This window comes from Podarcis liolepis (assembly GCF_965112155.1).
Source record: "Podarcis liolepis genome assembly, chromosome: 15".
Classification (NCBI taxonomy): Eukaryota; Metazoa; Chordata; class Lepidosauria; order Squamata; family Lacertidae; genus Podarcis; species Podarcis liolepis.
Genome location: NC_139566.1, coordinates 10,824,649 through 10,946,981, shown reverse-complemented (window position 1 = coordinate 10,946,981; position 122,333 = coordinate 10,824,649). Strand labels below are relative to the sequence as shown.

The 122,333-nt window shown below is 48.9% G+C and overlaps 4 protein-coding genes and 1 long non-coding RNA gene across 6 annotated transcripts in view; 3 read left to right on the top strand and 2 right to left on the bottom strand.

Moving 5' to 3' along the window:
- Window positions 1-5,518: 5,518 nt before the first annotated feature.
- Window positions 5,519-17,841, bottom strand: MTX1 (metaxin 1). The gene is made up of 8 exons (XM_083477644.1): window positions 17,700-17,841; window positions 16,327-16,396; window positions 13,949-14,028; window positions 12,857-12,949; window positions 9,790-9,972; window positions 9,384-9,460; window positions 7,605-7,759; window positions 5,519-6,150 (listed from the first exon to the last, which is right to left on the bottom strand). The coding sequence occupies exons 1-8, from the start codon at window positions 17,778-17,780 to the stop codon at window positions 5,924-5,926; spliced, it is 966 nt and encodes a 321-aa protein (XP_083333770.1). The 5' UTR covers window positions 17,781-17,841; the 3' UTR covers window positions 5,519-5,923.
- A 258-nt stretch (window positions 17,842-18,099) lies between these two features.
- Window positions 18,100-69,914, top strand: THBS3 (thrombospondin 3). 2 transcript variants are annotated; one of them, XM_083477518.1, is made up of 23 exons: window positions 18,100-18,238; window positions 37,366-37,572; window positions 39,037-39,293; window positions 41,939-42,041; window positions 42,801-42,827; window positions 43,725-43,807; window positions 44,433-44,484; window positions 45,788-45,936; window positions 47,155-47,295; window positions 48,308-48,385; window positions 50,373-50,525; window positions 52,647-52,757; window positions 53,658-53,765; window positions 55,933-56,092; window positions 56,741-56,859; window positions 57,246-57,298; window positions 57,873-58,066; window positions 59,495-59,673; window positions 60,088-60,136; window positions 61,466-61,662; window positions 64,166-64,338; window positions 68,423-68,562; window positions 69,528-69,914. In XM_083477518.1, the coding sequence occupies exons 2-23, from the start codon at window positions 37,401-37,403 to the stop codon at window positions 69,581-69,583; spliced, it is 2,754 nt and encodes a 917-aa protein (XP_083333644.1). In that variant the 5' UTR covers window positions 18,100-18,238; window positions 37,366-37,400; the 3' UTR covers window positions 69,584-69,914. The 2 variants fall into 2 exon arrangements, with proteins under 2 accessions (XP_083333644.1, XP_083333643.1); XM_083477517.1 differs by lacking the exon at window positions 18,100-18,238 and adding an exon at window positions 28,859-29,406.
- Window positions 69,915-84,614: 14,700 nt separating this feature from the next.
- Window positions 84,615-114,737, bottom strand: LOC310694551. Its single transcript, XR_014519739.1, has 6 exons — window positions 114,603-114,737; window positions 112,419-112,502; window positions 107,230-108,413; window positions 104,498-104,633; window positions 101,293-101,375; window positions 84,615-88,699 (listed from the first exon to the last, which is right to left on the bottom strand). It is a non-coding gene; the product is annotated as an uncharacterized lncRNA (long non-coding RNA).
- Window positions 114,738-118,020: 3,283 nt separating this feature from the next.
- On the top strand, window positions 118,021-121,064 carry LOC310694456 (uncharacterized protein). Its single transcript, XM_083477491.1, has 3 exons — window positions 118,021-118,160; window positions 118,525-118,601; window positions 120,149-121,064. The coding sequence occupies exons 1-3, from the start codon at window positions 118,086-118,088 to the stop codon at window positions 120,411-120,413; spliced, it is 417 nt and encodes a 138-aa protein (XP_083333617.1). The 5' UTR covers window positions 118,021-118,085; the 3' UTR covers window positions 120,414-121,064.
- Window positions 121,065-121,502: 438 nt separating this feature from the next.
- LOC310694455 (uncharacterized protein) overlaps window positions 121,503-122,333 on the top strand; it is a 40,523-nt gene continuing 39,692 nt past the window's right edge. The window contains exons 1-2 of the mRNA XM_083477490.1: window positions 121,503-121,619; window positions 121,984-122,060. Coding sequence (XP_083333616.1) covers window positions 121,545-121,619; window positions 121,984-122,060 — 152 coding nt within the window. The 5' untranslated portion in view covers window positions 121,503-121,544. The remainder of the gene's footprint in view (window positions 121,620-121,983; window positions 122,061-122,333) is intronic.

Genomic DNA, 122,333 nt, shown 5'->3' with positions numbered 1-122,333 from the left:
AGGGAATGGTGAGGAGGAATGGACGTTCCCCCAGAATGTCTGCTTTATATACATTATTTACACAATGGGCTCCACGTGATTGGCTAATTCCGGGATTCTCCTGTAGCCCAATCAGGTCGTGGATTCACTTCCACCTGGAGCTGGATTGGGTGGCTCCTGTGGACCAATCAGACTGCTGCATTTTGGGTCCTATTCAACTCAGTACATAACAGGAAGCTATGGTATCTTTAGTATTTTACATGGATGGTGTCAGTGTAGCTCATGTTTGCTGGGGCTGATGGAAGTTGGAGCCCAACAACATCCAGAATTTAGCCGCACCTTGACCCCCTCACAGAGCTACAGTTCTCAGAGTGGTTTAACAATCAACCCATCTTCCCAGGGAACTCTGGGAATTGTAGCTCTGTGAGGGGATCAGAGGGTCTTCTAACAACTCTCAGCGCCCTTTAACAAACTACAGATCCCAGAACTCTTTTGGCAGTTTAAAGTGGTACCTTAATGGTTTCAGTGTATGCTGTTCATGTGCCCTCTGTAATTACCGTATATATTTCCCCACACAATTTTCTGTCATCAACATGCTTGCTTTTATGCCACCTTACTTTATCATGTTATTTCAAACCTAATTTCCTTTTTAAAAAAAATTAAATATATAAACATTCAGCGGGACAGCTCACTCTCTTTGCCGAATCCAAACAGAAGATTGTCCGCCTGGAAACAATGAAAAGAATTAAGTATTCGCTGTAATTAATTAATCAATTGATTGATTAATTTTAATGGTTAATTATTAGCTTTATTAGACTCTACCATTCGGCTTCTAAGCAGGTGGCAAGACTGACCCTGAGCGTCCAATTTAAAGGAATTTCATCAGAAACAACAATGTTTATTTACCCCATGGGAGATCTGTCTCAGAGAAATTAGGGCAGATTTGAGAAATCTGGCCTGCCAGGTGCTGCTGGACTACAACTCCCATCATCCCTGCCCTTTGGTTGTGCTGGCTGGGGGCTGATGGGTGGAGTCCAAGAACATGGCTAAACTACAACTCCCATCATCCCTGCCCATTAGCCATGCTGGCTAGGTCCGATGGGAGTTGGAGTCTGAAGTATCTGGAGAGGGTGAACTTCAAGTGGTCTCTGTGGCTTCCAGTGCCTTTTGCCAGCTGCAACTGCACTTGGAGGGGTTCGGAGATCCACATCCCACTAACCTAGACTGCTGCAATGTGCTGCACATGGGGCTGCCCATGGAAACGGCCTGGGAACTTCTGCTGGTGCAGAGTAAAGCTGCAAGGTTGCTAAATGGAACCGGATGCTAGGAACATATTAAAAAGGTAAAGGTACCCCTGACCATTAGGTCCAGTCGCAGACGACTCTGGGGTTGTGACGCTCATCTTGCTTTACTGGCCAAGGGAGCTGGCATACAGCTTCCAGGTCATGTGGCCAGCATGACTAAGCCACTTCTGGCAAACCAGAGCAGGGCACGGAAACGCCGTTTACCTTCCCGCCAGAGCGGTACCTATTTATCTACTTGCACTGGTGTGCTTCCGAATGGCTAGGTGGGCAGGAGCTGGGACCAAACAACAGGAGCTCACCCCGTCGCGGGGATTCAAACCGCCGACCTTCCGATCGGCAAATACCTCCCCTGGCTGCTAATCTGTTTCCAGGGAACTGGTGGTTTTGACCTTGGAGCCCGCACTCACACCTTGGGACCTTGCTAGCATCCCTTCCGGCACGTCCTGAGATCATATAGAGTCGAGCCTTTGCCAGGAGCACCCACAACGATGGGAGAGAAGGGAAGCAGGGCTCAATTTGACTGCTTTCTTGAAGGCTCCATCAGGCACTTCCTGCCCCTGAACTAGGCCAGATGGTCATTATAAGAGTAATTGCTTAAGAGGCCTCAGTTTGATCTTTTCCATCCTTTCTCCTTTTGTGTTATGTGATCCCACCCTACCCTGAGCCAAGGAGATAAGTAACAGCAACCTTCAGAAAACAGCCAAAGGCTGTCTATGGAGAAGTTTTTCATGTTTTAGTATGTTTTTCCTATATGTTGGAAGCCACCCAGAGCGGCTGGGCCAATGCAGTCAGATGGGTGGGGTATAAATAATAAAATTATTATTATTATTATGGAATAAAAGGATCGTCAGAGATGTTTGACAGTGGAACAGTCTCCCTTGGGAGGTGGCAGACTCTCCTACCTTGGAGGTTTTCAAGCAGAGGTTAGATGGCCATCTGTCATATGTGCTTTAGTTGAGATTCCTGCATAGCCGGGGGTCAGACTAGATGACTCTGGGGGGACCCTTCCAACTCTATGATCCTATTATTCTATTTTCATTGGAGAAATGTTGGAGGGCATGTCAGGATTATGGGGGCAGAGCTTCCAGTTTAGGGATTACATGGATCTGAGCACAAGAGAGAGAAAAGAAAGAAAGAAAGAAAGAAAGAAAGAAAGAAAGAAAGAAAGAAAGAAAGAAAGAAAGAAAGAAAAAGAAAAACTGGCTCAGCGTCACGGACTTCTTAACCAAAACGAATACCAATGTTCAGGACCACCCATCACGTCAGCGGCTGAATGTATGGCTCTGAAGAACCTTCAAAAAGCAGAACCAATTCCTCACCACAAGGACTTTGGTTTCCAGAAATTCATGTTTGAGGCAAGGAGGGGGGAAAGAGAAGGGGGTCCGGGAACAGCACTGCCAAGATAAATGGGTCAACCGCAACGCCGAAGGCCTACGGACAAGAGACGTCCGGCCAGCATGGGGCAAAGAGGCTTCAGGCCCGTTTCCAGACCTCGTTGCGGATACAGAAGCAGGCGGCTGTGGAACTTGGCAGGCGAGGGAGAGCCGACGTCACCCTGTCTGGATCAACAAGCCAGGCGGGAGCTTCTGTCTGGCAAAGGCTGCCAGGAAATCGATCCCGGTGCCTAGGCCTCAAAGCCTCACCAAACAGAGAGGATCCAGCTGTGTGAAGGGGGTTGTGGGATTACGCATGGAATTGGGGTTTATGTAAGGCGAAACAAGGGAGCCTGTCTATATAAGATCAGGGTGTGGCATGGAGAAGGTGCCGAGTTTTTCCTTCCTCTCCTTTCTATAGCTCAAGGAGAAACCCAGTAAAACTGAGGGGGACTACAGACTGAGGGGAGAAGGAAGTTCCTTGCTTTATTGTAGGGAACTCATTGCCACAAGGAATAGCCACATGTGTGAGCAATTTGAAGCAGGGCTATTCCAGTCATTTGGCTAAGTAAAAGGTAAAGGGACCCCTGACCATTAGGTCCAGTTGTGGCCGACTTTGGGGTTGTGGCGCTCATCTCGCTTTATTGGCCGAGGGAGCCGGCGTACAGCTTCCGGGTCATGTGGCCAGCATGACGAAGCCGCTTCTGGCAAAACCAGAGCAGCGCATGGAAACGCTGTTTACCTTCCCGCCGGAGCGGTACCTATTTATCTACTTGCACTTTGACGTGCTTTCGAACTGCTAGGTTGGCAGGAGCAGGGACCGAGCAATGGGAGCTCACCCCGTCGCGGGGATTCAAACCGCCGACCTTCTGATCGGCAAGTCCTAGGCTCTGTGGTTTAACCCACAGCGCCACCTGTGTCCCATGCACTCATCGCTGTTATTAATGTGCAAGATAATACTGCATAATATTTGAAGGTTTTATCATCTTAGAAGGGGGCGTGGCTGTGGCTATCATGAAGGGGCCATGCAGTTCTGAATTTGCCGCTATACTCCTGCCCATCAGCCCCCGCCAGCCTGGCTAATGGTCAGAAGCATATGGAGGGAGCCCAGCTTAGTGGGGAGGGGGAAAGGAAAAACTTGGTTGGAGACAGCAGTGCTTGGTTCCCGGCTGATTTCCCAAAGGCAGCTGGTTGACCAACATGCGAACAGGATGCTGGACTTAGAATCACAGAACTGGAAGGGGCACGAGAGTTAGCCTGTCCAACCCACTGAAATGCAGGAATCTTCTTGGCTCAAACTCGCCACCCTGAGATTAAGAGTCTCATAAGATTAAGAGTTTGAATCAACGGACAAGTTAAAGGAATTGGATAGCACGGGGGGAAGCCAACCCAAGCATCCAAATTAGAATAAATAATCCGTGCACATTGTTAAAGATTTGAAGAGAGAACATTTTTCGGGGTGGGGGGAGGGGGGGAAATTAGGATAAATGAGTAGGAACAAAAGTATATATTGTTATGCATAACTAATAGGAGGAGGATTTTGATGCATGTTATTGTTAGATTTTCAACTGAATGATTTATTTTGTAAATGATTGACATCCCTGGATGAAAGTGTGATTATAAAGAATGGAAAAAATTAAAAAATAAGATCAAGAGTCTCTATTCTGCCTTGGTCAGACCACACACCTGGAATACTGTGTCCAATTCTGGGCACCACAATTTAGGAAGGATGTTGACAAGCTGGAAGGTGTGAGGGCAACCAAGATGGCTGAGGGTCTTACGAGGAGCAGATGATGGAGTTGGGTATGTTCAGCCTGGGAAAGAGCTCAAGAGCTGCCACGTGGAAGAGGGAGCAAGCTTGTTTTCTCCAGCTTCAAGTTATAGCAAAGGAGATTTTGACCAAGCATCAGAAAAAACGTCCGAACAGTAAGAGCAGTGGAACAGTCTCCTTCTTTCCCTGGAGGTTTTAAAGCAGAGGTTGGATGGCCATCTGTCATGGATGCTTATTTGAGATTCCTGCATTGCAGGGGATTGAAACATGGGGTCCCTTCTAAGTCTGTGATTTTATGCTTTACCGACTTGGTGGGCCTCTGGCCTGATCCAGCAGAACTCTTATGTTTTTATGCTGGTGGAATCACCCAGTGAAAATCGATGGTGCCCCCAGATTCAAGGCCAACCTAAGAAAGTTACTGTCCTGCACTACGGATGCAGAATCCGTCTGTCCCATTGAACGTGGCCAACAGCTAGGGATAATGTCAGCCGCAACATCTAGAGCAGTGGTTCCCAAATTTCTCCTCCCCTCACTTAAGAATCACAGGTGGTCTCAGCAGTTGGGCTTCTCTTTTGCCTCCTGTAGATGTGCTAAAAGGGACGTGGGTGGTGCTGTGGGTTAAACCACAGAGCCTAGGGCTTGCCGATCAGAAGGTCGGCGGTTCGAATCCCCGCGACGGGGTGAGCTCTCATTGCTCGGTCCCTGCTCCTGCCAACCTAGCAGTTCGAAAGCACGTCAAAGTGCAAGTACCGTAAATAAATAGGTACCGCTCCGGCGGGAAGGTAAACGGCGTTTCCGTGCGCTGCTCTGGTTTGCCAGAAGTGGTTTAGTCATGTTGGCCACATGACCTGGAAGGTGTACACCGGCTCCCTCGGCCAATAAAGTGAGATGAGCGCCGCAACCCCAGAGTCGGTCACGACTGGACCAAATGGTCAGGGGTCCCTTTACCTTTAGATGTGCTAAACGTTGCATTTTAAAATTGTATTTTATTGCTTTTCTATTTCTTACACTGATATTCTATTGCATTACCATTCACATTCCACGGAATTCAAACTGCAATGCAATACAAAAATGCAATCTAAGAAAGAAAAGAAGCAACAATTCTTATTTTTATTGTTTTAAAAAACCCTCAATAAGGATATTTAATGCCACAGACTACCTCAGCAAAGCTTTAAAGGCTGCTGAGGGTCGATGGACCACAGAACTTCCTGGATCTCAAATTTCTTGGGGAGGGAAGGCTGGTCTGGACCCATTCGACAGCTGTCTCCACCCCAAACAGGTTTCGATCCAGTTTAGAGGTTGGCGATGCAGAGCGAAAGCAAGTTGTCTGGCAGAGGTTGGTTCACAGAGGTTTATTGCGCCTGGCTTGGCACCCAACCCCATGATTCTGGAATGAACAAGAGGGTAGAGTCTGAGGGGGCGACAGGGACGGTCTGGGTCCAGCGAGGTACAAAAACAACGGTCCGTTTGCAGAACACAGAGCAGGTCCCCAGAGCTCACTCCTCTTCCTCCTCTTCTTCCTCCTCGAGGGCGATGGCGCGATGGCCGCCGGGCCGGGGCTGCTGCTTCTGGACCGAGACGATACCGGTGAGGAGAGCGTAGCCGACCATCGCCACCAGGCCCACCAGCACCGACAGGACCTGGTTGCGGCGCTTGTACGGCTCCTCCTCAGAGTCGCTCCCGTCCCCGGCGGCTGCCTTGGGGACGCTGGGCGGCGGGTCGCCTGAGGGAGAGAACCAGCGCGGCCGTCAGGGGGAAGAATCGCAACGTGAGGTAGGCAAGATGGCGGAGGGGTGGCGGCTGAGGCGACTCATCGGTCAGAGCAGGGCTGAGGAAGCTGGCGCTGCCCAGACGCGGCTAGACTCCAGCTCCCATCATTCCTGGCGGCTGGGAGGCAGAGAACATTCTGGTACTACAACCGCCATCATCGCTGGCCAGGGCTGATGGGAGTTGGAGTCCAAAAGTGACTGGAGGTTCTCCCTAGCTATGGGAAGAAGGGGGTGAAATCCCATTTCCCATGGGCCTCCATTCCCAGCAAGTTACCAACATGCCATACTGGTTTCGGTGCCCGTTTAAAACATTTTTGCTTAGGCAAGTTATCCAGACATGCAGAAATCATTTTATTTCTTTTTAAGCTACCGTTGGTTTTAAAATCACCGTTTGGAATATTTTCAATACGTACTTTTAGTTTGTCTTTTCTTGATAATAATTTATTATTATTTTTATTATTATTTTTATTATTATTAATAATAATAATAATAATAATGTGACACCCATCTGACTGGGGTGCTGCAAACCACTTAGAGGGGGGTTGTTGTTGTTGCTTTTCAAAAAAAGAAATATTGGTATATAAATGTTGTTAAATAAAAATAAGCCCCCCTGCTGGCTGCCCTCAAGATCAGACCTGCTGAAGTAATGCGCATGACTAATTTAAGGGCTATTCATTTCAATGGGTCTTCTTCTGAGTGGAAACTAAGAAACATGCCTAAATTGCTAAAATAATACATTACATAAGAAATCAGTCAATGGATTTGAAATGCCTGATTTGTCAGCATCATGGTTAGAGTGTCAGACTAGGATTAGGGAGAGATCAAGATTCAAATCCCCACCCCGTCCGTGAAAAGTCACTGGGTGTCTCCCACCCTAACCTACCTCACCGGGTTGTTGTGGGGATTAAATAAATGGGGCAGAGAACCATGTACGCCACCTTGAGCTCACTGGAGAAGGTAAGATATAAATGCAATATATATCCCTCACTGCAAGAAATGAAGTTGAAAGGGAACCAGGCAGAGGGCCTTCTCAGTAGTGGCGCCCGCCCTGTGGAACGCCCTCCCTTCAGATGTCAAGGAAATAAACAACTATTTGACTTTTAGAAGACACTTGAAGGCAGCCCTGTATAGGGAAGTTTTTATCGTTTGATATTTTATTATGCTTTTATATTTGTTGGAAGCTGCCCAGAGTGGCTGGGGCAACCTAGCCAGATGGGCTGGGTACAAATAATAAAATTCTTAAAATTATCGTATTATTGGTTTTTATAAATAATGAATTTTCCAGTGCCATCTTGATCTTTTGCCAATTTTTCCCCGGCCGCTTGGGGTTTGCTGTGGTTCCTTCCTCCTATCCTACCCTGGGTCCCTTTCTCGCTCCCCCTCTCAGGCGACAGAACCAAGCACCCACCTTCATCCCAGGGGAAGTAGAGACTTAAGATGGACGTGCAATAATTGCAGAGGTTCGGGAGGGACTTGAGGTGCTGCTGGAATTTCCCGTTGGGCAGTTTGGCTTTCAGGAGTGGGGCCAAGTGGCTGAAGACAATGGCGTCCAGGGAGGCAGGCCTGAAAAGAGAGGGAGGGAGGGAGGGAGGAAAGAAGGAAAGAAAGAACAGAAGAGGTGAGGGAATCCCTAGGAGAGCAAGAGGCAAAGGCTAACCCTCTCCTGTCAGCAGTGTGGTGGACTTGTGAGTCCAGGGTTCGAATCCTGTGGCCGACACACTGGTATGTCTGCAGGTTTACAAACCACTTCACAACCCAAACTTACAAAAATGCTACACAATGAAAAGATTAAATGGAGATTAAATGAGGAGGGAAAGAGAACCATATACCGTATTTTTCGCTCCACAAGATGCACCTGACCATAAGACGCACCTAGTTTTTAGAGGAGGAAACAAGAAAAAAAATATATTCTGAACGTAACAGTTGATGTATGATTTTTGTGGTTCATGCTGTGGCCACAGACATGATATGTGATTTGACGGTGAGTTTGGGGGAGCCTAATGCAAAAATCCTGAGAATCCATGTGGATCCATGCTTTGTAACCACGTTTCTGAGCCATTGCGGCCTCACAAAACAGTGGATGCGTGGTTTTTTTGGTGCAGGCTGTAGCCATGGACATGCTATGTGATCTGCTGGTGAATTTGGGTGACCCAGTGCAACAATCCTGAGGATCCATATGCTTTTACCTCCCCACTCTCAGGCAGCCTCCTTTATCGCTAGCCTCCCTTATCTCTCTCCCGATCCCTTGCTGATCAGCGGCTTTGTTTCAACACCCCCTTCCCTCTTATTTGCCTTAGTGTCTTTTCCTTAGCTGGAGCAGTTTTTTGCTCCTCCTTTTCTTCTAATTTCTCTCCTCATTGCTTTAATCTTCCTGTCTCCTCTCTGTCTTTACCTCCCTCCTCCCAGGCAGCCTCCTTTATTGCTAGTGTCCCTTATCTCGCTTGCGATCAGCGGCTTTGTTTCAACACTCACTTCCCTCTTTTTTTTAAAAAACAAACAAACATGATCTGCTTTATGCCCCTGGGCAATTCGGCTCCAGGAACCATGCATTCGCTTCATAAGACACACAGACATTTCCCCTTACTTTTTAGGAGGAAAAAAGTGTGTCTTATAGAGCGAAAAATATGGTAAGTAATAAATTATTATTATTATTAGTCGTACCTTGGATCCCAAGCACCTTGTAAGTCGAACGTTTTGGCTCCTGAATGCCGCAAACCCAGAAGCGAGTGTTCCAGTTTGCGAACGTTCTTTGGAACCTGAATGTCCGACGGGGCTTCCGTGGTTTCCGATTGGCTGCAGGAATTTCCTGCAGCCAATCAGTGGCCGTGCTTTGGTTTCCGAACGCTTTGGAAGTCGAACGAACTTCCGGAACGGATTCCGTTCGACTTACAAGGTACGAACGTATTATTATTATTATTATTATTATTATTATTATTATTATTATTATTATTACCACATGTGCCACCTTGAGCTCCTTGGAAGAAAAGGTTGTCTATAAACACAGTAAATAAATGGCAAGCGTCGCCAGCGTCGCCAGTGAAAGACAGTGCCTCTGAGCATGGGCAGAGTGTGCTCCCACTCACGGCAGAGTAAGGAGACATTAAAGAACTGCAGGGATTCCAGTTCCTAAGGGACTTTGCACGCCTTCATGGGAGCCTATACTTCCGCTCACAAACGGCGAACTTACGAATCTCCAAAGAAGAACTTCTGCCTGCCAAGGCGTTGGGACAGCAGCGTCAGGCACTCACGGGCTTCCCGGTACAGCTGTGGGGCACAGGGAGAGAAAAACGCTGTTCTTGCTATTCTCAAGCGCTGCCCCTTGACCTCCCAGACACCTCACCCCCCTAAGAACCAGGGCCTGCTTCTGTGGGCTGCGGAAAAGACCCTCTGTCCAGGCAAGCAAGTGGCAAAGATCAGAGTTCAAGGGAGGCCGAATCAGGGCCAGCAGAGGGTGTGGCTCTGAGGAAAGGAGGCGGGGCCTCGGAAGAGTTCCGAGGGCCAGGGGGAGAGGGCAGGAGGGCCGCCTCTGAAGTTCTCCACCACCCTGCCGTCACTGCCCCTGCTTCTTGCGGCCTCATCCTGCTCCCACTGACCTCCTTCTCCAGCTCCTCTTCGTTGTCCAGGCAGTTTTCCCCGCAGACCATCTGAAGCCGCTCCAGCTGCCGCTTCTGCATGCGGCCCGGGAGGAAGAAGTTCAGCGGGAAAGGGATGGCCTCCCCGTACCACTTCCGGGTGTGCTCCACGTAGTTTTTGGCGTCCACCCAGAACGTGTGGATCTGTCGGAGAAAACGAAGCCTGGTGGGACAACAGCTCCCTTTTTTTATTGTTTTCTGCATTTACCGTATTTTTTTGCTCTATAGGACGCACCGGACCATAAGAGGGGGAGAACAGGGGAACAAACCCTCCCCCTCTCAGCGAAGCGGCAGGAGAAACGGAGCCCCTTCCATTTCTCCTCCCGCTTCACTGAAGGGGCGCTGCGAAGAGGGAAAACTGTGCAGCGCCTCTCCAGCGAAGCGAAGCCTGGAGAGCAAGAGGGATCGGTGTGCACTGACCCCTCTTGCTCTCCAGGCTTCAGGCGGCTATCCGCAAGCCTTCAGAGCACAGCGGGAACTCCTGCTGCGCTCCGAAGGCTTGCAGATAGCTGCCTGAAGCCCCCGGAGCGCAGCGGGAGTTCGCTTCAGGCGGCTTCAGCAAAAGCAACGCAAAGCCTCCGGAGCGTGGGGGGAGCTCTCCCTCTGCGCTTCGGAGGCTTCACGCTGCTATCGCTGAAGCCAAGGAGCCTGCATTCGCTCCATAAGACGCACACACATTTCCCCTTAATTTTTGAAGGGGGAAGTGTGCGTCTTATAGCGCAAAAAATACGGTATAACCTTCTTTTCTCTCCCCACTCCTCAGTTCTCCCCCCACAACAACCCTGTGAGGTAGGTTAGGCTGAGGGGCAGAGGCTGGCCCAAGGTCACCCAGTGAGTTTCATGTCTGGATTTGAACCCTAGTCTCTCCCAGGTCCTAGTCTAGCCCTCTAACCAGGGCCATCTTTACCCGGGGGTGCAAGGGGTGCGAGGCACCCAGGCGCCGGATTCTGGGGGGCCCCAGGCTCAGGGAGAGCTCTCTGGAAAGTCTCGCTCACCAAAGCCGGGCAGAAGGGGAGTGACAGGAAAGCATTTGATTGACGTTGGAGTGAGACTGAGTTGAGAAATAAGACTAAGGGCACATACTGATATAGGAATGTATTAGATAATATGTAAAGAAATATACATTAGTAAGAGTACATTCATATGTAAAAAAGAAATATACAACACTAGTGTTGGTATGTATATGATTTTTTTGGGGGGGATTGTTTTTTCCTCTTCTCTTTGTTCTTTTTTGTTTGCTTGTTTGTTTGTTTCATTTTCTTTCTAGGTACAGTGGTACCTCGGGTTACATATGCTTCAGGTTACAGACTCCACTAACCCAGAAATAGTACCTCGGGTTAAGAACTTTGCTTCAGGATGAGAACAGAAATCGTGCTCCGGCTGCGTGGCGGCAGCAGGAGGCCCCATTAGCTAAAGTGGTGCTTCAGGTTAAGAACAGTTTCAGGTTAAGTATGGACCTCCGGAACGAATTAAGTACTTAACCCAAGGTACCACTGTATATAAAATTTGTATATAATTTTTGTATACAGGTTGGAAATTATTGTTATAGTAAGTCCTGTAATGTAATATGACAACATTTACTGATGTAATATAAGAATGTTAACAAATAAATAAAATGCAAATTTAAAAAAAAAGGAAAGAGGGAAAGACAGACAGAAGGAGAACGCGGTTATCTAGTGACGGAGCGCGCACAGGCTCCGGAACCTTCCCAAAAGGAAGTCATATATGTGCGCTTGCAATGGCCCTTCCAGCTCCTCTAGAAATTGCTAGCCACAATGCTCCCACAATGAAAGGCTGCCCAAGATGGCTCTCCCACGCATGTGCACAATGCTCTCCTGTCTCATTTTTCAGACACCTCCCTACGACTGTAAGCGCATTTGTGGAGTCTTTACACCGACTCCCAATGTGTTCTTCTGGAATATGCAGAAATGGCGAAACTTACCGGAAGAATAAGAAATCAAGATAACAAACTTTTTTCATATAAAAGAATGGAAATGGTTTATTGAATATTTACAGATAAATTGCAAACAGATAAAAACATTAGCGGGATTATTGTAATAACCTGCAGCTTCATAAGAGTATATATTTAAAGCGGATAATTAAATGAGCCATTTAAATGAATTTGGATATGCAGAAGATATTAAAAAATAAATTTAAGGAACCGCAGAAAGAGGGGGAAGGAAGTCAAACTTCACTCTCCCATCTTGTGGCTTCCAGCAACTTGTATTCAGAACTATTACTGCCTCCAGCCATTCAGGCAAAGCATAGCCATTATGGCTAGCAGCCACTGACAGTCTTGTCCTCTGTGAATCTCTGCATTCCTCTTTTTGGCCATCACTGCTTCCTGTGGCAGTGAGTTCCATAGGTTAACTATGTGCTGCTGCGAGAAGAAGCAGGTTTTTCTTGTGTGTGTGGCTGCATAATCTATTGTTTTTATTCATTTTATTCATCAGTCACAAACACAGTGGGGCAGCTGTTTGGGCCCCGACCCTACTGTCGGATTCTTAAGCCTTATCAGAGGAAACTGGCCACTCTCCAGGCACTTGGCTTAAGATCCTTGTTGACCTCCCCGTCTGCGTCTCCCGGCAGGATCAGGCTAGGTCACTATCCGCGATCCTCCTCAAGCGTGAGAAGAACACACCACTCTTCCCTCCTCCCTCCCTCCCCCAGGGAGGGGAAAGAGACAGACAGAAATGTATTTACATGTCTTTATTTCTGTCCTTGCAGCAGTACAGAGAAACGCGTCTGTACTCATCAGACTCCAACAGTAGAGAGATTAACTCCACCCCTGTACTTCCAGTACAGGTCAGATGACACTCTGAGCTAACATCCGGTGCTCAGTACAGTGAATAGACTGCCCCTTTGTTCCCATGGTACAGTCCCAAACATCAACATCCTGTTTTGCATTCCAGCAACTTGCAGCTCGCTCTCGCATTGCTGCTTTTCCGTAACACCTACAAGTCTGGAGTGTAGGGTGGTTGGGCCCCCCTGATCGACACAGCAACTTCTCCCACCTGCCCCAACTCACCAGCACAGGGAGGAGCTTCTCCTGCAACAGGGACACGAAGGCAAGCGTGTCGGCCCCTTGCCTAGCCGAAAGGTCGTAGTCTGCGTTGAATTTCTGCAGGGGGGCGGGAAAGAGAGGATCAGGGCAGGAATGGCGGTCCCCCACAACTCCCTCTGGATCTGGCATGGGGAGAGGGTGCTGTTGGCACATTTGGGGCCATGTGGTGGGTTTATATTATTATTTATTTTTAATTACCATCAAATTGTTATCAGATTGTTGTTGTCGTTGGTATAGCACCCTTTATCAAAAGATCACAGGGCAGGGTTTGTTTAATTAAATTTGTATACAACCCTATATATAATAACAATAAATTTTATTTATACCCCGCCCTCCCCAGCCAAGACCGGGCTCAGGGCAGCTAACAACCGATATAAAAACAAATTGACTGAAATACAACTTAAAAACAAGATTAAAATACAGCATTCAAACATTAAAATTAAAATGCAGCCAGGGAAGTCCCCAAATAGGAGTTCCATCACAGGAGAAAAAAAGAGGGGGAGGGAATCAAATTGATTCCAAGCCAAAGGCCAGGCGGAACAACTCTGACTTACAGGCCCCGTGGAAAGAAATCAGATCCTGCAGGGCCCTGGTCTCATGAGACAGAGCGTTCCACCAGGCCGGAGCCAGTGTTGAAAAGGCCCTGCCTCTGGCTGAGGCTAATCTGACTTCCTTAGGGCCCGGGACCTCTAGGGTGTTGCTATTTATGGACCTCAAAGTCCTCCGTGGGGCATACCGGGAGAGGCGGTCCCGTAGGTACGAGGGTCTTAGGCCGTGAAGGGCTTTAAAGGTCAAAACAAGCACCTTAAATCCATACATATCCGCAGGTCTCAGTGCAGTTACAACAAAATTTCACAAAATGAAAACACACAATAAATAAAAACGAAAACAACCCAATAACCACCCCCAACGCATTTTAAAAGGGCCTTGGGTGTCCATCAGTGCTAGAGAGGTTGGGCAACTGTGATTTCATAATCAGGGGGAACTCCCTACCTTTGCCCCCACCTGACCAAGATTGCCCCGGGGGCGATCCCAAGGAGACTGTAAGGGAGGTACCTGTTTCCTGAGGTGGGTGATGATCTGCTGAGTGTCTGAGATGATGCCTTCATCTTTTGTCTTCAGTGCCGGGAGGGTCCCTGCAAACAGACGACGTCAGAGGCAGGTGACTGGCTTGTTTCCCAGGCACAGTTAGGAGAGCTGGGTTTCAGCCCTGAAGCCCCTCACAAGTGACCCACTGAATCAGGGAGCGTCCCAAAAAAGGAGAAGTTATGGGGAAATGATACCTTTGATCACAAGGCACACAAAGTTCCCATGGCTGGTTCTTTTTAATATGTATATGTTGCAAATCAGAAATAAAAGAACTCATAACACATCTGTTAACCGCTGCAAGAACAACCATTGCCAGGACATGGAAATCATTGCAATTATTCAATATGGACCAATGTCATAATGCAATTGGGCAAACAGCATTATTGGGAAAACCAACAGAGAAATTAAAAGGAGCAAGAGGCTAAAAGAAACACAACAATTTTTATGCAGTCTGGGGTGACTTCAACTGCACAAATAGTGAGGCATGTGGGAGAGCAGTACCCATCGTCTACCGCACAGTTTGGTGTGCAAAAAGCACATATTTAAATTATTATTTTCTGGTCCTTCCTCCTGCCTTCATATAAACTCCTGTAGATCATAATTGATGTTGAAACAAAATCTCTCTCTTTGTAGTCAACAATCCAAGCCAATATATGGTGTGATGCATCGTTTTGTGTCTGTTAAAACTGTGATGGTTTTGGTATATAATAATAATAATAATAATAATAATAATAATAATAATAATAATAAATTTTATTTATATCCCGCCCTCCCCAGCCGAAGCCGGGCTCAGGGCGGCTAACAGCAATCAAATAATCAAACAGTAAAATAGTTACACAATCTAAAAATATTTCATTATAAAAATTAATTAAATCAAATTGATGGCAACCAATTAAGCAAAATTCTGTGCAGGTTGCCAGAGGAGGGAGTCAGACTGTGCCTTGGCCAAAGGCCTGGTGGAACAGCTCTGTCTTGCATGCCCTGCGGAAAGATGTCAGGTCCCGCAGGGCCCTAGTCTCGTGACAGAGCATTCCACCAGATTGGAGCTGCAGCCGAAAAAGCCCTGGCTCTAGTTGAGGCCAGCCTAACCTCTCTGAGGCCTGGGACCTTGAGGATGTTATTATTTGCAGACCGTAGGTTTCTCTGTGGGGCATACCAGGAGAGGCGGTCCCGTAGGTACACTCTGACATAACTTTGTTAGTGCATTTGAAGACGTTTCTCCGAGTGTTTGCAATTGTTTTATTTTTGATTTACATTTTGTGTAACCGCTGCGTGTTGTATGCTCTAATAAAAAATAAAACGAAGAATAAGGTTTGGCCAATGACCCATCTAGTCCAGCGTCCTGTTCTCACAGCGGCCGACCAGGTGCCTCTTGGAAAACCCGCAAGCAGAACCCGAACTCAAGAGCCCTCTCCCCTCCTGTCATTTCCAAATACTGGTGTTCTGAAACACTGCTACCAGAGTATTGTTAGCCCAGAAATGGAAGCAAGAAGAAATTCTGACAGAAGAATGGCAGACAAAATTAATGGACTACGCAGAATTACCGTATTTTTTGCACCATAACACTCACTTTTTTCCTCCTAGAAAGTAAGGGGAAATATCTGTGCGTGTTATGGAGCGAATGCCTGCGGGTGGCGGGGGGGGGTGTCTGCTGCAGTCGTGAGCAGAGGATCCATGGTTCCCCTTCCTTCCCTCCTCCATGGTTACAAAGCATGGATCCACATGGATCCTCAGGATTTTTGCATTAGGCTACTCCAAACTCACTGTCAGATCACATGTCTGTAGCCACAGCATGAACCACAAAAATCATATATCTACTATTTTGTTTAGAATTTTTTTTTTCTTGTTTTCCTCCTCTAAAAACTACATGCGTGTTATGGTCCGGTGTGTGTTATAGAGCGAAAAATACGGTAGATAAAATGACAGGAAGGATTTGAAACTTGAGGGATCAGAGATTCACAGAAGACTGGAAGAAATATACGAACTATTTGAAGTGGAACTGTAATCAACAAATTACGCTAGTAGGACTACAAGAAGTTTTGTAAGGAGAAATGTATGAAACACTGCAAAGTAGAGAAAGAAGAGAGAGACTAGTTATGAGGTAAATGTAATAGTGAAGTAAGAAATGTATATTAAGTGAATAGGCTGGAAAATTTTCAGATGTGATTGATGGAAGTCAAAAAAATGGTGTAAGATAGGAAAGTGTTTAATTACTGTTGAAAATGATATGTTGGAAAATTAATTTAAAAATTATAAAAAAAGAAACAAACATTACTACCAACCACTTGTGCAGAGAGAAGGAGGCAGACGTCCCTCAATTTCCCTGCTTCCCACGAAAATCTTACCTGAGGGGCTTCGCCAAGGATTTGTGATTTTGTGAACCTTGAGGGGTGCACCTGTGAAACGGGCGTAAGTCTGGAAAGGAGGGGGGGAAACAAACTGAGCTTTGTGTAGTGTATTTATTTTTTACATTCCCTCAAGGAGATCAGAGTGGCTTATAAAATCCCCTCTCTCCCCTACAATAATCTTGTGAGGTAGGCAAGGCTATGAAGCAATAAGTGATCAAGCACGCTTGAGCTCCATGGCTGAACGCCAGTCTTCCCAACCCTAATTCACACAACACATTTAAAGTGCTATGATACCCCTTTACACAGTCATGGCTTCCCCCTGCACCAAAGAACTCTGGGAGCTGTAGTTTGTTAAGGGATTGTGAAGGGATGAAGAGAATTGTTTGGAGGAGACACCTATTCTGGAACTACAATTCCCAGAGTGGTTTAACCATCAATCCCTCTCTCTGGGGAACTCTGGGAATTATAGCTCCGTGAGGAGAACAGGGGTCTCCTAACCGCTCTGAGTACCCTTAACAAACTACAGCTCCCAGAATTCTTTGGGGGAATCCGTGACCAATCAGCCCAGTGGCCCATCTAGCTCTCACTAAGGGCAACCGGTTGCCCCAATGGGAAGCCCGTAAGCTAGACCCGGGTGCAACAGCAGCTGTCTCTCCACTTGTGATTTCTAATAACTGTTCTGTCTAATGTGGTAGGCCCAACTGGTTTGGCAGTAGCCCCTGATAAGTCATAGCCTCCGTCAATCTGTCAAATCGGCAGATTAAAAATAAACTTTTAAAAATATGATTGCAAGGGGGAGGCTGCAAACAAGCCTAAGAGCCACCCCAAAGTCAGTGACTAAATCACAGCTATAAACACAGCACTGGCCCATAATTAGCTAAAAGACCTTTTGCCATATGGTAGAAGGTCATGGAGGAAAGGGAGAAAGTTTAAGGGTTACATATTCCTTTAAAATATTAACAACCCCCTGGGAATTGCAGGTCTGCTTGTCAACCTTTTCTATTTTCTTAAACTGGCCCTGCTCCTTAGTTTTAAAAAGGGGGGGGGGAGGGGGAAACCGTCGTCCTGGGCGCTTTGCTTCTTATAATATCCTGCTTTGCTTAAGAGCTTCGGAAGCTCCAACGCTGCCAACTTTCTGCCTGCTAAAAAGCACCGGAGCAGCGCTGGGGTCTGAAGTTGGCCCAGGGAAAGGGCGAAGAGCAGCCAGGAGGTAAAGACGTGGCCCCTCGTCTTTCCCCAAGTCCTCCCCACCGTGCCAGGGGAGAGGCAGAGGCTGCGTCCCAAAGGGCAAAGCTTTTGGGGAGAGCCAGCGGCGCCCGCGTTTGGAGAGGGGGCCCCCCGCTCCACGCCACTCGCTCTCCAAGGCTCACCAAAACGGCCAGGCAGTCGGGATCCACCGACGGCAACCCCCAGCCGCCAGCCCAGCAGTACAGCTCCATGGGCGCCGCCATGATGCAGCCCTTCCGACCCGGAACAACACGCTCCGAGGGAAAGAGGGGGGTAGAAAAGAGAAGTCACTCCGATTCCGTCCAGTCCCCGCGCGTAAAAACGTGCGCTCTGCGCTTAGGGCGCAGCGGAAAAACGGCCCCGATCGCAGCGCGGGAATTCAACCCGGTTCTGCGTTCGATGGCCAAGAGGGAGCTTTCCCCTCGATTTTCTCTTGAACCCGAGCCCTAGGGGCGGGTTTGACTCGGGAGTATCCGCACGAAGGCTTCAAACAGCGCGCTCTTCCTAGCCACGGTCTACCCAGGTGTAAGCCCCACTGAGTTTGGAGAGGCTTGCTTTCTCGGGGAAGGGGAACTAGGATCGCAGACTTCTTCCACCAAAGTGGCGTGCTTGTAGCAACACGCATCATTAAAAGCTCATGGCTTCCCCCAAAGGTGTCAGTTCTCACCGTGAAATAGTTACAGTAAGTGCCACACTTTTAACATATGGGTTCTGCGTACCCCTGAGTACCCCCAGAAAAAGCACTTATTATTATTAGTGTTTAGATCTGGCCTTTTATCGCCAGGATTCAAGATGGCTTCCAACATTTGCAAACAACCTTATAAAATACAAAGTAGAAAAAGCAAACTAAGTTGATTGTCATCTGATGCCCTTTTAAAATGTGTCGCAGAAGGAGAGATTATTGGGTTGTCTCTGTTTTTGTTTTTATTACGTATCTTGTGTTTTTTATATTGTGATTTTATGTTGCGAACTGCCCTGAGGTCTACGGGTGTAGGGTGGTATACAAATTCAATTGAAAAATAGATAGAGATAAGCTATAATTACAACACATCAGAACGCATTTGGAGCCAGCAATTAAAAAGCAGTGTGATCTTGACAGCGGCCTTAATTTTCAAGGGCTGGTCTGTACAGGAAGGTTTTATCCTATCTACGCTGTGGGTTAAACCACAGAGCCTAGGACTTGCCGATCAGAAGGTCGGCGGTTCGCATCCCCGCAACAGGGTGAGCTCCCGTTGCTCGGTCCCTGCTCCTGCCAACCTAGCAGTTTGAAAGCACGTCAAAGTGCAAGTAGATAAATAGGTACCGCTCTGGCGGGAAGGTAAACAGCGTTTCCGTGTGCTGCTCTGGTTCGCCAGAGGCGGCTTAGTCATGCTAGCCACATGACCCGGAAGCTGTACGCCGGCTCCCTCGGCCAGTAAAGCGAGATGAGCGCCACAACCCCAGAGTCGGCCACGACTGGACCTAATGGTCAGGGGTCCCTTTACAGGAGGGATAACAAGGAGGGAGCCAGTCGGGCCTCTCTCAGGAGGGAATTCCACAACATGGGAGCAGCCACAGAGAAGCCTCTCAATGTGTCACCCCTAACCATTGACAGATAAGCACAGAAGGCTTTTGCCTTACTTCTGAGTAACTGCTACTCAGGCCCCACACAAATGGGGACCAGACTTCCAGTGCTGCTGTGTGCATGAGAAGATTTTCACTCTGGGTAACCATTAAAGGAAAAGCTTCTCCTAGCATGCCTTTCCTTTACCATAATACAGCGGTGGGGAACTTAACTCCCCCCCCCGGGGGGGGGGCCAAATGCAACTCTCCAGTCCTCTCTATGTGGCCCTTGAAACACACCCCAGGCCACACCCCTCCCCAGTCCTCTTTCGCAGAGGACTAAAATTTGCTTTCATTTTGCCTCTGGGCCAACCCCTAATCCTTTCAAAGAGCTACAAGTCGCCTGGGAACAGGGATGGGTCATTAAACCATTTTGGGAAGTGTAGCTCTGGGAGAGGAGCAGGGCGCCTCCTAACGGCTCTCAGCACCCTTAACGAACTATAGTTCCCAGGATTGGTGGGGAAGCCATGAGTGTTTGAAGTGCTATGGTGATGCTTTAAATGTGCAGAGCAGAGAGGGCCTTGGTGTGTCAGAGTCAACATTCTTAGCTGCTACCTGCTTTTTTGTGTATTACCAAAAGAGGGAGCATCTCTCTTTGTACAACTCCCCCCCCCCCTTGCACAACACAACACACACATGCAGAAGCCATTGGATAGCTCAGTTGGTTAGAACGTGATGCTGATAATACCAAGGCTGTAGGTTTGATCCCCATATGGGATTCACATTTTCCTCCATTGCCAGGGATTGGACTAGATCATGGGTAAGCAAACTAAGGCCCGGGGGCCGTATTCAGCCCAGTAGCCTTCTAAATCCAGCCCACGGACGGTCCGGGAATCAGCATGAGTAGAATGCGCTCTTTTATTTAAAACGCACCTCTAGGTTATTTGTGGGGCCTGCCTGGTGTTTTTACATGAGTAGAATGCGCCCTTTTATTTAAAATGCATCTCTGGGTTATTTGTGGGGCGTAGGAATTCGTTGTTGTTTTTTTCAAAATATAGTCCGGCCCCCCACAAGGTCTGAGGGACAGTGGACCGGCCCCCTGCTGAAAAAGTTTGCTGACTCCTGGACTAGATGATACTCAGGGTCCCTTCCAACTCTGCAATTCTATGATTCTGCATTATGGACAGGCCTTCTCTGACATTGGGTTGCATTTATCCTTTATTTTCATTCATTTATTGATTACATTTATAGCACATCTTTCCTCCAAGGACCTCAGGGCAGCACAGATGGTTCCTCTTCCTCCTCATTTCATCCTCACAACAACTCTGTGAGGTAGGCTAGGCTGAGAGTAAGTGACTTCTCCAAGATCACCCAGGGAACATCATGGGTAGGGTGGCCATATTCCCCAAAATGAAAATCCGGACAAAGTTGTTGAGGTTTTTGGGGTGCTTTTTTATTTTTAAAGCTTTTTTATTTTTAAAAAAGCCCAACTTTCCATATGTCTGGGTTTCCCAAGACATTTTGCCAATTCAGCGAAAACCCACCCGGATGCCGTTTTGAGAGCCCAATTCCTGGAATTGTCCAGAAAAACCCAAACATATGGCAGCCTTAATCATGCGTCTAGTAGGGAATTTGAACCCTGGACTCCCAGGTCTTAGTCCAACACTCTGACCACTTCACCACACTGTCTCTGACTGTCCAGCTACGGTCTACTCAAGATAGAACCCATTGCTGTTAATGGACCCAAGTTAGTCATGTTCCTTCGTTTCAGCGTGTCTCCCTCCAAGTAGGGCTAACATTGGACGCAACCCCTCCATTTTAACAATAACCATTCATTTTTGCCCCCTGTTCAGCCAAGCACAAGTCGAAAGACAGACGCTGACGTCAAGGAGGCTCTCTTGTGTTTGCAGAGGAGCGAAGGATCCAAACCAGAGGAAACAAGAAGAGATTGATTTGGTTGGGGGGAGAGGGAGAGACATGCATCCTGTCCCTTTTTGCCAAGGGAGGTGAGATCCAGCTCTGAGGCTGCAGCAGATGGGCCTCTGTTCCTGTTTGAGGCAGAGAACTCAATCTCGGGGGCACCCTTGGCTCAGAAAAGAGGCGGATTTGCCCAGGCAGCCAGCCAGCACATTCCTCTGTGGCTATTGCCTCATTATATTTCCCTTGCAAAAAATAGTGCCTCCGCAATGATCTCATTCGAAGGGGACACCAGAACACGATTCCATCACATTCTGGGCAGGAGTCTGTGTGTGTGCGCGCACACACACACACACACGGGAGGAAGGGAGGGAGGAAGCCTCTTTTACAACGCTGTTGCTCAGATCTGCCGCTGCAGAGGGAGCCAGGGTGGGTGGACTACAGCTCTCCAGAAGCTCTCAAACCCTCCGAAAGGATATTGTAGAGTTGGGAAAGGTGCATAAAAGGGCAACCCAAGTGATCCAGGGGACAGAACAGCTCCGCAATGAAGAAAGGTGGCTGCGTTTGGGGCTTTTTTTTGCAGCTGGATAGCTCAGTTGGTTCGAAAGCACGTCAAAGTGCAAGTAGATAAATAGGTACCACTCCGGCGGGAAGGTAAATGGCGTTTCTGTGTGCTGCTCTGGTTCGTCAGAAGCGGCTTAATCATGCTGGCCACATGACCCGGAAGCTGTACGCCGGCTCTCTTGGCCAATAAAGCGAGATGAGTGCCGCAACCCCAGAGTCGGTTACGACTGGACCTAATGGTCAGGGGTCCCTTTACCTTTACCTTTAGCTCAGTTGGTTAGAGTAGGATTGCCGTCTTTCAAACAGCGAAAAGTTTGAAATATGGCAACCCAGGCAGAAAAGTTGTTCAGCTTTTTTCTTTTTTAGTTCTGCCCAACGTTGTTGAGCTTTCTTGGCAAAATCGCAAAAAAATTAATGCTGTTTTCCAGCAATTTTTGTGGAAGATCGGCAAAAAACGGCACTGCCGACATTGGACATTTTTACCAATTTCCACTTGGACACTGCTGCCGACTGCGGTATTCCAGGCTGCAGAAATCCCAGACATATGGTAACCCTAGGTCAGAGCGTGGTGCTGATAACACCAAGGTTTCAGGTTCGAGCCCCATAAGAGACAGATGCATAGCAGTGGGGTGGACTAGATTATCCTCAGGCTCCCTTCCAGCTCCATGATTCTTTGATTCGGGGACTGAATCCGCAACAACCACTGCTGGCAAACGTCTTGCTGGAAGAGAAAAGGCGAGTAAGAAGTTTATAGAAGGATAGAAAAAGTGGAGGAAAGTTTGTCTCCCTCTCTTTCAATGAAGCTGAATGTTGGAAGATTCAGGACAGATAAAATCCTCCTTTGCACAGTGCATGCTCGTATCGTACCGTAAAACCTTTTATTGGCATCACATACAAAATCCAAAACAAATCAATACGGAATTGCCACTTCCCCAGTGGCACAAAACATTTGCTAAAAGAAAGAGACTCCAGCATTCAAGGATACAAGTCAATGACCGTGTGATCCATTTGTTCTCGACAGAGAAAGGTGATCTTTCCCCTGTTGTTGGAGTCACCCGGTTTGACAAATTTATCGACATTTAATAACTGAACTCTCCCACTTGCACTCGCATAGGTGACCTAAGAAGAGGGGGATTGGTGATTGGACTGACAAAGAAACCATAGCAATTAAAACCGAGGTTAGGAGAATCTATAGAGAGTTCAGAGAGACGGGCAGCCTGATATCTACTTCTCCAGATCCCGACAACTTAGGGAAACTATCCAGCTCAGTCAGACAAGATATAATCAGCGCATACTCGAACCGTAGCTGTCAACCTTCCCCTTTTTTGTGGGATATTCAATCATTCCAGCACCGCTTCCCACTGCTATCCCGGATTGTTAGATATCCCGTAGACTGTCCCCAGGACAGGTGAGGCTGCTGATCCCTTATTTTCGAGGCTGCTGATCCCTTATTTGCAAATCTGAAAGTTGACAGCTATGACTCGAACTATGGAACTCCCTGCCACAGGAGGCAGTGCTGGCCACCAACTTGGAAGGCTTTAAAAGAGGATTGGACGAATTTGTGGCTACTAGCCATGATGGCTAAGCTCTGCTTCCACAGCGGAGGCAGCGATGCTTCTGAAAGACAGGGCTTTTCATGCGAATGTGCAAAGACCCTCTGTCTTCTCAGCTGCCTTGCTCATCCCATCTCAACCTGCAGTCCTTGCCAGAAGCCGACTGGTTTTTTGTGGGAGGTAGCGTGAGGCTTGGATCCAAAACCCAGCCCGCGCCACACTCTCTCCAAAATGGGTTGCTATGGAAAGACAACAAGGCTTCTGGAGGCAGGGGAGGGAGGGAGAAGCCTCGCTCTGTAATTTAGAGGGAATCCAGAAAGGAATATTCCTCCAATTCCCGTTTCATGAGGAAATATTTGGATCGGGGCCCTGTCTGGCCACAAAAGCCTGGCTCGAGTTTGTCTCTGCGGCCTGATGAGGCTCCCCTAGGCAAGAGGAGAAGCGGAGGGAAGGCCCACCTGGACGCAACTAGGCCCCGTTGTTATGGCGGCAGGGGAAACAAAGCGTAAACACAGCTTGGCCTGTCGCGGCCCCGGCTGAGGGATTGGCCTCCGCTCAGGGGACAACCGTCTTGGCCAACTTTCTGGGGAGGGGAGGCTTCTTGCAGGTCCTGCCCCAGCCACCAACAGCTGCGTCTCCCTATTTCACAAAGGGCTGAAACACATTTGTGTGTGTGTGTGTGTGTGTGTGTGTGTGTGTCAAGGGCAAAATCAACGGGCACGATTAACTTCATTCATTTCCATGGGTCTGCTCTGAGTAGGCTGGCCATCGCACACGGAAAACACCGAAACCGGAGTTCACATTAAATTGAATTAATCAGTGGCAGAACCGAAAGTTTGAAAGGCAAAAGCTGCCCTGCGTAGCTGGGGCAGCCCAGCTGGATGGGCAGAGTACAAATAAAGATATGATTATGATTTGGACAGAATGCAAACAGAGAGGAAGATAGCCTAAGTTCTTGGGGCAGGGAGTTCCACAGGTGGCTTGTGCTTTTTGCCGACCCACAAACCACTGGGAAGTCTTCCCATCCAAGGGAGCTCTGCTCAGTAATAGAGCATCTCAAGACCCCTGAGTTGGTGCTGGAAAACCCTCTGTTCCTATTTCAACCAACCCTTTATTTGGGACCATCCTTGTGCCCTCCATCTTTCCCAACATCAGGGTCTTTTCCAGGGAGTCTTCTCTTCTCATGAGGTGGCCAAAGTCTTGGAGCCTCAGCTTCAGGATCTGTCCTTCCAGTGAGCACTCAGGGCTGATTTCCTTCAGAATGGAGAGGTTTGATCTTCTTGCAGTCCATGAGACTCTCAAGAGTCTCCTCCAGCACCATCATTCAAAAGCATCAATTCTTCGGCGATCAGCCTTCTTATAGTCCCCTACATCTCCAGGTAGGGCTCAGAGAAACCCACCGCCTGAAAGCCTGGACAGCTGCTGCCAGTCAGTGTTGCGAACACTGCGCTAGATGGACCAAATGGACTGACTTCCTGTGTTCCTAAGATAACTGTGTCCCATACTGATGGCTGTGTATGTGTGCAGGAATAACATCTGGGCTTCCCGCTTCCATTGGGTCCTGCAAGGAATGCGCTCATTTTCAGCCACAGAAAAATGCGCCTTGCAGGGAGACTTCTCAGAATATGTATTCCCTGCCCACCCCCCGCTACCTCTGAAAAATGGGAAGGGGATTCCCTTCATCCCTAGGACATGCCACGTGCCCGCAATCCTGCTTCTCGCTGGGTGGAGAGAGGGATCTGGGCCAAACCTCAACAGCAGTAAAAAACAAAAAAAGCGCCCCTCTCCAGCTCCTGGGAGCCGACCCAAGTCTTGGAAGAAAAACAATGAGGTCATCTTGGAAGCTCTGTGAAAGACAAGAGCCCAGATCTTCAAGGATCCATCGGAGGAGAGAGAGGGTGGTGGGGCAAAGGGGGAGCAGAGATGGGACAGTCCTTGTCTACACAAGCTAGGGAGGAGGAGGAAGATTTATTTCATTTAGGAGTGGTTTCCCACGAGGCATCCCATTACAAAGAATATGCTGGGAGCATCAGGCCGGAAACAATATGAGCAGCTGGAATGGTGTGTGCGTGTGTGTGTATGTTTGTGAAGTAGACACTGAATTGGTGTCAAAGTGTCCTTTCTACATAAGACTCATCTGCCATAAAACCCAAGAGCATTGTCGCTGGCAATTCGGGATATATTCTAGGCGAATCTGTCCATTCGGATTTCCCCCAGTTTCTCATTTTTCTGATTTATTCAGTTTTCCACATCAGTTTGCAGTTTATTTATTTATTTATAATGCATTTTAGCTGGATAGCTCAGTTGGTTACAGTGTATTGCTGACAACACCGAGGTTGCAGGTTCGATCCCAGACAGCTGCAAATTCCTTCATTGCAAGGACTTGGACTAGAATGATCCTCCGGGTCCCTTCCAGCTCTAGGTTTCTGAGATAACAGCACATTAGTGTGGATTTCTCCCAACGGACACATTCTTGTATGCAATTTCGCCTGATAGACACATTAATTTTCTTTGCAAAGCCATTTTCCCTAATATGATGCAATGCCTTATTGTGTGTTATTTTCACCCACATAGGGTTTCAACACACGCTTTACCAAAGCATGCATTTTTGTAACCATGACTTGGCTGGGGAACCACGTTGCAGAAATTCGGAGAAGTGAGAATTTGGAAAGATGGCTTTGTTTTGGTTTGTGCGTTCTTTGTGAAAGGGCTAATTAGGTAGGTTTGCTTTTAAATGCAAACTGGATCCAATTTTTCTTTCATCTCCAGTTGTGCATCCTCAGTTCATGCCGGCCTTCACGGATCTTGCCATTGCACTCGTGAGCCAAGCACAATCATGTACTCTCCTGCAAGCGATGCTTTGCTGGACTGTTTCCGAGGGAAGCTTGCCAGCTGGTAGTGATGTCCTCCCCAAGCTTTCAAGGGATCTCGCCCCATATTTCTTCCTGTTAATGGGAAGGAGAGCACATCCTGGGCACAGACAAATTTCTCGTTCGATCCCCGATATCCACTGGACATCCATTCAGAACAGATAAAAGAAAGGACTTATTTATTCAAATTATAATTAAACGATGGAATTCACTGCCACAGCGAGGCACAGCTTTGAAAGAGAGCTAGAGCATGGGTAGGCAAACTAAGGCCCAGGGGCCGGATGCGGCCCAATCACCTTCTCAATCCGGCCCGCGGACGGTCTGGGAATCAGCATGTTTTTACATGAGTAGAATGTGTCCTTTTATTTAAAATGCACCTCTGGGTTATTTGTGGGGCCTGCCTGGTGTTTTTACATGAGTAGAATGAGTGCTTTTATTTAAAATGAATTTCTGGGTTGTTTGTGGGGCATAGGAATTCGTTCATGTTTTCCCCAAAATATAGTCCGGCCCCCCACAAGGTCCGAGGGACGGTGGACCGGCCCCCTGCTGAAAAAGTTTGCTGACCCCTGGGCTAGAGGAATTCATGGAGAATATAACCTCAATGGCTGTGTTCCAGCTCTACTCTTGGTGGGGTACTAAGGTGCCTCTGAATATCGGTTGCTGGGAACAACAAGTACAGAAGGGATTACTGCACCCAGGTCTTCCCAGCTGTGGTGTTCCTATAGGCCACAAGTTGGCCACTGGGAGAACAGGATGCTGGGCGAGTTGGGCCTTTGATCTGGTCCAGGAGGACTCTTTTTACATTTATGGGTGGCGCTGTGGGTTAAACCACAGAGCCTAGGACTTGCTGATCAGAAGGTCGGTGGTTCAAATCCCCGTGACGGGGTGAGCTCCCATTGCTCAGTCCCTGCTCCTGCCAACCTAGCAGTTCGAAAGCACATCAAAGTGCAAATAGATAAATAGGTACCGCTCTGGCGGGAAGGTAAACAGCGTTTCCGTGTGCTGCTCTGGTTCTCCAGAAGCGGCTTAGTCCTGCTGGCCACATGACCCGGAAGCTGTACGCCGGCTCCTTCGGCCAATAAAGCGAGATGAGCGCTGCAACCCCAGAGTTGGTCACGACTGGACCTAATGGTCAGGGGTCCCTTTACCTTTATTAATAAATTCAAGAGTCAACACGCCATCTTCAGAGGCAGCCTACCTGTGAACATCACACCCTGCAGAACCAACAGCTTGGGTGGGGGGCAGCCATCTACCCCCCTTCAGTGGGTGCATCTGACAGGCCACCTTTTGAAACCAGAACCCCAGGGCTTTCCTGTTTGGTGCTGCTTCTGCAGTCCGCCAGTGTCCTGATAAAGAATCGCCAGGGACTTGCTCACACTTTGCTCGTCTTGTGCCTCTAAAGCACAGGTCCGAGTGCTTTTCCGATTCCCCCGGGGACAAGCGGAAGTGTGGAGGAGCCCAAGACATGTTCCGTTGTTTGGCTAGCAGCAGCTATTTGCCCTGGCCTGCCAGTGTGGTGTAGTGGTTAAGAGCGGTAGTCTCATAATCTGGGGAACCGGGTTCGCGTCTCCGCTCCTCCACTTGCAGCTGCTGGGTGACCTTGGGCCAGTCACACTTCTTCGAAGTCTCTCAGCCCCACTCACCTCACAGAGTGTTTGTTGTGGGAGAGGAAGGGAAAGGAGAATGTTAGCCGCTTTGAGACTCCTTAAAGGGAGTGAAAGGCGGGATATCAAATTCAAACTCTTCTTCTCTTCTGAGGACCCTGGCAGACAGCAGTCCTGAACTCCCTTCAGAAACTGGGTTTTGCCCCTCGAGCCCTTCTAAGCCTGGGCTTGGGCCAGGCAAAATCTACAGTCAGGCAAAGAATCATAGACACCAAGAGACAACAGGACTGCTCAAGGTGCCCCGACTATAAAATTGGAGAAATCGAGAGATATATAGCCGCACCGGCAGCATATCTCTTCTTTCTCGTATCTAAAAATGCAAGAAGGGCTTTTACACTTGCCAGAAGCTCGGCTCTGCCCTCACAGGTCCTGGAAGGATCCTTTTAAAAAATCCCATATGTTCAGAGACTTTGCGCCTGTTCATTGGGAGAGATAGGAAGCCCAGAGCACTTGTTCTTTAGATATCCCTTTTATGTAGAGGCACAAAATAAGACCATTGATCCCCTACTGGTGAGGCTCACTGACCTCCCAGAAAAGCAAAAAAATTGACCTTCTCCTGTTAGGCAAAGATCAGAAGACGACCCGTATATTCACCAGATTGTGTGTACAGATCTGTAGGCGCAGACCATCTCCCGACTCAAACTAGTTCGTTAAGAAAATTCCCAAACTCGGTTCCATGGGTGATTCTGGGTCAGCTCCCTGCGGCAGTTTATCTTAAAGTTTTAAGTGTCTATATGCTTATCGCATTTATAAATTTTTAATTTCTTGTTGTACATTGTTTTAATTGTTTTCTTTCTGTGACTGTACCCCCAATTGCGTTTTATAAGCTGGTCTCCGACCTTAATAAATTATCTCTCTATCTATCTGCCCTGAGGACGAAGAACTGAGCCTCCAGGATTAGGGGCAGTCTACCTCATTACCAGTTACCGGGCACAACGACAGCAGAGGGGCATATTTTGCTGCCCCTGTCGCAGGATTAGGCTGTTTACTTGGCTTGGCCACCGGATGGAAAGCCCACGCTGGACTGGAGGGAACCTTCTTTCGATCCGGTCCAGCAGAGTATCCTGCCGCTTTAAGAGCGATCCCGGGACGGAAAATTCCACCCCGTGCAGCTTTCTCCCCTCATTGCATCTTTTTGATGTGTGTTAGTGGGCGGGGGGGGGGGGAGAGCGCGCGAGAGAGAAGCCACACCAGATGGAAACCCGCGACTGCAAGCGACTCCTTAAAGGGACAGGAGCCCGGACGCCGCGACTTGGTCCACGTTGAGGACAGGCGAGGTCCTGTAGTCGTGCTCCTTTTTCCTTTTTTTCGGGGAGGGCGAGCAGAGCATCCCCACCCCGCCCTGTTCCCCCCGATCCGTGCCCCCCACCCCGCCCGGAAACCTGCTCCGATCCGCGGGCGCAGAGGCAGGGAGGGCTCGGCTCGGCTCGCGGAAGGGGAGCGAGGGACGCCGGAGGAGGCAGCGCTTCTTCGGCCGCGCCGTTGCAAGCGAGCCTCGGCTGCCGCCGCCGCCGCCGCTGCCCTTTGTCCCTGCGGCGGCGCCGCCCCTTCCTCGGAGCGCCCCCATCCGCCGCCGGCCGCCCCGCCGGCCGCCGGTCCACGCCCCGCTCCTCCTCCTGCGCCTGGAAGCTGCGAGGATGGAGCGGCTCCTGCGAAGACCCCCGGCCGCCCTCCGCCGCCTCCCGCTCCTCCTTCTCCTCCTCCTGGGCGCAGCGGGCGCAGCCAGGCAGGGGCTGCAAGGTAAGCGGGCGGCGGGGACGGCGCGCTCGGTCCAAGCCCAGCCAAAGTCCCGGGTTCGATCCCCGAAGGGCTCGCTCGTCAGGAAGCGCTGCCCGAGCTCTGGTTTAGGGGCAGAAGGTGCCGGGTTCGATCACGGGGAGGGATTGCTGGAGAGATGCTGCCAGCCAGTGTCGACCAGGCGGACCCGGTGGTCGGATTGCTGCCGGTCAGTGTCGACCAGGCGGACCCGGTGGTCGGATTGCTGCCGGTCAGTGTTGGCAGCACGGAGCTAGATGGACGGAGTGAGTGTTGGTAACGCCAAGCTAGGGGGACCCAATGGTCCAATTGCTGCCCAGCGGTCTGATTGCTGCCGGTCAGTGCCGACAATCCGGAGCTAGACAGACTCAGTGGTCTTTTTTGCTGCCGGTCAGTGTTGGCAGCATGGGGCTAGTCAGTGTTGGTAATGCCGAGCTAGGTGGACCCAATGGTCCAACTGCTGCCAGTCAGTGTCGACAGTCCTGAGTTTGATGGACCAAGTGGTCTGACTTGTATATGAGACAATCTGTTTAAATCAGCCGAATGCAAAAATGGTCCTTTTCTAAACGTAGAGTAAGCTTCTTAGTCCTCATGGCTGCTTTAAATCACAACAGAGGGCACTGATCAATAGCCAGACCGTTGGTCCAACTGACTCAATACTGTTGACCTTTTATCCAAAACCACGAGGTCTGGATTCTTGCTTCACATTTCTGGGAAGAACCACCACCTAACAGTAGAGCATGTGGTTTGAATTCAGAAAGTCCCAGGTTCCTTCTCATGTTGGGAGGCTGATTTAAACAGGAGCGTCGGATGCTGCGGACTGCTGCTCCACCTAGCAGGTATCTTTTCCTGCCTCACCTGGAAATGCCATCTGGGACTGAACACTCTGCATGCAGAGAAGATGCTCTGCTTCTGAGCAATAGTCCTCCCCTTAAATCTAAAGTAAGATTCCAGTCCTCATGACTCTGGATTAAGGGCTGATTTCAGCAAGATGTTTCCTCGCAGTCAGACTCTTAGTCCAGCTATCTTGGACAGGGAGTCTCCAGGGTTTGGGAGGCGGGACCACAGCATTCTCGGCCCTGCTGGAGATGCCAGGGATTGAACGCGAGACCTTTAGCCTGCAAAGCAGATGGTGCAACTCTGAGTAAGAGAAGGAAGGGAAGATGGCAAGGAGGACAACAATTTAACCCTCCCTGTCCCCAAGTCACTATGGCCATCTCTAATCCCATGACACACACGTTTGGATCTGCTTTTTAAATCATCCTTCTATCCCCCCCCCCTCTCTCTCCTCCGAGAAGCTCAAGGTAGTTTACATCCTCTTCCTTCTCCCTTTATCCTCACAACAACCCTTCGAGGTAGGCTGAGCCAAGAGACGCTGAGCTTCTGAACCCGACTCTCTCCAGTTAGATATTCTAAACATTTAAGGTTCACTGGCTGTCAATGTAAAGAAATAGTTTGTTGTTTTTTAGTCGTTTAGTCGTGTCCGACTCTTCGTGACCCCCTGGACCAGAGCACGCCAGGCACTCCTGTCCTCCACTGCCTCCCGCAGTTTGGTCAAACTCATATTCGTAGCTTCAAGAACAGTATCCAACCATCTCGTCCTCTGTTGTCCCCTTCTCCTTGTGCCCTCCATCTTTCCCAACATCAGGGTCTTTTCCAGGGAGTCTTCTCTTCTCATGAGGTGGCCAGAGTATTGGAGCCTCAGCTTCAGGATCTGTCCTTCCAGTGAGCACTCAGGGCTGATTTCCTTCAGAATGGAGAGGTTTGATCTTCTTGCAGTCCATGGGACTCTCAAGAGTCTCCTCCAGCACCATAATTCAAAAAAGAAATAGTTTAGTATCGATAAATAAAGCAATATATTGGTGCTGGTGTTCTTAGTTCTGCAAATCTAACAAGTGATCAAAATCGGAAGAGTGGTGGTGGAGAAGTAGAGGGGGACTGAGATAATATCGTAAGTTTAAGAGTTCAGCGCTTCAAATGTTGTTGGGGGGGATGCCACATTTTTGAATGCTGCCCTGCATTAACACCGTCCTTTCCCTGCATGGAGAAAGCCAGCTCCAAAGGCAAACCGTTGGTCTCCTAGGACACATCTCCCTGATGAGCTGTGTTTCTGCTTGCGGGGATTTGTTGTCATCTTAATGTGGAGGAGCATTTGGAAGTGGTGCTTCTCTCCTATGGCCTAAAGTGGTACGGACCATTCAATCAGGGTCTACAGATAACCAAAATAAAGCAGCAGAATGGACTGTATCACTCCAGACACTTTGAGAAGCTTCTCCCTCCACATACAAAAAACAATTGAACTCTCTGTGAGGAGAAATGTAGCACTTCAGGGAGAGCAATGGGCAGGGAGCTTTTTACAGAGAGGAGCATTTGCGTGTGTTGCGGAGGGGTGGAATAAAACCTCCCCTTCACTTGGAGTCCAAGTGGCACAGTCCATTCTGATGCTTTGTCCAGATGCATGTGTGAACAGAGGATGAATCAAGCCCCTGATTTGTATGAAGAAGGTCCCAGGTTCAATTCCCACCATCTCCAGGTAGGACTGGGAGAAAGACCCCGTCTGAACTCCAGGAAAGCTGCTGCCAGTCAGTGTAGGCAACACTAGCCTAGATGGACCAATAGTTGTTTCAGTGTAAGGCATCTTCTTCCTATGGTCTTTTCCTCTTATGCTTAACTCTGTGACAAGGTTCTGTGCTGCTCAGACTGGCAGCCAATCCCCCCCCCCCCACAAAAAAACCAGGCAAGCTGTTAATCCATCCAGGGGCCAAATCGTCGCCAACGGCTGTAACATTCCTTTCCGTAGCAGCTGTCCAAATTAAGTGTTAACGGTATTCCTGGTTTTAGATCTATATAGTTAATCTGTTTGTACTTAAAGTTCTGGGCAGGATCTGCCTCGACTTCTGTGCCAGGGAGTGGAATCTGAGGATGTTCCAGGTGGACTCTTTATCAGACACCGCACACACCTTTGGGAGGTCTGGTCCGGGGCGGGTGGCGAGGCTGTGAATATGGACCCTCTCCTCCTGCCCAGAAGGAGACCACAGAACCCCCAGTAGATGCAAAGGCTTCTGTGTGCTTGAACGGAGACAGTGTGCTCAATCCATTCTTGTAAATAAATATCGGGCTGGAAGGCTGCAAGCCGGAGGCCCCCTTTTCCCAGGATTTGCCGTGCCTTCCATAAGCACACAAGGACAGCCTTCTGGACCGGCCAAGGGCCAATCTACTCCATCTACTCTCACAGTGGCCGACCAGGACCTGAGCACGAGAACACTCTGCCCACTTGCGACTCCCTGCAACGGGTACCTAGAGGCAGAATGCATCTGGCAGTAGAGGTAGAATGTAGCCGTCATGGCTAGTAGCCATGGACAGCCTTTTCCTCCAAGAATTTGCCCTCTTAAAGCTATCCAAGAAACACGGGTGGCACTGTGGGTTAAACCACAGAGCCTAGGACGTGCTGATCAGAAGGTCGGTGGTTCGAATCCCTGCGACGGGGTGAGCTCCCATTGTTCGGTCCCTGCCAGTGGCGTAGCGTGGGGGGTGCAAGGGGGGCCGGCCGCACCGGGCGCAACATCTGGGGGTTAGGGTTAGGGGGCGCAAATTACTTGCCCCGGGTGCTGACAACCCACACTACGCCACTGGTCCCTGCTCCTGCCAACCTTGCAGTTCAAAAGCACGTCAAAGTGCAAGTAGATAAAGAGGTACCGCTCCGGCGGGAAGGCAAACAGCGTTTCCGTGCGCTGCTCTGGTTCGCCAGAAGCGGCTTAGTCATGCTGGCCACATGACCCGGAAACTGTACGCTGGCTCCCTCGGCCAATAAAGCGAGATGAGCGCCACAACCCCAGAGTCGGTCACGACTGGACCTAATGGTCAGGGGTCCCTTTACCTTTTTTAAAGCCATCCAAGCTGGTGGCCATCTATGGCTCTTGTGGGAGTGAGTTCCACAGTTTAACAAAGAAAGATTTCCTTTTATCTGTTCCAACATTCAGCTTCATTGCAGTGGTATAGCATGGGTTGCTAGTGCCCGGGGCAGCATGTGTGGGAGGAAGGGAAACGGAGGCATTCAACTGCCCCGAAGCTGCAGAGATAAGAAAAGAAGAGTCGTTCCATTGTCTGGAGAGGTCAGTTCCTGGTTCTCACTGAGAAGCCGTTTTGAACGGAGCCCAGCGATGCAAGCGCGCAGCTATGTTGAAGCAGCACCGGGTGTCAAAATGTTGTGCCCCTAACAATTTTTCACCTGGGGAAGCCGTCCCTCTGGCCCCCACCCCACGCCCTGCCACTGATTGGATATCCATGCGTTCTAGCATTATAAGAGAGGGAGAAAAACTTTTCCCTATCCAATTTCTCCATGCCAGGCATAATTTTTATAAACTTCTATCATGTCACCTTTTCACTAAACTAAGAAGTCCCAAACACTGCAAGCTTTCAGTCCATCCCCTTGGTAATTTTAATTTTGCTTCCCTGAACCTTTCCTAGCTAAACAATATCCTTTCTGGAGTGAGGCAGCAGGCAGCATACTGAGTTGGAAAGAGGCAAGGCTCAGCAGCAGCAAAGTTGACCTGGTGCAAACTCGCCAGCAGAACTAGACTCCCTGCCAGTATGTTCCCACTGCGCTGACCTCCCTGCTCCACCCATCTCCATCCTGGTATTATTCTGCAGTGACTCAGTTACATGAAGGTTGGGTGAGTGGGGCAGTCCTGCCAACATTGTCTGCTGCGACTGCAAATGAAAGAGACATTCATCTAGACCAGTGTTTCCCAACCACTGTTCCGCGGCACACTAGTGTGCCGCGAGATGTTGCCTGGTGTGCCGCGAGATGTTGCCTGGAGGGAGGCGGGCGAGTCGGGCGGCGGCGGCGAGGAGAGGCCGCCCAGCGCGGGGCTCTTGCCGTCTGCCTGCCTGGCTGCCTGCGAGCTCGGCGGGCAGCGCCTCCGTCCGCAGCGCCCGCCTCGCGGCTCTCATTCCCTGCCCCTGCCAAAGCTCACCCAGCCAAGCCGCGCTCTCCTTCCTGCCTCGCTTTGCTGCCTCCTCCCCCCCACCCCCAAAGCTTGGAGGTTCCCCGGCAAGGGGGAGGGAAAAAAATTGAAACTTACACTTTCGTGCGTCCCTCCCGGCGTGACGCTGCGCGCTGACGTCACGGAGCTGTAATGGTGGTGTGCCTTGAAATTTTTTTCATCAAACAAGTGTGCCTTTGCCCAAAAAAGGTTGGGAAACACTGATCTAGACACTCTCCAGGCAACACACCCTGCCTTTAAATTATAATAATTCCAATCATAAAAACAAAACGCACACATGAGCTTGCATTGCAGCGGATAATGTTTTGACACAGGAACAAACTGGATGGTTGCATTTTGTTCTGGAAATGCAGTAAATTATCCTGATGTGAAAGGAGGGCAGAGAAAGCAAGGTAGATGAGAATAACAAACCCTCCAAGTGTCCCTATTTTCCAGGGACATCCCTGATTTAGTGAAGGCGTCCCTTTTTTTATTTGATCCTGGAATGTCCCTCTTTTCCTTAGGACATCCCTATTTTCATTGGAGAAATGTTGGCGGGTATGGAGGCAATCCTGTACTGGGAAGGTTTTAAAAAAATGTTTAATTTTTGTTATGTTTTTATATATGTTGGAAGCTGCCTAGAGTGGCTGGGGCAACCCAATAAGATGTGTGGGGTATAAATAGTAAAATCATCATTATGGAATGGGACGTCCCTATTTTCATAGGAGAAATGTTGGAGGGTATGGAATAAAATCCTAAAGTCAAGAAGACCTTACTTTAGGTGGAGGGTTGGGAAAGGCTGAAACTCATCTAGCCTGCCACCTTGTGTGGAGATCAGGAGTTGCACTTGGCTCTAAAAGCACAGCATCTTTTCCGGAGCCAAACTTACCCGCTATCCTGCAGAACACTTGGAAATTGTCTGTGGCCTTCTTGGCTCGCATAGGCAGCTGCCTCTTACCATTGGCTGGTACTGACTGCGCTGACTGGCAGCAGCTCTCCAGGGTTTTAGAAAGGGAGTCTCTTCCAGCCCTACCTAGAGATACCGGGACTTGAACCCAAGATCTTGTTCACACAGAGCAGAGATCCCACCACCGAGCTATGGCCCTTCTCTTAAATCAGGCATAGGCAAACTCAGCCCTCCAGATGTTTTGAGACTACAATTCCCATCACCTCTGACCACCGGTCCTGTTAGCTAGGGATGATGGGAGTTGCAGTACCAAAACATCTGGGTTTGCCTATACCTGCCTTAAATAGACCGGTAAGGTTCCAGTCCTCCTGGTTCTCAGCTGATTGGTGCGTGGTGTTGATAACGTCAAGGTTGCAGGTTCAAGTCCTATATGGGAACAGCTGCATATTCCTGCATTGCAGGGGGTTGAACAAGGATGATTCCAGCTATACAAAGCCACTTCCGCCCTGCCAAAGGTGGTGGTGTTGCAGGCTTCACGCCCCCACCACGTGCACGGTGGCTGGCTCTCAGCCTCTGCGCAATTGAGGGAATCCCCAGCCGCGTCACCACCTGGACAACCAATTGGCACAGCCTGGGATCTCCCTCTTTTGCCGCCTCCAGCTGCTCCAGTTTCCCACCGTCCCGCCCTTTAAGGTTTTTGTCCTTGACCTTGCTCTGGACTTTGGCCCCGTTGAGGGGCCTGGTAGGAATTTTTTTCACTTGGCAAATTGGCACCAGCCACTTGGTTTTCGCCTGCCTCATAGCAAATCATCACAACTTTCTGGGTATTAGTGGTTAGGCATTGGTATGGTATTGTTATGTAGATGGGAAGAGGGGAGGAAGTGCCATCACCTGCCCCGCATATTGAAGGGTAGTCCGATAAAGGTTTCCGGGGGGGCATGGCCCTGTCTGAAGCCTATGGAGCTGAGGGCCTAAGGCACACCCCCAAGCGGTGACCCCAGGGGAATTCCTAGTTGATGTGCATCAGCAGGACTCCCCCTACTGGTGGTTAACCCTTCCCGGACTTCAAGCAGACGGGCTGAAGTTGGATATACGGTACTCGGTTAGGACCAATGCCTAAGCATAACTGTCAACTTACAGATTTGAAAATAAGGGACCAGCAGCCTCAAAAATAAGGGATTAGCAGCCAAAATAAGGGATTTTCCAAGCACAGGTATGTTCAACTTCTGAGCCCCTCCGAGCCAAAGGCAGAAAGCCCAGCCAGCAGCCAAACGAAGCCTCAAGCGGTGGTTCCCACAGCGCAGCAACCCGGCAAAGGGGATGCAGCAAGGAAAACCACCGTCACCTCTCCGCTGGGAAGCGCTGAGCAAAGGCGAGTCCCCAGGCAACGTGGCCGATTTGATCGGCACAAGCCATGCAAGCTCCATCCCCCAGTTGTTCTTAGACTCCTTATTGGGTGAGCAACGCAGCCAAGCAACACAGTTGGAGCCTCCCTCCTCCCTGGCCGGCAGGGAGGGAGGGAGAGGAGCTGCTTCCTTTGAAACCCAGGAAATTTAAGGGACATCATCAATAAGGGACAGCAGCGGGAGACGGTGCTGGGATAAGGGACTTTCCCGCCAAATAATGGACGGTTGACAGCTATGTGCCTAAGCCAATACTGCTCATCACCTGTAACCAATAAAGTTGTGGCCTTATTTAGCCCATTAACCTTAATAATTGTGCCATGTGTCTTTATTTCCACTGGGGACAGTGGAACTCGCCACGCAATTCTATGATTCTATGAATCAGGCCGTTGGTCCATCTAACTCAGTATTGTCCACACTGACTGGCAGCAGCTCTCTCCAGGGTTTCAAGCAGCCCTGTGAGAAGCTGCCGCCGGGGATTGAACCTCAGACGTTCTGGATGCAAAGCAGATGTTCCCCCCACCGAGCTACGAACGTGCATCAGACAGGCAGAGGGAGAAAGTGCCATGACACAAACTCTTTTTCTTCTGTGACGGACAGCCAGTTCTGCCAATGCTTGACCTTTGCTCTCCCGCTGCTCCTCCCCTAGTACTTGACCTCCTGTCGGTGACGGAGCCCAGGCATATGGCCAATGTGGCCGAGAAGATCCGCACGGAGCTGCTGACCGTCCGTGACCTCTACCTGCTCTCCACCTTCCGCCTGCCCCCCAAGCAAGGCGGGGTGTTGTTTGGGCTCTACTACAAGAAGGACAACAGCCGCTGGCTTGAAGCCACGGTGGTGGGCAAGACCAACAAAGGTGAGTGAGAGCGAGGAGACCTAGGATCCGAACCCGCCACCCTGGCCAGGGGAAAAGAAAAGGGCCAGGAATGTCTCAGGCCCCACCTGCACTGAGCATTTAAAGCAGCATTTGCCACTTTAAACAGCCACGGCTCCCCTCCCGCAAAGACCTCTGGGAACTGTAGTTTGTTAAAGGCGCCGGGAGTCATTCGGAGTCCCCCTGTTCCCCTCTGATTCCTGGAGTTGCCTGGGAAGAGAGATTGAGCACTAAGCCGCTCTGAGAATTGTAGGAGGGGGGTCTCCTAAAAACTCTTAGCACCTATAACAAACTACAACCCCCAGGTTGGTTGGTTGTTTTTTAAAAAATTGCAAGCTGATTCCTAACTGTTGCTCCAGCTGGGGGGGGGGGGGAGTCCTGAGTTTAAGTACAGTGGTACCTCGTTTTCCAAATAGTCCTGTTAATGAACTACAGTGGTACCTCAGGTTAAGAACTTAATTCATTCTAGAGGTCTGTTCTTAACCTGAAACTGTTCTTAACCTGAAGCACCACTTTAGCTAATGGGGCCTCCCGCTGCTGCCGTGCCGCCAGAGCACGATTTCTGTTCTTATCCTGAAGCAAAGTTCTTAACCCGAGGTAATATTTCTGGGTTAGCGGAGTCTGTAACCTGAAGCGTATGTAACCTGAAGCATATGTAACCTGAGGTACCACTGTATTCGGTTTACAAACTCCGCAAAACCAGAAGTAGTGTTCCGGTTTGTGAACTTTACCTCGGTCTATGAAGGGAATCTGGAAAGTGGAAGGGCACCAGCAGTGGGAGGCCTCATTAGGGAAAGTGTGCCTCTGTTTCAGAACGGATTTGGTTTAAGAACGGAATTCAGGAACGGATTAAGTTCATAAACCGAGGTACCACTGTAATAAGTTAACTTTGACCTGAAAGAAACACATCTCGTGACCCAACTTTGTTTTACCAACCTTTTTTCTCTGTAAATAAAACTTTTATTGTTCGATCAACTCTTGCATGAGACTCCCAGAATGAAGACCCCCAAAAGATAGCCTGCAGTAAATTGTAGAAATTCATTTAATTGGCGTGCCATGAGTCAACTATATTTAATTAGGGACAGTTATCGGGGTGAGTCCATTTACACGTCTAAGGAGTCGGCCATCATAACTATAGCATTTGCAGTCGTACCTTGGAAGTCGAACGGAATCCGTTCCAGAAGTCCGTTTGACTTCCAAAATGTTCAGAACCGAAGCACGGCTTCTGATTGGCTGCAGGAAACTCCTGCAGCCAATCAGAAGCCACAGAAGCCCCGTCGGACGTTCGGCTTCCAAAAATAGTTCGCAAACCGGAACAGTCACTTCCAGGTTTGCGGCGCTCAGGAGCCAAAACTGGAGAACTAAGCTGTTTGAAAACCAAGGTACGACTGCACACAGCTTTGAACATCATGCCCATCCCTTCTCTCTCTCTCTCTCCCCCTCCAGTCCACCTCCGATACCTGCGGGCCGATGGGAAGTTGCATTCGGTGAACCTGCAGAACACCAACCTGGTCGACGGGCGCAGCCACACCGCCCTCTTGCGGATGAGTGGCCTGCAAGGCGGCCGCCTCTCGGTGGAGCTTTACGTGGACTGTAAGCTAGTGGACTCCAGCGCCGGGCAGCCTGAGATGGCGCCCCTCGACCCGGAGCAGGTGGAGGCGGTGGAGGTTCGGACGGGACAGAAAGGCTATCTCCGCTCGCAGGTGAGGGAGGAGAAGAAGAGCCCAGCCGCCGCCGCCGTTCCGTCACCCTTTAGTGTGACCAAGGGATTGATTGATTGTTTGGGTGGTTCACAGAAAAGATCACAATATACCGTATTTTTTGCCCTATAGGACGCACTTTTCCCCCTCCAAAAATGAAGGGGAAATGTGTGTGCGTCCTATGGGGCGAATGCAGGCTTTCGCTGAAGCCTGGAGAGCGAGAGGGGTCGGTGCGCACCGACCCCTCTCGCTCTCCAGGCTTCAAGAAGCTCTCTGCAAGCCGTGGGAGAGCTGCGCGAAGTCTCTCTCTTGCGGAGAGCTGCCTGCACCCAGAAGCCTGGGGCGCGCTGAGCTCAGCGCCCCCCAGGCTTCGGGCTTTGCGCAGCTCTCCGCAAGCCGTGGGAGAGCTGCGCGAAGTTGTGCAGCTCTCCCACGGCTTGCGGACAGCAGCCTGTTCTGGGGTCGGGGGAAGCTCGGGCTTCCCCCGCCCCAGCCCCGCACCTGGGGGGGGAAATAATTTTTTTTCCTTTATTTCCCCCCCAGAAAACTAGGTGCGCCCTATGGGCCGGTGCGCCCTATGGGGCAAAAAATACGGTACAAAATCAAAGTTAAAAACAATAACCCAATAACATTTTTGCATAAATGGTGTTCGTTGTTGAACTGCTATAATATGCTGTTTGGGTAAGGCGACTAAAGCTCCAATTAAGGCTTAGAATAAAACCAAACACTTTTTACTTTAGATGTCATCAATAGTATGATAGTTTGGCCTTTTATATAATACACTGATTTCTCTGATACTTTTCAATGTACAAATGGGAGGGGAAGTGAAGGGCGGGGCTATGCAAATGAAAGGGAGGGGCAATGCAGAAAGGGGCCATCTTGGTTTGCAATGGCCGCAGATCTCTAGGGAGAGTGTGATGATCAGGGGTGCCAACTTGGATTAAATATGGGGGGGGAGCTAAGCCTCGCCACACATAATCACAACATGTTGTACCATTAGAATGGCAATGTCCAACAATTTTGGGGGCCCCCGGCCCCCTCAAATATATTATTAAGAGTTGGCTCCTGTGGTGCCAATTTCTTTCTCACAAGGCCCATAGGATCTTTAAGAGCTGACCTTTCTGTTTCCTCCATAAGACAATGGCTGAAGCTTTTAATTACGTCATGAAGCTGATTTATGTTAACTAAGAAAAATTCAGTCTTCCTCTCTTCCCCTCATTTTATTATTAGATTATTAGATTATTATTATTAGATTATAAATTTGTATACCACCCTATACCTGTAGTGTAAAATTACAATATAAAAACCACAAAGAACATAATAAAAATAAGAACAAAAACCAAGTCAATAATCCACCCCTCCCTTTCCACGACACATTTAAAAATGCATCTGTAATGGGAATTGGGGTTGCTTGTGCGTAAACTGCAAACTGCTCCGAGCTAATCGTATAGCTAAAACTTTCCCTGGTTTGACAGCCCTTGAAACGCGACTGTCTTAGTCACTGGCAGAATCCGTGAGTGGGCGTCTCCTAAATTTCTTCCAACATAGAAATTCTTTGACGCCCAGTCTCCTCCTAGATTCTCTGCGCGGAAGCCTTCTGCGCAGCGTGGGCGTGCCAAGCGGAGGTCCAGTGCTCTCTCCGCTGATTTCACTGGAAGAGTCTCGGAGCCTTCCCTCCGCAGTACTCTCCGCCTCTCCTTCCTCCCTGGTGTCCCCTGGATTTCCTTCCCCAGCGGAAGCTCTCTCTATCTCCTTGCTAGTTCCCTCCCCTGCATCATTGAAGCGTCTTACCTCTCCTCTCGCCTCTGATGGCAGTTCCCTGACAGCATCTGATATCCGTCAGCCAAAGGCTTTGTTGAAGAGGAACATTTTCTCCTAATGGTATATAATGAAGGCCCCAGTTGAGCCTCCCTGGAGAGATCGTTCCACAAACAGGGAGCCACCACAGAAAAGACCCAATCTTGTGTTGCAACCCTCCGTACCTCACATGGAGGAAACACACAAAGAAGGACCTCAGAGGAAGACCTCAGGGTCCAGGTCGGTTCATATGGAGAGAGGTGGTCCTTGAGGTATTGTGGTCCTGAGCCGTTTATCCGTACAGCAACCTTGTGAGGTAGGGTTGGGTGAGATAAGTTGACTGGCAAAAGGCAGGCTTCCTCAAACTCGGCCCTCCAGATGTTTTTGGCCTACAACTCCCATGATTCCTAGCTAGCAGGACCAGTGGTCAGGGATGCTGGGAATGGTAGTCTCAAAACATCTGGAGGGCCAAGGTTGAGGAAGCCTGAGGCAAAAGCAGTATCTGGCCCTCATAAGTCTCTCCCAAGCCATACCCCTCATCAGCCCTGCTTTGCACCCTCCTATAATGTTTTTACCAGGCTAGAATGTGTCCTTGAATTCCTCATGATGCCTCTAGCCGGCCAGGAAGAAGAATTCAAGAGGGGTGTTTGCAGTAACCAGCCTACCGTACAAAGGGAGGGGCATTGCATTCATTGCTCCTCCTACTTTTGCTTCTGGCTCCACCCACCGCCTGCATGTGGCCCCTGGAAGGCGAATGTGGCCCTTGAACTTTACTAGTCTCACTTGCCCCCATTTAGGGGATTGCAACCTAGGGGTACTGACACTGCTCCTCACCCCCATTTCCACCTTAGGGTTTCTTGGAATCCCTGAAGCTGATTCTCGGAGGTTCAATGAGCCGCGTTGGAGCTTTAAGCGAATGCCCCTTCCAGGGGGATGAATCCATGCAGAACACAGGTAAGGATTTCTTCAGCTTTTGCACGGCCAGAGCGGGATATTCCGTTCACGTTCAGGATCTGGGCTCAGGGTCTTGTGGAGCATTCCCACTATGGCCGCATTCACACAACCCGTTTAAAGCCGTGTCAGACCGCTTTAACCCCAAAGGATTCTGGGAGCTGCCGTTTGTTCAGGGTGCTAAGAGTTGTAAGGAAACCCACCCCAAGCTACAATCCCCAGAGTGGTTTAACAGTCAATCCAATCTCACAGAGAACTCTGGGAATTGTAGTTCGGGGCTGGGAGGGATAAGAGGGGTTTCCTAAACAATTTCGGTATCTTTAACACACTACAGGTCCCATAATATTTTTGGGGAAGCCAGGGCTGCTTAAAGTGGGATGAGAGCATTTTAAATGGATGCTGTGAATGTGGCCTCTGAGTTACAGTGGAATGTCAAACATTTCAGAAGTTGAACAATTTGGAACCCAAATGCCAACAGCCCAGAAGTGAATGCTTCCGTTTTCGAACGCGCCTCAGAAGTCGAAGCGTTTCTCCATTTTTTAGAAAGGAATTTGCCGACTGGCAATTGCACCTCAGTTGTTGAACATTTCGGAAGTCGAGCAGTCTTCCGAAACGGATTACGTTCGACAACAGAGGTTCCACTGTATTCTGATCGCAGAGGCCCACATCCCCGTTTTGAGTCCACCAGCAACTGACAGTGCGTTATTGAACTTCTTCAAGCCCTTACATAGCATCTTATTTCTGTTTTCTTTTCCCTTTCAGTATCCAACGTGATCAATTCCCTCTTTGGTGAGTCTGATGACTTCTCCTTCGTTACGTCCCCCTCATCCATGTGTGTCTCAGAACAAATCTTGTCTTCTTAAGCGCAAGCTTTTTCCTCAGTTACAGAGCTTGTTGGGTGGTGCGGGCAATGATGTTCTTGGTTCAAGCATCTTAAGTCTTAAGGCGTGAGTGGGCAAACTAAGGCCCGGGGGCCGGATCCGGCCCAATTGCCTTCTCAATCCGGCCCGCTGATGGTCCAGAAATCAACGTGTTTTTACATGAGTAGAATGTGTCCTTTTATTTAAAATGCATCTCTGGGTTATTTGTGGGGCATAGGAAATCGTTCTCCCCCCCCCAAAAAAAATATAGTCCGGCCCCCCCACAAGGTCTGAGGGACGGTGGACCGGCCCCCTGCTGAAAAAGCTTGCGGACCCCTGTGAGGTGTTGCTAGCAGTACATAAAGCCCTTAACAGCTTGGGACTAGTTTACCTGCGGAGATTGCTTTACCCCAGATATTCCCATTTGATAGCTTTGATCAGTGGAACCGGTTCTGTTACACGTGCCACATAATACTCATTCTGCAATTGTAAGAGGTCAATCTTTTAGCTGGGCAGCACCTGAACTGTTGACGTCAGGCAGACACTTTTGCGATACACTTTTCAGTGCCTGCTAAAAACATCTTTGTTTAGGCAACCCTATCCAGACCTGTAGAACACTGGCTTATGTTTTGACCTGGCTTTTTAGATTATCAACGATCTCAATTATTTCTCAAATGTTTTAAACAGTTGCTTTCTTGCTGATGATTTCGGCGTTTCTTTCAGCATTTGTAAAACACCTTCTGAGGTGGTTTTTCTTGTACATAAATGGATTTCCCATAAAAATAAATAAGTCGAGGCAATTGACTTCCCCCCATTGTTGTGACAGGGGAGCAAACCAGGGCCCTTGTGAAACAACTCACCCTTTTCAACCAGATCCTGATGGAACTTCAGGAGGACATGAGAGACCAGGTGAGAGGGGGACAATAAGTCCAGGTAAGGTCAACCTGGGGGGGGGGGAGGTATACAACTTTGCAAAAAAAAAAAAATCTCAACCACTTTTGTGTCTGTCTGTATTTTCACCTTTTGAAATATGGCAACCCTACACTGAAAACTTTTTATATTCGGTCAGAGTCAAAGAATACATCTTTTCAAAATAGCTACTGTTATGTACTGAAGTTCTCACCCTGGGCCAGCAGGGGGATACTGTAGATAGTTTTCACTCAGGTCCGCATATGCAAATAAGGAATTGAAAGTGACGTTCAGTGATTGGGTAGTTACAGAAAGTTGTTACTGTTGCTTTGTAGTTGAGCTCTATATAAGCAGGTTGGGTGAACCCTTCAGTTCTGTTCTGTTCTGGCCTGTGAATAAACAAGAGCTGTCTGAAGAATCGCTGTGTCGTCTGATATGTTCACCCACAACTTCACAGCTACCCAATTTCTTATTTTTAACTTTAAATATTTTTTTCTGTATTGTTTGGTTTGCTGCACAGTTGTTGCAAACTACTCTGCTGCCCCATTTCCTTGTCCATTGCTCCAGCGCCCCATCTGCGGCACACTCCATTGCACACACAGTGATGTGTCTCTGTTCTTCCCAGGTGAAGGAGATGTCATTGATCCGAAACACCATCATGGAATGTCAGGTGTGCGGTGAGTGCCGAGGGAGGGGACTGGGTGGGAAAGACTGAATGACGTGAAATCGGGTGCTTTCCTGGACTGTGAGGCAAGCACCATTCATGATTATATCTTGGGCTGTAAGTTATGTGAAATTCCGAGCACTAAATACTTAAAGAGACCCCTTGAGTCGATTGCCACATTTAGCAACATCGATAAAATCTATTACCTGCTGTCTGGCTTGGACAAACTGGTTATATTTAACACAGTGAAGTTTGTGCTAAAAGCCTCTCAGCTCAGGAAAGCCCTAAAGTCCTGTCTTGCACACAGAGTTGTCTGCCATTTGTGTATACAGTGGTGCCTCGCAAGACGAAATTAATTCGTTCTGCGAGTTTTTTCGTCTTGCGAATTTTTTGTCTTGCGAAGCACGGTTTCCCATAGGAAACGGTTTTAAGAAAAAGGAAACAAACTTGCAAGACGTTTTCGTCTTGCGAAGCAAGCCCATAGGGAAATTCGTCTTGCGAAGCAACTCAAAAAACGAAAAACCTCTTTCGTCTTGCGAGTTTTTCGTCTTGCGAGGCATTCGTCTTGCGAGGTACCACTGTATCTGTGAAGTGTTTTATAATGTTTTAAACATATGTGCTATAATCAGTACTTTTTCCCCTAACAAAAATGTTTAGAGGTACTCTCATTTTGACTCAAGAAAATCACCATTTTATAGTTCAAATCGGGGAAAATGAATACAGTAAATGGACAAAAGTACAAAGATTCACAAAATGGTTAGAGGCATGTGTCCCCCTGCGTCATCCTAGCACAGCCTTCTGGGGTGGGTGGGTCACTTGCCTTATTATTATTATTATTATTATTATTATTATTATTATTATTACCATGCCCATCTGACTGGGTTACCCCAGCCACTGTGGGCAGCTTCCAACATATATAAAAACATAATGAAACATCAAACTTAAAAAAATCCCTATACAGGGCTGCCTTCAGATATTTTCTAAAGGTTGTTTATTTACTTATTTCCTTGGCTCGGGGGTTGAATAACACCATACCCTCCAACAATTCTCTGATGAAAATAGGGACGTCCTAGGGAAAAGTGGGACATTCTGGGATCAAATCAGAAACCGGGACGGCTTCTGTAAATCCGGGACTGTCCCTGGAAAATAGGGGCACTTGGTGGGTCTGCAATAGGACTGGACTATGGGCCCAGAGCAAATTCCCAACCCTTGATGCAGGCTCTGGTTGTCAGCATCCTTCCCCTTACTATTCCTTTGCTCCAGTATTCAGTGACTTGACCCCTCCCTACCATCATTTCCCCTCCTCCCCTCGGCAGGGTTTCACGAACACCGCTCCCGCTGCAACCCAAATCCTTGCTTCAGCGGCGTCGACTGCATGGAGACCTACGAGTACCCGGGCTACCGTTGCGGACCTTGTCCGCCAGGCTTTGAAGGCAACGGCACCCACTGCGCCGACATCAACGAGGTAAGCACGGTAGTTTTAGCGTCATTCAGCTAGGAATTTGGCTGCCCTGAGGCTGAGGTTTAGCTGCCAGCCAGATTCATCATCCTCTGTGCTGCAGTCGACACGGGTCGTATTCAGATCTCGGTGACCTCGCAGTTTCCAGCTCAATGCCAAATCAGATTTGTCATTCTTTGGCAAAGAGTTTTATTCCACCACAAACTCTTAGGCTGATTTACAGATGATCTTGGTTAATGGTCGCCTGCCTTTTTTTAAGGTCAAGTGTTTCCTTTGTTCGGTTTCTTTCCTTGGGCAATAACTCTGAACGATTTTTGCCTGCTGTTAACTCTTCTCTTTTTGTGTGTGTTGAATAATTCCCCCCCCCCATTTTTTTTATTGGTTTTCCAAATTTATAATAAACACAAAAAGAAAACATACAACAAACAAACAAACAAACAAACAAACAAACAAACATACATACATACATACATACATATATCTTAACTGTTAGAATCCCACTTTAAATAACATTGTTAGGTGATTTCCTCAGATCCCCCCAACTGTGTTTCCATAATACTCATTTTAGCAGTTTTCCAATATCCACTTTCAAATAAAATTAACTTGTTCCATTAACATCTTTCTTTCTTTTCATAATGCTCTCAATCCATAATGTTAAACAATCAATCTATTTTACTCCTAGGCCAATTTGGTACTTACAAGTAGTTCTACTTAATTTATGTTTGAGTATCTAGCCAAATAGTCCTTAAATTTCCTTAAATTTCTTCCATTCTTCTTGATGCGCCTCTTCCTTCCGATCGCAGATTCTTCCGGTCAGGTCAGCCAGCTCGAAAAAATCCATCACCTTCATCTGCCTTAATTTTTATTTGATTTCAAGAAAACAAAACAGAGGAACTTCTAGTAAACACACCTAACAGAATCTTGCTACCGACACAGCAATGCAAATCTTTATTACGGTCATAGACAAGCATTAACGCTACCAACACAGAGTCACAGCAAATGATGACATTATCTTGGAATAATTGCCAATTTTGTGTGATTATTATGCATCAGTATAACCCATCGAAAGCAAGTTGTGGGTATTGGAAGGGCCTGAGAATTTTGCACAACCTAATAACCAAAGTGATTATTTTAAAAAATGAGGTAGGCAGGTAGCATGGTGTTGAGGGCTGGCGCCAATTTGAAGAGGAAGGACTCACAACCGAGGTCTCCTGTCGTCCACAGTGTGCCCATGCCAACCCCTGTTTCCCTGGATCTAAATGTCTCAACACGGCACCCGGTTTCCGCTGCGAACCCTGCCCGCCCGGCTACAAGGGGAACCTCATATCTGGAGTAGGGGCAGACTACGCCAAAGCCAGCAAACAGGTGAGGATTTTTTTTGGGGGGGGTGTTTCTTTTATATAAAACCAAGATTGCCCATGGGGTTATATTCCTTTGCCCCAGGCACATGGTGGAACTGGCACCATTACTGGTGCTGCAAAATGCTTGTTCCCCATTTGTAAGAAACCAATATTTTCCAGTAGCAGCAACTACACTTGGGAACTCCCTGCCTATTGACACCAAAGAGGGGCATTTGCCGTACTCTTTTCTTCTAAAAAGGTTTTGGCTTAGGGACTTGCCGATCAGATGGTTGGTGGTTTGAATCCCCGCAATGGGGTGAGCTCCCGTTGCTCGGTCCCTGCTCCTGTCCACCTAGCAGTTTGAAAGCACGTCAAAGTGCAAGTAGATAAATAGGTACCGCTCTGGTGGGAAGGTAAATGGCATTTCCGTGCACTGCTCTGGTTCGCCAGAAGCGGCTTAGTCATGCTGGCTACATGACCCAGAAGCTGTATGCCGGCTCCCTTGGCCAGTAAAGCGAGATGATCGCCACAACCCCAGAGTCGGCCACGACTGGACCTAATGGTCAGGGGTCCCTTTACCTTTACCTTTTATCCAAACACGTACAATGTTGTCACATTTTTATCTTATTGTTCATTTTAATTACCTTTCAAGTGCGTTTTTAGCTGTGTTTCAACAATCATTTCATTGTTTTATTCTTTTTGTAAACCACTCTGAGGTGTTTTCTTACATGTGTTGTTAGCTATTACAACGACAGTCGATTTATTGATCACCTTCTAAGGCACCGTCTCAAGACGATTTCCACATAAGGCAATTTAAAACAGTTAAAAAGGCAAAAAAACCAGACGGGTTTAAAATTGGACTAAAGCCGTTGCAAGTGGATGCTTGTGGGCGATTGAGCGATATATAAATTTTGTGCAATAAATCAATAACGAATAGATGAATAAGCAAAGGTTCCAATAAATAACAACTCGAGAGGGGCCTTTATTTCTTTATGTATTGCATTTATATATCAAAACGATCTCTCTCGTCTCTCCAGACTTGCACAGACATTGACGAATGCAACGATGGGAACAATGGCGGATGTGACCCCAACGCCATCTGTACCAATACAGTGGTGAGTCTGTCTAGGGCAGGGGTCTGCAACCCGCGGCTCCGGAGCCGCATGTGGCTCTTTTACATCTTTGCTGCAGCTCCGGGGCGGATACTAGCGAGGGGAGGAGGCGCATTGTGCGCCCCGACACTCCCCACTGTGGCGGGCGCTGTACTGGCTGTGACGTTGCACGGGGGCTGTGCGTGCGTTAGTCACGCACCGTCCCGACGTCACCTTCCCGCCCGCCTGCCCGCTACATTGTAAGGGGCATGTACGCTGGTCACTGCATTGAAAGGGGGCATGTACGCTGGTCACTGTTTTGAAGGGGAGTGAAGAACACACACACACAAAAAGGTAACTTGTAAATTTAACGTTTATTTCTATGAGGAGTAGTAATTCTGAGGGGTCAAACAAAGAAATAATAAAAAGTGACAAAAAAGTTATTTTTATAATGACGAGTTTTGCGGCTCCCAGTTTTTTTTCCTTTGGAAATGGGTCCAAGTGGCTCTTTTTGTCTTAAAGGTTGCAGACCCCTGGTCTAGGGTGAAGAAATGGGGTCCACCATGTGAAAACAGGCCCCAGGGACTGAAGAGGCTACGGTTACTTACCCAGGCTGTCCTTACGCTACCGGGACTGGTTCAGGTTCTTGTATTGATTTGCAAGGCCCTGAACAATTTGGATCCAGGATACTTCAAGGATCACCTGATCCTTTATTTCCCTGCCCAATCAGGGAGCTGTTTGGGGGAGCCACTGCTAGGGGTTCACCATGCTAGGGGTCTCCCATGCCTCATATAAACGTCCACACGCTCCAACACTTTGAGGCCAAAATCCTGGACACCGTCTTCCCGGTTGCCACTTTCTCGTTTTTTAATCACAAGAGCATGGCAGCCATTTTGGTTCTTGCATTCTCATACAATTTCACACTGTGGTTTCCCCTCCTAAAAAAAGCACTTTTGGAGTGCGGCACCCCAGAATGCATGCTTTTGGGTGCCGCACAAAGGTTGTGGCCACGAAAAAAGCATTTTTTTTTTTTTTTTGCTGGGGGCGAGAATCATGCCACAAAATCACATGAGATCAAGGCAACCAAAATGGCAACCGTTCTCTCACAGTAAAAAAATGGGATGTTCCAGTTTTTCTGTGACACTTGGGGGCATGCACATCTTGTATCCATCAGAACCTGTGCATTCAGGAGTGTGGGTCCAATTTTGCGCAGTTCCCTTCCAGCTGAAGTCAAACAGTCCCCTTCCCTGTTGAACTTGATGGGCCTTGTTATTTAAATAGTGTGTGTGTGCCACATTGATTATGCAAAAGGAGGGTTGCCGGGGGGGGGGGAGAAGCCACATTTGGCCCCTGAGCTCAGAGTTCCTCACCCCCGCTGTAAGGTAAACTATTGATTATCCCTCATATTGGAGGCTGAGGAAGAGCGGCTTGCCTAAGGCTGCTTAAGTGGGTTTGTGGGACTGGCTCTGAAGAACCCTTTGTTCCTATTTGAACTACAGTGGTACCTCGGGTTAAGAACTTAATTCGTTCTGGAGGTCCGTTCTTAACCTGAAACTGTTCTTAACCTGAAGCACCACTTTTGCTAATGGGACCTCCCGCTGCTGCCGCGCCGCCGGAGCACAATTTCTGTTTTCATCCTGAAGCAAAGTTCTTAACCCGAGGTACTATTTCTGGGTTAGTGGAGTCTGTAGCCTGAAGCGTATGTAACCCGAGGTACCACTGTAGTCCTTTAAAACCATGAGGACTGGAATCTTGGTTTCTTTTTGGGTGCAGGACTGTGGCTCAGTGGGAGAGCACCCTCCTTGCCTGCAGAAAAGGTCCCAGGTTCAATCCCCAACATATCCAGGTAGGGCTGGGGATATCTGCCCCTCTTGCTCGGAATCCTGGACAGCTGCTGCCAGTCAGTGTTGACACTACTGAGTTAGATGGACCAACAGTGTTCCACGTTTCTCCAAAAAAACCCAACACACACAAAAACCACATTTCCTTTTCGTTTTGTTTCCCTTGGTAGGGATCCTACAAATGTGGGCCTTGCAAGTCGGGTTTTGTGGGGAACCAGAACGGGAGCTGCACCCCGCAGAAGACCTGCCAGAGCCCCAGCCACAACCCCTGCGACATCAACGGATACTGCCTCTTCGAACGCAACGGGGACGTTTCCTGCGCGGTGAGGCAAAATTGGGGCGAATGCATTTAGGGGTGCCATATTGTTGAGCTTTTTTGCCAAATTTGAAAAATGATGTTTTTGAGCTTTCTCCAAAACCACATTTCTTGTGATTTCCCCGGGACACTGCTTCCTAATGCAGTATTCTGGGTGTATGGCAACTCTACATACATTTAAAGTGCTATGATGCTAGTTTAAACAGGCATGGCTTCCCCCAAAGAATTCTGGGAAATGTACTTTGTTACGTGGGCTGAGAGTTGTTTGTTGTTGTTTAGTCGTTTAGTCGTGTCCGACTCTTCGTGACCCCCTGGACCAGAGCACGCCAGGCACTCCTGTCTTCCACTGCCTCCCGCAGTTTGGTCAGACTCATGCTGGGAGCTTCGAGAACACTGTCCAACCATCTCGCCCTCTGTCGTCCCCTTCTCCTTGTGCCCTCCATCTTTCCCAACATCAGGGTCTTTTCCAGGGAGTCTTCTCCTCTCATGAGGTGGCCAAAGTATTGGAGCCTCAGCTTCAGGATCTGTCCTTCCAGTGAGCACTCAGGGCTGATTTCCTTCAGAATGGAGAGGTTTGATCTTTTTTGCAGTCCATGGGACTCTCAAGAGTTATTAGGAAGTCCCTATTCCCCTCACAGAACTACAAATACCAGCATTCCCTAGAAGAAGGATTGTGTGTTAAACCACTCTGGGAATTGTAGCCCAGTGAAGGGAATAGGGGTCTCCCTGCAACTCTCAGCAACCTTAACAAACTGCACCTCCCAGAATTCTCTGCGGGATGCTATGGTAGTTCAAAGGGTCATCCTAGGGCTTCAAATGTATGGTGTGGACTTGCAAGTTGCCCCTGCTTTCCATTGGTTCTGGCGCCACCTACTGTTGGCCTTCCATCTTGTCACCATTGCAAAGCGGCCGAGAGACTTCTCTCGCACAACACAAATCAATCTGCCTCCTTTTCCCCAGCTCTGCAGTGTCTTTTTTTGAGTCGGAACTGATCCTGCGTTCATACAAATTTCATTCTACACCTTGCAGTCATGGGCATCTACAGGGTTTCCCCCCGGGGGGGACAGGGGACGAGGTGTGCGGCAAAGTAAAAAACAGAAAAGGGGGAGCAGGCTAATTGTTTCTACCCCACCTCCAAATTAGAAGAATCCGTACATTTTATTTATCTACTTATTTACTGCAGTTATAGCCCACCTTTTCTCCCAGGGGTTTAAGGGGGCGAGTATACTTCTGTTCCTTATTTTATCCTCACAACAACCCTGTGAGGTAGGTTAGGCTGGGAGTGAGGAGTAATAATAATAATAATAATAATAATAATAATAATAATAATAATAATTTATTTATACCCCACCCATCTGGCTGGGCTTCCCCAGCCACTCTGGGCGGCTTCCAACAAAATATTAGAATACAGTAATGCATCAAACATTAAAAGCTTCCCTAAACAAGGCTGCCTTCAGATGTCTTCTAAAAGTCTGGTAGTTATTTTTCTCTTTGACATCTGGTGGGAGGGTGTTCCACAGGGAGGGCACCACTACCGAGAAGGCCCTCTGCCTGGTTCCCTGTAACTTGGCTTCTCGCAGTGAGGGAACCGCCAGAAGGCCCTCGGCGCTGGACCTCAGTGTCCGGGCAGAACGATGGGGGTGGAGACGCTCCTTCAGATATACGGGACCGAGGCCGTTTAGGGCTTTAAAGGTCAGCACCAACACTTTGAATTGTGCTCGGAAACGTACTGGGAGCCAATGTAGGTCTTTCAAGACCGGTGTTATGTGGTCTCGGCGGCTGCTCCCAGTCACCAGTCTAGCTGCCGCATTCTGGATTAGTTGTAGTTTCCGGGTCACCCAATGAGGTCACCCAATGAGCTTCATGACCTGGTAGGGGTTTCCCAGGTCCTAGTCCTGCACTCTAACCACTGCACCACACTGCCTTTTTGCCTTGCACCTCAGGTTCTACGATTTCTAGAAGCTAGCTCTTATTTTCAATGAAGGCTGAAATCGACAGATTATTATTATTCATATGAGGCGGGGGCAAATGTCCCCACGCCCCCAACTTGCAGACAGTCGGGGACATGGGGGGTGATACCTGTAGTACCAGTTGTTTCAAAAATATTGTTTCCTCTTTGCCTTCCCAGTGCAGCGTGGGTTGGGCTGGGAACGGCAATGTGTGCGGACGCGACACCGACATCGATGGCTACCCAGACGAGCCTTTGCCCTGCATTGATAACAACAAGCACTGCTCCAAGGTAAGATGTGGCGGCAGGAGGAACCAAAGGGCCTATCGATGGCTACTAGCCACATTGGCTATACTCTGCCTCCACAGTCTGAGAGAGTAATGCTTCTGAATACCAGTTCCTGGAAACCACAGGAGGGGTGAGTGCTGTTATATGTGTCTTAAAGGTAAAGGGACCCCTGACCGTTAGGTCCAGACGTGGCCGACTCTGGGGTTGCGGCGCTCATCTCGCTTTATTGGCCAAGGGAGCCAGTGTACAGCTTCCGGGTCATGTGGCCAGCATGATTAAGCCGCTTCTGGCGAACCAGAGCAGTGCACGGAAACACCGATTACCTTCCCGCCGGAGCGGTACCTCTTTATCTACTTGCACTTTGACGTGCTTTCGAACTGCTAAGTTGGCAGGAGCTGGGACAGAGCAACGGGAGCTCACCCCGTCGCGGGGATTCGAACTGCCGACCTTCTGATCGGCAAGTCCTAGGCTCTGTGGTTTAACCCACAGCACCACCCGTGTCCCATATATATGTGTGTCTTATATATATATTTAATCAAAGTATTTCTCTCCTGACATATCTTCCTATATACATAAAAATGTAAGCCTGTCGTCATGCAGCTGCTGTTGAAGAATTAAAACCCCATTTAAATCATCCCTGCTGCTGTTGGAGAATTAAAACCCCATTTAAATCATCCCTTTGTTCAGAAACATGAGGACTGAAATCATAGAATTATGTTTTAAGGGAAAAGCTATAGCTCAGGGGGTAGAGTTTGTGCTATGTGTGCAGGATGTGGCAGGTTTGGTCCCCAGCATCTCCACCGAGGACTGGGGAAAACGTATGTCGGAAACCCTGAACAGTCGCAGCCGGTTAGGGATTTCTTCTGACTTGTCCCACCCTCCACCTTGCCCCTTTTCACGCAGGACAACTGCCGGCTTACGCCGAACTCGGGTCAAGAGGATGCTGACAACGATGGCATTGGGGACCAGTGTGACGACGACGCAGATGGCGATGGGATCAAGAACGTGGAGGTAGGCCCAAGCGCAACTTCCCACTCAGGCTGGATGTATCGGACAAGAGTGAGGGTAGGGGACATTTTCTGGCCAAGGGCCACATTACACTCGTGGGCAACCTCCCAGGGGCCGCTTACCAAGCTGGGTGCAGCCAGAGACACACCCCATTCTCCATCTTCCCATTGAGGCAAGTATGAAGCATTATCCCATGAGGCATTATCCCATTCCAAGTATTCTGCTCTGGTCAGACCTCACCTGGAGTACTGTGTCCAGTTCTGGGCACCACAGTTCAAGAAGGACACTGACAAACTGGAACGTGTCCAGAGGAGGGCAACCAAAATGGTCAAAGGCCTGGAAACGATGCCTTATGAGGAACGGCTAAGGGAGCTGGGCACGTTTAGCCTGGAGAAGAGGAGGTTAAGGGGTGATATGATAGCCATGTTCAAATATATAAAAGGATGTCACATAGAGGAGGGAGAAAGGTTGTTTTCTGCTGCTCCAGAGAAGCGGACACGGAGCAATGGATCCAAACTACAAGAAAGAAGATTCCACCTAAACATTAGGAAGAACTTCCTGACAGTAAGAGCTGTTTGACAGTGGAATTTGCTGCCCAGGAGTGTGGTGGAGTCTCCTCCTTTGGAGGTCTTTAAGCAGAGGCTTGACAACCATATGTCAGGAGTGCTTTGATGGTGTTTCCTGCTTGGCAGGGGGTTGGACTCGATGACCCTTGTGGTCTCTTCCAACTCTATGATTCTATGATTCTAAGTACTTGTTCCAACTAGGTAGAACCACAGGGGATGGGCAGCTTTTAATGTTTAATAGACTACTGTATTTTAATATTTTGTTGGAAGCCGCCCAGAGTGGCTGGGGAAACCCAGCCAGATGGGCAGGGTATAAATTATTATTATTATTATTATTATTATTATTATTTGTGCAGAGGAAGTCTTGTGAAGGGTGTGGCCACGGAAAAGGGAGTGTGGCTGGATCAGAGGACCATGGGTCAGACAGAGAGGGCAATTGGGCCCTGGGCCTGAGGCGTCCCATCCCTAGAAGCATTAAGGATATAGGCTCTTAGACCTTCTTATCCCATATACAACACTCCCCTATTTCTAGCCCATTTGCAAAGGATCAGACCACACACTGCAAAGTATGTTTAGAACGCTTTACTTACAGATTCAAGGTCTCAGTCATGCTTTGTTCCATGCAGCAGCAAGGATAACGCAGGCAAAATGCTCTTGGGTAGAAAATGCAGAATATTGTTCCAAACACATGCTGCAAACTTGGGAGCGAGCTCACACATTTCTGTCTTGGTGGACTGCATGATGAAAGAGAGGGGAGGGGGAGTAGAAAGTCTCCGTCTCCAGAGGAGAGGGGGCGTGACCTAGCTGAGTCTATCTAGCAGTGCAACTCTGTGGTTGTTTACCCCCTTCATGCACTAACTAACAGCAACACATAGTTATGTTTGACTGCAACCTTCCACAAAAGGAACATCAGGAAACAGGGCAGAAGAACCAGCATTGCAATCAGGAAAGCTCAGGCGATAATAATAATAATAATATAATAATAATATAATAATTTATTATTTATACCCCGCCCATCTGGCTGGGTTTCCCCAGCCACTCTGGGCGGCTTCCAAAACAATATTAAAATACTGTGATACATCAAACTTTAAAAGCTTCCCTAAACAGGGCTGCCTTCAGATGTCTTCTAAAAGTCTGGTAGTTGCTGTTCTCTTTGACATCTGGTGGGAGGGCGTTCCACAGGGAGGGCGCCACTACCGAGAAGGCCCTCTGCCTGGTTCCCTGTAACTTGGCTTCTCGCAGTGAGGGAACCGCCAGAAGGCCCTTGGCGCTGGACCTCAGTGTCCGGGTAGAACGATGGAGGTGGAGACGCTCCTTCAGGTATACAGGACCGAGGCTGTTTAGGGTCAGCACCAACACTTTGAATTGTGCTCGGAAATGTACTGGAAGCCAATGTAGGACTTTCAAGACCGGTGTTATATGGTCTCGGTGGCCGCTCCCAGTCACCAGTCTGGCTGCTGCATTCTGGATTAGTTGTAGTTTCCGGGTCACCTTCAAAGGTAGCCCCACATAGAGCGCATTGCAGTAGTCCAAGCGGGAGATAACCAGAGCATGTTCCCCATGTCTGAATTCACTTTTTTCTCTCTCTTGTGCCCTGGACATAGGACAACTGCCGTCTCTTCCCCAATAAAGACCAGCAGAATTCAGACACAGATTCCTTTGGGGACGCTTGTGATAACTGCCCCAACGTACCCAACAATGACCAGAAGGACACAGACGGCAACGGGGAGGGGGACGCTTGCGACAATGACATCGACGGTGACGGTGAGTGGAAGGGTAAAATTGTGGTAGAGTTCGTATGGCTGGCTTCGTCATACAGGTGGAGCCAGCACTCAGCAAAGCTAAGGACAGGCGGATGGGTCTTCTTTCCATTCCATGCCCATTTTTTCATACATATAGTCATAGTTCTGTCCTGTCCTGTTTTCTGGGGTTTAAGAAATATGTAAGCCTTCCCCAAAAGGGGAAATAACACTTATTTATTTCCTTCAGGTCTTTGTACACCACCCTTTAGCCAAAAAAGGATCTCCTAGAGTGGTTTCCAAAGATCAATATTAAGATTGCAATCTAAGAAAACGCACAGCACGTGAGGAAAAGGGAATGGGAGGGAGGAGGAAAGGCCAAGCCCAGGCACAGGTTTCTCAGGTTATGGTTTTTATAACATATTTAATATGTCTGATATGAGAAAACAAATTTAACAACCGGTACAGAAGCATGACGACACATGCTCTAAGGATGTTTGGTTTTTTAAATAATAATTTTAAAAAGCTATTGGGAAGCAATTCAACTTAATTAATTGTATCCTGGAGAGCTGCTGCCTATCAGTGTAGACAATACTAAGCTAGATGGACTCGGTTTAAGGCACTTTCCTGTGCTCCTATGAAACAGCCCCTTTCCCCCTCTCCCCTTCCCTAGGAATTCCCAACGGGCTTGACAATTGCCCCAAAGTGCCCAACCCGCTGCAGACGGATCGCGACGAAGACGGCGTGGGAGACGCCTGTGACAGTTGTCCTGAGATCAGTAACCCTACTCAGGTATGAGCATTGTAACATCCTACAGTTCCCGGGATCCTCAGGCAGTGGTGTCCAAAGTATTTTCAAAGAGGGCCAGATTTGATGGTGAAGGGCCGTGAGCGGCCAACCAAAGTTGTTAACCTTTTTTTTAGGATTGAAGTTGTTGAGGGTTTTTTTTAGGATTTTACCCCAGGAAATAAACTGCCACAGGGGCTGGATTAAGCCGACCGGCAGGCCGGATTGGGAACCCTAAACGGACTTTGGACATGCCTGCAGTTTAGGGGAGGCCATGGTGATTAAAATCACATCATCATGCTTTAAATGTGCAGTGAAGATGAGAGGGGCGTTTGCGTGTAACTCCAGGGATGCACGTTTGCTTACTCACCTGAGGCCATGCTCTCTTTCAGACAGATGCGGACAGCGACCTGGTGGGTGACGTCTGCGACACGAACGTGGACAGGTGAGGAAAAAGCAAAACGAAAACCCAAACCTAAAACCCGCAAAAATGCATGATCTCAGAATCTATAGGGATATTGTCTGTTTGTCCTTCTATGTATTCAGATACCTTAAGATATCATTACCAAATTTGGCACGATGGCCCCTGATATCAAGGAGCAGGTTTGGGTCTATGTTTGGACCCCATTTTGAATCAATTTGGTTTTTTTGAATTCACTGCTATTTTCCCAGTGCTATTTTTCTAGAAAAAGAGATACTTCGGCTCAGTATACCTGAAGGAACATCTCCACCCCGATTGTTCAACCCAGACACTGAGGTCCACCTCCAAGGGCCTTCTGGTGGTTCCCTCCCTGCGAGAAGTGAGGTTGCAGGGAACCAGGCACAGGGCCTTATTGGTAGTGGCACCTGCCCTCAGATGTCAAGGAAATAAATAACTCTACAACTGAAGGCAGCACCGAAGATTTTAATGTTCTATGTTTTATCATGTTTCTCTATATACTGGAAGGCCGCTCAGAGTGGCTGGTGCAACCCAGTCAGATGGGCAGGTTACAAATAATAAAATTGTTGTTGTTGTTCAGTGATGGCGACGGTCACCAGGACACGAAAGACAACTGTGCAGAGATCCCCAACAGCTCCCAGCTCGATTCAGACAACGACGGGCTGGGAGACGAGTGTGACAATGATGACGACAACGACGGGATCCCCGATTATGTGCCCCCGGGCCCTGACAACTGCCGTCTCGTCCCTAATCCCAACCAGAAGGATTCTGATGGTGAGCGCGGGATAATTGAAAGTGGAATCCGTTCAGAATTCTTTACGTCAATGGCACCAGCTACAAAATGGCTGCTGCGGCATTGGGGGGGTGGGTATGGCACGACACAAAATGGATGCCCTGCTATGTGGCGTAGCGCAAAATGGCTGCCGCACCTCGGAGAACAGAGAAAGAGACAGGACCACAAAACTGTGAGGGGATGTCCATTCAGTGCGTGAAAAGGCACCTACATCCACCGCCGCTGGTCTCACTCGCAGAAAGAAGCTCTTTACACCTCTCCTTTGTACAGAACAGAGACAACATCTGTTTACTGAGACCTTTTTGAGGTACCATAGGAGGAGGAGTGTGTCACACTGGTGGTCCCCAGACTGCCTCCTTCTCAAAGAGTAGTGCCTTGAAGGGAGCACACAGAATTGCAGGTGAAATTGGACTTATTGGACCTGTGGATGTGGCTAGACTCCAGCTCCCATCAACCCCGGCCAGCAGGGCCAATGGTCAGGGATGATGGGAGTTGTAGTGACATCTAGAGAGCCACAGGTTCACCACCCATCTCAGATCCTACCTCACAGGGTTGTTGTGAGGATTGAAACAGAATATTGGGGAGGGGGAGAACCTTATACACTACCCCAAACTAAGATTATTGCTCACTTCCCCACTCAGATCATGAACACCACAACCAAGGCAGGCCAGAGGTTGCAGGTCTTTAGCTCCTTCAGCCATCGGGGTTAATGGGAACTGTAGTCCAGCAACATCTGGGGCGATCCAGGCTCCCCACTCCTGTCCTAGACCAGTCATGCCCCAACCAATCAGGAATCCCATATCCAATGCACTTAAAGGTAAAGGGACCCCTGACCATTAGGCCCAGTCGCAGACGACTCTGGAGTTGCGGCGCTCATCTCTGGGGTTGCGGCGCTCATTTATTGGCTGAGGAAGGCGGCATACAGCTTCTGGGTCATGTGCCCAGCATGACTAAGCCACTTCTGGCGAACCAGAGCAGTGCACGGAAACACCGTTTACCTTCCCGCCGGAGTGGTACCTACTTATCTACTTGCACTTTGAGGTGCTTTTGAACTGCTAGGTTGGCAGGAGCAGGGACCGAGCAACGGGAGCTCACCCCGTCGCAGGGATTCGAACCACCGACCTTCTGATCGGCAAGCCCTAGGCTCTGTGGTTTAACCCACAGCGCCACCCGCGTCCCTTATCCAATGCACTTACAGAGGTATAAAGCAGGGATGAGGAACCCCTGGCCCTCCAGATGTTGTTGGACGCCAACTCCCATCAGCCCCAGCCAGCATGACCAGTGTTCAGGGATGATGGGGGATGTAATCCACCTGGAGGACCACACTTCCCCCACGCCATGAATATGGCGAAACATCTTCCAACGTGCTTTAGTGGCTGGGCCTTCACCATCTTTTGCCCTTCGCACAGGCAATGGCGTAGGGGACGTGTGCGAGGAGGACTTTGACAACGACACAGTGGCTGACCCGCTGGATGTCTGCCCGGAGAGCTCCGAGGTGACGCTGACTGACTTCCGCGCGTACCAGACGGTCATCCTGGATCCCGAGGGCGATGCCCAGATCGATCCCAATTGGGTGGTTCTCAATCAGGTACGGCAAGGGAGCCGGGAAGATGCCGCAGGCTTCAGAGGCGGAAAAAACCCAATTGGATCCATGGGCAAAAGGGGGAAGGGTCAATAAATCTTGGTGCATATCGGTGAGCCACTGGGTAGAGAAGACCTTAGTCTTTGCACAGTGCAGGATAAGCCCCCGTTGAAAAACTTCAAAGGCCTTTGGGGTTCATTGGGGACGAGTAGACAAGTGCCACAGGGACATAGGAAGATGCCCTCTACTGAATCTGGTCTTTAAAGGGCTCTAACCACTGAGCTATGGCCCTTCCCTCAGTGCTTGGTTGCTAGATGCAAAACCCCAGGGGTCAGTCTGGGCAGCTGCCTTGCCCTTTGCTTATACTCGACCGTCTCGTCACCACCCTTTTCTTCTCTCTCTTTTCTTCCCAACCTCCAGGGCATGGAGATTGTACAGACGATGAACAGCGACCCAGGCTTGGCTGTCGGTAAGAGGAATATACTGTATTTTTCGCTCCATAAGGTGCACCAGACCATAAGGCACACCTAGAGGGGGAAATCAAGGGGAAAAAATTATTTCCCCCTGGGAGAAGCGCGCAGCCTGTCCACTTCTCCCAGAGCTTCTCAGGGCAGCTGGGAGAGAGACTATGGCAATTCCCCCCACCTCCCGCAAAAGCCCACAGGAGCCGCGTACCCTTTAAGGAGCGCGCAGCTCCTGCAGGCTTTTCTACGAGGAGGGAGACTGGCCTCTTCATGTTGGGAAACTGCCAGGGAGATAACGTCCATCATGAGCCCCCAAGCCGGAGTTCGGAGATTCCATCGGCCTCCCGTAGTCACGCAGATCCAACAGTTAGGGGCACAAAGCCTTTGGAAATTCTTAGCCACATTCCTAGGCTGGTGCACCCTCTTTATCAGCAGAAACACAGCCAAAAGCTTGCATCACAGAAGAGCATAAAAGCATATTTACAGACTTTATTTAGTGTTGAACAGAACAAAAGAAAACACGTCCATTCTGTCAGCGTCTCTGAGCCGACTGAGAAAACGAAAGGAAAAACAGCAAGCATAAACATCCTGTGAATAGGACATGCGCAGACTCTGTTGCTTACAAAAGCCTGCTCCCTTTTAAGGTGGAACGGAAATATCCTAACACTTCAGTCCCTTCTCCCTCCTGGGGAAAAACCCGCAAGAGCCATGCAGAGCTTCTGTGCGGCTCTTGGGGGCTTTCCCTGCCTGCCTCCCCCCTGCATTTGCTCCATAAGACGCACACACATTTCCCCTTACTCTTTAGGAGGGGAAAAGTGCGTCTTATGGAGCGAAAAATACGGTAAACATACTTGGCCGCCAATGATTCTTTGCTGCACTCAAACTGCACAGTTAAAGCACTACAAAACTGTTTGAAACTGTTGTGGCTTCCACCCAATAATTCTGGGGCCTGTGATTTGTTATGGGTGCCAAGGGAGAGGAGACCCCGCTATTCCCCTCGCAGAGCTACAATTCCCAGAGCGGTTTAACAACCTATCCCTCTGCCCAGAGAACTCTGGGAATTGTAGCTCTTTGAAGGAAATGAGGGGTCTCCTAACAGTTCCCAGCACTCTTCACAAACGATAGTTCCCAGAATCCTTTGGGGGAAGCCATGACTGTTCAAAGCGATATCATGGCGCTTGAAGCCTATGGTCTGAGTGTGGCCTAGCAACTGTTCTTCAGGGTTTCAAGCAAGCAGAGAAAAATATTTCCCATCGCCCGTGCCCACCAGTCCCTTCCTCTATCTTGGCGAGACAACCACTAACTCTTTCCTCCTCTCTCTAACCATGGGGCAGGGTACACAGCCTTCAACGGGGTGGACTTTGAAGGCACCTTCCACGTCAACACCATCACTGACGACGACTACGCCGGCTTCATCTTCGCCTACCAGGACAGCGCCAGTTTCTACGTGGTCATGTGGAAGCAGACGGAGCAGACTTACTGGCAGGCTACGCCCTTCCGCGCCACGGCTGAGCCGAGCTTGCAGCTCAAAGTGAGTGCCACACTCTTCAAGTGTTGCTATTTTCCAGGGACAGTCCCAGAATTACGAAAGCCACCACGGCTTCTCATTTGATCCTGAAATGCCCAGGATTATGCTACCTTCTGAGATTATAAGTGATCTTAATCATTACTTTATACAGTGGCACCTCGGGTTACATACGCTTCAGGTTACAGACTCCGCTAACCCAGAAATATTACCTCGGGTTAAGAACTTTGCTTCAGGATGAGAATAGAAATCACGCGGCGTCAGCGGGAGGCCCCATTAGCTAAAGTGGTGCTTCAGGTTAAGAACAGTTTCAGGTTAAGAACAGACCTCCAGAACGAATTAAGTTCTTAACCCAAGGTAAAGGTAAAGGTACCCCTGCCCGAACGGGCCAGTCTTGACAGACTCTGGGGTTTGTGCGCCCATCTCACTCAAGAGGCCGGGGGCCAGCGCTGTCCGGAGACACTTCCGGGTCACGTGGCCAGCGTGACAAAGCTGCATCTGGCGAGCCAGCGCAGCACACGGAACGCGTTTACCTTCCCGCTGGTAAGCGGTACCTATTTATCTACTTGCACCCGGGGGTGCTTTCGAACTGCTAGGTTGTCAGGCGCTGGGACCGAGCAGCGGGAGCGCACCCCGCCGCGGGGATTCGAACCGCCGACCTTTCGATCGGCAAGCCCTAGGCGCTGAGGCTTTTACCCACAGCGCCACCCGCGTCCCATAGGTACCACCCAAGGTACCACTGTATAATTATACGATAATGATAACTAAGGAGGCATAATAATAATCAAGGTGGATGTTGCCTACTAACCTTAAGCATTTATTTATACACTAGTTTGTTTCTTTATATAACATCAGCTTATTTTTATTTATTCCTATTCCTTCTTGATTTATCATTGTCAATACATACTGTTCATTACATTTAGTAACCTTTAATATTTGCTATTAGCTAATAAATTCTGATCACGCACTTCCATCAAGAGCTGACCTCCTCAAGTTTAGGTTTTGAAGCAAAGGCTGATAGATTAAAAAAATTATTAATGTATGATTGATTATTCATTACTACATACTAAGCACATCCTTCTTTCCAAAGCTCAGCTGCTCAAGCTGAGGTTTCAAAATGAATGCTGATCCATCTAAATTTAGTCAATGAATAACTCGCATGTTTCATGAAGAAACCAGTCCTTCTGCCAGGGAGCCTGGGATGTTATACATGCCTCCGCTTGCAATAAAATTATGCTCACGACGACCCTGTGAGGGAGGTCATGTGGTGATGCATAGCCCACCCAACAAGCAAGTGACTTGTAGAGGGGCAGGAAGAGGGCAGGGCTGCCCTGGGCAGGAAGAAAGGTGGATGTCAAGGAATCAACTCTGAGCGGGACACATAGAATTACAGAGTTGGAAGGGACCTGATGGATCACCTCGTCCAACCTCCCAGCATTCAGTGAGGCCTCATCTGCATTATACATTCTATAGCAGTATATCACTTTAATATAATAGTTTAATATACTTTAATATTTGTTAAGGCTGCTGAGAGTTGTTAGGAGAGACACCTCCCCCTCCCACAAAGAACCCTTTAATTTGGTTTTTCAGATTGAAATTTTACAGTCACATGTGCAACATACAACACAAATACAAGATTTCAATGAATCTCCTGGACTTCCCTCCTCCCCTTTTTGGGTCTTATTGTTAATCATTCCCGGCTGCATTTTTTATGCTAATCCAAATCTTTTACCTCTCCATTGTGTCCAGAATGATATATCAGTGGTATCTAACACCAAGTAAACAGGCAAAAATGTATAAATCTAAATCAAACAAATGCTGGAAATGTAAAGAGAAAGAAGGTTCTTTTTATCATATGTGGTGGTCTTGTAGTAAGGTTAAAACTTACTGGGAAATGATATATAATGAATTGAAAAGGATGTTCAAAATAACTTTTATAAAAAACAACAACCCAAAAGATTTCTTTTGGGAATTATAGGGACAGAACTACTTAAATTGTATAAAATTCACCATTAAACTACCAGTGATACTCCAAACTTACTAATGGTTTTAACAGTTTAAGATAAGTTATAAATTAAAATTTTGGTCTTCCTTATTTCTGATTTTCCGGTCATTTTAGCCATTTCGGCATAATCCATCAACTTCATCTGGGGACTGCAGTGTTGAGACTTGCTGGAAGACCTCCGTTTCCCTTCCAGAGCTACGGAGTGGTTTAACAACCGATCCTTCTTCCCAGGGAGCTCTTGGGAATTGTAACTCTATAAGGGCAACAGGGATGTCTCCCAGCCACTCTCAGCAGCCTTAAAGAACTACAGCTCCCAGAATTCTCTGCAGGGAGGGCTGGCGCAGCTGTTTAAAGTGGTATCATAGCATTTCAAAGGTATGGTGCGAACGGGTCTTGCTGAAGCAGAATCCAGCTTGGCTTCTGCAAGGCCTGATCCTGTCTCTCCTGGCTGAAACGATGCGTTCTGTTTCTCCTGCTCCCCACAACCCCTCTCCTCTCTGGCAGGCGGTGAAGTCTAGCACCGGTCCCGGAGAATACCTACGGAACGCCTTGTGGCACACGGGCCACACCCCTGACCACGTCCGCCTGCTCTGGAAGGACCCCCGCAACGTGGGCTGGAAGGACAAGACCTCTTACCGCTTGCGGCTCCTCCATCGGCCCCAAGTGGGCTACATCAGGTGAGGTGTGGGGCTGCAGCGGTCACTTCAGCGGTGAGAGGGCAGGTTGACAAGGGCAGTTTCATGACGGGAACAGCCACGCACCCTTCTGCCATTATGCTACCTTCTGAGACTATAAGTCATCTTAATCATTATCTTATATAATTAGGCCATAATGAAAACTAAGGAGGCATAATAATAGTCAAGGTGGACGTTGCCTCCTAACCTCACGCATTTATTTATTTATTTATTTACTATTCTTTCTTGACTTATCATTGTCAACACATTACGGTTAATTAAATTAAGTAACCTTTAATATTTATTAGTAAAGGTAAAGGGACCCCATTAGGTCCCGTTGTGGCCAACTCTGGGGTTGCGGCACTCATCTCGCTTTATTGGCCGAGGGAGCCGGCGTACAGCTTCCGGGTCATGTGGCCAGCATGACTAAGCTGCTTCTGGCGAACCAGAGCAGCGCACGGAAACGCCGTTTACCTTCCCACCAGAGCGGTACCTATTTATCTACTTGGACTTTGACATGCTTTCGAACTGCTAGGTTGGCATGAGCTGGGACTGAGCAACGGGAGCTCACCCCATCGCTCGGATTCAAACCGCCAACCTTCTGATCGGCAAGCCCTAGGCTCTGTGGTTTAACCCACAGCGCCACCCATGTCCGTTTTAATATTTATTACTATTACTAGCTAGCTACTAAATTCTGATCACACACTTCCGTCAAGAGCTGACCTCCTCAAGTTTAGGTTTTCGAGTGAAGGCTAGGCTGATTGAACGTTTGTCATTAATGTACCATATTGGCCCGAATATAGGCCGCACCCTGTTATCAGCCACACTTTTAAAATTTACGGGGAGAAAAGAAAAAAAGGAAATACCTGAATATAAGCCACTCCCTTAAAATCCCACAGGCACTCACACCTGCTCCATTTTACCGTGTGTCTGTTTCAGCAGTGATATCGTAAAAAAGCCAATTTTTGTAAGGCCACAAATTTAAGCCGCACTTTAACGTTTCATGGTTGGAATTTGGAAAAAACGTGCAGCTTATATTTGGGGGGTCAGTATGGTATTATTGATTTTTCATTATTATATTCTAAGCACACCCTTCCTTCAAAAGCTCACCTCCTCATGTTGAGGTTTCGAAATGAACGCTGGCCCATCTAAATTTATTCAGTGAATACCTCACATGTTTCATGTAGAACCCAGCCCTTCTGCCAGGGAGCCTGGGATGCCTCCCCTTGTGATAAAATTATCCTCACAACGACCCTGTCACGTGGCGATGCATAGCCCACCCAGTGAGCAAGGGACTTGTAGATTCCCCTCAGTCTGTGTCTGATGTGCTGTTCACTATCCCACACTATTTTCAGGGGTGACTAATACGTTGTTGTTTTTTACTAATATTTTATGGAAAGAATTTCAGTTACAGAAAATAAAGCGATGAAAGAAAGAAGAGAGACAGAAAAAAAGTACAAAAAATACAGAAAGAAAGAAAGAAATAGTATACTAAATATAATCAGTTACTCTTCCATACATTATTAGGTAGATATATAAATAAAATGATCGCCTCCTAAAGCATATATGATTTTTAATAGTCTACTGTGTTTGGCATGGGACGCGGGTGGCGCTGTGGGTTAAACCACAGAGCCTAGGACTTGCCGATCAGAAGGTTGGTAGTTCGAATCCCTGAGACGGGGTGAGCTCCCGTTGCTCGGTCCCTGCTCCTGCCAACCTAGCAGTTTGAAAGCACGTCAAAGTGCAAGTAGATAAATAGGTACCGCTCCAGCGGGAAGGTAAATGGCATTTCCGTTCGCCAGAAGCGGCTTAATCATGCTAGCCACATGACCTGGAAGCTGTATGCCAGCTCCCTCGGCCAGTAAAGTGAGATGAGCGCCGTAACCCCAGAGCCGGTCATGACTAGACCTTTACTTACGTTCAGCATAAACTTGTTCCAAAGGTCATTATATTTGTCCAAACAAAGTCTGCATCTATAAGCAATCCATTCATATATTGCAAGTGTTGTTTAATACGTTAAAAGTACACCTCGGCCTTCCTTGAGCTGCTGCGGTTTGGCTCACTCGCTCGACTTCTCTAGAGTGGCAAAGGATAATTTGTAGATTGAGGGGGGGGAACTATGAGTCTGTTGGATTGAGTGTGAGCGGGAGACAGTAAAAAGGCCAGGGGGGGTTGAATACTTCTCTTTCCCCCTTTCCCCGCCACTGCCAGCCTCCCCTCTCCCAGCTGGCGTAGAGTCTGTGCCGTTCCTTGTTTAACAATGTGGCCGGTCCTCTGTGTGTGTGTGTGTGTGTGTGTGTGTGTAAAGGGGGGGTGGCTCATTCCACTGGGAACGAGTTCACCCCCACCCCCTCCACTCCCTTCCCCAAGAACCATTCACTGGATGGGCCCCAAGGCCCATTGTCTGGCTCACCATGGCAACCCGAGTCTGGATGGAATGCTTTTGGCCCTCAGTAGACCTTTTTAAAATGCAAAAAAAGGGAGAAAAGAAGTCTGGACAATGGGGAAAGGTGGCGGGGGGCAATCCTGTGGAGAATAGGGCAGAGCGGGAGGAGGAGGAATGAAGCCTGGGAACTTTCTCCCCCCCCCCTCCTTTGCGGAAAGAGCAGGAAAAGAGTGGGGACGACGACATCTCCCCATCTCTCCACTGCAACTCCACCACCCGGCCTGTGCCCCCCCCCCCTGCACCTTGAACCGGACTAGATCCCTAGATCTCTGTAGACCCTCAAAACACGCCAACTTTTGACAAGAGGCAAAGAGGCCTTATGATGGCTTGCGCGGTTATGGTGGCTTGGAAGGAACATGTCCCCTAACGTCCTTCGGACGTTCTGGGCACTTCAGAGTAGCGCTGTCTTTACTCAGAGTAAAGGGTCCAGCTTTGGTTATGTTTCTGAATGCCGGCCCTTGGGATCCACAGAAGACGAAGGCACTCTTATGCTCAGGTGCTGCTGAGCAGTGGCGTAGCGTGGGTTGTCAGCACCCGGGGCAAGGCAAGTAATTTGCGCCCCCTAACCCGTGGATTTGTGCCCCCTAACCCTAACCCCCAGATGTTGCGCCCGGTGCGGCCAGCCCCCCCTGCACCCCCCACGCTACGCCACTGCTGCTGAGTTCAGTCTGCCGATTTTGCTGTTTCCAAAACAACGCGTGAAGCGAAACCAAGCCACCCCATGAAATTCCTCTGAATTTTGCATTGCTGTCCCCCAGCCAAATACCAGGAACGAGAACGAATATACAGTGGTACCTCGGTTTTTGACAACCGAAAACGGAAGCCTCCTTACGGAAAACTCAGAAAGGAAGCCACGTTTCCTGTCTGACTTCCGAGGTGCGTTTGAAAACCGAGGAGCTTACTTCCAGGTTTTTGGCGTTTGAGTTCCAAAACGTTGGACTACGGAGGCGTTCGAAAAACGAGGTATCACTGTACTGTGGTAGATAGGGACCTCCCTTGTTTCTGTGACAGCAAGTTGTTTTAAACTGTTTCTAATATTGTGTTTTAACATGCCCTGGGACCTTAGAATTAAGGGCGGGTCACCCTGAAATGGGGACAACCTGAAGTGGCGGCCTCACCATTCTCTAGACGGGACACAATGCTTCTGTTATAAGCAGTTTTAGGTCTGAGTGGGCGGGTACCCCTCCCTCCATTTGGAAAGGGCCCCAGAGCAGCCTGTGTGAGATCGATAAAAGTAAGGCATTCCCTGACCCTCAGGCTTGCCATGTGAAAGGTACAACACAAGAGGAGAAGGGGCTGAGGAGGGAAGAGGAAAACTCCAGGTGCCAGTCCTTACGATAGCCGAGCCCAAAGGTGGAGTGGGTCTTCCATCCAGTCTTTCTCAATATTCAGCAGCTGGGAGGGATGGGCTGTTGCAAGATAAGAGCTGGGGAAGTCTCAGGGTTGTCTAAGACAGGGCCAACTATCCCAGTCTACTCATGTGTGTGCCGGCCCTGGGCTTTGCGACCTTCCCTGCTTCAAAACCATCCTTGCAGGTCGGCTGCCATTCATCTACCTTCTTTTTGTCTCCTGATCATCGTGACACACACCCCCAACAAGGACTTTCCACGCACCTGACCCCCTCCTGTCTCCCCCTCACAGGGTGCTGCTATACGAGGGACCCCAGCTGGTGGCCGACTCGGGAGTCATCATTGACACGACGATGCGAGGGGGCCGCTTGGGGGTGTTTTGCTTCTCCCAGGAGAACATCATCTGGTCCAATCTGCAGTATCGCTGCAACGGTCAGCTGTGGGACAATTTGGGCTGGTTCAAAGCAGGGCTTCGCTCACCTGAGCTAGGCCTCATTCTCCTAGACCCGGGTGGGGGGTGGGATTTCCATGGAGGTCTTTCCCACCAGATCAGAGTGGGGGGGGGTTAGTATCCCCTCTGCCCTCCCCAAATAGTTGAGCCTGTTCTGGGGGAAATGACAGGATGTTTATATCACCGAGGTTGAAATTCTATATACCAGGTGGAGACAAAGGCAGAATTTGATTCAGTATGCATTTAAAGCCGTGCTTCGCTGAATTTTGCAATGCAGTTATCCAACCGGTGCTTACCAAGAAATGCACGTTAGGTAAAAGTATACATCAAAAATGAATATGTTGGTCCAAATAACATAGAACAGGGGTTTGTATTAGGAGAAATGGCTTGCATGATTGTGTACATTGATCAAAATGTGTTCCTCATGAGAAATTCACACTAAAATGCATAAGACTTCCATGGGGATTAAAAAAACCCCCCACGAAAAATCTGAATTTAACAATGAGAAGATGAAGAGCAACAGAATCAACAGATCCTTCCATCATCAGGGATTGGGGCCCTCCAGATGTTGATGAACTCCCAACGCCCATCAGCCCCATGATGATGGAAGTTATAGTTCAGGAATATCTGGAGAACCACAGGGTTCTTCACCCCTTTCCTAGACCCGTGTCCCAACCTATCAGGGATCACACATTCAATACATTTACAGATGTCTAAAGCAGGGCTGAGGAGCACGTGCCCTTCTAGATGGACTCCCGTCTCCCATCTCCCCTCACTGTTGGCCATCCTGGCTGGAGGCTGATGATGGGAGCTGGAGTGCAACAACATCTGGGAAGCCACCGATGTTCTCCAGAGCTCTGCTTTCCATAGGTCCAATGCAAAACCTTGACTATGATGTTTCCACTCTACCTAATACACTCTCTCTCTTTCTCCCCTCTCTCTGTAGATACCATCCCTGTGGACTTTGAGCCGTTCCGCCGGATCTTACTGGAAGGGGCTTGAACTAAGGTCATCCAAAGGGCTCAAGTGCCCATCCTAGAAGTGGGCATCATTTCAGACCCCCATACACAACACACACACACACAATGGACTGGAAAACTAGCAGACCTCACCCCATAAGCTTCTGGAAACCCCCAGGAGTTTGCTGGCCGCAGTCTCTTCTGTGGGGTTCTCAAGATTCATTGGCCACAGGGACCAGCAAAGGATTCTGGGCCAGCAAGGGCCCAGCCAATCAGAGAGGGTGGCGACAGAGCAAACTCCCACTATGTCCCGTCTTTTGCTGTCTTCATTTTGGGAAACGATTTGTCCATAAAAGTTCTGGCTGTTTTTCTAACTTCTTTCTCCTCTTTTTGTTTGGTGAGGGCACTGGTGGGTGGGTGGGGTCCCAAGTAGTAGAAGACTTAGTTTTCTCAATGTTTCACCTTCAAAGGAATCGTCTTTCAGCAAGGGAATGAGGGAGCCAGATATTTAAACAGCTGCTTTATACCACTATGACATCCTTTTCTTTTCTGCACCCACAAAGAATTCTGGGTTTAGAAGTCTTTGTTAAAAGAAGCCTCACTTCCCCATTCGACCTCAGAGAGGACTAGAATCCCCAGAGTTTACTGGGAATCATAGAGAGTTGGAAGAGACCCCGAGGGTCATCTAGACCAACCCCCTGAAATGCAGGAATCTTTTGCCCAACGTGGGGCTTGAACCCACTGAGATTAGAGCTTATGCTCTTACCGACTGACCTATGCTTCGTGGACCAATAGCTATTAAAACAGCTGACCTTTATGTGGATCTTAATTTCACATATATGCCCATAGGTTGCTGACCTTGGGATTGTAGTGGATGGAATCGATCACTCCACTGTGAGGCAGCTACGAAAAGACAAAATTCAATGCTGGGGATTATTAGGAAAGGAATGAAACTACCGATATTGCGATGCTGTTATACAAATCTATGGTGCGGCTGCATTTGGATTATTGTGTAGGGTTCTGGTCAGCTCTCCTCCAAAAGGATATTGTAGAACGAGAAAAAGATTCAGAAAAGGGCAACTGAAATGCTCAAGGGAGTTATGAGGAAAGATGGCAGCGTTTTTAGTTTAGAGAAAAGTAAGAGGGTGACATGACTGAAATTTATAAAATTAGGCACAAATGGAAAAGGGGGTGGAGAACAGCTTTTCTCCCCCTGCTGTAGCCTTAGAGCTTGTGGCCATCCGGTGGAGATGATCCTTGAAAGATTCAGGACAGAGGAAAGGAAGTTCTTCACAGAGCAGATGGATAAATGTGGATTAGACAAAGTCATGGAGGATCAAGCTATCAGCCACCAGACTCAATGGCTGTGCTCTGCCTCCACTTTCAGAAACAGCATTTCTTTGGATAACAGTTCCTGGGAATCTGGGGAGGGCAGGATACTGTTGTGCTCAGGTCCAGTTTGTCCACAGTCAGAAGAGGAAGCTGGACCAGAGGGGCAATTGACTCTTCTTACATTCTTATGAATTCTGCATCAGGGGCACTTTTGAGCACTCAGAAAAGCATTCCATATAAAAGTCGAAATTATTAGGAACCGAGGATGCTGTTTTGTATCATGTCAGGTCCATTTGGCCTAGTATTGTCCGCACGGATGGACAGCAGCTGCCCGCCATTTCAGGCAGGGGAGTCTTGCCCCCGCTCTACCTGGAGACACTCCATCACTGAGCCATGTCCCTTCCCCAGGTATAATTAATACTATCACCACCCAGAGCCGTGAGGCACCTGAGGCAGACCCCAAAACGGCTCCCACTTCCCTGCCAGAGAAGAAGAGATGAGGGAAGATCTACTTCAGCAACAAGGGAGAAGAAAGATCGACATTGGGATCCGCTGCCTCGGTGGAATCTGTCGCCTGAGGCGGTCGTCTCGCCAAACAGGTTTCCTTCCTGTCGCTGAGAAGGAAGCCAGGAGAAAGTTTGCACTTGAAGTCCGACAGAAGCGATCCGATTGAAAACGTGTGTCTCCGTCCGGTTGTTTTGGTGGCTCCCAAATCCCACAATCACCTCAGTCTTGTCTCCAGGTCTCTGGCCTTCGGAAGGAGAGCCGGACTCGGTATCCCGAGAGGTCCTGGGTTAGGTGTGTCCCCATGGGGCACCCGTAGTCGAACCCAGGACAGCAGGAGGCCGGGACAAGTGCAATATTAGCAGGAGAACGAACAACACTGCACTCTGCCCCATTCCTCCCGCCAACCTGGAAAGAGGGACACTTGCAGGCCTCTAGCGGAGCAAGTCACGGCTGCGTCACGGCCTGGGCTCTTCTCCCATGGGAGAGAGAGAGAGGACCAGGCTGCCAGTCCTGCAAAAAGAGTGGATAAATTATTATCAGGGGGGTCTCGAGCAATACCCACCTGCACCCTCTCAGAGAAAGCCCCTCCGAGCCCCGTCCAGGTCCCCCCCACAAGCTGGAGTCGCAACTGGCGCTCTGGAGCATTTGGTTAAATAATCACCCGCCCTGGCCAAGACACTCGGACGTTGCTGTGGCGACCAGTGTCCCGGCAACGGCCAAGTGAATGCTGCGCTCTTGCCGGCAGCGAGGAGCCTTGTTCGGTTGGGGGGCGCCCCGCTCCACCCACGCCGCAGAGAGGAGCCTGCGAGGCTCCCACGCACAGAACGGAGAGAGCCGGGAAACGGGACTCCTGGGGAGGCATTCTACCTGCTTCCGCAAACTAAAAAGAGAAAATGAATTCTCCAAAATAATAATAAAAAACACCATTGATCACCTCTGGATCCCAGACTTGAGAAAGTTTTCAAATTTTGGAGGGTCACCACCTGTTGTGAGGGTGAAGAGAGGACCCCATTCCCTTGGCCTTGAGAGGGAAAATGGAAATAAGGGAATCTTGCCCATCCTGCTGACGCCAAAAGACCCACCTGCTGCCTCTGTGGGCTAAGGGCGGAGGAGCGGTGCAGGTCGTAAAGATGTGGCAACCCTGAGAAGCCCCCTGTTGGCGAGGATGGGCATTGTGCCCGCAGAAGGAGGGTTTTTGCTCTTTCAGGTAGATCTACTTGCCTTTGAAACGTGTGGCCGGAGAGCTTGTTTTGGGCAACCTCCCCAGCCTGGAAGGTGCCCGGTGCAGGACGAGAGGGGTCCTGACGCAGCTCAGTCCTTCCAGCGTGCTTGGCTGGGGCCCTGACCACGGCCTCGACTCTCTCGCAAAAAAGTTCTGTTCGGGAGAGGGCTCTCCCCCCCCACTCCGCCTCCAACCTCGGCTCTTTAGCTACACAATGGAGCGGGCAGGGATGGGAGCGCCCAGCAACAATGGGCATGCATAGACTCCAGCAGCCCATTCAAGCAGCAAAAAGTGTCCTCTTAAAAGGGCAATGTGCAAGGCAGACCAGGGGGATGGGGACACAGCAGAGAGAGAGAGAGAGAGAGAGAGAGAGACCAGGAAACAGGTGGAAGCAAACACAGTCACTGCCAAGTTAAGGGTGCCTCTGGACATGTGCAAAGTTCTTTTTGCCTTTTGGAGTGGCTTCAGGCAACCTCTGTGGTAGGGATGGGGGAACTTTCTCTTTTTTTCTTTTTAGACCAAGGGAACTTCGGAACTCCCTGCCTAATGAAACCAGGCAGGCCCCTTCTCTGTACAGTGGTACCTCGGGTTACATACGCTTCAGGTTACATATGCTTCAGGTTACATACGCTTCAGGTTACATACGCTTCAGGGTACATACGCTTCAGGTTACAGACTCCGCTAACCCAGAAATAGTGCTTTAGGTTAAGAACTTTGCTTCAGGATAAGAACAGAAATCGTGCTCCGGCGGTGCGGCAGCAGCGGGGGGCCCCATTAGCTAAAGTGGTGCTTCAGGTTAAGAACAGTTTCAGGTTAAGAACGGACCTCCGGAACGAATTAAGTACTTAACCTGAGGTACCACTGTACTGTGCTTGACACCTGCTAAAAACGTTTTTGTTTCGACAAGGCTACCCAAACGATGCGAGTTTTGATCTCTCTTTTGTCTGTGGGGTTTTTAAAAAAACTTTTCAAAAGTTTTAAATTATTGTCGTTCATTTTCCTTCGTGATAATTTTATTGTTTTACCTTTTTTCATAAATTGCTCTGAGGTTTTTTGTTTTGTTTATACAGTCAAGTGGTGTATAGATTCTATGAAATAAATAACAGGGATATACGTTCCCTCCCTTCCACACAAGCGGTAGGTGGGATCAAAGGCAAGAGCGGGCGCAGCGATGGATCTGCCTCTCACCTTTTGCAACAGAGGGCTATATTCCAGGCACACACAACAGACCGAGGCTGCTCCACCCACCGCCCTGTTCTCCACCATAGCTAGCAAGAGGGACAACCACAGCTCAGGGGGCGGAGCTGGGCCAGCAAGAGGCGTGGCCTCAGAGGGGCGTGGCCTGGTGAGAGTCTCGAGGGCCAAACAGAGAGGCTTTGAGGGCCGCATTCAGCCACCAGACCTGAGGTTTCCCAGCCCTACCCCCAGTATCAAGGGTACATTTTGCCTTTCACTCTGTTACACCCTCTTTTACAGTCAAATGGCTTAGTTGTCAAACAAATTGGCTCCCAAATGCTGAAAACCCAGAAGTAAGGGTTCCAGTTTACAAACGTTTTTCGGAAGCCGAACAGACTTTTGGAACAGATTAACTTCGAGAACCAAGGTCTGACTGTATTTGTATTTATCACTGGTTAAATTTATAAGTCGCCTTTTCCACGCTCAAGGCATTCTGTTATTTCATTCATTCCCAGCCTTTCCTCCGATTAGCTCAATACAGGGCCACACTTCTCACCCCCCCTTCCTATTTTATTATTTATTTACACTTTATACCGTATTTTATACTGGTTTTTTTGTAGCATCAATTAAGTGTTTTAAATTTGTTGTTAGCCGCCCTGAGCCCGGTTTCCTGAACCGGGAAGGGCGGGGTATAAATAAAAAATTGTTATTATTATTATTTCACCCTCACAACAACCCTGCGAGGTTGTGGAGGCTGCCGAAAAGCATTCTGTTCTATTCATTTCCCGCCTTCCCTTCAAGGCAGCAAACTCGTTTTCTCTCTCTTCCCCATCTCCCATTCCATCCGCACAACAGCCCTACGAGGTTGTTCACCCAGTAATTGGCTACTGTGGTCATAGAGTGAGCTTCGTGGGCAGGCATGGATTTGAACTCTGGTATATCCCAGAGCCTAGCCTGACATCCTTGGGGGGGATTGGATTCTGAAAAGTTCATGACGCAGATGAAATTTTCACACAGGGGGAAATTCCACAGTTCTTACCACAAATTGGCTTGCAAAATATATATATGGACTACATGGAATTGGCGGAAATGACTGGCAGAGTCCGGGACCAGGGAGAAGAGTCGGTGGAAGAAGATTGGAAGAAATTTAAAGACTATTTAAAATTAATGAATGTTAGAATGATGTTGGAATGAAGCTAGGTGGTTTAAGCAGTAATGCTATAAAGGTGTATGTAAAAAAGGATTGATAACAGATGAAAATTTAAAGTTACAGTATATTAAGTTAAAGGATCATGAGAAAACAAAGAGGGAAAGAAATTGCTGACTTAAATAATTGAACTGGAATACAAAAAAGGGAGGTATGAGGAGGTCAGGGAAACAAGGATATGAATGTAAGCTTTAGAAAGATTGATTCATTTTCCTTTTCTTCTTTTTAAGTGTTTTTTATTCCTTTCCCCCCCTGTATTTTGTATTTTCCTTGTATTTTTATTTTTTGTTTTTGTGCAATTCTTTTTTTCTCTGAAATTTTAATAAATATCATTATATATATATATATATATATATATATATATATATATATATATATATATTCCCAGGAATTCCTAGTGATGTGCCGGCCCTGCACTCTGGCAGAACGTACAGTGGAGACCAGTCCATTTGGGCACAAACTTGTAATGAATGGGTTCTGACATTATTGGCTCTGGCTGCCACCTCTCTGAGAGTATCCCCTGAGTTGCAAAAGAGAAAACTCTGAACAGCCCCAAGTAACACGCGGCATGTATTAACAATAAATTGATAACGTTATCTCATTTCACAATTCATAAGCAGCAAACATGTAAAATGTGCATGAAGTCACAATTAATAGGAGTCAAATAAATGTTCCATGAACAGAAATATTCGGCGTAGTCAGTAAGTATAAAGAATCCTACCCGCCTGCAGACTGTCTCGCCAGAGTGGTGCATGCTCTAGTTATCTCCTGCTTGGACTACTGCAATGCGCTCTATGTGGGGCTACCTTTGAAGGTGACCCGGAAACTACAACTAATCTAAAATGCGGCAGCTAGACTGGTGACTGGGAGCGGCTGCCAAGACCACATAACACTGGTCCTGAAAGACCTACGTTGGCTCCCAGTACGTTTCCGAGCACAATTCAAAGTGTTGGTGCTGACCTTTAAAGCCCTAAACGGCCTCAGTCCTGTATACCTGAAGGAATGTCTCCACACCCATCATTCTGCCCGGACACTGAGGTCCAGCGCCAAGGGCCTTCTGGCGGTTCCCTCACTGCGAGAAGCCAAGTTACAGGGAACCAGGCAGAGGGCCTTCTCAGTAGTGGCACCCGCCCTGTGGAACGCCCTCCTACCAGATGTCAAAGAGAAAAACAACTACCAGACTTTTAGAAGACTTCTGAAGGCAGCCCTGTTTAGGGAAGCTTTTAATGTTTAATTGACTATTGTATTTTAATATTCTGTTGGAAGCCGCCCAGAGTGGCTGGGGAAACCTAGCCAGATGGGCGGGGCATTAATAATAATAATAATAATAATAATAATAATAATAATAATAATAATAATTTATTATTATGGCAAAAAGCCTATCACTGCATATTTGCAGGATATTGACTGTTGAAAGGCTTTTCGCCTCCATCTCAGTGTTCTTTGATCGTTACTGACTACTCGATGAAGGGAACGCAGTGGATGTAGCCTACCTTGATTTCAGCAAGGCATTTGACAAGGTGCCCCATGATATTCTTGTAAAGAAGCTGGTAAAATGCGGTCTTGACTATGCTACCACTCAGTGGATTTGTAACTGGCTGACTGACCGAACCCAAAGGGTGCTCATCAATGGTTCCTCTTCATCCTGGAGAAGAGTGACTAGTGGGGTGCCACAGGGTTCTGTCTTGGGCCCGGTCTTATTCAACATCTTTATCAACGACTTGGATGATGGACTCAAGGGCATCCTGATCAAATTTGCAGATGACACCAAACTGGGAGGGGTGGCTAACACCCCAGAGGACAGGATCACACTTCAAAACGACCTTGACAGATTAGAGAACTGGGCCAAAACAAACAAGATGAATTTTAACAGGGAGAAATGTAAAGTATTGCACTTGGGCAAAAAAAATGAGAGGCACAAATACAAGATGGGGGACACCTGGCTTGAGAGCAGTACATGTGAAAAAGATCTAGGAGTCTTGGTTGACCACAAACTTGACATGAGCCAACAGTGTGACGCGGCAGCTAAAAAAGCCAATGCAATTCTGGGCTGCATCAATAGGAGTATAGCATCTAGATCAAGGGAAGTAATAGTGCCACTGTATTCTGCTCTGGTCAGAACACACCTGGAGTACTGTGTCCAGTTCTGGGCACCACAATTCAAGAAGGACACTGACAAACTGGAACGTGTCCAGAGGAGGGCAACCAAAATGGTCAAAGGCCTGGAAACGATGCCTTATGAGGAACGGCTAAGGGAGCTGGGCATGTTTAGCCTGGAGAAGAGGAGGTTAAGGGGTGATATGATAGCCATGTTCAAATATATAAAAGGATGTCACATAGAGGAGGGAGAAAGGTTGTTTTCTGCTGCTCCAGAGAAGCGGACACGGAGCAATGGATCCAAATTACAAGAAAGAAGATTCCACCTAAACATTAGGAAGAACTTCCTGACAATAAGAGCTGTTCGACAGTGGAATTTGCTGCCAAGGAGTGTGGTGGAGTCTCCTACTTTGGAGGTCTTTAAGCAGAGGCTTGACAACCATATGTCAGGAGTGCTCTGATGGTGTTTCCTGCTTGGCAGGGGGTTGGACTCGATGGCCCTTGTGGTCTCTTCCAACTCTATGATTCTATGATTCTATGATTCTATGATTCTACTTTTCAACATAACCAGCTCTGCCATTAGAGAGATTGAGGCGGCTGCCTCAGGTGGCAGAAGCCCCTGGGCGGCAGCAGAAGCAGCAGCAGGATGGCGTCGGAAACCGCTCCGGAACATGCGGAGCGAAATGGGTGCCGAGGCAGAAGGGAGGCAGAGGACTCTGTTGGTCGTGGACTCTCCTTCCTTGGAGGTTTTTAAACAGAGAGGTTGGGTGGCCGTCTGTCATGGATGCTTCAGTTGAGATTCCTGCGTTGCAGGGGGGTTGGACTAAATGACCGTCAGGATCCCTTCTCACTGCTGTTCAGTGATTCTACGAAGCAGTGGCAGTGGCAACAGGCAGAGCGGCAGCACATCTGCTTTTCAAGATGATTCCATTCAGTGTCTGTCAGGAGTGCGTGCAGGAGCCAGGCCCTGTGACCAGTAGGGCTTCTCAGGACCGGGGCCTTCCTAAGTTTGATTTTTATCCACCCTGGCCAAGGAGAGTATGGCACAAGGGGCAGCCTTCGCAGTGAGTTGGTGGGTGCTGCAATTAGACATGTTAACACACTTATTTCTCTCCCAAAACACACACACCCAAAGATGGAAAGGGGCTAAATGCAATCCTCTCTGTCTGGCGCTGAGAATTCTCCCCTAAGTGGGCAAGAAAAATTGATGGACTATGTAGAACTGGCAAAACTGACATATAAGCTACGGGACAAGGATAACTGTGACTTTAAAGAGGAATGGGAACCCTTTGCAAAGTATTTGAAGACGCAACAAAGCGAACTGGACTCCTTGGCTGGCTTTGAATAAACATTCACAAACTTTTTATTGATAATAATCAGCTAAATAGTTTGAGGATCTATACAACTGTGTAACATGCAGAAAACAGCACTTTTAGAGAAATCAAAGACTGGAACTGAGGGAAGTTGGGGTGGGGGGTTCTGTGGGGGGAGGGAGGAAAAATGGGGGGAATAAGGATGATATGTTTCTGGATAATACGTTTTGTTTTAATTTTGAATAAAAAAGTTATTAAAAAAAAGAGAGAGTGAGAATTCTCTCCTAAGCCGCACCCATCCCTGGCCCTGTCTTCACACCCCCTTGAAGGCTTTTGCCTGGCTGGAATGTGCCCTTGAACCCCGAACATTCGTCCTTCTTGTCTGGGTGGAGAGCAGAGAAGGGCATAAGCAGGAGTGCATGTGCAGGAACTAACCTGCTGTTCAGATGTAAACATTCACACGCATTGCTCTGGTCACTGTTGCCTCTGGCCCCTGGGAGGTTGTGCAGAAGGAAATGTGGCCCTCAAGCTGAAAAATGCATTTTCAGGATGCTCAGGTGCCATTTAGAAATTTCGTGCCCAGCCATTGCCCGGCTAAGTTGCTGGCAAGGAATAGCCAGCAGGTGGCGCTGCAGCCCCGGCCATGTGGAAAGTGCCACCGGGCTTGTGGGCTTATTCCAGGAAGGACTGTGTACAGTATATTTGGAAGTGTGTGTAGATGTACTAGGCCAGGCTTCCTCAACCTCAGCCCTCCAGATGTTGAGAGACTACAATTCCCATCATCCCTGACCACTGGTCCTGCTAGCTAGGGATCATGGGAGTTGTAGGCCAAAAATGGAACGCGGGTGGCGCTGTGGGTTAAACCACAGAGCCTAGGACTTGCCCATCAGAAGGTCGGCGGTTCGAATCCCCACAACGGGGTGAGCTCCTGTTGCCCGGTCCCTGCTCCTGCCAACTTAGCAGTTCGAAAGCACGTCAAAGTGCAAGTAGATAAATAGGTACCACTCCAGCGGGAAGGTAAATGGCGTTTCCGTGCGCTGCTCTGGATCGCCAGAAGCGGCTTAGTCATGCTGGCCACATGACCCAGAAGCTGTATGCCGGCTCCCTTGGCCAGTAAAGTGAGATGAGCGTCGCAACCCCAGAGTCGGCCACGACTGGACCTAATGGTCAGGGGTCCCTTTACCTTTACCTAGCCCAAAAACATCTGGAGGGCCGAGGTAGAGGAAACCTGTACTAGGCGCTGGGGGGTCTGGGGCCTTGGACTTGGGGAGGGTGGACAGCAGTGCTGGGTTTCTGAAGTGGCAGGTTCAGGGGCTCAAACCAGTCTGGAACTGGACTGGCAGGAGTTCTTAGTGCAAAACACTCTGTGAATGCTCAGGATCACTCTCTTTCCCCCTTTCCCTTCTGCAAAGGCTGAGCTCTCTCTGCAGTAACTGGTATTCAGAGGACACCCCAAAACTGGTATTTGGGAAAAGGCTCAGTGGTTGCAGCATGCAGAAGGTCCCAAGTTCAATTCCCGGCATCTCCAGGCTCCGTATCTGAAACCCTGGAGAGCTGCTGCCAGTCAGTGTCGGCAATACTGAGCTAGCTGGAACACAGCTCTGACTCTGTACAAGGCAGTTTCCTGTGTTCCTATATAAGTCCACCTCTTGTGTAAAATCCTAAAATTGTAGCGTTGGCAGGGATCCCAAAGGGTTAACTTGTCCAACCCACTGCAATGCAGGAACAGAACCATGAGGTCTAGCACCATGAGGACTGAAATCAAAGCATCTCTTTCTACATACTCCTCCAAATTTGTAATGCAGCTCTCTAATCAAAAAAGGTCTGCAAAAAAAGGGGTACATCAGCCTGGCAAACTTGAAAATATGCATAGCAGTCAAGTAACTCCCAACATGTTTTCTATATATGGAGACAACTTTAATTCTCACCTTCCCACCCACCCCTCCACCACTGATGATTTGGACTTTGTATGCGATTATACTAATTTGCATGGTTTTTCACTTCTGCTTTTCATATTTTATTTTTCGTTTCTTGTTATAATTGTCCCCTCTGTTCTGTGCAAACTGAAATTAAAAAATGGTGCATATTAGGGGAAAGCGTGCATTTCAAAAGGCATGTATTAGTGGAAATAACATGCCACACTTAGGGAAAGCTGCTTGTGAAAATGGTGTACATTAGGCAGAATAGTGCATAGAAATGCATATAATTTTGGAGAAACTGGGGCTAAAATGCTGGCAAGTTTCCATGAGGACCCTTGGAAGTGAAACTGACAAATCGATGCAGATACGTGGTGGAATTAAATTAAACCCGGAACAAAGAGAAGTTAGGAGAAACCGAAACGGGCCGATCGGCCCATCCCTGTGGTGTGGATCTCTCGAGTTTTGCAAAACAGAAAGGTTGTTTTGGGGAAAAGGCAGTTCAGGCCTGTAGCAAGAAAACTTTGTGGATGCCAAAGAACAAAGGGAATGTCTAGGAATGGAACGGAGGAGCCAAAATATTATAACCGGAGCCTTCACTTAAAAGAAACAGGGAATGCAATGCAAGAATTCTCTTGCACTGTTTTGACCCTTTGGAGATTTCCCCTGCGAAGCTCCTCCAGCAGTGAAGAACCTCAGGCCTGGAGGGCCGAATGCGGCCCTTCCAAGCCTCTCTATCTGGGGGGGTTTGTGTGTGTTTGTGTTGAAATCAGCCTCCTCTACAAAATTCACATGGTTTGCTCCGCCCCTTTTTTCTTTGGCTCTGCCCACCATGGCCATGTGATCACGGGGCGTCTGCCCAGAAGGGAACACATCCCGGGGGGGGCATAGCCTGGAGCGAAAGTTGCAAGAGCAGAGCCAATAGCAAAGGTCCCCCCAAAAGCTGGTTAAATTGGTTATGTGTGCCACCGAAGCAGCCAGAATTCTGTGCGCACATAAATGGAAAGAAGTTCCAATAATGAAAGAGGAGCGGATCTTGAAATCATTGGACTATGTGGAGATGGAGAAACTGACGTCGAAAATAAGAAACCAAAAAGGAGAAACGCGTGCGGAAGAACGGAGACCCTTTTCTGATTAGTTGAGAAAATATTATAGTCAAATGAAATCACAGGACCATAGCTGTCAACCTTCAGATTTGAAAATAATAAGGTATCAGCAGCCTCACCTGTCCTGGGGACAGTCTACGGGATATCTAATCCGGGACAGCAGCGGGAAACGGCGCTGGAATAAGGGAATTTCCCGCAAAAAAAGGGAAGGTTGACAGCTATGCACAGGACTTGAAATATAGGCAAAGGAATGAGAATGATAAAGGAATGCAATGTAATATTTATGTGCTCAGTAGTGGCGCCCGCCCATCAGATGTCAAGGAAATAAACAACTACCTGACTTTTAGAAGACATCTGAAGGCAGCCCTGTTTAGGGAAGTTTTTAATGTCCGAAGTTTTATTCTGTTTTTAGTCCTCTGTTGGGAGCCGCCCAGAGTGGCTGGGGACACCAAGCCAGATGGGTGGGGTATAAATAATAAAAATATGATTATTATTATTATGCTTTAGATAAATATTACATATATGGCAGCAGATGAAAGATTTGAATACAAACATCATGGAAGGAAGGAAGGATGGGAAATCAAAATCTTAAGGAAATATTGCATTGAAATTGAATTCGTTGAATTGTTTGAAAACTAATAAAAAATTATGGGGGGAGGGCAGGGAACCGAAGGTGTCCTTGCAAGCTACTTTGCTCCCTCCCTTCAGTTCAGGCGCTTGGGTTGTTAAATTTCAATGACCCGTCTTGCCCAACCATAACAGCCGAGCGATGTTTCCCCCTCAAATTTGGCTGCGCTGTGACGTCAAAAGACTCTGGAGCTCACACTTTTATCGCTTTATTCATCTCATATTTGCAATGGGTGTGGAAAGGGCCTCTGGGTGATACAGAGACTGGTCTCGAAATGTTTTAACAAGGTTCTTTTATTTATTCTGACTCCTGTTCCCTCCGCCGTCCCCAGACAGGTATGATTAAGTGTTCCATGCACTTTCTGGACTCCTTGCCCTTTGTACGAGCCCATGATCTTCCAGGCACGAGGCTCAGACCCGAGCCAGAATTCGCATGCGCCCGTTTCCAGCAGGGGCTGGACACAGCCCTGGTGGCTGGTCTCCCTCAATAGCCTTGCTGTTAATTTGCTGCATTTCCATCCCACTAAAAAGGAGCTCAAGGTGTCTTGAACCTTCTATCATTGGATGTCTGCCATTTCCTGTGTTTACGAGAGGGGGAGAAAGACTTTCCCCTATTCTTCTCCACCGTAGAAGATAGACAGATAGTTTATTACGGTCGGAGACCAGCTTATAAAACACACTTGGGAGTACAATCCCAGAAGGAAAACAAACATTTAAAACAATGTACAACATTTAACATTTATAAATGCGATAAGCCTATAGACACTTAAAACTTTAAGATAAGCTACTGCAGAGAGATGACCCAGAGTCACCCATGGAACCGAGTTTGGGGATTTTCTTAACGAACTAGTTTGAGTCGGGAGATGGTCTGCGCCTACAGATCTGTACACAGAATCTGGTGACCATCCGGGTCGTCTTATGATCTTTGCCTAACAGGAGAAGGTCGATTTTTTGCTTTTCTGGGAGGTCAGCGAGCCTCACCAGCAGGGGATCAATGGTCTTATTTTGTGCCTCTACATAAAAGGGATATCTAAAGAACAAGTGCTCTGGGCTTCCTATCTCTCCCAATGAACAGGCGCAAAGTCTCTGAACATATGGGATTTTCAAAAAGGATCCTTCCAGGACCTGCGAGGGCAGAGCCGAGCTTCTGGCAAGTGTAAAGGCCCTTCTTGCATTTTTAGATACGAGGAAGAAGAGATATGCTGCCGGTGCGGCTATATATCTTTTGATTTCTCCAATTTTATAGTCGGGGCACCTAGAGCAGTCCTGTTGTCTCTCGGTGTCTATGATTCTTTGTCTGACCGTGGCTTTTGCCTGGCCCAACCCCAGGCTTAGAAGGGCTCGAGGGGCAATACCCAGTTTCTGAAGGGTGTTCAGGACTGCTGTCTGCCAGCCTGACTGGAACTGGTCGCAGAGGATCAGTGGGGCTATTCCTCGGGGGAGCAAATTCAATGTCAGCCATTTATAGATGTGATGAATATAGGGGTTGCTCGTGCGTAAGTTGCCGCCACTCCTGGCTATGTTGCCTTGTTAAACCTTTTCTGTCTGGACAGCCCTACACTTCGTGGCTGTTCAGTCGCTAGCAGACTCCGTCAGTGGGCGTTTCTTAAACCTTTTCCAGCATAAAAGCTGTTTGACGCCAAGTCTCCTCCTACTCTCCCTGCGCGGAAGTCTTCTGCGCAGGGAGGGTGTGGGTAGCGGAGGACCCGTGCTCTCCCCGCTGGTGTCCAGTGAAGAGTCCTGGAGCCCTCTCCCCGATTCCCCCATCTGCCCCCCTTTATCCCTGGTGTTGCCCTGATTTCCTTCCCCCGCTGAGCTACCTCTCTCCCTGCTGGGTCCCTCTCCAGCATCACTTGAGAGCCTTCCCTCCGCCTCTGGCTCCGATGTCAGTTCCCTGACAATAGACTGATGTTAGGTGGATATAAGCCTCCACTCTCATCATCCCCGTTTCTAGTCTAACCCATGCGTTTGAAACACATCTGGGGACTTGTAGGAAAGCTCTAAGGAGTTTGGATTGAACTCTCTCAAGGGAGGAGAAAGCAGAGGAAGGCGGGCCCAGAAAGGATCCATAAAGGAGCTGCGCCGTAGAATTGTAGAGTTTGGAAGAGACCCAAAGGGGCATCTAGTCCACCAATGCCTTTCTGCGAATACTGATAGCTCAGTCAGCGAGAGCGTGGTGCTGATAACGTCGAGGTTGCAGGTTCGATCCCTGCATGTGAGATAGCTGCATGTTCCTGCATCGCGGGGGGCTGGACTAGATGACCCCCCAGAGTCCCTTGCACCTCTACAATTCTACCATTCTTCTCCAGGGTTCCTCCTCTCCAGTCCTCCAAGTTAGCGGCTTTCACTACATCTCATGGGAGGGAACATCGTAGTTTAACTATGCGCTGGCCGGGTGAAGCAGCAGCCAAATATGTGGCAGCAATCCAGCTGCTACCCGAACGTAACTCTGACACACCGTGACACTCTCACAAGGAAAGGCACTGTGTGAAAAAGATTTATTACTGAAATGAGATCATCCACCTAGCTGCCTAAAAATAGCATCCATAGGATTGAAGTTCCGTTTATTGGTTTTTAAAATTTATTTTCAACGCCCTTGATCTTACTTCCTCTTCCTAGAAGGGATGAAATTTAACTTGGCTTGCCACGCTGCTGGAAGGAGTTGAAAGGTGACGGGTTTCTCGCCATTATAGAATCATAGAATTGTAGTAGGGAACCTGAAGGACTCATACTTAATCTGTTAATGTTTTGCAGCCCTGGGAGGGCGGTGGCAGATTTAGTCACGACAAAGGAAAAGAAAGTGTACGTCAAGGAGCCACCGCAAAATCCTTCTTTCTCTTGGTAGCTGCTGTTCATTTTTCCCATGCATCATGTATTTGCAGAGGGGTGTGGCAGAAAATAGGGCCGTTTTCCCCACTGCTGCCCCGCTCCTCTGCCTCTGTTTCCTGGCATGCTGGCAGCTCCCTTCCCAAACTAGAGGTCAAACTATTTATTTATTTATTTATTTTGGGGGAGAGCTGTCTCAGCCTTCTGCTTGGCTCACGAGCTTTCCAGAAGCAGGCACCTGTCCCCTGTCAGAGACAGGGTGCTTGGGCAAACGAAACTTTGGTCCGGCTGAGCAAGAGTGAGGCGTTTTCCGTGGCATGCCAGTCTATCAGTATCTGTTAGTCATCATAATAGTTGAAAACAGAGCCTCCCTACCCAGAAGCATTCTACCTCCAGAAAACAGTTTGGACTGGGGGGTGGGTGGTCAGTGAAGAACAGCTGTGGGTGATCCAGGAAGCATCTGTCAGTGTGAATATGGATGCTGGACTGGACAGAACTTGGTCTGACTGAGCAAATAAAGTCTCCCATGCCTCAACACTGCTGTTATTTTACTGGCCATTTTGCCATAATATAAACAGTGGGTCTGGAGAGAACATAAAACCATAAACAGACCATAAAAATGAAATACAAGCAGCAGCATCTGTGCTCGAAATAAGGGGAAACTGCCTGGCAATACTTCCTCCTTCTGTAAAGGTCCTTCTCAGCTCCTGTGTTATTGCAGAAAACAGAATGACTTTGGGGTGTGCCCTGCGCAGGCTCAGCAGTTAAGAGTGCCCACTGGGTTTGTGGAAAGGATATAGGAAAGGGTAGGCAACTTGGAGTCCTGGGGGCACATGTGGCCCTTGGCCTAATTTCAAAAGTGATCGGTTCAGGCTTCTGGAGAAAAAGCATCTTTTTCTCTCCTGACAGCCTGCTGGGCAGAAAGGAAGGAAGAGAAGCGGTGATGGAAGAAGAAAAGAGGGTGTTCGAAAGAGAAAGGGGGTAATGGGACACTAAGGGAGAGGGGAACTTGTTGGAGGCTGAGACCCCTCTGGCTTCTTCACCAGCTGGACTCAGCTCTGCCTCTTGGCCTCTCCCTCCTCTCCTGCCTCTGCTTCTGCCTCTGATTCTGAACTGCTCTCTGCCACAGACTCTCTCTGCTCGCTAAACCCTGTGGCCTCTTCAGCTTCCGACGCATCCTGCTCCCAGTCTTCTTCTCATTGTCCCACCACCAGTCTCCGGGCTCTGAGCATAGCTGTCAACTTTCCCCTTTTTTAAAGGGAAATTCCCTTATTCCGAATAGGATTCCTCGCAAGAAAAGGGAAAAGGTGACAGCTATGGCTCTGAGCCGCCTTTCCCGGGCTGGTTCCTTCCACCTCTTCTCTGCATTCAGCCCATCCAGTGTCTGATTTACCTATAAGCTAAACAAGCTATAGCTTAGGGCCCCACTCTTTTGGGGCCCCCCTAAAAGTTTAAAGGGGGAAAAATGGATGTACATTTCCAAAATATAAGATAAAGAACAAATAAAATAAAACCTACACACAGCAACAGTGTTTTGTGTTGTGTAGGCTCCTGTGTTGTAAGAAATGGGGCCTGCCTGCTAGCCTGCTCCCTAAAATATCACTGGTTTGCTCATTTCCATATATAGGGTGCCTTAAAAAATGGTAAAGGACCCCTGACAGTTAAGTCCAGTCGCGGACAACTCTGGGGTTGCGGCACTCATCTCGCTTTACTGGCCGAGGGAGCTGACATTTGTCCGCAGACAGTTTTTCCGGGTCATGTGGCCAGCATAACTAAGCTGCTTCTGGCGAAACCAGAGCAGCGCACGGAAACGCCATTTACCTTCCCGCCAAAGCGGTACCTATTTATCTACTTGCACTTTGACGTGCTTTCGAACTGCTAGGTTGGCAGCAATAGGGTGCCTACATTCTGCTATTTGTAATTATTAGTCGTTTGCATTATTTCATGTTATAGCAATTTTCTAGAGACTAGGTTATGAGTCTTTGTAAATTGTGTTTCTAAAGGAACTTTTGTTATTGCCAAATGCCAATGTGTTTGCATTATTAAGTTTGTTATGAATAAAAAATCATTTCAAGTTAGAGCTTAATAATTGTATTTCACTATTTATATACTTCTTCTTAATTGTGTTTCAGTTCAACAATTACAGTGGTACCTCGGGTTAAGTACTTAATTCGTTCTGGAGGTCCGTACTTAACCTGAAACTGTTCTTAACCTGAAGCACCACTTTAGCTAATGGGGCCTCCTGCTGCTGCTGCGCTGCTGGAGCACGATTTCTGTTCTCATCTTGAAGCAAAGTTCTTAACCTGAAGCACTATTTCTGGGTTAGCAGAGTCTTTAACCTGAAGCGTATGTAACCTGAAGCGTATGTAACCTGAGGTACCACTGTACTTTGATAAATAAATATATTGTTATGTTTAAATGGCTTTAGATACCTATTAGGTCCATAAATAACCATATAGCATATATTCAACACAAAAAAGGACAGCTGGACATATAAAGGGCCCCATTACCTTCAGTAGCTTAGGGCCCCATCAAACCTAAATGCAGCCCTGAGCCTGTCCACGGCATTGCAGCTGTTTGAGAGAGCCTGTTCTTTGTCCCATTGAATGAAGATGTTATGCATGCAGGGAAGAACAATGAAGGGAAGGTAGGGGACAAAGAGACTGACAGCATCATGCCATGCCCCATCGACAGCGAAAGGCCAAAGGGATGCAGGGCCTGGAAGCAACGGAGGGATGTTTTCTCGGTAAATAACATCATTTTACAAAGGCACCCAACCGCTCGGCCTCAAAGATTCCTGATTGCACAGTCTCTGAACAGGTTGTGCAAATTCTGAATCTATTTCTGGAATTCAGAGGCAGTCGCTGTGGAAGAGGTTGCCGCCTCTGCTTCTTCTTGGTTTTGCGGTTCGTGGGGCATAGGGAGGAGCAGGGAAGCAGGTGATTCCAGCAATTGGCATTCAGCGGCAGTCTCCCTGGAAGGTGCCATTAATCACCTAAAACAGTGGGAAATTGTTTCTGCAGGTGCCTGTCCATTGGCCTGGCCTTTACCAAAGCAAGACTGAATTTCAGTGAGAAAAGGAGGCAGGGAATTTGGGGTGTCAAGGGGTGGGGATGGAAAAAGGCTGCAGCTCCATGTCCCGACAGTGGAGGCAGAGAGTGTTTCTGAGCACATGAAGAGTGGCTGCCCTTCACCCCACCGAAATCCCTTCACCCGTCATCAAGGAAGGACTAACTCCAAGGCTAAAAAAAAAGCCACACAAGAAACTCAAGGATCACGCCAACTTTTGGTTTTGCTTGAAAGGAACACAAAAGAAATTCAGTTATGCTAACCAAGCCTTTCTTTCCCCCTTTTCTCTGCGTGTGCAAAGTTCATTTAGAGAGCAGGAGGTTACTCATCAGGCCCACAAAATCTCCTGCTTTTATATATATAAATGAAATTCCTGATGCAATTACTTGATCAGATTACATACCAGTCCATTACTGGTAAACCAGGCTTTGTTTCTTCATTGTTCAATTTCAGCTTGGAGAACCTCCCTAACTAACCGAGAAAACTCTTTGAAAGAGGTCCTGCCGCGAAGGTCGGCAACTTTCCTCCAGCCCCTCTGCCAAGACCCACATTCCCCGAATCTGTCTGGGGCCACATGCCAACTGTGGATAGAGTATCGGACGTGGGAGAGAGATCCAGGTTCAAGTCTCCGCTTGGCAATGAAGTTCACTGGGTGTGACCTGGGGCAGGTCACTGTCTCTCAGACTACCTAACCTACCTCAGGGGGTGGTTGTGAGGATAAAATGGGGATGAAGAGAAGCATGTGCGCCATCTTTAAGCTCCTTGGAGAAAACGGTAGGATAGAAATGCAATAAAATAAACAAGACACAGGGGAGCAGAGTCTTCTGGTTTAGTCCCGGAATGCCCCTATTTGCCCTGCCGGTGCTGCTGCCACCAAATTTGGGGAGGAGGGTGAGCCAGCATTTGTCCCAGGCAGCGGTGATGATGGAGCATCCCATTGCCTCTCCGTGGCCGCTGCTGCCGGCCTCCTCCCTTGGCCCCTGGAGACCAGGCGAGGAGGAGGAGAGGTTGATGCTGCTGCTGAGGCCCAGGCCCACGTGAAGCACTGGCTCTGAGGGGCAGGCAGAGGGCAGGGCCACCCTGAGCAGGAAGAAAGGAGGCACAGAGCGGAAAGCAAGGAGTCAGTGTGGTGTAGTGGTTAAGAGCCGTAGTCTCGTAATCTGGGGAACCGGGTTCGCGTCTCCGCTCCTCCACATGCAGCTGCTGGGTGACCTTGGGCCAGTCACACTTCTCTGAAGTCTCTCAGCCCCGCTCACCTCACAGAGTGTTTGTTGTGGGGGAGGAAGGGAAAGGAGAATGTTAGCCGCTTTGAGACTCCTTCGGGTAGTGAAAAAGCGGGATATCAAAGTCAAACTCTTCTTCTTGGTTTTTTAAAAAAACGCTTTGAGCATCCGCGTCTAATCTTGCCCCTTTCTAAAAAAGATTTACAGTGGTACCTCGGGTTACAGATGCTTCAGGTTACAGACTCCGCTAACCCAGAAATAGTACCTCGGGTTAAGAACTTTGCTTCAGGACGAGAACAGAAATCGTGCGATGGCAGCGGGAGGCCCCATTAGTTAAAGTGGTACCTCAGGTTAAAAACAGTTTCAGGTTAAGAACAGACCTCCAGAACGAATTAAGTTCTTAACCCGAGGTACCACTGTATTGGTGTGTGATTTTCTTTGTATAAATCTACTGAAGAAAAAAAATTAACTAATATCGGGATTAAGCGGGTCTTTCTCTAGGACAGCGGAGGGCGTCTGTGCTGTGCCCCATTGGCACAGTGGCGGTGGCACTTGCCCATCTTCTGATAGGAAATGTTCTGCAGGGAGCGGGGGAGGGGACCAAAAATTGGGGGTTGAGGAGGGTCAGTCGGTGGGGAGTGAGAAACGTCACTATTTTCATCTGAGGAATGTTGGAGGGGATGCTGTTCATAGAATCATAGAATCATAGAGTTGGAAGAGACCACAAGGGCCATCGAGTCCAACCCCCTGCCAAGCAGGAAACACCATCAGAGCACTCCTGACATATGGTTGTCAAGCCTCTGCTTAAAGACCTCCAAAGGAGGAGACTCCACCACACTCCTTGGCAGCAAATTCCACTGTCGAACAGCTCTTACTGTCAGGAAGTTCTTCCTAATGTTTAGGTGGAATCTTCTTTCTTGTAGTTTGGCTCCATTGCTCCGTGTCCACTTCTCTGGAGCAGCAGAAAACAACCTTTCTCCCTCCTCTGTTCTCTCACCAGAGGCCGGCTTTTCCTTAGAGGTGTGAGAAGTATGGCTCTTACCAGCAGCGGAGCTAGCCACTAGGGCACCCTGAGCAGCACACATGCCATGCAGCCGGGGGCAGGGCGAGCCACCCCTGGGGTGGGCCGATCTGCCGGGGGGGGTGGTGATCCCAGCACAGCAACGTGATCTGCCGGGGGGATTTTGTCACCCCCCTCAGGGATGACATCCAGGGCAGACCACCCCCACCACACACCCCTTCCTATGCCCCTGGTTCTTACATGTCATCATTGGCCAACGTACAGTTGGTGCGAGAAAGGGGTGAGGGGCCTCAGGTTTGGGAGGCAAATGTGGCCCTCCAGGCCTTTCCACCTGGCCCTCAGGATTCTCCCCAGGCCACACCCTTCACCAGCCCTGCTTTTCATCCTCTGTGAGTGTTTCTGCCTGGCTGGAATGCGCCTCTGAACCCCGATCACGACACTTTGCTTGCCAGGATGCGGGGCAGAGAGTGCTATGTGGCCTACTGTAGAAAGAGAAAAGTTTGCATTTGATGCAGCTCTCAGGAGGGCTGTCCAGAATGGGATGCAGCTTTGCAAAAAGATTCCCCATCCCGACGCAAAGGAAAAGCCTTTCTGATTGGGTGCTGGACCAATTCAGTTACCTGTGAAGGGACGTTGCTTTGAAATTCTGAGCAGAGCGGAGGGTGGATGGTTACTGGTAGCCCAGAAAATTCTATCAAGGTGTGGCAACAGCTATACAAAGCAACACAGATATTTTATCTAGGTGATAAGGAAGTAGAGAAAGTGTCCAAAATGCTTCTGTGGGGCGTGCCGGCCACAAAGCCATGAAAGACATTTTACACCTCCTGTTCCCAGCAATGCTATAAGGAGCTACTGCGCCACGTGAACAATAACCTCCCCCCTCCCACAAATGTACCCTTTTTGCATGCTCTGTAGAGCTTGGATGAGCAAATAAGGGCCGTCCAGCCACGAGGCGGCCTGAGAGCTTTGCCTCAGGTGGCAAACCTGGGCACGATTTAGAGGGGCACCTTTTGGGCAAGGTCACCCGAGGACAGATAGAGGTTGTGAGTGCCAGGCCACCCTCAGCCTAACATGGTCAATGCTGCCCTCGTCCAGCAACAGTGAAACCATCTAGTCCAATATCCTGTTCTCAACCAGATGCCTGTGGGAAACCCGCAAGCAGATTTCGAAGACAAAAGCCCTCTGCCCTCCTGTGGTTTCCAGGAACTGGTACTGAGAAGCATTACTGCCTCCGGCCATCAATAACTTTTTCCTCCATGAATTTGTCCAGTCCTCTTTAAGCCCCCCTAGCTGGTGGTTATCACTGCAGTGGTGTAGCAAGCCTAGGTGGTACCCGGGGCACAATTTTTTTTGTTATCCCGCTCTTCCCACACCTACAGCTCGGGGTAGGCTTGGGAATCACAGGCGGGCGCCGAATGTCCTCCCCACCTTCCTACGCCTCTGCGCCGCACCCCCGCAATTCCCAAATACCCCGAGCCGCCGGGGGAAGGGGGGAGGTATGCCGCTTTGCCGGGGTGCTCCCTCCTTGGCTCGCTGTAAAGCGGCAAAGCGGGAGCCTCCCATCCCGGCTCGCCATAAGTGGCTCTTGCCGGCGGCGGAGGGATCCCACCGCCGTCCATATGGCTCACGGGGAGCATATGTGTGGCGTCACTACGCACAGCGCATATGTACAACACCGCACATGCGTTGTATGTAGCAGTTTGCCACCGGCGGCACCCAAATGCCATACGGACGGTGGTGGGATCCTCTGCTCGTGGCTGCAGCCGTGAACGGAGGATCCTCCACATGTGGCTGCGGTGGCATGATGGCTGCTCGTGCCACCGCGGCCAGGTGGCAGGGCAAGCACGCAGCGGGGTGCCTTCTTGTCACCCTCCCAAACATGGAACCCGGGGCACACCGCCCCCCTGCCCCCACCTTGCAACGCCACTGTATCACTGCCTCCTGAGGGAGTGAGTTCCATAGTTTAACTCTCTGCTGCGTGAAGGAGGACTCCAGGAATCTCAGATAAAGATGTGAGTTTGTACATTTAAACAAAGGGGACTGCTACCTCTCCAGGTTGTGATGTGGGAAGCTGTTGGCCCTGCAGTGTCTTGGTTTTCATGCACAAATATTTGCATCAGGTCAAGTAAACCTGCCCTTATCGATTTCCCATTTTTGTCCTAGTCCTAGTTTCCCATCACATTCATTAATTTTTTTTTAAAGTCCTCATGAAGTCTTATCAATTTTGTACCAGTGAGATCCTTTTATACTTGCTGTACTTTTAATTCCTGTAGGGTGGGTATTAACGGCAGAAGAACGAAAAAGGAATTTGCATGCCTTTATGGCAGCTAAGAGACTTGTACTTGGAGCCTGGAAGAATAAACATCAACACCTATGAATTTGCAATTAAAAAATCCTCACGAAAATTCATAAGTACCTTGAGTTCCACTGTGCCCGATAAACACTCCCCACCCCTTTCTTAGCAAAGTCATTTCTGCATAATATATGGAATTTTGTAGGTTATATTCATTAAGACTTTTTTTAAAAAAAATCAACTAATACATGCATGTTTTCTCCTAACATATTCATCTTCATATGCATTACTCGGCTGGAGAACTGCGCTGCAAAATTTCAGAGGAGTGCGGATTTCGAAGAGGGGCTGCATTGCGGTTCGCATCTTGTCTCAAAAAGTACGACTTAAGCAGGTTTGCTTTTAAATGCAAACTAAATTTCTTCCCCGTCCCTAGCAAAGGGACAGGAACTTGCAGGAAATAAGCAATGGTATGAAGGCATACAGGTGTTATGACACTCTTCCAAGAAAACTCCTCCCCACTCCATAAAATTACATTAGTCCATAATTATGTTTATAGCTCAGATTTTCATGGTTGGGCAGTGGTGGGGCATGGGGGTGGGGCAGACATCCCCTTCTTAAATCTCAGCCAGTCTGTAAGCTCCTTATGCAGCCACACTGTTTTCTTTAGGTGCCTCCCACTTTTATTTCTTGTTGGAATTGTCTGCATTTGTGACCTTTAAGAAACTCCCCTCCATCTTGGGCTCCCTTCTCTTTTGAGTATTTCTGACCATGGGTTCTCACCCTGTACGGTGGTACCTCGGGTTATGTACTTAATTCGTTCTGGAGGTCCGTTCTTAACCTGAAACTGTTCTTAACCTGAAGCACCACTTCAGCTAATGGGGTCTCACGATGCTGTTGCGCAGCCGCCGTGCAATTTCTGTTTTCATCCTGAGGTAAAGTTCTTAACCTGAGGTACTATTTCTGGGTTAGTGGAGTCTGTAACCTGAAGCGTATGTGTCAGGGGTTTAGGAGCAGAGGCACGGGCAAGGGAGGAAACAGAGAGCGAAGGGGAGGAGGCAGAAGAAAAGATGAGTGATGACGACGACCCGAGATCTCCTAGTCTTTCCAGTGAATCAGAGGATTCACAGAAAGGAGCACCAGTGGCCAGGGCAAGGGGGGAGTCTAGGGGGGCACCCCAGGAAGATAGAGCCAGAGGGGACTCAGGGGGGAGCAGCTGGAAATCGGGACCAGCGTCACCGCCAGGAAGCAGGGAAGAGGAAGGGAGCCAGGGGGGAAGCGCTGGCAGCTCACCACAGGAGGGAGGGCATGAGTCAGGAGTGGCCACACCTCCATCGGGGAGCGAAGAAACGGTTAAGAGGAAAGTGGAAGGTTGGGCGCGCGCGCCAAGTTCAAATGCAGAGGAAGGCGGCGCAGTAAGCAGCCCCGAAAGGGAACCAGGTCCTAAAGCCCGGCGCAAGGAGGCAGGAGGGTCCGGGTCAGCGTCAGAAGAATCCCGGAAGGAAGAAGCCCCGGGGGGTAGAGGGACCCAGAGGAGGACAGTCAGGCGGAAAAGGTGGAGCAAGGCTAGGATATTAAGTTGGTGCACACGGGGCGGAGACTCAGACGGAGCTTCGCCGATCTAGCTACTAGACGTAGAGTTGCGCGCAGCAGCGTGAGAATGGAAACTGTAATTCAATAAAGACTTTTACTTAATGATCGCTGGCTAGCGTGATCCTCTGTGAGCTAGGATCTTCAAGCAGCTCTGACAGTAAGCTCCGTCTCACGATTGTGGGCATCTACAGCCTCGAGGGGGGAGAGAAACAGGTGCCTACTAGCGAGCTCACGAACGGCAGACGACATGACGGCTGAGCAGCAGATAGAGGAACTCAGAAAAGCAGTGGCACAACTGAATGCCGAGGCTCTCGCATCCAGGAAGAGAGAGGAGGAAGCAGCTGCCGACTGCAGGGATCTCCAGGTCAGGTTAGACGTGCTGACAAAGCAGACACCCCGGCAGGAGGGAATTGGGTTGGCGAGACGGACAGGCGGGCTGGTCTCTCACTTCGATGGGAACCTGCAACAGTATCCCAACTTTAGAGCCGACGTACTGTGCGCACTGCAACTGCTGCATAAAGACGTTAGAGATGAGCAAGAGAGAGTGGGATTCATCATGTCCCATTTGCATGGGGATGCTAGAGCATGGCTACGCAATTTATGGAGAGATAAGGATCCGGCGCTCCAGAATGCAGATGCCTTTATTAAAGCGATGGATGGGTGTTTTTTATCAAGTATTGACGTGGATCTTGCACGGAAGGAGGTGCATGGGCTGAGACAAGGGAGGGCCAGCGTCAGGCAGTATCATGCCCGCTTTTTCGCCTTGGTCAGTGCCCTGGAATGGGACAGAGATTCGGCTCCTGTAAGAGACCTCTTTTGGGAGGGGCTGCACAACTCGATTAAAGATGAGATCGCGAGGGGGGAGAGACCCCGAACCACCCAGGAGGTCGTTCAGAGGGCACTGGCAGTGGGGGTGAGGCTGGAAGGACGTCCGTGGAGCAGGGACGAAGGGCGTGGAGGGCGCGAACCAGCCAGGGGCCCCTCCTTCCTTCCCAGAGAAGCAACGCGGGCGCAATCCACGCCTCCGCCAGGAGGAGGAGCCGAACCTATGGAGGTTGGAGGTGCAAGGGCTCAGTCAGCAACCAGAGCCCTAGCACCGGCAGCAGTGAAAGCGAAGCCTCCTAGAGGGAACAGGAAGTGTTACGTCTGTGAGGAGCCAGGGCATATGGCAAAAGAGTGTCCCCAGAGGCTCCACAAGCTTACTGCAGCCTCGGCAATGGTGACTGCAGCAACGCAGCAAGGGGGACCACAGCAGGGAAACGACGCAGTCTGGCTGGAGGAAGAGGCCCTGGGGCCCAGCCAGACGTGTTAGTGACGCAGTCCCCAGAGGTTTTACAGCCCGTGAACCCCCTCCCGCCCAAACCAGTGGTGAGGCTCACCGCATCTCTCCAGCTGCCCAATGGAATCACCACTGACGTGCCCATCACAGTTGACTCGGGCAGCAACGCGGACTTTATAGGGCAGGACTTTGTCGACAAGCACGCTATACAGTTGCTGCCGGCCACACTGCCCCTGCAGGTTGTCACGGTGGATGGCAGGGAGTTGCTAGGGGGGCAAGTGGTGAAGCAAACGCCGCCCATGGCGATGCGACTTGGAAATCACAAAGAAATCATCAGCTTCAATGTCACTCAACTATCGGATACGCCCATTGTATTGGGAATGAGTTGGCTGGACAAGCACAGCCCAACGCTGGCTTGGTACCAGAGGCAGCTGATCTTCGGCTCTTCCTTTTGTGCTGAACACTGCATCGTGCCCCGGCAGGAAGGTGAGGAAGAGGAGTCACAGCTGCTGCTAGGCACGCTGCAAGCGATTCCCCACAAGTACGCAGAATTTTTGGAAGTTTTCTGCGAGAAGGAGGCAGACAGGCTACCCCCTCACAGACCATATGACTGCAAGATTGACCTGCTGCCGGGGGTGGCGCTGCCTAAGGGGAAACTGTATTCCATGTCAGAGGACGAGCTGCAGGAACTCAAACAGTTCATAGATCATAATTTGGAGCGCGGTTTCATCCGAGAGTCCAAGGCAGCGGGGGGCAGTCCAGTATTCTTTGTTAAAAAGCGAGACACGCCCCAAAAAAGACTGGTCGTGGACTATCGCATTTTAAACAATGGGACCAAGCCGTCGGACTTCCCCATGCCCCGAATCGACGACCTCCTGGCGAAGGTGCGGAAGGGGAAAGTGTTCACCAAGTTAGACCTGCGAGGGGCGTACAACCTCATTCGTATGCGGGAGGGAGATGAGTGGAAGACGGCCATGTTCACGCCACTGGGTACCTACGAATACAGAGTTATGCCCTTTGGATTGCAAAATGGCTCCCACGTTTTTCAAGCTTTCATGCATCACGTGTTGGCGGGACTTCTCTACAAGACGTGCGTCTGTTTCTTAGATGACATCCTGATCTTTTCGGAATCGCAGCAGGAGCATGACAGACACGTCAAGGAAGTGCTGACCAGACTAAAGCAACATAGGCTCTACGCCAAGCTGGAGAAGTGCCAATTTGACGTGACGGAGGTGGATTTTCTGGGCTACAAGTTGTCTGACAAGGGGCTCGCCATGGACAGCGCCAAGGTTCGCGCGGTATTGGATTGGAAGAGTCCACGCAACCGGAAGGAGGTCCAGAGGTTTGTCGGCTTTGCGAACTTCTATCGCAAGTTTATCAAGGGCTTCGCTATGCAGACAGCGGCCATCACAGACACGCTTAGCTTCAAGAAAAAGAAGTTCGTTTGGACAGAGGAGGCGGAGCAGTCCTTTCAGGCACTCAAGCGTCTCTTCGCGTCGGAAGAGCTGCTGCTTCACGTCAACCCCAGCAGGCCGATGAGGGTGGAGACAGACGCCTCGGACAGAGCCGTGGGGGCGGTCCTGCTGCAAAAGGACCAGCAGGGGGTGTGGCGACCGGCAGCGTTTTACTCCAGGAAGCTCAGCAAGTCCGAGCAGAACTACACCATCTGGGACAGGGAGTTGCTGGCCATTCATGCAGCGTTCAAAGCGTGGAGGCACTTCCTGATCGGCGCCAAGCACACGGTGCAGGTTTGCACGGACCACAAGAATCTGGAGCACTGGCGCACGGCACAGTTCCTAAACCAGAGGCAGATACGTTGGGCTGAGTTTTTTGCGAACTTCGACTTCCGCATAGAGTATGTCCCGGGGGACACTAACATCATGGCGGACGCCCTCTCCCGTAAGCCACAGTAACTGGAGGACGCAACGCCAGCGGCCGCCATGCACATCTTCGCACCAACAGTATGGGCGTGCGCCGCGGCCACCGTGGACCTGGAGGCGGTGCGACGAGCGTTGCAGGATGACTCCTTCGCGCAAGCAAAGATGGCAGAGGTGCAAAGGGGCACGGCTGCGGCCGACGGTTTCCAGCTACGAGATGGATTGCTCATCCGTAAAGGGGCCATCTACGTGCCGGGAGACGACCTTCGAGCCAAGGTGCTGCAGCAGCTGCACGACGCGCCCACGGCTGGGCACTTTGGCAAGGAGAAGACGGTGGAATTAGTAGCCAGGGATTTCTGGTGGCATGGAATGAGAGGGGAGGTCGCAGACTACGTGGCGAGGTGTGACACCTGCCAGAGGGCCAAACCAGTGCACAAACCGCCGGCCGGACTGTTGGAACCGCTGCAAACTCCGGTCGAACCTTGGGAAAGGGTGGCCCTGGACTTTGTCACGGATCTGCCCAGCTCGAGGGGCAAGACGGCAGTGCTGGTGGTGGTGGACCTGTTTTCCAAGATGGCGCATTTCATTCCGTGTGCTAAGGTGGCCACGGCGGAGCAAACCGCCAAACTGTTCATAGACCACGTGTTCAAGGTTCACGGTCTGCCACGGTCTATTCTGTCTGACCGGGGGCGGCAGTTCATCTCGAATTTCTGGCAGAAGCTGATGGGCTTCCTGAACGTCAAGATCAACCTGGCGTCGGCGAGACACCCGCAGACCAACGGGCAAGCGGAACGGGTCAATGCCATCATGCAGCAGTACCTGAGATGTTATGCAAATCAACAGCCTGCGACGTGGGTGGATTACCTGCCGCTTGCCGAGTTCGCCTACAACAACACGAAGCACGTGTCCACGGGGGTCACGCCGTTCTTCGCCAACAACGGGAGGCACCCCAGAACCTTCCCGGGACTGGAAAGAATGGGGGAGGGGGAGCCGCAGACAGCAGATGCGTTCGCGTCGGAGCTGCAGGAAGTCCACGATCAGCTGAGGCGCCACCTGGAGCTGGCCAAGCACGCATACAAGGTACAAGCGGACAAGCACAGAAGGGTTGGCGAAGAGCTCCACGTGGGAGACTGGGTTTGGTTAGCAGCCCACGCAGTGCCGGCCAGGTCGTTGGCCAAGAAGAAACTAGGGCATAAACAACTGGGGCCCTACCAAGTCGAAGAGCAGGTCAACCCGGTAGCTTTCAGACTGGCACTTCCGGAGGGTTCCAGAATGCATCCGGTATTCCACAGATCGGTGCTCACTCCCTACAAGGCACCGCACAGGTTCCAGGAACCCGGAACGGCGCCGAGTCCGGTCAGAGACAGAACAGGGCACGCGGGAGTGGCACAGAAGGAGCGCATCAACGAAGTCACTGAGATTTTGGACTCCAGATGGGGGGAAGAGGGGGTAGAATACTTTCTCGCCAAGGAGGGCACCCCGGCCAGTGCGAACAGCTGGGTGCCGGGCTACGCCTTGGACGAACCTCTCCTCAAAGACGAGTTTCATGCCCTCTTCCCCCATAGACCTATGCCAGCAGACTTTTTCGACGACTGGCTTTTCACGCCCACGCTTTCGGCCAGCACTTTCCGGGGGTTCGACTCGGACGAGGACCCGACACAAGACGTCCGTTCCCCGGAGGGGTCACCCTCGGGATCTGCATCAGAACCCTCGTATTGGTGGGACGATAGACCAGAGGAGCAGTTCCGCAGACGGTGGCTGGAAGGCCCAGGACGAGCAACACCGCCAGGAGGAAGTGAGGGAGAGACGGACATGGACGTTTTCGGGGACGACCCTGGTTTCGAGCACGGCGGCACAGAGATGGAAGCGGAGGTGACCGTTGTCGACGAGAGCAGGGAGGAAGACCCGCGAGACTTCAGATGGAGGCCCGCCACGGGAAACGACCGATATCCGACGTTCGTCCCTTTGCAACAGCAGCCCCCAGCTCCAGCACCGGAAGGAGGGGAGGGGGGAATGGGGGGCTTCGAGGGGGGGATGGATGTCAGGGGTTTAGGAGCAGAGGCACGGGCAAGGGAGGAAACAGAGAGCGAAGGGGAGGAGGCAGAAGAAAAGATGAGTGATGACGACGACCCGAGATCTCCTAGTCTTTCCAGTGAATCAGAGGATTCACAGAAAGGAGCACCAGTGGCCAGGGCAAGGGGGGAGTCTAGGGGGGCACCCCAGGAAGATAGAGCCAGAGGGGACTCAGGGGGGAGCAGCTGGAAATCGGGACCAGCGTCACCGCCAGGAAGCAGGGAAGAGGAAGGGAGCCAGGGGGGAAGCGCTGGCAGCTCACCACAGGAGGGAGGGCATGAGTCAGGAGTGGCCACACCTCCATCGGGGAGCGAAGAAACGGTTAAGAGGAAAGTGGAAGGTTGGGCGCGCGCGCCAAGTTCAAATGCAGAGGAAGGCGGCGCAGTAAGCAGCCCCGAAAGGGAACCAGGTCCTAAAGCCCGGCGCAAGGAGGCAGGAGGGTCCGGGTCAGCGTCAGAAGAATCCCGGAAGGAAGAAGCCCCGGGGGGTAGAGGGACCCAGAGGAGGACAGTCAGGCGGAAAAGGTGGAGCAAGGCTAGGATATTAAGTTGGTGCACACGGGGCGGAGACTCAGACGGAGCTTCGCCGATCTAGCTACTAGACGTAGAGTTGCGCGCAGCAGCGTGAGAATGGAAACTGTAATTCAATAAAGACTTTTACTTAATGATCGCTGGCTAGCGTGATCCTCTGTGAGCTAGGATCTTCAAGCAGCTCTGACAGTATGTAACCCGAGGTACCACTGTAGTTCCTTAAGCTTTTTCAAAATTGGCCTTCTTAAAGCCCAGAGTGCATGCCTGACCACACTCACCGCTCCCTTACCTCTGTAACATGAAACCCAAGAGGACATGAGAGTCCCCTGTTGCGAGGCACAGAAAACAGTGTGTTTCCCTGGTAAGATGGGAGATTTGAAGCACATAGGAGTCACCTGCTGCGATTTAGGTTCCAGCCAGGGCCATCTTTAGCAGATGCGGCGCCAGGATGCAAATATCTGCCCAGCCCCCCCCCCAAATTACCATGGATGGGAGGGATGAAGCTGCGCACTGCCAGCCGTGGGGGAGGCAACTCTCCCCCATGCTGCTGCGGGAGAGCAATCCTTGCAGAGGCTTGGGAGGGAAGCCAGCCATATGGTTGGTGGGGCGCAACTTCCTTCCTAAAGAAGAAGAGGAGGAGTTTGGATTTGATATCCCGCTTTATCACTACCCAAAGGAGTCTCAAAGCGGCTAACATTCTCCTTTCCCTTCCTCCCCCACAACAAACACTCTGTGAGGTGAGTGGGGCTGAGAGACTTCAGAGAAGTGTGACTAGCCCAAGGTCACCCAGCAGCTGCATGTGGAGGAGCGGAGACGCAAACCCGGTTCACCAGATTACGAGTCCACCGCTCTTAACCACTACACCACACTGGCTCTCTGCAGGGATCGCTCTCCTCCCATGGAGGCTTGGGAAGGAAGCTGCACGCCCGCCAGCCATATGGTTGATGGGGTGCAGCTGGTGGGCATGCAGGGAAAGGGGAGGCCACTGGCAAAGCCGTGCAGCTCCCCCACTCGCTGGGTGCCCCTGAGAGGCCGGCACCCTGGCGCAAGGCACCACTAAGCCCTATGGGAAAGACGGCTCTGGTTCCAGCAAAGAATACAAAGGGCATCCCTAAACTGGGACATTTGGAGTGTGTGTGGGGGGGCCCTGTTGCAATTTGAGATTAGAGCAACGCCCTGGCTGCAGTGAGGGTGAAGGCTATCGCATTGCAACACTCAGCAGCTCCCAGAGACGCAAGGCAATGGGGAAAGAGTCTCGGCAAGGCTTGGACATTGGAACAAAACCACACTGAACCTACAAACAGCGAGCTGTACTCTGCTTATCAACGCACAGAGATGCCCTTGCAGTCTCCAGTTCTGACTTCTGAGATCCCATCACCTTAACCCCCACTGTCAGGGTCAGACACACATGCGGCCCTTGGTTGTTTGGGCTGGGAGTGATAAAGAGTGTGGAATTGACACATCTTACCTGCAGGGCTGCAGCGCAGTTCCCAAGACCAACGGAGGTTAATGAAGATCTTTCCAAAACGGAGACCAGGATCATTTCCCCTGCTGGCCAAGCAGAAAGGGCAGAAAATGAGAAAATCCTTCTGAGACCAGCATCCCATTTCATTTCTTTTCAATTTAATCATTTGACAATTATAAGAACAATCAAGAAAGCTGTTCCAGAAGAAGTTACTTCTGCTCATGGTATTCTGCAAGAAAATAAATCCCACTGGATTTTGTTTTCACAGGAGGCAATAATTTTCTTGGCAATATTGTGTAAGAGCCCACCAGTTTCTTCAGAATTTGTTTCTATTATTATTATTATTATTATTATTATTATTATTATTATTATTATTATTATTATTATTAAACTTTGTATACCATGCTTCATCCATAGATCTCAAGGCGGTTTCTATAGTTGCTTGCTATTCCTACTCTTAGATGTTACTTTTGCCATTATAGCCAAGTCCAATACTTTATGAAACCATTTATTCCAATAAGGGAGTGATGCAACTTTCCAGTTTTGAGCCCGTAACATTCTTGCAGGTGTTTACAGATAAGATGTAACTTCCTTATATTCTGTTTATGATAGGTGACATGTACTTCAGTATTTTATTATGTATTTTGTATTACTGTATACCGTATTTTTCGCCCTATAGGGTGCACCGGCCCATAGGGCGCACCTAGTTTTTTTGGGGGGGGATAATTTTTTTTTTATTTTCCCCCCAGGCTTCCCCTGACCCCAGCCCCCAGAACAGGCTGCTGTCCGCAAGCCTTGGGAGCCCGGCGGGAACTCCCGTGGGCTCCCAAGGCTTGCGGAGAGCTTCCTACGCACCGACCCCTCTTGCTCTCCAGGCTTCAGCAAAAGCCTGCATTCGCCCCATAGGACGCACACACATTTCCCCTTCATTTTTGGAGGGGAAAAAGTGTGTCCTATAGGGCAAAAAATACGGTACTTTGTATACTGTATCTTTGAGTTGTGAACCACCCTGAGACCTGCAGGTATCGAGTGGTATAATCATAATCATAATCGATCGAAGGGAACTTCCTACTTTGATATTTTTGCTCTGACTGTCATATGCGTCTTCCAGTATTTTAGTGCAGAAACTACAGGTCCATCACATAGGATAATTGCAGCAATTGTTAGCAGGCATAGGCAAACCCCAGCCCTCCAGATGTTTCAGACTACAATTCCCAACATCCCTGACCACTGGTCCTGTTAGCTAGGGATGATGGGAATTGTAGTCCCAAACATCTGGAGGGCCGGAGTTTGCCTATGCCTGGTTAAAGGCATTGTGCCTCTGAATACCAGTTGCTGGAAACCGCAGCTGGGGAGAGTTGCTGTCGGACTGCTTTTGGGATTCCCGTTGGTTGGCCATGGTGAGAACAGGATGTGGACTAGATGGGCCACTAGCCTTATCCAACAGGCCCCTCTTCCATTTTTATGTTCCATTGTGCTTTTTGCATCTCTGGCATACTTTCAAATATGATTTATCTGTTGCTCCAAATGTTACAGGGGCGTAATCTCATTTCAAACTGCAGCTGGGACTATGCCTTCAAAAAGCCAACAGCCATGGGAACAAAATATGGTACTAGACGTATGCTTGATGTTTTATTATGCTTTTATATTTGTTGGCAGCCACCCTGAGTGGCTGGGGCAATCCAGTCACATGGGTGGGGTACAAATAATAAAATTATTCTTCTTCTTCTTAGCTGCATTTTAAATAGAAGCACACATTCTACTCATGTAAAAACACGCTGATTCCCGGACTGTCCGCGGGACAGATTTAGAAGGCGATTGGGCCGGATCCAGCCCCCGGGCCTTAGTTTGCCTACCCATGGCTTACCCATGATTGCCTTAAAGGGAGATTACAGAAGTTCACAAGGGATGGGCAAATCTGTCTGTTTCAGGTTTTCTAAGTTTCTCATTTTTCCCAATCTCATATTCGGTTCTCCACGTTGCAGCAGAAGTTTGTGGGATTTTGCTTTTTAAAGCAAAATGAAGATCCGTCAGCATTTCAGTGCTAACGTCTCCTAATATGGATATGGATTACTAGATTGGCCTTTGGCCTGATCTAGGAAGCCTCTTCTGATGTTCTTATGGGTAATGACATGCCCTCCAACATTTCACCGATGAAAATAGGGACGCCCTAGTCAATAATAACAATAATAATAGTTAATAATAATACCCCACCCATCTGACTGGGTTACCCCAACCACTCTGGGCAACTTCAAACAAATATTAAAACATAATAAAACATTAAACATTTAAAAATACTTCCCTATACAGATGTCTTATAAAGGTTTCATAGTTTCTTATCTCCTTGGCTCAGGGGTTGCATAAGCTCATACACTCCAAGAGAGACATCCTAAGGAATAGCTGGACATTCCAGTAGCAAACTGGAAACTAGGACGGCTTCTGTAAATCCGGATCTGTGCCTGGAAAATAGGGACACTTGGAGGATCTGTAACGGTGAGGGATGGCTGCTGCTTCCACGCCCGGCTTGTGGAACCTGATTGGCCGCTGTGAGGACAGGATGATGGACTAGCCGGGCCTTTGGGCATGATCCAGCAGGTCCTTACGTTAATCCCTTCTACAATGAAATGAGATACCGCAGACGGTAAACATTTTTGTTGGCCCATCTCTCTTTAAGATTCAGGCCTTTTCATTTTGCTGACCTTTCAGGGTGCGTCAAATGTTCTGTCTGCCCCCGTGGTTGTTTTGTAACTGAGGGCTTAGCCACACTCACCTTTCCTCTTTCAAGGAACAGTCTGCCATTGAAAGCTCTGCGTCCAAGTGGCCTTTTATTTATTTTTTTGCTCTGGAGATTTCCCCTCGAAAACCCGCTCTTTAAAGCCCAAAGCTTTGTTGGAGGGGTTGTGGGAACCTTGGGACATATTTCCATGCTTGGCGGGAATGCAAAATTCGGACCCTCCAACTGTCCCCTTTTTTCCAGGGATAGTCCTGGATTTACAGAAACTGTCCTGGAGGGTCTGGGTCAAAATGCTTGGGGAGAGGAAACAGGCAAGCAAATGTGAATAATAATAAGAAGAAACAACTGTTTAATGTGACGACAGCCTGTTGCAGATCCAATTCAACGCCATTGGTTCAGTTCCCATCAAGAGGCAATAGACAACCAGTGTGTTTTCAGATGGGTTTGATTCCCTGTCTGCTAAGCCTGAGGCACCTCTTTGCTTTAATCCAAGGTACCCTGGCAACAGCATCCCTTCCCTGGTTACGCCCTCCACGGCAAAAGTGATATCACCAGCTCCACCTACTCTGGCATCCTCCTCCTCTCCCTCTTAGCAAACAGGGGTGGTGACCTGATGGGGGGAGAGAGAAAGAGGGAGAAAGAGAAAGAGAGAGAAGGGGGTGTTCCTCCTTGGCTTGTCAGGCCTAATGAAAAGGGTGGCATGCCAAAAAAACCTTTCGAGATGGATGAATCTATCAGTTTCAGTTTCTCTCAGGCCACATTTATTCCATACATTTAAAGCGCTACGATATGATTTAAATGGCCCCCAAAGAAGCCTGGGAGCTGTACAGTGGTACCTCGGGTAACATATGCTTCAGGTTACATACGCTTCAGGTTACAGACTCTGCTAACCAATAAATAATGCTTCAGGTTAAGAACTTCAAGATGAGAACAGAAGCACCATTAGCTAAAGTGGTGCTTCAGGTTAAGAACAGTTTCAGGTTAAGTATGGACCTCCGGCACGAATTAAGTACTTAACCCGAGGTGCTGACAGTTGTTAGGAGACCCCTCCTTCCCCTCACAGGGCCACAGTTCTCAGGAGTTTCCTGTGAAGAAAGATTTGACTGTGAAAACCAGTGCTATTTTTTGAGAAAAAATACAATGAATCCACCCCCCTCATGTTCTCTTATAATGGCAGTGGTGCCCACCTGAGAGGTGCCAGAACTGAGTTCTGGCTAAGAAAAGCCCTGGTTAAAACCACTTTGTAGCTCTGGGTGTGGAACAGGGGCTTCTGAACAACTCTAAGCACTCTTAACAGGAATCAGGGGTGCCAATTTGAATAAAATATAGAGGTGGTGGGGTAAGGCCAGGTAAGCCCTGGCCTGCATAATCGGTCACAGAACACAGCCCATGTCACCATTTGAATGGCGATGTCTATCAATTTTGAGGGGCCCCTCAAATATTTTATTGGGGCGGTGGCGAAGGGACTTCGGCACCTAGGAATTGGCCCCTATGACTGCCGTGAAGTGTTCCAAAGAATCCTGCCATTTGTTACAGGTGCTGAGAGTTGTTAGGAGATCCCACCCCCATTCACCTCACAAAGTTACAGTTCTCGGTTTCCTGTGAAGAGGGAATGGTTGTTAAACTGCTCTCTGCCTGGCTGGACTAGGCCCTTGAACTTTGACTGTCTACTTCAGCTCTTGCTTACCCGGTTGGAGTCCAGCTGGACGTGCCCTTTCCCAAGATACTCCATTGAGTTTCCCTTCCCTCTTGGTTTTCCATTCCTGGACACCTGCCCCCTTCAACAGCCAGCCAGCATTTCATGTCCACTCAGTAGGATCAACTCTCCTGGTTCAGCTCTTTTGAGGCTTCCTGCCCCACAAACCCATAGGATCCCCCCCCTCCCCGCTCCAAAGTTGCTTTTGTAATCCCCACCCACCCTTGTACCTGGGTCTTGCTTGCCACATCCACAGCAGACATTAAAAGGTGATACATCTTTTTTAAACAGTCATGCCTTCCCCCAAGAACCATGGGAACTGTAGTGAGTTAAGGGTGCTGAGGGTGGCTGGGAGACACACCTATTCTCCTCACAGAAATCCCAGGTTCTCCTATGCACTTTCATGTGTTACAGTAGTACCTCGGGTTAAGAACTTAATTCGTTCCGGAGGTCTGTTCTTAACCTGAAACTGTTCTTAACCTGAAGCACCACTTTAGCTAATAGGGCCTCCCGCTGCTGCTGCACCACTGGAGCACAATTTCTGCTCTCATCCTGAAGCAAAGTTCTTAACCCGAGGTAATATTTCTGGGTTAGCGGAGTCTGTAACCTGAAGTGTCTGTAACCTGAAGCATCTGTAACCCGAGGTACCACTGTATTTTCACAAATATATACATTCCTACGCACACTTTACCCTAGCATGTACATTCTTTGCACACATTACTTGGCTGGGGAACTGCGCTTCAAGAGAAGTGTGAATTCCGACGGAAGACTGTATTTTGGTTCACCTGTTGTTTTGGTGAGGTATGAATTGAGAACTCTCCTTTAAATAAGAACAGAGTTGGAATTCTCCCCCACCCCTGTTAGGAATACAGGAAACTTCTTTCTACCCTGTTAGACCACTGGTCCATCCAGCTAGTCATTTTCTACACTGACTGGCAGCAGCCTCTCCAGGATTTCAGGCAAATGCTATGTCGCTGAGCTCTGGTGTTCCCCCTTAAAATAAAGCAATATTCTAGCCCTCAAGGTATGGAGAAGAGGGTTGATTTAAATAGGAAGCTGACTTATAGCAGGACCACGGGGGCATCTACAGGCATTCAGGCGTTCCCAGCCCTCCCTGGGATTGAAACTTCAACATGCAAAACAGATGGGTCTCCCACTGATCTATGTCCCTTTCTATTCTAGAATAATGACATGGAATTGGGATCTAACACTTTCCAGGGTCGTTTTAGTATTCAAATTAAGCTCCCAGCATGCTGCAGCTCTTGACGTCTCCATATTTTAGCTCCCCTATGACTCCCCCACAAGGCATCCCCAAACTGAAAGCAACCCTTCCCTTCCCCAGTGTGAAAACAGGCGAGGCAGGAAAGGAGCAGCCTTTTCTCTCTTCAAGGAAACAGCTCCCCAGGGGCCCGTGTTTCCTTCTGAGTGCTCAGCCCAGCCAGTCCTGTGGGAGGTGGCCTCCCTCCCCGCCCCTTACCTGTGCTCAGGTGCTTCGGCTATAAATTCTTACCTGGAGGCGCTCGCTGGCAATCCCTGATCACCCTGCTGCTCGGTCGACCTGCCTTGGGAGTTTACAAAAGCCCGTGACGAAGTGTGCCTCGGACACCTGTCCACCCCACATCCCCGGATCCTCACCATGGAACGGAATATCCTGCAGACGGTCACCCTGGCCTTGATGCTCCTGGCATTGTGCCCAGGTGAGAGCAGATGGCAAAGTGGGTGGCCTGGAGCTTCGTGGGGGGGGGGAGCGAATGGGGAGGGAGATCAGCCCCACAGATATTGTCGGGCAGGGGCAAAAACCTGTGGCAAATCTTGTGCTGGGCTTTTGGCAGGCAAAGCGATAACAAAGGGGTGTTGGGCACCTTTTGCAGGTGTGTCGAAAGGGAGAATGGCAGACGGGTGTGGCTGGAGAAGGTGGAAGGAAGGAGAGTCGTTATTCTAGGGAACGGTGTGCTCTTTCTATATGGAGATGGGCTGAATGTTGTGGGGGCCTTGAGGATAAGACCTGAGGCTCCTTCAGGCTGGGGGGGGGTGTTTTGGTGGATGTATCCTGCTACATGTCATTGCCGCAATAATAATTCATTAGCTGTGGATTTATACTGGGCTGTCCGGACATCATTCTGCTAAGTTGTTTTGTAATGCTTGCCCCAGTGCTGGCAGCAACGCTGGGTTACTTAGGGCACCAGTAAATCAGAGGCACCTCAGAAAAGGAGGGATTTGGGGAGGAAAGAAATTGTCATTTGAAGAAGTCACCACAGGAAAAATCAAGACTTCGTTAGACTTCTTTACATTTCCTTCCCTCTCTTTTCTGCATTTTTCTGCTCTCTTTGATTACGTATTCCCCACAAAACCAGGGGGGGTGTCCTACTACCAACGATCGAAATACTGCGAGGAAATCAGATCGTAAATCTGTGTTTTGTTTTGCGTTATTTTACAGATTTTATTTTATGGTTTAGCATTGTTTGTATTTTGAACCGCATATGGTGAGGGGGCACCATAATCATTTCAGTGCTTGGGGCCTCTAAGTGCCTTCATCCCGTCCTGGTTAACATGGGATTGCTGTCCAGAGGGGCCCTAGGCAGAATCACGAAATCCTAGAGTTGGGATCCCGAGGGTCATCTAGTCTAACCCCCTGCGACGCAGGAATCTCTTGCCCAAAGTGAGGCCGAAACCCATGACCCTGAGATTAAGAGCCTCATAAAAGAGAGAGAGAGAGAGATTAAGAGCCTCGTGCTCTACCAACTGAGCTATTCCACCAATAAAACAAATGCAGACATTTGTGGTATAAAAAGTTTCAGGATTTCAGCAGGTGAAGTTACAGGATGTGTACAAATGGGGGAATGAAGCAGTCTGTCTGCTCAGAAACTCTTCCAGGCGCAGCCAGGACTGGGAGTGGAGTGCCCTATAACAGCCCTGTACCAACATAATCATGAAAGTACAATTTTTAAAAAATGAGATCTGGAGAGGGTCCAGTTTTGTAAGGAGATCACTTTAATCTCCAGCTCATTTGCTATCGTTCCTGAGCACAGGAATGTAGATGAAAGGCGGAAAGGAAAACAAATCAGGGGCATGGGAGAGTGGGCAGAGGCCTTTTAAATATTGGCCTCTTTTCCAGGAAAACTGATCCTACAATAAATCTGTTGGCCTTCAGGTGCCAACGCTTTAAAGTGTCTCTTTGTTGCTTAGGTTAGGCGGGTTTTTTACATATATATATATATATATATATATATATATATGCAGGTTTTGGTGTCTTCGGGTGTCTTCCCGTGTAAGAGTTGGGGTGTCTAGGCGACGTTTCGACGAGGTCTCACTCGTCATCTTCAGGCTGGTGCTTTCGGCTTCTTGTTACTGGAACAGAGCCGAAAGAAGAAACAAGAAGCCGAAAGCACCAGCCTGAAGATGACGAGTGAGACCTCGTCGAAACGTCGCCTAGACACCCCAACTCTTACACGGGAAGACACCCGAAGACACCAAAACCTGCATTCCTGTACCCGTGAAAATCTACGAAAGCAAATATATATATATATATATATATATAGGCATAATTAGGGTTCCTTAAGGAATTTGATCTTAGGAAGCAGGTCTTTCTAGCTTGGTGTTGCCTACACGGGCTGGCAGCAGCTCTCCAGGTTTGTAGGCAGGAGAGATTTCCAGCCCTACCTGAAGATTAAATATGGGGTGTTCTGCAGGCAAAGCATGTGCTCTGCCGCTGCCCTGGAGCCCTTCTTTTAAATATAATAGTATGATTCTAGTCCTCATGGTTTTGAACAAACGGCTGCTTTTAAACAGGAACATATGAAGCTGCCTTGTACCATCTAGCTCAGCAATGCCTACACTGACTGGCAGCAGTTCTCCAGGGTTTCAGGCAGGAGAGATTCCCAGCCAATGCCGGGAACTTGGGTCCTTCTGCTTGCAAAGTAAATGCTCTGTTCCTGAGCTATGGCTGCTTGCCAGCTCTAATGCACATCCCTAAGGCGCGAGAGGAGCGGAACATAGCGATCCATCAAGTTTCGCACTTCCCTGAATGTGGGCATGCAGGTTTCGGCTAAAAAAAGAGTCATTTAAAAATGCTATTTGGAAAGAAAATGTATTTAGAAATGTGGAAGTTGAGATGGTTGTAGCCAGTGCTAAATCCTAATCAGAGTAAGCCCATTAAAGTTAAGAAACAGGAATGACTTAGGTTGGTTAATTTAAACTTGTCTAGTGTGAGAAAATTAGGGTTGCCATATGTCCTCTTTTTCCAGGACACATCCTCTTTTTCATGGGTAGAGTTGTCATAGTGATCCATAGTTAAAAGCGGAAGTCGGCAAATGTGTCTTCTTTTTTGCTCTTTAAAATATGGCAATGTTAGGCGGAATCTACTTGGAGGCAACCCAATGTATAGTTAAAAGAAAAATGCATTTCAAATATATCTAAATGTGGACTTCCACCCATTTTTAAACACACACACACTGCAGATTAATGCATAAGCAGGTGTGCAGGGATGTCTATGGGGACACAAGAGAAAGGGGAAGGAAGGGCTGTAAATCAGACCGATCCCAAGGCCAAACAGATTTTCCTGCTGCAATAAGGAGGAAGGCTTTTCGATAAGGAGAACTGTCCTCCCTTTAGAGGAGGGGGAGAAGCAAATTCTGACTCAACCCAAACTGGGAGTGTGATGCGATTGTCAATAACAAACCTTGTCAAGACAAACAAGTTTTCCTCTGGTACAGTACTCCTGGACGTGGAAGCTCTACCAGCTGGTTGTCTATTAGGGCTGTGATGCTTCAACTAAGGAAAAAGCAAAGGCTGCTTTTTGTGGGGCTGTGGGGAGATTTCCCCTTTCCTCAGAACCTCCCTGGAGCCCCCTGCAAATGTCCTTTTTTGTGCATTCATGATGATCACCAGGGCCGTTATGCGTGCAGGGGCGGAGGAAGGGGGGCAGTGGGGGCGGTCCGCCCCAGGTGTCATCACTGAGGGGGGTGACATTTGACGTGCCGCCCGCCCGCGACTCCCGAGCCGTCGAGGGAGGGGGGAGCTGTGCCACCTTGCCGGAGGCCTTCCCTCCTTCCCCCTTTGTTTTGACAGCATGGGGGAGGCTTGGGAGTCGCGGGCGGGTGGCACGTCGAATGTCACCCCCCTCAGTGATGACACCCAGGCTGCTTCCTGGGGCGGTGGGAAGCCTCCCCTAGCTGTCAAAACAAAGAGGGAAGGGAGGAAGGCTGCAGGCAAAGCGGCGCAGCTCCCTCGCCTCCCTGTCCAGGAAGCAGCCCGCCATGGGCGGCTTGCTCCTCCCCCCATGGGCAGCTCGCCCTCTGGGACGCTTGCCCCACCCCCATGGCCCCGCCCCCAATGTGCACAGCTCCGCCTCTTTATGCGTGACCCTGTTTCCAGTCCTGTTTTTTATGCCTGCAAAAGTTTCGGGACAGACATCGTCCTTCATTTCCAACCAGTGCATGCCCCTTAAACTTTCTGCTGAAAGCCTGTCTCCTCGATCATTTTCCTCTCGGAGTGATGAGGGATGGAGATTTTTTAAAACCCAAAAAATCCTGCATTCTTTGTGTGGGGGAGGAAGGGGGGAATGACAAAGGTCCAGGAGGTTGATTCAGACCATGGGTTCATCTAGCTCAGCCCTGTCAACACAGACTGGCAGCCTCTCTCCAGGGCTTTAGACTGGGGGGTCTTGCATACCTTCCAACATTTCTATGGTGAAATAGGAACACCCTATTCAACAACACTCCTGCCAACCTAGCAGTTCAAAAGCACGTCAAAGTGCAAGTAAATAAATAGGTACTGCTCCGGCGGGAAGGTAAACGGTGTTTCCATGCGCTGCTCTGGTTCGCCAGAAGCGGCTTAGTCATGCTGGCCACATGACCAGGAAGCTGTACGCCGACTCCCTCGGCCAATAAAGAGAGATGAGTGCCGCAACCCCAGAGTGGTCACGACTGGATCTAATGGTCAGGGGTCCCTTTACCTTTTATTCAACAACAATGTGGGACCTTCTGCATGCTAAGGCTAAGGAGGTGCTCTGTCACTGAGCTAGAGCCCGTTTCAAGCCCCAATTGACAGGTTCTGGCCATTTCCTGCCCTGACGCTGCAAACATGCATGCCAGAATCCCTCCCAATCGAGCCAATTCTGGGGTTTCCTGGCCCCCAAATCACACTTCTGGCAGATGTCCCACATGTCAAGAGGGATCGGGAGAGGCTGGCGATGGTTTTCAGCAGACAGCACCAACTGCGGCCATCTGAGGTTTGATCCACCCTGGTCCCAGAGGTGTTGCTGCAGTGTGCTGTGCTGTGAGGGAAGAACTCTGGAAAGGAAATTGCACAATCCTTGGGTCATTCTCGCCATCAAGGGTATGCCCAGGCCTCTGCCAGAGAGATCAAGCTGACTGCTCTGGACCGGTCTAAGGGTGTAGGTTCCAGAGGAGGCCAGCAAACAGAAACTGCTTACGGTTCACACTGGAATAGGTACAGTTTCGGTTTCCTATCCAGTTCTCATTTTCCCAATCTTTTATTTGATTTGTTGTATCTCTAGGCCACTTTTTGATCGAGTGAATCTCAAAGAGGTTCACAAGCAATAAATAGCAACAACATAATAAAACATAACAGAACATCACGAATACAGCATGAATCATATAAAATAATTAACAAATCATCAATCAAACCAGCACTGTTTTTCTAGAAAAAGAGGTGCCAGAACTCACCATGAACACCTACCTCGTTCTCTTAGTTAGAATGGCAATGGCGCCCACCTGAGAGGTGCCGGAACTGAGTTCCAGCAAGTTCCAGCTGGAAAAAAGCCTGGAATAAAACAATTTGAATTTATAAAACACTATTAACAAAACAGCAACTAAAAAATAAGGTAAACGTCAAAATTAAATTCAGTTCTCTACATTCTTACAACAGTCTACTTAAAAAAAAAAAAGTCCTGATGAAAATTCATTAGCATTTTAGTGCAAATTTCTCCCAACTTAAACTTTGCCTAATTGTACACATTTTTGCAAAGCAATTTGCCTATCATACATTTTTCGGTTCATTTGCACTAATAGATGCATTTTTATGCAGACCTGATCCTAGTACATGCACTTTTATGCCTATTACTTGCATGGAGATCTGCAAAACTTGAAGAACTGTGAAATTCAAAAGACGCTGGGTTTCAGTTTGCCAATTACTGTGGAAAGTGTAAATGACATAACTTCACTTTTAAATGCAAACTGAATCCACATTGCTTGGTGTAATGGGTATGAGTTACTCGTGCGTAAACTGGTGCCTTTCTCGGCTAAATTGCCTTGTTAAACCTTTCTGACTGCACAGCCCTTTCTCATCGTGGCTGCCTCAGTCGCTGGCAGAATCCGTCAGTGGGCGTTTCTTGAACCTCTTCCAACATAAAAGTTGTTTGACACCCAGTCTCCTCCTCCTCTCACTGCGCGGGAGTCTTCTGCGCAGGGAAGGCGTGGGTAGCGGAGGACCTGGGCTCTCCTCACTGATGTCCAGTGAAGAGTCCTGGAGCCCTCTCTCCAATTCCCCCATCTGCCCCCCTTTATCCCTGGTGTTGCGCTGATTAGCTTCCCCCTCCACTGAGCTGTTTCTCCCCCCTGCTGCTGGGTCCTTCGCCAGCGTCATCTGGGAGCCTCCCCTTCGCCTCTCGCTCCGATGTCAGTTCCCTGACACTTGGCCATCCCTTTATGGGAGATGGGGGGGGATGCTTTTGGGTTATGTTCATCGAGAGTTGATAGCTATAATTATCCTCCCACTACAGAAATCTTAGTCTGTTCATCACTGAAGCATTGTATCGGGGGCAACCAACATTTGACACCCTCCAGATGCTGTGAATCACAGACCCTCTAAGTGTCCCTATTTTCCAGGGATGTCTCTGATTTAGAGAAGCCATCCCAGTTTGTGATTTGATCTCAGAATGTCCCACTTTTCCTTAGGATGTCCCTATTTTCATTGGAGAAAAGTTGGATGGTATGGAATTATCCAACCCCCTGAGCCGTCTGAGGGCAATCCTGTGTAGGAAAGGTGGTTTTTTTTTAATGTTTATTATGTTTTTATATATGTTGGAAGCTGCCTAGAGTGGCTGGGGCAACCCCGTAAGATGTGTGGGGTATAAATAGTAAAATTATCATTATGAAATGGGGCGTCCCTATTTTCACTGGGAAAATGTTGGAGGGTATGGAATCAGAGAACAGTGGAGTTGGGCGGGACCCTGAGGATCATCTAATCCAGGTTGACAACCTGGTCCCTACTGCACACTAGTGGCCGTTTCAGGATTCTAGGTGGGCAGTAGGGGGTTCTATGGCACAAGCTGAATCCTCCTTCCATCGAGCACTGGTGGGCGGTAAGGAAATTTTACCAGCAGAAAAGATGCATTAGTGGGCGGTAGGTATAAAAAGGTTGACTACCCCTGATCTAATCCAATGCCCTGCAATGCAAGAATATGCAGCTGTCCCTTACAGGGATCGAACCTGCAACCTTGGCGTTATCAGCACCATGCGCTAACCAACTGAGCTATGCAGCTGATGCTGCTGGACTACAACTCCCAGCATCCCCAGCTGCCAGCAGGGGGGTTATGGGAACTGGAGCCTGACACCTGGAGGGTATTACCTTGACTGCCTTTGTATTTTTACCACCAGTAAGAAACCTGTAGGGCCGCCAGTTTCCCAACTCCCATCATCCCTGACCACTGGCCATGCTGCTTGGGCCTGATGGGAGATTATGTCCGAACAGGTTCCCCACCACTGAAATAGTGTATCCTGGAAGAGGGCCGTGGATGGCTCACCCAGGGAGTACTCTGGTGCTGCAGAATTTCATTGCAGTGTCCATTTTAGGAAGGTGTTCATTAAATTAGTATCTTTTTAGGGACAGAACAGAACTAAATAAAAGAACAGAGGGCCTAACCTGGACTGTTTATTGTGTCCTCTAAAAAGAAAGCTACCCCTGCCTTTCCAAGGCCATCTTCCTCCACTGCCAGAGGTAATGTGCTTCTGAATACCAGTTTGCTGGGAATTGTAACTGCGGAGAGTTGCTGTTACACTCTGGATATTTCCCCCTCTCCTCCCTCCCCACAAAATGAGAAAAAAAACTGATTTCTATAAAATGCTTGAAGAGAATACAGTGGTACCTCGGGTTACATACGCTTCAGGTTACATACGCTTCAGGTTACAGACTCCGCTAACCCAGAAATAGTGCTTCAGGTTAAGAACTTTGCTTCAGGATGAGAACAGAAATCGTGCTCCGGCAGCACGGCAGCAGCAGGAGGCCCCATTAGCTAAAGTGGCGCTTCAGGTTAAGAACAGTTTCAGGTTAAGTACGGACCTCTGGAACGAATTAAGTACTTAACCCAAGGTACCACTGTATGTTGGAATACATAGATAAAAAAATTATATTATTGGGGGATTTGAATGGTGTAACAAACCCAGAGATTGACAAGATATCCAAGAAAGGAGGAGGGAACGAAGAGAGATTACCAATAAGTTTTTTTGAACTAACAGAAAATTTTGATGTGATAGACATATGGAGATATAAACATCTTATGGAAAGAGATTTTACATACTTTTCACATCCCAACCAGATAGCAAGCAGGCTAGATGGGATATGGATTCATAGCTGTCAAATTTTCCCTTTTCTTGCAAGGAATCCTATTCGGAATAAGGGAATTTTCCTTTTAAAAAGGGAAACGTTGACAGCTATGTATGGATTACTAAAGAATTACCGTATTTTTCACCCTATAGGAAATGAAGGGGAAATGTGTGTGCGTCCTATGGGGCGAATGCAGGCTTCAGGAAGCTATCCGCAAGCCTGCGGAGCCCGGCGGGAACTCTTGCGGGCTCCGCAGGCTTGCGGATAGCTGCCTTCAGGCCGAAGCCCGGGGAGCGCGGCACTGTGCACCCCGGACTTAGGGGAGCTATTTGCAAGCCTGCGGCGCCCGGCGGGAGTTAGCTGGCCTAAGCCTGGGGTGCGCAGCGGGCTTGAGCACAACCTTGCCATCGTTCCCGGACCCGTTCTGGGGGTTGGGGTCGGGGGAAGCTCAGGCTTCGGGCTTCCCCCACCCCCAGCCCGGCAAGCTCAGGGGGGAAATAAAAAAAAATTCTTTATTACCCCCCCCCAAAAAAATAAGTGTGCCCTATGGGCCGGTGCGCCCTATAGGGCGAAAAATACGGTATTGACAAGAGCTGAAAAGACAGAAATACAACCTAGAACAATTTCAGACCACAATCCAGTTGTATTAACATTAAGGGGGAAAGGGGAGAGTCTAGGAGATGGAGGATGAATGAAGCATTACTTAATGATGAAAAAATATTGCAAGGAGCTAAAGAATTAATGAAATAACATTTTGATCTAAATTGCAACCAGAGTGTGGTTATCAAAGTTGTTTGGGACGCTAGCAAGGCGGCGGCCAGAGGTTACTTTATGCAACAGAACTCAATTAGAAGGAAAAAGAGAGAGAAGAAACAATTAGACTTGTTAGAGGAAATTAAAAAGAAAGAATAACAGTTATATAGGAAAAAATCGGGAAATGAGATATTAAAATAAGAAATAAAGCTATTGCAATTGGTATATGCCCATATTATAGAAAAAGAGATAGAAGGGAACATTCAATTTTGGAGATACAAAAACTTTGAATTTGCAAATAAGCCAGGTAAGATGCTTGCCTGGCAGTTGTAGAAAGGAAGGAATGAGAATACGATTAACAGATTGAAAGTAGACGAAAGGCTGATAGATGACCCTAAGGAAATAAATATTATTTTTGAGAACTTCTATAAGAAGCTATATTATAAAGTAAAAGAACAACAAGAAGAAATAGATAAATTCCTAATACAACATAAAATTCCAGAAGTAGCAAAAGAAAAGATAAAAGTGCTAAATGAACCAATAACAGTGATGGAGATACAAGAAACTATCAAAAAGGCAAAATCAGGAAAGTCCCCAGGGCCGGATGGCTTGCCAATAGAATACTATAAAAAATTGGAAGATCTGTTAGTACCACCATTGAAAGAAGTAATGAATCATAGAATCATAGAGTTGGAAGAGGCCACAAGGGCCATCGAGTCCAACCCCCTGCCAAGCAGGAAACACCATCAGAGCACTCCTGACATATGGTTGTCAAGCCTCTGCTTAAAGACCTCCAAAAGAGGAGACTCCACCACACTCCTTGGCAGCAAATTCCACTGTCAAACAGCTCTTACTGTCAGGAAGTTCTTCCTAATGTTTAGGTGGAATCTTCTTTCTTGTAGTTTGGATCCATTGCTCCGTGTCCGCTTCTCTGGAGCAGCAGAAAACAACCTTTTTCCCTCCTCTATGTGACATCCTTTTATATATTTGAACATGGCTATCATATCACCCCTTAACCTCCTCTTCTCCAGGCTAAACATGCCCAGCTCCCTTAGCCGTTCCTCATAAGGCATCGTTTCCTTATAATAATGGGAAGGCACCAGAGTCGTGGGCAAAGGCATTTATAACTCTTATAGTTAAACATGGAACAGATTTAGAATTGGCAACTAATTATAGATCTTTGTTGAATTCTGATTATAAAATATTTGTGGACATTCTAGCAGAGAGGTTAAAAACTATATTAAAAGATATTGTACATAAAAATCAATTAGGCTTTCTGCCAGGAAGGCAGATAAGAAATAACACAAGGTGCATCATTAATATTCTTGAATACCTTGAGTTCAAAAGAGATAAACAGGTGGCCTTCATGTCAATTGATGCGGAAAAGGCGTTTGACAACATCTCTTGGTATTTTATGAAAAAACAAATTAACATAATGGGACTGGGGGGGGGATTTGAAAAAGGGATTGGTGCAATTTATTGCAAGCAAAAAGCTACAATTGTTGTCAATGGTAGACTAACAGGGGATATTGAGACATCAAAGGGAACTAGGGAAGGATGCCCGTTATCTTCTTTAATCTTTATATTAGTGTTAGAGACATTAATGAATAAAATTAGAAAAGATGAGAATATAAAAGGGATTGTGAAGTATAAAGTATAAAGTAAGAGCCTCGCCCCATTCATCTTCATCCTGCTCAGGTGGTGCCCATAGAAAGAGCAGAAAGAGATGCTCAAACTTCAACAACCCCCGCAGGTGACTATATAAGGGGATGGAGATCAATGGAGCTGAAAAGGGCTGGGAGTGGGACAAATGCAAAGAAGGGGGCTTCCCGTAATCCTGAAAGTAAGACTCCACCCCAAGCTTGAGCACCTCTAGGCACAATCCCTGAGCAGGACAGCAGGCCTGCCTCTTCTTCCTCCGCCACAAATCTTTTCCTTCCGGGAGGGGTCCTAATGAGATCGTTTCCTTTCACCTCAGTGACCAGTTCAGAGAAAACCCCACCTAAGCCTCCCATAGAACAGACGTTCACCATCACTTACCACATCGCAATGGATTTTACTGAGGACTTGAAGAATCCGTCCTCCGAAGCATACCGCAACCTGACTTGGACAATCGGGAAGATGGTAAGCGCTGTGGCCTTTCCACCCCCCTGGGGGAGGGGGCGCAGGGGAGGGGGAATGCTGCCCCCAGCCTCTCAGTCTGGTGGTGGGGTGGGGCCTGCTCATCTGTAAAGAGTAAGGCAGGTATCTCTCCCCTTCCACGGAGCTATGAAGGAGTCAGGGAGCTGCATCCAAGATCCCTCTAGACCTTGGCTTAATGGTGATTGTAAACCCCTTTCCGTGCGCGATCTCCTCTAGCTATGGCTGCCCCACACTTTCCCCTCTGTGACTCTGTATCACAGGGGAGGGCAGAACCAGTCAAGGATTGGGCCCTAGAAACTGAGTTTATCTCCTAATACAAAATGCATACCTCCCCTTTCTTCCACAGTATGAGGACATTTACAACTGCTCTACGTGCCATGCTGAATATGGGACATATCTTGGATTCACTGTGAACGGATTCAGGTATGGAAGGGGGATTAAATGAGGGCTGGTGAAAAGTGTCATGCTGGGTTTTCTGGTTCTCACAAAAACAAGAGCAGCTTAACTGCACCCACCTGCTCCCAACCCTATGCTGACTGCAAGGGTCTCATTCAGAACAGCTTGTCCTCTTTCCGTAGTGCTGCAAAATACAGCTCTTGCTGCTGAAAGCTTAAGAAATACCTTCACCATGCTCTTCAATATCCTTTAGTGTTGCCCAATTACTTGTAAAGTACTTCACAGCCACATGGAAACATGAAAGCAAGCTGCCAGGGCTAGGCTGGTAGCTCTGTTCATTGAATGCAAGAGCAGTAAAGGGGTCCCAATGCCAACCAAGTGTAAACTGTTTAATTATTATCTTTAATTTTACTGTTTACTATTACATTTGAATGAATTATTGAATATTGCTTTATTTGATATAAGTTGTTTATAAAGTTATTTTGAGTTTTTTGTATTAAATCAGATTATTATGATTAATGTTTGATGTTTTATTATTATTTTTATATGTGTTGGAAGCCACCTAGAGTGGTTGGGAGAACCCAACCAGGTGGGCCAGGTGTGTGTGTGTGTGTGTGTGTATGTGTATATATATATATATATATATATATATATATATATATATACACACACAGACACGCACATATATATACACACCACACACACACACACACACACACACACACACACACACATAAATATAATTTGGTCTGAAACATACAGTTTCTCCACTCACATTTGGACGGTCACATTTCAAATCCAACATTTCCACTTTGAATATGAATTCTCTGCACCACCACCGGTACAAATCATAGTGATGCAAGGGAACCTAGTGCAACCGCATGCCAATGTGCCGTAAATCCACGGCCACAGCATTCTTGATAGGTGGCACTCTCCACAATAACCCTAACAAAGAGTTTCTGAATCAGCAAGTTCCACTATTGAAAGACTTTCAGGGTTGTTTCTTTCGGGCCAGGCACTGAAGGCCTGTTTCCACAAACCGTTGTACAACATCGAAGTGCCTTGGCGTGCTCAACACAGCCAAGCACTACATTCAAGGGCCAGAATGCAGAATGCTCAGTGGCAGAGCATCTGCTTGGCATGCAGAGGGTCCAAGGTTCAACCCCCAGCTTCTCCAGGTAAGGCTGGGAAAGACCCCCGGTCTAAAACCCTGGAGAGCTGCTTCCAGTCAGTGCAGATGATACTGAACTGGGTGGACCAATGGTGCAGCTCACTATATAGCGACTTCTTCTTTTCCTCTGTTTCTGCAAAGCATGCATGTTCCTCCACTGCAGGGGGGAGGAATAAAAGGCCCTTGAGGTCCCCTCCACCTCTACAATTCTGATTTCATGCCAATTGATGCTCAGGCAGAAAACAATCCTCTCTGGCCGCGTGCCCTGGCAAAGCCAGAGATTTAAACTGATGACCTTCTGCATTCAAAGCAGCTGTTCTTCTGCTGAGTGATGGGAGTGTGGGGCTGTCAAGCTGCAGTTCCAGATCCGCCAACGCTTCTCTTTTCCCTTTCTAACGTACAGAAATGGCTCAGTGGTGGCAGATACAACGCTACGCTTCCAGGAAAGTGCAGGTGTTTCCACCGAAGTGATCAGAACTGCTCTGAGCAACGCAACAGAAGACCAACGGCAGGGTCTCAACCTGACTCAGATTGAAGGTGAAGGGCTGAAGGATGAACAGTGGGGGGCTGGGTACTACAGCAAAGCATCCCTTGGGCTGGGTCTGCGACACAAGACTCAGAGCCCCTCATGCATCTCCAGGCACAGAATTCCCTACCTGGAGGTTTAGGCAGGTTTCCGGCCCTCATTGCTGAAACTGGGATGATTTCTGTAGATTAATATGCACACAGCAGATTGCATTATGCAAAACAGCAACATGACACTCAGGCAGGAAACACACCAAATATTTAAGGCCCTTTGGTTAGACACCAAAGTAGCTTCTCTATCTATTGGCACAAGGATTTCTCCCTGCACAGGAGAATGCTCTCCTCTCACCGCACCCCTCCTGAAACTGCTCTGGGGTTTCCCCCCAGCCCTCTGGAGCAGATCTGGAGAGGGCACAGGCTTCACTTGGGCAGGGAGGGAGGAGAGGGGGAAATTGAGCAAACAGCAAGCCTTGCGAGCACAGGACGCAATAGCTGAATGCCGCCCGTTTCAGCTTGCCCCCAAGTATCCTGGGAATAGTGCTTGAGCACTCACAGAGCCATGATTCCCTGCCTCCTTAGCAAACCGCTTCGCGGGATCCTTGCAGATATCCCATGCATTTAAACATATGGTGGGTACAAAGCATGACGGATGTAGTGAGGTTGCAAAATCCAACTTCTTTTACCACAGATGATCTACCCAGTGAGCTATGGGTCTTCCCCACAGATTTCCCATTCCTCCCCAAAGGGAGAGGAGTAAATGGACATGGAGGGGACTCCCACCGGAAACACCCATTCCTTCCATTGTGGGGTGATGGTGGGCTGGAACGCTTGACTGTGGAGGCAGCTTCCGGGTCTCCTTCCGGGGGCTCCTCCTGCTCCAGCTGGGGGGCCCCTCTCGCCCCATTGACCTGCTTCCTGCTCAGGTGGTGCCCATAGAAAGAGCAGAAAGAGATGCTCAAACTTCAACAACCCCCGCAGGTGACTATATATGGGGATGGAGATCAATGGAACTGAAAAGGGCTGGGAGTGGGACAAATGCAAAGAAGGGGGCTTCCCGTAATCCCGAAAGTAAGACTCCACCCCAAGCTTGAGCACCTCTAGGCACAATCCCTGAGCAGGACAGCAGGCCTGCCTCTTCTTCCTCCGCCACAAATCTTTTCCTTCAGGGAGGGGTCGTAATGAGATCGTTTCCTTTCACCTCAGTGACCAGTTCAGAGAAAACCCCACCTAAGCCTCCCATAGAACAGACGTTCACCATCACTTACCACATCGCAATGGATTTTACTGAGGACCTGAAGAATTCGTCCTCCGAAGCATACCGCAACCTGACTTGGACAATCGGGAAGATGGTAAGCGCTGTGGCCTTTCCACCCCCCTGGGGGAGGGGGCACAGGGGAGGGGGAATGCTGCCCCCAGCCTCTCAGTCTGGTGGTGGGGTGGGGCCTGCTCATCTGTAAAGAGTAAGGCAGGTATCTCTCCCCTTCCACGGAGCTATGAAGGAGTCAGGGAGCTGCATCCAAGATCCCTCTAGACCTTGGCTTAATGGTGATTGTAAACCCCTTTCCGTGCGCGATCTCCTCTAGCTATGGCTGCCCCACACTTTCCCCTCTGTGACTCTGTATCACAGGGGAGGGCAGAACCAGTCAAGGATTGGGCCCTAGAAACTGAGTTTATCTCCTAATACAAAATGCATACCTCCCCTTTCTTCCACAGTATGAGGACATTTACAACTGCTCTACGTGCCCTGTTAAATATGGGACATATCTTGGATTCACTGTGAACGGATTCAGGTATGGAAGGGGGATTAAATGAGGGCTGGTGAAAAGTGTCATGCTGGGTTTTCTGGTTCTCACAAAAACAAGAGCAGCTTAACTGCACCCACCTGCTCCCAACCCTATGTTGACTGCAAGGGTCTCATTCAGAACAGCTTGTCCTCTTTCCGTAGTGCTGCAAAATACAGCTCTTGCTGCTGAAAGCTTAAGAAATACCTTCACCATGCTCTTCAATATCCTTTAGTGTTGCCCAATTACCTGTAAAGTACTTCACAGCCACATGGAAACATG

What these genes read in the sequence shown, in the direction of transcription:
- MTX1 (XM_083477644.1), bottom strand. Translation starts at nt 17,780, where the DNA reads ATGGCGGCGCCCATGGAGCTGTACTGCTGGGCTGGCGGCTGGGGGTTG. An exon ending in TCACCCACCTCAGGAAACAG is followed by an intron (nt 12,950 to 13,948) that starts GTACCTCCCTTA and finishes GCCCCCCTGCAG; the next exon opens with AAATTCAACGCAGACTACGA. An exon ending in AAGTTCTTCTTTGGAGATTC is followed by an intron (nt 7,760 to 9,383) that starts GTAAGTTCGCCG and finishes CTCTCTTTTCAG; the next exon opens with GCCTGCCTCCCTGGACGCCA.
- LOC310694456 (XM_083477491.1), top strand. Translation starts at nt 118,086, where the DNA reads ATGGATTTTACTGAGGACTTGAAGAATCCGTCCTCCGAAGCATACCGC. An exon ending in CTTGGACAATCGGGAAGATG is followed by an intron (nt 118,161 to 118,524) that starts GTAAGCGCTGTG and finishes TTTCTTCCACAG; the next exon opens with TATGAGGACATTTACAACTG. An exon ending in TTCACTGTGAACGGATTCAG is followed by an intron (nt 118,602 to 120,148) that starts GTATGGAAGGGG and finishes TCTAACGTACAG; the next exon opens with AAATGGCTCAGTGGTGGCAG.
- THBS3 (XM_083477517.1), top strand. Translation starts at nt 29,304, where the DNA reads ATGGAGCGGCTCCTGCGAAGACCCCCGGCCGCCCTCCGCCGCCTCCCG. An exon ending in CAACCAGAAGGATTCTGATG is followed by an intron (nt 58,067 to 59,494) that starts GTGAGCGCGGGA and finishes CCCTTCGCACAG; the next exon opens with GCAATGGCGTAGGGGACGTG. An exon ending in ATTGGGTGGTTCTCAATCAG is followed by an intron (nt 59,674 to 60,087) that starts GTACGGCAAGGG and finishes CCCAACCTCCAG; the next exon opens with GGCATGGAGATTGTACAGAC.